Genomic DNA, 143116 nt, shown 5'->3' with positions numbered 1-143116 from the left:
TTGGGATTATAATTGTGACACAGAAGAAAGATATATGGATAAAAAGTGTCATTATGCTCTTGGAATTGCATTTGCAAAGCACATTGAATTGTTAAAAACTTTAAAAAAAACCAAGGTGTGTGTGTGTGTGTGTGTGTGTGTGAGAAATATATGTGGGTTACACAGAATCTCAAAGAAAGAAATCAGTATTTAGGAAGTACAGCACAATTCATAAAAAAATACTATGGTTGCTTCTGCATGGCTCTTTCAAGAACACATTAGAAGTAGTATGGCAAAAGATGGAGCATTAGGGGTTAGGTTGGTCACAGAAATTTCAGGGGGAAAGCTGTAGAATCTCAAAGCCCCTTTGATAGGGTAAAAACTCATATTTGGCTAACTTTCAAACTCATTTGCAAAGATATGTACACACTTAAACATCAATACATAAAGACTTGTGCATCCCCACAGAATTTGACTTCTGTCTTTACTAATGATCCTTTCAATTTTCTACTTCATAGTATAATAACCTGCATTTCCTGTAAGATACCATGAGGACTCTTTAAGAAAATTGAGTTTTCCCCAGTATCATTTTCATCTGCATTTAATATTAGGAATTGAACAGTTGCAGCATTCCAATAGTCATTTCCTAAATGAGTGTGTGAATGAAGGGATGAGGGACTCAGTGAACTATAGCATTGTGAGGATGTTGTCAGTAAGACATCAGTGGTCAATTTTCTACTGGAGCACATTTAAAGAAGCAGATAAATGAACACAAATAGCTAATAAGACGAATTCTCTGTATAAATAGACTGAATGAGAAGCATGCATAATGTGAATTAAAGTGTCCTCCTCACCACAGTTTTGGATTTCATAAGAATATTAAAAATATTAAGAGGAAGTCCATGCAAATCTTTTGAAAATAGACATAACTCCCTGTTCTTACATTGTGGCTCTAAATAAATCCTGGGAATGTTGGCAGCACAAGAAGCAGAGACCTCACCTGGATGTGCCAGGGGCAGAAGGTCCTCCTGGAAAACAAGCAAGGGGATATTGATGGTGAGCCAGTGAGGATGAGCTCTACTGCAGGATGCTCCACCCCAGAATCAGATGCTTTTCAGGTCTCAGCTATGGCAAATCTCTGGGACCCACCAAGCTCCACCAGCCCTGCCATGTTACAGGCAAGGCAAATAGGGTCTTAAAAGACATTTGCAGAGTTACCCTTATTCTAAGTCATTTTCCAATCAGAAATAGCTATTTAAACAACACCTCTAGTTGTGACCGGGTAGCAAAGTGAGACACATTTGTGTTCAACTCTGGGTCAAGTGCTTTCCCTACACTCCACTCCTTTATCCTAACTGCAGTCTGACAAAGCAGAAAGAGGGAGACAAGGCCTGGAGAGGCCAGGAGGGTGTTGAAGTGGATACGGATTCTTTTTTTTTTTTTTTTTTTTTGACAGGCAGAGTGGATAGTGAGAGAGAGAGACAGAGAGAAAGGTCTTCCTTTTGCCCTTGGTTCACCCTCCAATGGCCACCGCGGCCGGCGCGCTGCGGCCGGTGCACCAAGCTGATCCGATGGCAAGAGCCAGGTGCCAGGTGCTTTTCCTGGTCTCCCATGGGGTGCAGGGCCCAAGCACTTGGGCCATCCTCCACTGCACTCCCTGGCCACAGCAGAGAGCTGGCCTGAAAGAGGGGCAACCGGGACAGAATCCGGCACCCCGACCGGGACTAGAACCCGGTGTGCCGGCACCACAATGCGGAGGATTAGCCTAGTGAGCCGCGGTGCTGGCCAGATTCTTTTTTTTTTTTTTTTAAGATTTTATTTATTTTATTTGAGAGTTAGAGTTACAGACAGTGAGACAGAGAGACAGAGAGAAAGGTCTTTCTTCCCTTGGTTCACTCTCCAAATGGCCGCAATGGCTGGAGCTGCGCCGATATGAAGCCAGGAGCCAAGTGCTTCTTCCTGGTCTCCCACGTGGGTGAAGGGCCCAAGGACTTGGGCCATCTTCTTACTGTTTTCTCAGGCCATATTAGAGGACTGGAAGAGGGGTAGCAGGGACTAGAACTGGTGCCCATATGGGATGCTGGCACCGCAGGTGGAAGATTAACCTACTGTGCCATGGCACCAGCCCCAGAAGCGGATACAAATTCTTACACCAGTATGAACCAATGAGACTAGGCTCAAGCCCCACTTTCTCTATCAATGACCCCTGCAAACCCATTCCAGCAACACTGGACTGTGTGTAATCTGCATATTGATCTTTACACAACTCTTTTTCCTTTTCTTTTCACCTGGCTAATCTCAAGTTATTTTTTCCTCCTCCTGAGCTTTCCTTGAGGTCAACTGGCAGCTGGACTAAGTGGCCTACTCTCAGGAACATAGAATCAAGTAATGTTAAAACCAACACATTGCATTGTGATACTCTACTTCTATACTTGCTTCTAATTCTCTCGTTCATGAAAGTATGTGCTTCTTGAGGCTATAAATCTTGTTTTTATTTCTTTTTCTTTTTTAGTATTCCCAGTAGCATGTCTACCAGTTAAAACTATCCCATAAAGATTTTTTTAAATAAATGAAAAAATATGTTTGTATTTTGAGGACTAAAAAATGACAAGCTGACGGTTTTATAATAGTTGTCTATGTAGAAGTCTAACCTGGAAGCCTACTTCATCACCCTTAACAACAAGGGAGTTTTACAACATCACCAAGGTACTAAAATCTTTCCTGTCTGCCCAGTTCAAGCCTCCTTCTAGTTCCCATCTTTGTCAGTAGCCCTTTAAATCTGTACTCCTGAAGGAAGATGTGTGAGGTTTTTCACCAAGTTGGGGTCTGAATGTTTAGATTATATGCTTGATTTCCAGTAGGAACCCTGAGAAAGAGAGGACAGAAGTCTTTGTTCTGACAGAGAGGAGTTGCCATGTTAACAACACAGTGACGGTAGTGGGAGCAGGGGATTCATAGGGAAAGTAAAGGAATAGTGATTCCAACATCTGCAGTCTTGAAACCTTGCAACCCAAAGCACTGGAAAAAAAATCCATACATTCAAAGATTTATGAAAATATTCATGGATTTTTAAAAAGCAGTAATAGAACAGAGGTAACAATTACAACCGATTCCTTGCTGAAAACAATGCACTCAAGTAGAAAGTGAGAAATACCTTTGAAGTACTGAAAGAAAAAGAAACTGTCAACCTCTAGAATTCTAGGTCAGTAGAAATGTATTTCATGGCCGGTGCCACGGCTCACTAGGCTAATCCTCCGCCTTTGGCGCCGGCACACCGGGTTCTAGTCCTGGTCGGGGTGCCAGATTCTGTCCGGTTGCCCCTCTTCCAGGCCAGCTCTCTGCTGTGGCCAGGGAGTACAGTGGAGGATGGCCCAAGTGCTTGGGCCCTACACCCCATGGGAGACCAGGAGAAGCACCTGGCTCCTTCCTTCGGATCAGCGCAGTGCATCGGCCGCAGTGCGCCGCCCGTGGCGGCCATTGGAGGGTGAACCAACAGCAAAGGAAGACCTTTCTCTCTGTCTCTCTCTCTCTGTCCACTCTGCCTGTGAAATATATATATATATATATATATATTTCACAAGGGGGCCGGTGCCATGGTTCACTTGGTTAATCCTCCACCTGTGGTGCCAGCATCCCATATGGGCACTGGGTTCTAGTCCCAGTTGCTCCTCTTCTAGTCTGGCTCTCTGCTGTGGCCTGGGAAGGCAGTAGGGGATGGCCCAAGTGCTTGAGACCCTGCACCTGCGTGGGAGACCAGGAGGAAGCACCTGGCTCCTGGCTTCAGATTGGCATAGTTCCGGCCGTAGTGGCCATTTGGGGGGTGAACCAACAGAAGGAAGACCTTTCTCTCTGTCCCTCTCTCTCACTAACTCTGTCAAATAAATAATAAAAAATATATATATTTCACAAATGACAATTATTTTTTTAAAATTCACTTTAGAGATAGAGACAATAAAAGGTAAAAGAGATATTTTATTAATCTACTAATAACAAATGCTATTTCAGAATCTATGATACTAATGGAGACAAAATTGTAGCAAATGAAGTCTAACAATCATAAGCAAACTGAGCAGACCCCAGAAGTGCAAGGCTACTTCAATACTCAGTTTATCTTAACAAGAGATGAAAAAGTAAACCATGTGATTTTCTCAATACAGAAAAATTCTTCTATGTACATCTATTCTTATAAAAACTCTCAGCAAATTAGAAATGCTCAGGCTTCCTCAGTCAGGTAAAAAGCATCTACAAAACCCCCATAGGTTAACATAATACTTAATGCTGAATGGCTGAATTCTTTTCACATAGATCAGAAACAGGACAAGAATTTCTGCTCTTCTCACTTTTATTCAGCATTGTACAGGAGGTTGCAGCCAGTGCAAGCAAATAAAAAAAAAAGGGAAATAAGGTGGAAATGGAAGGAGTCAAACTTTCCTTATTAGCAAATGTGACCATCTATGGGGAAAAATCTGATGAAATCAATAAAATAGGTGTTAGAATTAAGGACTGAGTTTAGCCAGGTCTCAGGATATAAGATTAACAAAAAATTATATTTCAACATATTGGAAAGAAACTATCAGAAATTGGATTTTTAATCTTATTTCCAGGATTGTCTACTAATTTGATCCAAATTTTAGCATATTTGACTGATATTGAAGTAACTCTTAGAGCTCATGACTTACACCTAAGACAATTATCCACTTTTTGTTATAAATAGAGGGCTTATTTTTCCTCCCTTTTGTTTCCAGTAGGATTTGGAACAGTGATGTAATAGTAAATACTTAATTTTCTAATTTTTAATTGGAAACGGAACTCTAATGTCAAACACATGAAGCTGAAACCTCATTGAAAAGTTTGTTCTACATTTTTGTTAGTGTTGCCTATAGAGTGACTGTGGGTAATACAACTGAGCACCTAGGACTTGGAAGGGTGTAAGTGGCCTTCACACACCACACAACTCCAAATCATCGTAGCAGTGGCAAAGTCACAACATCAGAGGGTAAGACACAGACACTCACCCGATTTCCTCCGGGTCCTGAGGTGGAGCAGCAGAGCGGTAGCAGAGGCAAGACCAACGATGAGTCCCCCACTGGCTCCTGCCGTGACGAGGCCTATTCTGCTCTTGGAAGCACCTGAGTAAGGAGATCCAGGCCTGAGTTCCAGGGGCAAAGACTTTGGATCTAGGCAAAAACCATGCAGCTGGGGCTAGAGATCTATCAAAGAAGGTATCTGTTGAGGTCTGATCCATTTAAATTATCTCCTACAATTTCTAATTTTCATTACAATGGTACTTGAAGGGTGGTTGCCAGCAGCTAAGATTAAAAATTTGTTCCCTTTTCTTCCCTCCATAAAACCAGCACAAGCTCCAGAAGTCTCAAGCCTTGGTGTGCATTTCCAGAAATTCTTTGACTATGGTAGAATCTGTATAACCTGTTGGAGAAATATTAAACTGAACATAACTAACTTTTAGCCCAGGTACCATTAACACACCTGTGAAGTTGAATGTCACCACCTCACTGCGCTGGGCCCCCAGGCCATTGTCAGCCTCACAGGAGTAGTTTCCAGAATGTGCTGCTGTCAGGGAGAGGTTGAAGGTGGCTCCTCCTCCAGTGGGGGCTGAGCTGTTCCCCAAGGTGATGTTCTCGTGATAAAACCAGTACAAGATTGGAGGAGACCCTCTCAGGGCCTCACAGTGCAGCTCCACCACGTCTCCCACCATAGCCCAGGCCCCAGGGACCACGAGGGTGAGGACAGGGCGAGACACTGGAACTGCAAGAGGAAAAGCAGGTCATTGGCAATTTTGCTTCAGGGTGTATCTGAAAGAACCTAATATGAGAACATGCAGTGAAATTTTAGTAGGAAAATAGACCTGGATTTGTGAAAACCTGGGCTTAAATCTTGTCTCTGCCCTTTATTAGCCAGAATTTTGATTTTTTAAAAAAGATTAATTTTTTGAAGTCTCAGTTTATTGCTCTATAAAATGGAGCTAATAATAAATGATGGTTCAAGTGATTGTATTAAGAACCATGTATGTAAAATTTTCAATTAATCTGAGCTATTATTACTGACAGAAATAGTAACTGCAATAGTTTCATTTCTGAATATTCTTACCTCTGAATATTAGCTCTAAGACAGATATTTCCACAACTATATAAATTGAGGCTTGATTATTGTCTACTCAATTACCTTCCTTTATTTTTCTACATAACAATTTGCACTATCTAACATCTGTCTGTCCATCCATCTATCCACCTTTCCCTCTATCCATCTATCTGTGTGCCATTCACTGTTGCATTTCTAGTTCCTCTAAGGGAATGTAACTTCCATCATAATGGAGATTTACCTGTTTGTTCATTGCTATATTTCCAGCTACTAGAGCTTTCCCTGGATGTAATTGTTGCCTAATAATTGGTCATTAAGTGGATAACTGTATTGATACAAATTGGCACAAAAGTAGCCAGAGGCATCACGAATAACAGTGATATCTATTTTAATTTAATACTTATGGAAATAGAGTAGTTAAGGAGAACAGGAAACCACAAAAGTGGAATGTCAAATGTGGATGGTCAGATTGCTGGTTCTGCCAAGCTGTGAGGAAATGAAGAAACCTGGATGAGCCCCTTTGTCTGCAGGACTGAGTGCTTCATTGGCAAATGAGGCTTGGTAAAGATTTTCAACTCTGCTTTGCATCAGAGGTTGGGTAAAGGGGAGTGAGTGCAAATGTGGAGACCATTCAATGAATGGCAATTATCAGACTTGACTTGAGCCATCTGCTGGCTGCAAGAAAGATGGTACTTGCTGTCTCCGTGTAAAGATGTCAAGTCTTGATGTTGGAAGTGTAGGCTAAATTGAAATGACCAGTTTGGGTTGTCGCTTCTGTGTACCCTCTGCAATACAAAGCAATCTGGACAATATGAAGAGAGATCCAGGGATTTTTTGTGAATCTCAGTGTGCCTTCCACCCACACCTCTGAGTTTTCTGCAATCTGGGAGCAGATATTTTCAACTTCTTCCTTTATGTGCCTCCCTCCAGGGCTCACCAAACTTTGGGTTCCACAAACACATTCCCCTAAAATCAGAGAATTATTGTAGGACTAGAAGAGGCCATGGTTATCAATGCCAGTGGTCTTCAAGTTAGGGTGCAGAGTATCTCATTGGGTGTGAGAAGATATGAGAATGTTTAAAAGTCTTTAGTTTTGAGCTTGAAATCCAGAAAGACATTCTTTTCCTAATTCTTTGCAAATATTCGCATTGGCATCCTTGCTTAGGCAATATGCTATACCTTGTGTTGGGATAGTTCAGGAGTTTCTGGGAAGGTAGGGGGCCTCCATGGTGTGGAAGGGTGGGCAGTGATATCTTCACTTGTATTTTTACTGTCAGCATGTTAGAAATGGTTACTCTTTCAGTTGGCAACTTGATTGTTTTCGCAGATTAATTTAAATAAAATCATTTTACTGCATTGTAATTGTTTTCACAGATTAAATAACAAAATCATTTTACTGCATTGTAATGTGATTGGGGAATGTCTACAAACCTTTTAATATCAAATGAAAGTTGTTTAATTATTTTGTATTAAATTTATAAAAAGAGGAATTAAATGTACCCCTGAATCAAGTATTTTTTTTATGAAGAAAGACTAGTACCTATTTTTGGTGATTTTTTTTTTTTTTTTTGGTGATCAGTGGCTATAAGAGTTCATGGAAACAGTATTGCAAATAGTTTGTAATTCTTCCAAGGCTTGAACCATTTTTTTGTAAAGTCAGACTAACAGTATTTCCACTTCCTACTTACTTTACAAGAATAGCTGATGACATCAATGAAACTATAAATATACCAGCCAAGTAGCGATGAATACCTTTACATAATTAGTGCATGAGGTTGAATACAATCCCATCAAGGTTGCACGTACCAATGCCACCTCACTAGTCCAAGTGATCAATTTCTGTTCACAATTGATCACATTGATAGGCCTAAAGAGTCAAAGGGATCACACAAACAAGACTAGTGTCTGCTAATACTAACTGATAGAATAAAAAAGGGAGAGAACTATCCAACATGGGAAGCGGGATACACAACAGACTGATAGAATGGCAGATGTCCTAAATAGCACTCTAGCCTCATAATCAGCCCTTAAGGCAGTCGGATCTGGCTGAAGAGCCCATGAGAGTATTTTAGGCATGGAAAGCCAAGACACTCTGGCAAAAAAAAAACAAAAAAAAACAAAAAAAAACAAAAACAAAAAAAAAAAAACCACCTAAGTGAAAGATCTCTGCTAGTGAGATCCAAGTGGAAAAAACAGGGCCATCAAAGAAGGAGGTACCTTTCTCTGAAGGGAGGAGAGAGCTTCCACTTTGACTATGACCCTGTCTGAATAAGATCGAAATTGGCGAACTCAAAAGGCTTCCATAGCCTTGGCAACTCATGACTAGAGCCTAGGGAGATTACTGATGCCATAAACAAGAGTGTCAAATTGTCAACAACAGGAGTCACTGTGTACTTACTTACTTACTGTACTTACTTACTCCTCATGTGGGATCTGTCCTTAATGTGTTGTCCAATGTGAAGTAATGCCTTAACTAGTACTGAAACAGTATTTTACACTTTGTGTTTCCGTGTGGGTGCACACTGATGAAATCTTTACTTAGTATATACTAAATCGATCTTCTGTATATAAAGATAATTGAAAATAAATCTTGATGTGAATGGAATGAGAGAGGGAGTGGGAGATGGGATGGGTGCCAGTGGGAGGGAAGTTATGGGGAGGGAAAGCCATTGTAATCCATAAACTGTACTTTGGAAATTTATATTTACTAAACAAAAGTCAAAAAAAAAATAAAAACGAGTACCACAGATCTGAAAAAGCAACAAGTGATATTATACTTTTACTTGGATGTATTGGTAAGATAGCTTTTTAAGCAATAATCATTACGGAAACCAATTGAAATAAACCAAGCTCAGAGCCAAACCTCAAGTAACTCTACCACAAAAAGTAAAGTACATTTTTCAAAATTAAATGAAGCATATTAAACTATAAATTTAGTTAGATTTTAAGTCAAAGATCTTAAAATATTGTTCATTTCTTCCTTATTTAATTTATACTTATTTGCTTCCTTTGCCATGTATGTATTTAGTACAGCAGTACATGTATGATGAGGTTTAAAAAAGTTTGTGGGAAATGAACTTAAAGGTGCAAAATGTTTAAATCCAGGCATAGGGGGTCCTCAAAATTTTGATGGACAATGCTTACTATGAAAAAACTACATAGGTTTCAAGTGTTTTGTGCCAAAGTAAATTTATCTTTTAATTCCATTTTCCACAAACATTTTGAAGTACCCTTTTGTATATAAATTTAATTAATAAATAAATAATTGGGGAGCGTGTTCAACATTTTTGCCTGAGAAAGTTATGAGATCAAGAATTGTTGAACCTCCATGATTTACTTGGCTCAATTACTTTGTAAGTGAGGAAAGCAAGGACAACATTAGTGAAGAGACTTCCCTAACAGAATATTTTCTTGTGCAAAACTAGAGTACTACTTTCAGAACACTGTCTAACATTCCCAGCTCTAATAGTGGACCTAAAAGCTAAATATAATTTAAGTGGGCCCATTGAAAATCACTGTTAACCAAACATGATAATTGTTCTAATAATTTAGAATCCTGAAACAGCAAGTTAATGGCAAAATCCATGGATGGTATGGATTTGAATCACTGGGAGTCATTGGAACATCTCTTTTATTTTACCATCTGCTTCTTCTTTTTTTTTTTTTTTTTTTTTTTTTTTTTTTTTTTTGACAGGAAGAGTTAGTGAGAGAGAGGGACAGAGAGAAAGGTCTTCCTTCCATTGGTTCACTCCCCAAATGGCCGCTACGGCCGGCGCACAGCGTCGATCCAAAGCCAGGGAGCCAGGTGCTTCCTTCTGGTCTCCCATGTGGGTGCAGGGCCCAAGGACTTGGGCCATCCTCCACTGCCTTCCCAGGACACAGCAGAGAGCTGGACTGGAAGAGGAGCAACTGGGACAGAATCCGGCACCCCGACCGGAACTACAACCGGGGGTGCTGGCACCGCAGGCAGAGGATTAGCCTATTGAGCCACGGCGCAGGCCTGATCATTTGTTTCTAAACAAAGGAACTCAGAAGTAAGACTTTCTACACCATATTCATTATCAGTGATTGCTGAATCATCATATATCTGATATGTTGGAAAGTCTTTGTGCTTAATAGAAAGACTGTGTAGGCTGTATAACTATTCATGACAATGGCAGAGGAAATAAAGTACAGGTCTGAGTTACTGAACGTGTAGCCATAAGGAAGAATCCCAGAGTTTGCAAGTAGAGGCAGAAGTTTGCTGTGGTTTCACACCAACAAAAGGTTCAGTCTAGCTCTGTCTGTGGGAAGACGTGGTCTGCTGCTGGCTCTTAACTGCTGTGAACGTATCTTGCTTACCTATGACAGTGAGACTCACTCTGTGACTGCGCTGGGCCCCCAGGCCATTGTCAGCCTCACAGGAGTAGTTTCCAGAATGTGCTGCTGTCAGGGAGAAGTTGAAGGCGGCTCCTCCTCCAGTGGGGGCTGAGCTGCTCCCCAGGGTGATGTTCTCGTGATAAAACCGGTACAGGATTGGAGGAGACCCTCTCGGGGCCTCACAGTGGAATTCCACCACATCCCCCACCACAGTCCGGGCCTCAGAGGCCCTGAAGGTGAGGACAGGGCGAGACACTGGTACTGAGGGAGACAAAAGGGCTGTCAGAAAAGGAGCCCAACCCCGTGACAAGTTCACGACACTCTTCAAGGAGACTAGAAGTAGATACATCCATGGGTCATTTCTGTTCCCCACTGACTACACTGTCCTCATCCAGGAATCACAAGCATTTCCTAAAGTCAAAGAAGTCTTCTGGGGTAATTTTGCTTTTTGCCACCCCTCAGTCCTTTACTCTAGGGGTAAAGTGTTTTCAACTCGTATCAGCCATCTTTGGACGGCTCTCTTGGACAGCTTTTGAATCCCCACACCCCTGTTCCTTTATCTCCCCAGAAGTTGCTCACAGCTGATGGAGAACTTAGACCCTGGCCTGAGAACTCACTTCTCACGGTGACTGTAATCCACTTGCTGAGGATTGGAACGTGATTGTTGTCAGCTGCACAGTAGTATCTCCCAGCATGGTGCTCCTTCACAGCAGGCACCTGCAGCTCTGCCAACAGGGAATGCTGGGTCTTTCTGCCCAGACTCACTGTTCCGTCTCGATGCCAGGAGAATGTGACGGCCCCTGTGCCATTGGCCACTGAGCAGATAAGGACCATGTCTTCTCCTTCAGTCAGGTTCCCCCCATGGGGCCGGATCTCTAGATTCACCTCAGATACAGGGATTCCTGGGAACACACAAGATGGCATGTGAAGGCACCAATGACAGGAACCACGAAGTCCAGGAGAGGATTGATGCTGCCATGAATAAACCAATAGCAGCCATAGGCAGGGGTCTAAGGTAGGAAATGGGAAATTACAAATGGAGCAGCATTACTCCCCACTCCCACAGCAATTCTCATCTTTGGGGAATGTGGGCACCCAGGTCCACCATCTTCCTAAACTGAATGTTGCCCGCAGTCACATTTTACAGGCATTTATCTCCGAGGAATCTCTGATGCAAAGACGGGCCACAGAATAAGAGGAAGCAGTGGAGATGTTACTTCTATCTGAAGTGACCTTGCTCAAAATCCAAACCCTATCCAAACCCTTGAAGACTTCTGCAGCTTCACCTCCACGTCCCCACATTCTTCTCGAACTATTCTAGTTTATGCCCCCATTCCTCTTTCTCCGGTATTTTGTAAGAGTTTAGGTCAAGAAATGAAAACACCATACAGCCTCTAAAGCCAGTAGGGTTTCTTGTTGTCTGTGTACTCATGAAAGAACATCTTTGTAACCCTCACAGAGCTGGGCACCCTGCAACTGATGGATAACTATGACTGACTTGTATGGAAAAGAATGTTATAGGAAAGTTAGGTGAATGTTGAACCTGCAGGAAGGCTGGAAGCCCCTCTCTGTCATGTCCACCCAAGAGGCAGGCGATATTCTTGTTCTGCTCTCTCTGCCCCTACCAGCTCTGACCCTGTAAGAACAGCCCCTTGGACACTCACTCTGCACATGTATCTGGAATCCTGGGCTCTTTTTGATGATGTTGTTGTTTACTGCCTTTGCCTTACACCAGTAAGAGCCTGAGTCTTCCTTCCTCATCGTGGGGATCTGGAAATCTGGGGAGCTACTCCAGCCTGGTTGCAGGCCCTGGTCATCTCTGTAGAAGTGGAAGTGGAGCTGGACATCTGACTTCTGTGGATGGACCTGGGTCTCACAGGTCAGGGTCATTAGACCCCCTTCGGTAGGCTGAGTGGGGCTCGCTGTCAGCACAGGCTGTGGAAACAGCTCTAGAGAGAAGAACACAACCATCCCCAGGGCAGTGAAGTGCAGAGCTCCTGGAGAGAAACACCTGAGGTTTTTTTTTTTTTTTTTCTGACAGGCAGAGTGGACAGTGAGAGAGAGAGATAGAGAGAAAGGTCTTCCTTTGCCATTGGTTCACCCTCCAATGGCCGCCATGGCCGGTGCGCTGCGGCTGGCGCACCACGCTGATCCGAAAGCAGGAGCCAGGTGCTTCTCCTGGTTTCCCATGGGGTGCAGGGCCCAAGCACTTGGGCCATCCTCCACTGCACTCCCTGGTCACAGCAGAGAGCTGGCCTGGAAGAGGGGCAACCGGGACAGAATCCGGTGCCCCGACCAGGACTAGAACCTGGGGTGCTGGTGCCACAAGGCAGAGGATTAGCCTATTGAGCCACGGCGCTGGCAACACCTGAGTTTTTAGCACAGACTTCAGGCGTTGGGGAACCATGCAAGTGGAGCCCACTGCCTCCATGACTGGCCCTTCAGAGGCTTTTCAGGAAATCCCCACTGATAAGCCCCCTCCCTCAATTCTCACCATTTCCCCACCAAAACCTACAACCCACAAAAGTCCAGCCATTACCTTGAACTTGGATGTTAAGAGGTGTTGAGGTTTCTGTCCATGAAATTATGAATGTTTGCCTTATAGCAGTACAATAGTATTTACCATTGTCCCTGGAGACTGAGTTTAGTGTGATGCAATCTGGGTCGTTATTGTCAGGAAGTCGTTTATAATTCTTATAGTACGCCTTCTTACTTGTCTTCTCTTCTTTTTTCCCCTGGCATCTCAGGACTACGTCATCTCCTTCAAAGACAGGGTGTGAAACCTGCAGAATCAGCCAGTCTGCAAAGAGCCGAGAAGCACGCTCAGTTTGTCCCCTGGTATTTCTTTTTTCACCCTCATTTCTGCCCAGGAGGTGAGAGCTACAACCTTTACATATCTGCAAATGTCCTCCACCAATGTTTCCACATGACCCCAACACCCAATTCTTCTTTGCCCTAGGAGAGTGAATAATTTCTAGAAAATGCCCTTGAGAAATTCCCCCCACAAGCACTTAAGTAATAGAGGAATTTTCTCCCATACATCTCAAACCTTTCTTTGGCCTGAGTCCATTTTTGCCAGCTAGCTCCTGGCATGCCATTGCTTCTCTGGATGGAGAAAATGGGCAATACAGCACCATGCTGCTGCCCTAGCTCCTTATTTTCCCCTCTGGAGTCAGCACACCACACACACCCATGCCTGTTTACAACTCTGCAGTCCCTGAATTAACCCAGCCCTCAGATACCCTGCCCAGTGGCTTGACTTTCCTTTCCTCACCATCTGAAAATTCCAAGTGCACGGGGTCACTGAGGGAAGATCCTCGTGTTTTGCATTGGTAATATCCAGAATGTTCAGTTTGGATCTTGTTAGATTCTGTTTTCCAGACATTCCCATCATGATACCAAAATACATCTCTCGAGGCTGGGGAATGGAAATCTTTGCATATGAGAATCACTTTACTGCCTTTGAAGGTCGTGGACCATGGGGGATCGAGGAGAAGGGCAGCCTTTGGAGGAGTTCCTGCACAGGCAATACGAAGATGAAGGCAGATAAATAGGAGGTGGACACAGAGCAGGGGAGGGCTCAGCCTTGCAGCTGGGAGTTTCCTGGAGCTAATCTCAGTCAGAACTAGAATGAGAAATGTCCCTGGGGAAATATCTGGGACACACTCTATTCTTCCTCATCCTTTGCTCAGCCTGGTCATAGTCAAGCAATCCTGGGGATAGATCTCCAGTTCCTGATATGGGCTCAGCAAAGCTCTCAAATGTGATGGGTAGTTGAACAAACACCATGAAGGTCTCAGAAGGTGGGTTGATTCTGAAATGCTCTTGTCTTACACATCTCTGTGAAGCCGGCATGTGCATATCTCAGAGGAAGTTTCTGAACTCTAGAAAACCACTTCCTACTTGGCTGATAGCATTTGATGATCAGACTTTTTTTGTTTGCTTGGTTTTGCACTCACTACTTTTAAACCTTGGTAGCCCGAGATTCTATGAGAAGGAAACTTTTCATCTAGATTGGACACAATAATTGGGGACTATAAAGAATCTGAATGGAAGAGGATGAGCTGCTTGAAGGATCTGACTGATAGGCCCAGAAGTTGAACCGTGGCAGAGCCCTGCACTTCTTTGGGAAATGAATAGTTCACTGTAGCATTTTCCTCTGAGAATTGGAGTCATTGCTATGTCCTGTGGTGGTGGCACTAGCTTGGATACATGCAGGGAGAGGTCTAGGGAACAGAGGAGATCAGATGTGAGGTTCTCTCAACATCAGCTTCCTACTTGCGCCCTCCCCTCAAATGCTCCCTTTCTTTCTACACTCAGACGTCCTGGACTGAGAAACCTGCAGATGGAGAAGTGAGAGGAGAGTCTGTTGCCCAGCATAAGAACAGGCATGACTCCAGTAGCAAGCTCACTGGTGTTGGCGTGTCCCTGCAGCCTTATTTACAAGGTTTGGGATGGGATATGCTGGGAGGAGACCCGGAGGATCAGAAAGAAGGGGAAACTCACCCAGTTGTTCTCTTCCAGGAGCTGTGAGGGAGCCAAGATTCAGAGATTCAATTAGACACTCTGGGAAAAATTTTCCAACAGTGTAACCACAATCATTTCTTCAGTTTATCCTTTCCAGTTTTTCTCCTGTTCCATACCACTCACAACCCATAAAAGCAAGAAAAAGTAGAGTGGAATTTGTTTTACAGCAATGGAATGCCTGGAACCCTGGCTCAGTGCTCTGCTGTGGCTTGCCTCGCTGCTTTGTAGCACGTTCCCTCCCTCTCTTCTCTAGCCTCAACTCAGCAGTGCGGAGACAGGCAAGGACTCGGAAAGAGGGCATCACCTCCTCTCAGTTCTTGGGATTCCGATGGTCTCCCTGACCTTTTCTACCTCAAGTTAAATGTTGATTTAAAACTTTAGAAACAGTCATGTTTCTTAGTAGATCTTCCCTCAGGTGCCTTGGTTTTGGAAGTAACTTTCTCTGAAAAATTATTTCATTTGAGGCCGTTGCAAAGAGGGACATAGAGTTGAGGGTTCATGGAGAGAAAAGTCCAAGTTTCCCAGGATTTGAGCATGTGTGGGAAGCCAAAGCAGATTCTTGGCTGGCTCTGAAGTTGTATTCAGGGACTTTCGGTTGTCCTGGGACCCAGTTCTGCTCATTTCCCATCTCTCGCTGTCTGTCTCCAAGCCCTGAGTGGAAGCAGAGAAACCAGCTCCCTGGCTATTCCCCCGGCTGACTTTAGAAACCGAGACCATTCCCCCGGCCTGGCCCGGCTACTCACCCAGGATCAACAGCAGCAGCCACAGGAACATGGGTGCCTGGCCTGGCTGAGGGCTGGGCACATTCATCTCACAAAAGCTGGGCTTATCTCTCATCCAGGAAGCAGGATAGGAGGTTGCTGCTCAGATAACACCTGCAAAATTAGAAAGCGGAAGTGGAAGAACTTAGTATCACATTATACTTTGAGTTCTGAATATATGAACAGGGCTGCCTTTGTACATGATGTTTCTATTACCCCCCCCCCACCGGAAGCTGTGTATATTTAAAATGTTGGGGATTACCTCCCAATGGTTCAAGTCTCTCCAGAGAAACTTCTGCAGGTCAGTGCCTGAGTTCTCTGAGAGTGCCAGGCTGTGGATTGGCTAGTATTCATGCAGCTGTTTCTTCACCTTTCAAATGGAAATCCCCTGTTCCACCTCGAATTCACATAGCCACTGGTTCCACATGAGGCTCCTCACATGGGCGTATCTGATGAATGTGGTGCCCTGCTATGTGTTAGCACGAGTCATACACATCAGGTTGTCAAAGCAGGTGCAAAACCCTTTTTGACGTTTACATAATGGGCATGAACTTTACCCACATTTTCAGATTAGCAAAAGGAGCTGTCCCTAAGTCCCACCCACATCTGTGCAAATCAGGAGCCAGATGAAACCCACCCTATTTTTAAAGCCAGGGCCATTCTCAAACAGGCTTTCACTAATCTTGCAATTCAGAGGTCCTACCCCATTCTTTTCTGTTTCAGGCCCTGTGTGCATTTTTGTTGTTGCTGTTTTCTTTTCTGGTTGTCATATCTGTTATTATTTTCTTGCTTGCTTTTGTCTCTTCACCTTAATTAACATTTAAGTCTTCACCACCATTATATCCCCTGTGCCTCTAATAACCCTTTCGTGAAAGCAGGTATTTTATACATATGTTGTAGGGTAGTGGTTACTGTTGAATGGACTGTGAGAAACTCTGACTAATATTTCACAACCTTTTTGTCCACTAGTAATCCTCTAAAAAGCATTCTTAAATTAAAAAAAAATTCATTTACTTGAAAGGCAGAGTGACAGGGAGTAGGGAGATAGAAAGAGAGAGAGAGAGAGAGAGAGAGATCATCCACTTGCTGGTTCATTCCCCAGATGGCTGCAACAGGCTGAAGTCAGGAGCCATGAACTCTTCTGGTTGTCCCATGTGGGCCATCTTCTGCTGTTTTCCCAGGGGCATTATGAAGGCACTGCATCTGAAACAGCACATCCGGGACTCGAATAGCATTCTGACACGGTATGCAGGCTCCACAAGCCACGGATTAACACACTGTGTGTAACACTGGTTCCAGACTTTTTTTTTTCCCTAGCGACTTTCTTCATTCATGAAATTCCCATACACAGATAAGCAATCTGCTTATGTACTGTCTGTATAGCTGTACTTTATATATTAAAAGGTAAGGCGTTTTCCCCTTCCTGAGAACAGATTTGTGGGGATGGTATCACCCCTAACCCAGACCTACAAACACACCATTCTCGGTAATCTAACTAGCAGGATAAAAGTTGTGGCCATCAAAGAGACTTTTACAGTAGAGATGGAAGATAATCTCAGGCCTGACCCCTTCACTTCTTTAGGGCTGCTGACTCTGAGCATGAAGGGAAAAAGAGCTCCTGTTTTGTTCAACAGATTTACATCCTTACCCCCACAGAAATCACCAAATTTTGACTTTTGGTGTGCATTTAAGGGATTGTGCACGTGCATTTCTCTAATTAGGCTGCAGTATTGCCAGAGTTGGAAAACAGGTCTGGTTTGGTCTTCACTGCACTCTCAGTACCCAGTAGAATCCTTGTCACCTACCAAGGTGTCAGTAAGTACTTGGCTGAACCAGTGAATGGGTTTTAAACAATGAGGAATAAGATGACAGTAGAAGAGGATCAGATGTATTTAAGATATTTTCTTAGTAATTCCCTTTAAAAAAAAGATTTACTTATTTATTTGAAAGACTGAGTTACAGAGAGGCAGAGGCAGGGGAGAGTATGAGAGATATCTTCCATCCCATGGTTCACTCTCCAATTGCTGCAATGACTGGAACTGTGCCAATCAAAAGCCAGGATCCTGGAGCTTCTTCCAGTCTCCCATGCGGGTACAGGGGCCCAAGGACTTGGGCCATCTTCTACTGCTTTTCCAGGCCACAGCAGAGAGCTGGATTGGAAGTGGAACAGTTGGGACTTGAACTGGCGCCCACATGGGATACCGACACTGCAGGCAGCAGCTTTACCCTCTATGCCACAGTGCCAGCCCCTAGTCACTCTCTTTTAAAGGCTTCTCCAATATTCTGAAGAGGAGGTATAGATTATATCTACTTATTTAAATTAAATTAAACTACTGATTAAAAATTGTACCCAGTTCGTTCATAGTATAGGATCACTGTAAACTAGTAGTTGTAGAGAGTGTGTGCCACTTGTGGGCTAGGTGTCTCTCTCATGTGTGTCAATAACGCTTTGATTTCCTTTGCCACAGAGCTCATCACAGCAAACTATAATTTCCTATGTCTGACAATATTCCTTAGCATACCTTTAGGGAAGTAAAGAGTTCAGGCTCACTTTTGTTTTCTCTGTAGACAGCTTACATTAAGGTGCAATTGAATATGGATAAGTTTAACGTTTAGTGTGTCCAAGTCTGCCAAACTCGGACATAAACAAAAATGAATTCCTTTCTTGGTCAGAAGTGAGAGTTTTGATGATCACTGCTAACAGTTGTTTCCTGTGGTTGAGAAAGATGCTCAAGAAGCAGTCTTTTGAATTTCACTGACCAGCTGGGGCCAAAAACAACACATTTTCTATCTCTTTCTAAAAGGCATGGAATATATCATGTTCACTCCATAATCCCCACGGTAGCACAGGCCTGGCAATTTAGTATAGGATGGTCAGACTTGGAGTGCCCAGTGAAATTTGAACTTCTGATAAAAACTAAGAAACTTTTACTTTAACTGTGTCATATAAAATATTTCAGGTATTTGTAGCTCTACCAACAATTTAACACTTGTTTATCTGAACTTGAAATGTAACTAGAAGTCCTGTGTTTATACTTGCTAACAATCCTAACTGGACAGAGTCAGTTCTAATTTGTATGAATAAGTTAATGAATGCTTGTGTTGGAGGGAGACTTGTTTTCTTCCACATGCATGCACCTTCACCTCTATTCCTCCCTCTACTCCTTAACTCCCTTCATTCTGGGGAAAGTGCAGAACCTTATTTGATTTGTAAGTTTTGGAAGAATGAGGGAGACATGCTTCATTCAGCTCCATGCTCTTTCTCCTGGATGCAAGCTTGTGCTGGGAGGAATCTATGGGTGGAGAGAAAATTCTAAGACACTGACAATTGGTGCATGGGCTTTTGTAAGATAAATAGAAAAAAAAAAGAACAAATTTGTGTAAATGGGAGCCACATATTCACAAGGAGAAGCTTTTGATGGGACCAGGCCTTATGGTTCTTGGCCTTGGGCTTTAGCCAGAGAGTAGAATTCTTTAGATTGCAGAAACAAATACTGGACTACCTTTTAAACTTAACTACTGAATCTGGGCAAGAGGATTTCAGCCTTAGGGATAATCGTTTGGTGACCTTGTAGATGACATCAGCTTATGGTGTCTTTGTTTATAGGATAGTGGCTGTTTCTATAGAAATGTAATTACACTCATGGAGGACAAATTAGCAAAGGGTTCAAGAACCTCATGAGAGGCCTCAATAGAGCTGTGAATGTCTTTGTAAAAAGGGTCAGATGAGGCACGTGGTTGGTTTCAAAGACCCAGGGCAGCCTGGGTCTCTTTTCCAAGGCAGTCATGGCTAAAGTGGACAGCTCTTTTAGCCTCTTGTGGCTGGAGTAGTATGCTTAGCCACAAGATTCCTTGTGTGCTAGAAAGTATCAATGTGAATGTCTAGTTTCAAACTGCTAGTCCCAACCTAGGAAGGCTCCTTGTTATCAGTCCCCAAATTCCATCCTGCATTCAGGTCCTAGGAGTAAACAGGAGGGGCCACACTTGAATTCATGTGGTGTTCTCTAGACTCAAGCGAGAAACTGCTGGAAGAGTTTCAAGACTGTATAGTTATCGCATGCAAGTCTCGCTCCTTCTTCCAAGGGATTATGCCTGATAAATCCATGAACTTCAAAAGGGATGAACATCAGATTCTTGGGAAGAATTGATTTTCATGGGAGCCTTAGGGGCACAGAAACATACATAGCAGTTTCACTTCAGGAAGTGCTGAAATATATTTTATAACTGAAATAAATATGAGGGAAGGTGAAAATACTCCCCAGGAGGCAGGCTCTGAAGGCTAACACAATTCCATTCTGGCAGTGGCTCCTGTGCTGGCTCCAGGGCAGCTCTGTGTCCCTTCAGAGATCCTCTCCTGAATGCAGAATCAAGGGGGCAGAACACTTCCCTCAGAGAGGAAGTGAAAACTAGAGACTTCGAATAGATTCACTGGGGGAAGAAATGCACAAACCCACCTCCACAACAGTAAATGCTTTCTGTCAGCATTAACCTTATGCTAGGAGATTTCTCACAACTGAATGTAAATTCAAAGGTTCTGAATCAACTGGTGTTAACCAACTTGCATCCTGCTGAAATTAAACAAAGACTTTAACTGATTTCTTCTCTTCATATGTAAGTGGATCTCAGTTATGGTCCATGGAAACATTCAGAATGAGTTCTAGGAGTATGAGACTGCTAAATACTACAACTGCAGAGTTAGCATTGGCTTGTCTAATTCAGAGGGTATGGGCCTGCTGGGATCAGACTTTGTGCCCTATTCATGCTTTTTACTCATTAGAACCATGGCTCCTGAGAGTCCTGGCATCAAGTCAATACCACCTCTGAGGCTCTGAAGGAAGTGACTCAATTCAGACAGTCCAAACAATCATTGCTAAAACAACCTTAGCTCCATTCAACACTGAAGACGTCCTCTTAGCTGAGGTTAATAGAAAAAAATCAAGGACCAAGACTTACCTTAATTTCTTTTGACTTTCCACTGTGAAGATGTTGATTGATTTAAGGCTCTAATTTATATTTTAATATGTATGGAAATTTTCTTACAAGGGGATTTAATCTTTGAATGTAAATTTCTTCCTGGAAATATGCAACAGGGAATAATGTAATGAAGGCCAAACAAAGTGAAATTTATGGCATCTCAAAACTGCAGTCTTAGTTTTGAAAGATCTTATCTTAAATTTTAATCTCATTGAAGAACATCTGAATTGGTTTTTGGACTTAATTTGGGGTGGAAAATGAAATTAGAGCAAATTTCCAGCCTTGGATGCCAAATGACATTTATTTAAAATCTTTTTTTCTTTGATTTCCCTTGGGGCTTTTTTTTTTTTTTTTTTTTGACAGGCAGAGTTAGAGAGTGAGAAAGAGAGACAGAAAGGTCTTCCTTCCGTTGGTTCACCCCCCAAATGGCCGCTTCGACCGGCACACTGCGCTAATCCAAAGCCAGGAGCCAGGTGCTTCCTCCTGGTCTCCCATGCGGGTGCAGGGGCCCAAGCACCTGGGCCATCCTCCACTGCCTTCCTGGGCCACAGCAGAGAGCTGGACCGGAAGAGGGGAAACCGGGACTAGAACCAGTGCCCACATGGGATGCCGGCGCCACAGGCAGAGGATTAACCAAGTGAGCTACAGCGGCAGCCCTGCCAAATGACATTCATGTTAGATGATGAACATGGTTTTTTTTTTTTGGGGGGGGGGGGGAGCAGCAATGTAGCATAGTGGGTAAAGCTGCTGCCTGCAGTGCCTTCATCCCCTATGGGCACAAGTTCAAGTCCTAGCTGCTCCATTTCCAATCCAGCTCCCTGCTTAATACACCTGGTAAAGTGGAGAATGGCCCAAGTCCTTGGGCCCCTACACCTATGTTGGAGACTCAGAAGCTCGAGGCTCCTGGCTTTAAATTGACCCAGCTCTGACTGTTGCAGCCATTTGGGGAATGAAGCAGTGGATGGAAGACCTCTCTCTCTACCTCTGCCTCTCTGTAACTCTACCTTTCAAATAAATAAATAAATAAATAAATAAATCTTTAATAAATGATTGTTTTCCTGAATCCACTCAAGAAATTTTATGTCTCTACCCACCAGCAGTCCCATGAGGATATTCATAGGAACAGAGTTGGTCCCAGGAGAACAACTTCATAAACATAAGTGACAAGTTCTGGGAACTCCGAGAGATATTATTTGCAATGCAAGGAGAAAGAAGATAGGATTCCTAAAAATCTACAAGGAGAATTCTAAGTTTTTATAGTGAAAACTGATAAATTTGATAAAAGATGTATGCACAAATTGCTATGTGAAACAAGTATGAAATAAGTATATTATCAAGCCAAGTGTGTATATGACATAAGTCTTTGTCAAAGAAAGGTTTTGGAGCAATTGGAGAGATAAAAGAAAGTCATAGTTGCAAGGCCAGGTAGGGTAGAGATCTAACCACATTTGCATATCATTCTAGGAAGAGACAGGAAGTTTCATTCCCCATCTTTCCAATATTTTCAACATGTGAAAGCTTAACAGTAAAATAAAATGGAAAATAATTTTCTCTGTCTTGCCTCATCTCTCCTTTTCTTTTCCTCCCCCTCTTTTTTGTATCGCTGTCTTTGATTCACAAAGCTTATAATAATGCTCTACTGGTGAGCTAAAACATAATACAAGTGGCATATCCTGTTGGGGTAAGGAGATAGCATGCACACAGAGGGAAGTGCAAGGAGATTATAGCTTTGGAGTTCACTGATTGCTAAACTCTTGGAAAGATTTGAGAGTACCTATGTTCTGCTTTAGGGCCCAGTGATTTTTGAGAGACAAAATGGTATATTCAATACACTTGACTCTGAGCCCACATAGAATGGATATTAAATGGTTAAAACATTAAACCTTGAACTGGTCCAGGAATGTGAAATTTGATTTAATTTTATTACACACAGCATTTGATGTCTTTGTGTAGAGGTAGAGTCTTCTTCACATCTGCTCTAACAGGAAACTGATGAAGCTGTGAGAGGAGATGAAGTTGCCCAGGAAATTGTTTGGATGGGGAGAGAAGTCACTTTGGAAAAGAGCCCTGAAAAGGATTCACATTTCAGGGAATTCTAATGGTGGGAGAGGAGAAGAGGAGATTGGGGTATGAATATTTGCTCACCTTCTAACTCTCAGGTTAAACTTTGACTTATCCACCTTCATTTCAGGAAGAATGGAAGATATATGATGGGGACTCACTCATTTTTACCTTGTCAAACCTGCTAACTCTTAATTCTGAATTCATACATTCATCCCAACCAGCAATGTTCTTGAAGCAATAGGAGGGAGAGCTAAACTGTAAGACCGGTCTGACCTGACCTGATTCCACACCACCTTGCCTTATCACCGACTCTACCACTGACTTTCTTTCTGTCTTATATCTTCAAATGCTCCATTTCTTCTTCCTGTCAGAATTCAAATATGACAATGTTTTTGAATTAAAAGCAGCAACAACAATGACAACTCTTCTCCTGACTGAAGTATTTCTGAATCTACTTTTAAAGACCCAGGAACAAGGTTTAAATCTTGGCTGTGCTATTTTTCCACCGTGTGACCTCAGGTAAATTACTGAAATTCTTTACATCTCCTTTACATATAAACTTCTTGAAATTATGCATTCACATACATCCCATCTGCCCTGCCTAGTCAAATTTCCAACCAATTTGCAAATTTGCTTCCATCATTTCTCAGAATCTACTCTGGCCAGTGTCATCAGGATCTTGACTTGAAATTGCCTTTTTTTTCCCCCATTTTTAAAATCTTATTTGACTTCTTCTTTTGAAGTGTTATTTACTCTTGGTTTCCATGACGTGACACTCTGTCCACTTTCTTTCTGTGTCTCTATTACTTCTCAGACTTCTCTGATGCTCCTTATCTCTGTCCTTCCCTTAAGTGCTAGAATTACTCTGGTTTCAGTCCTAGGCATTTTAATTCTCTTTTTATTCTACATGCCCTTCTTTTCTTATTTATTCCTCACTCACAATATTTAATTCTTATTTAATTAAACACAATTCTGTCCTTACTATAGAGGCTAGATGAAAATGGACATTCACTGGATATTGTCTTCCATCTGTTTTACTGGCTCTTCTAATACAACACATCAAAAAATGAAGTAATCATTTTTATCCACATCTTTCTTCCCTAGATGTTTCCATCCCCATCCACTCAGGTGCTCAAGCCAGAAACTTGAAAATGTTTTTATTTCTTTTCAGGTTGCATTTGTTTATTTCACAAGGCTTAATTCACACATGAAAACAAAATACTAATCCAGTTTAATTCATAACAATTATAAAAGTAAATATTTGTTGGGACAGTGTTCAATAAATTTCACTTTTCTTAACAAGTGTTGCATTTACATTTATAGAGTATAATACATGTGACTACAGAAATTTGTAATTTCTGTGCTTTCAGAGGAAAAGACTGACCACTAATGCCTCTTGTCATCAATTAGCAATTTGATTCTCCTCAGTTTATTTTCTATTCCTAGATTTATTAGTTCTCTTTGATAAAATTACCCTTAACTCCTTCTACTTCCCTTTTCATCAACATGACCTAGTCTAATCTTTCACTACTGGTCTAAAATAGGGCTTCAAAAAGTTCATGAAAAATGGAATTAAAAGATAAATGTGTGGGGTTGGCGCATTGGCACAGTAGGTTAATCCTCCGCCTGCAGTGCCAGCATCTCATATGGGTGCCGGTTCTAGTCCAGGCTGCTCCTCTTCCAATCCAGCTCTCTGCTATGGCCTGGGGAAGCAGTGGAGGATGGCCCAAGTGCTTGGGCCCCTGCACCCGGGTGAGGGACCAGGAAGAAGCACCTGGCTCCTGGCTTTGGATGGGTGCAGCTCCAGCCATTGTGGCCATTTGGGGAGTGACCCATCGGAAGGAAGACCTTTCTCTCTGTCTCTCCCTCTCACTGTCTGTAGCTCACCTCTCAAATAAATAAATAAAATCTTAAAAAAAAAAAAAAAACAGATAAACTTGTTTACTTTTTTTTTTCACCAAATAAAACATACTTTTTATAACCATTTTCTCCGTTTTGGCAAAATGCCCTTTTCAACTGAAAGATCAATTTAAGTTGACTTATGATTCGTGCTCAGCATAATTTCTTTCCATTCCTATGAATTTGGGCTCTGCTTAGAGGCCTTAGAAGAGAGAGAGCTTTCACCTTGGGACACAACAATGATTCCACAGATCTGGAAACTGAGACTGCAGCTTGGCTTTGGGACCTTCCCTTTAGTGGACCCATAGGAAAAAAAGAAACAAACAGCTTACTTATGTAAGGATCACTTATTATGATGATCAAGGTAAATATGCTTGCTGATGGACAAGAGTATGACTGGAATTCAAGTATCTTTTATTATATTCAGTAACAAAACTTTCAAATTTATTGACATAATTTTTAAATTTCCCTATGTTATCCTTTGACAGTCCAATTTTGTGTATCTACATTTTCTTCATTTTTCTTAACCAGTCTTGTTAGATGTTTGCATATCTCATTAGTTTTCTTACAGAAATAGCTATGGGTTTGGCTGGTTCTCACCCTTTATCAGTTGTTTTCAGTCATTCTCTTATTTTTACCTTTGTACCATTCCTTCCCTTTTAGAGAAGATAATTCTATTTTTCCTTTTTTGAGCTTTTTGATTTGAATGATAGGTCTCTTGACTTTAATCTCATTTGTATTAATTCAAGAAATAATTGTTAATGAATGCAATAAAGCTCCTCATATCACTCTTGCTGTGTTTTATATTTTTCACACTATGTTTTCATTATCATCCTGTTGTTTTTATGATATTCTTTGTGAGTTCCTCTTTCATTGTGGTGCTATTTAGAGTAAGCTTGTGGGGGGTCGGTGCTATGGTGTGGTAGGTTAAGCATCTACCTGCTGTGCTGGCATCCCATATGGGCTCTGATTGGAATCCTGGCTGCTCCAATTCCCATCCAGCTCCCTGATGATGGCCTGGGAAAGCAGTGGAAGATGGGCCCCTGTATGCATGTGGGAAATCCTGGCTCCTGGCTTTAGATCAGCCCAGCTCTGGCTATTGTGGCCATTTGGGGAATGAACCAACAGATGGAAGACCTCTCTCTCTGTGTCTCTCCCTCTATCTGTCTGTAACTCTGCTTCTCAAGTAAATAAATAAATCTTGAAAGAAAATAGAGTAAACTTGCTTTTCTTCATACATGAAACTTTCTGTTATTTTCTTTAAATGAATTTTACTACATTATAGTTTGAAAACATTACACTGGCTTTTTTTTGAATTTCTGATAGACTTACTTGAATATTCCAAGTGTACTCTCAAAGATAATAGGCCGGCGCCAAGGCTCACTTGGCTATTCCTCCACCTGCAGCGCCGGCACCCTGGGGTTCTAGACCTGGTTGGGGTGCTGGTTCTGTCCCGGTTGCTCCTCTTCCAGTCCAGCTTTCTGTTGTGGCCCGGGAAGGCATTGGAGGATGGCCCAAGTGCTTGGGCCCTGCACCTGCATGGGAGACCAGGAAGAAGCACCTGGCTTCTGGCTTCGGATCTACACAACGCGCCGGCCATAGCAGCCATTTGGGGGGTGAACCAATGGAAGGAAGACCTTTCTCTCTCTCCCTCTCTCTCTCTCACTGTCCAATTCTGCCTGTCAAAAAAAAAAAAATAAAAAGATAATAAGTTTTCAAATTTACATATGCTTATGTCTATTTTAATCCATTATTAAAAACTACTGGCTGGTGCCGTGGCTCAATAGGCTAATCTTCCGCCTGCAGCACCAGCACCCCAGGTTCTAGTCCTGGTTGGGGTGCCAGATTCTGTCCCAGTTGCTCCTCTTCCAGTCCAGCTCTCTGCTGTGGCCCGGGAGTGCAGTGGAGGATGGCCCAAGTGCTTGGGCCCTGCACCTGCATGGGAGACCAGGAGAAGCACCTGGCTCCTGGCTTCGGATCAGCACGGTGTGCTGGCCGCAGCAGCCACTGGGGGGTGAACCAACGGAAAAAGGAGACCTTTCTCTCTGTCTCTCTCTCTCACTGTCCACTCTGCCTGTCAAAAAAAAAAAAAACTGCTATGTTTTTGTCTAGTTTTTACTTATTTTGTCTATTGGATTTCAGAAGGGTCGTGATAAAAATCAACACTTACTATCATTGACTTATTTTTCTTTCCCTATAGTTCCCTTGTTACCTTACATATTTTGAGAGTATATTGTTGCATGAGTGTGTTAACATGATATTAATATCATCTTGAATTTTTACCAGTATTTACTTTGAATATGTTTCTTATGCTTTTTCTTCAGCTTTTCTGATTTGTCTTAAGTGTATGAACAGGTGGTTAAAATGAGAGTTATGACTAGACGTCATGACTCAATAGCTGTAAAGCTCTAAAATTAGATGCTGAAGAGCCATATGTGATTTTGAAAGTAAATATGGAGGAGCTGCTCTCTGACTCTTGTACTCCTGATCTACTGGAGGAGTGTGAAGACTTTGGAGAGAGAGGAATGAGGTTGGTGAGTGTGTTGCTTTGAGCAGACTCATTGGGAGGTAGATTTCTCCTCATTAAAGGAGGATGGGTTTATGGGGTACTTTCTTTGCCTTGGGTCTGAGAGTTTTTTTTTAGATGTCTCAGAGAACTTTGACATGCATTCCCTGTATTCATTTTTTTTTTTTTTTGACAGGCAGAGTGGACAGTGGGAGAGAGAGACAGAGAGAAAGGTCTTCCTTTTCCGTTGGTTCACCCCACAATAGCCGCTGCGGCTGGCATTCCCTGTATTCAGAGGAGAATGGTAGACTGATTTGATTCCTTCGTGGACAATCCAGAGGGAAAGAGAGAAAAACTAACTGCTCTAATGGTGAGTCTGGGAAAGAGCTTTCTCAGAGCTTCCTGGCACCTCAGAAGAGCACTTCACAGGACAGGAAAAGAGAACAATAGGAGACAGAGTGTTGTGGTCATTTTGAGTTTTGTCTAATAGGGCCACATGGAGGTGTGGAGAGATCCTAGAAAGAAACTGTTGGAGGTGAATATCCTGTGCTGGAAAAGATGTTTCAAGGTCATAAGTTATTGGAGGATGTGAAGCCTGCTCCTTTTCAAAGTTGTCTTCTTAGGTAGCAGCCCCCAACGGTTGGTGCCACCTGGGGTTGGGAAATGGAGAAAAGATGGAACAAGCACATTCTACTCTGTCTTCACTGCAGGCTTTCAACATGCAATGCATCTAGGCTGACAGAAGGAAAGAGATTTGTTGCAGAGAGAAGGGGGATAGTTTGAATTTTGATTAACATCTACCTACTTGAATTTTCTCTTAAGAGAAGGAAATTTTTTTTTTTTTTACAGGCAGAGTGGACAGAGAGAGAGACAGAGAGAAAGGTCTTCCTTTTGCCCTTGGTTCACCCTCCAATGGCCGGTGCATCCCGCTGATCCGAAGCCAGGAGCCAGGTACTTATCCTGGTCTCCCATGGGGTGCAGGGCCCAAGCACTTGGGCCATCCTCCACTGCACTCCCGGGCCACAGCAGAGAGTTGGCCTGGAAGAGGGGCAACCGGGACAGACTCCGGCACCCCGACCGGGACTAGAACCCGGTGTGCTGGCGCCGCAAGGTGGAGGATTAGCCTATTGAGCCACGGTGCCGGCCGAGAGAAGAAAAATTGTATCATGACAAAATTCATTTTAATGGTGAAATGGGAGAATAATCACTTTATTTTGAAGGAGTAATTCAGATAGTAATATTGGAACTCAACTAAAGTGTATTCAAATGATATTATTTGTGTTCATTTAGCTATTATGTTATAAATATATTTCTGAATGCACTGTTGGATTTTTAGGCTGCTGCTTATGATGCTGGCATCTTATATGAGCTGGCGTAAATCTCTCCAGCTGATCTACTTCAGATCCAGCTCTCTGATAATGTGCCTGGGAAAGCAATTAAAGATGGCTCAAGTCTTTGAGCCCCTGCCACCCACGTGGGAGATCTTGATGGAGTTCCAGGTTCCTGGCTTTGACTTGGCCCAGCTCTAGTCATTGAGGCCATGGGGAGTGAATCAGTAGATGGAAGATCTTCATGTCTCTGTCTCCCCCCAACCCTCCTGCCTCTGGAACTCTGCTTTCCAACAAATAAATACATCGAAATGAAATGAAATAAATCAGTGTCAGAGTTCATGACTTCATTATTAAGCTTCTCATTTAAGATCAATGTAAATACTGTGGTAATGGGACCTGGTTTCAGTTGCTTTACTTCATCCTTTTTGCTTAGCCATGTTTTCTCTTTGTGTCTCTTTCCTCCTGGCCTACCAGTTTTCATCACAGAGGTTGAACTTTCATTTTTGAGTTTCAATGTTTTATTCAAATTTTAAGTGCTGTTATAACATTTGAAGGGGCAAATCTAATTCTACTTGGAATGGAGGACTTTAAAATGTGCCCGTTAAACTGTGAGAAAATAGAGGTGAGCAGATATCCAGTGTGGAGTCTGGGTGTTGTTGCTTTGTGGTTGCAGTCATAGACTCTGCTCAGCTTGTAGCTTGGGAACCCTTTCCTGCTCTGGTGAGGCTGTCTGGGGAGTGAACCAGCAGATGGAAGATTGTGTCTCTCTGTCTCTCTCTCTCTCTCTCTCCCCTAGCTCTGCCTTTCAAATAACTAAATGAATATTATTTTTAAAAACCCACAGCATGAGCAGGAACTGAGTCCTGAGATATTAGTTTCCTCACACCCACCTCTTTAGCCCGAAGTGGAACAAAAGAACCAGACTCCACTCTGAAAGCTGCTTTTGCTGCTGTGAGGGACGGGGTGATGATTCAGAGTAGAATCAGATTAGGAAACTCTAACAGAGTCTCTTTCAGAAGAGTTTGTACACATTATCAAATGATGAGTTTCTCCTCATTGGAAAACCAGGATTCAGCTCTCAGGAGGTCAAAACATCATCCATTTATTCAATATGAATTTACAAAGTGCCTACACTCAATTAGCTTCCACTTTCAGCCATTTCCAGGTGGAAATGCAAGCTGGCATCCCTAGAGGGCCCACCACTTGTGTCCTGCCCACAAACTGGCAGCCAGATTGGGTTTCTTCTGTAATTCTGGAAGGGTAGCAATATAGAGTCATCCTTAACCTCAGGTTTAACACAATGTTTAACAGTACTTGAATCCAGACACAGGCCATTAAAAGATACAAGAAATGTTGAAGGTAGCTAGACTACAAAATAGTTTAAAGGATTGTACAGTGTTCATTTATGCTTCAAATTCCAGTCGTACACCAAGTGTGTGACCATGAGTAATGATTACCTGGCCAGCCAGGAGAACTGACAGAATCAGTTCAATACCTGGATTTTTGGTCTGAATGCCTCATGAATCTATCAGGCTGGAGTTGTTCACTTCAGGTGAGAAACATGCATCAGAATTGATCTGATACTTATTTGGCTGATATTTCAAAGAGAGTATTGCTGTTTCTTGCTATCCAAGTGAGACTGACAGAAGTTTCTGCCTTCAGGGCTGATGCTGTGGCATAGCAGGTGGTGCTGGCGCCCCATATGAGTGCCAGTTCGAGTCCCAGCTGCTCCTCTTCCGATCCAGTTCTCTGCTACGGCCTGGAAAAGCAGTGGAAGATGGCTCAAGTGCTCGGGCCCCTGTACCCACTTGGGAGACACAGAAGAAGCTCCTGGCTCCTGGCTTCGGATCAGCCCAGCTCCGGCTGTTGAGGCCATTTGTGGAGTGAACCAGCGGATGGAAGACCTCTCTTTCTGTCTCTCCCTCTATCTGTAACTCTGCTTCTCAAATAAATAAATACATTTAAAAAAATAAATAAGTCTCTGCCTTCCTGTTCACCTCTTGTAAAGGAAGCTGCTTGTCAAGCTGTGTTCCATGTTTTTCGTTAGAATGAAGCTGGGGCCGGCGCCGTGGCTCAATAGGCTAATCCTCCACCTTGCAGCGCCGGCACACCGGATTCTGTCCCGGTTGCCCCTCTTCCAGGCCAGCTCTCTGCTATGGCCCAAGTACTTGGGCCCTGCACCCCATGGGAGACCAGGAAAAGCACCTGGCTTCGGATCAGCGCGATGCGCCGGCCACAGCGACGGCCATTGGAGGGTGAACCAACGGCAAAAGGAAGACCTTTCTCTCTCTCTCTCTCTCTCTCTCTCACTGTCCACTCTGCCTGTCAAAAATAAAAAAAAAAATTATAATGAAGCTGGACTCCATCAGCAGTGTTGCAGTTCTCCAAAAACGTCAGGTCATATTGGTCCATCTGAACTTGGTTTCCAGACCCTCTATCACTTTTATGGTCTTAGTGCTGGTTAAGCCTGAACTTGTAATTGTAGTACATTCTCTGGGTTTGCTTTCAAATCAAGTTTGTTAAGCCAAATCCACAGCACTGGGTGAAGATATCCTTGGCAGATTGATAAAGGTCATCATATGTGTGAGCACGGCCATCTTCCTTCTGCTTAGGGGGCGTGCTAGCAGACTCGGCAGCAGCTGCCACTGGATTAGAAGTTGAATTTTCTTATGCTGCTCTGAAGGTTATACCTTTCTTAAAAAAAAAAAAAAGATGTACTTATTATTTATCTGAGAGGAGGAGTTACATAGGGAGATCTTCCATCCACTGGTTAACTCCCCAAATGGCTGCAATGGCCAGAACTGGGCCAGATAGAAGCCAGGAACCTGGAACTCCATCTGGGTCTCCTGGGGGGTGGCATGGGCCTAGGACTTGGATTATCCTTTGTTTATTTCCCAGGCACATTAGTGGGGAGGTGGAACGGAAGTGGAGCAGCCGGGACTCAAACCAGTACTCATATGGGATGCCTATGTTGCAGACAGTGATTAACTGTGCCACAAGGCCAGCCTCCCATGTGTTCTTTGTCTGGTGGTAATTACTAACTTTCCAAGATGAGTAACAGCGTTCATTTACATTTCTTCGAAACAACTCCCTCCCCGTATTTCAATATTTTATTCTTCAGTTTAAATAATAGAATTTTGTCTATATGTTTTTGTTTCATATATCTTATCATTGTTTAATCAACAAATTTTACTATTTTATTTTATGTAAACTCACTTTTTATATATTGTGACATATTTTTTCTTCTCACTTGGTGACTTCTTGTAAGCATGTTTCTAGTGTTTTGTGTGTATGTGTGTGTGTGTTGTGTGAGTGTTCCATGTTAAAATTTCAAAACTTTTTATTCACCCCCCACAATTAAATAGAAGTCTAGATTGATACACAACTACAGGTTAGACTTTCCTTGTGAACACTTTGAAAATATTATTTGTCAATGACTTGCATTTAGGGCTCTTTTTAAAAAGTTTGAGGTCAATCTGATTCCTGTGGCTTATAAACAATGTATTTATTTTCTTGAATATTTCCTTTGGTCCTTGATATTACTAAGTTTTACTTTTATGTTAACATCGCTTACTGCCTATTCAGTTTAGCAAATGATATTTTCAAAGTGAAATTGTTTATCTTTCTAACTTTCTCTGCTTTCATAAAATTATTTTTTCTATAAGTGTTCTCCTTTTCTTTTTATCTGTAGTACACAAGTGATGCAAGTACTCACACTTCCACCACCGTCATCCATAGTTAGAACTTTCCTTTTATAGTGTTCGTCTCTCTACTCCTTCTGGATATGCTTAGCAGAGTATTTGCTGAACTTCCAGCTGTTTTATCTTTAGGACTATTCTATGTGCTAATCAGCTATTTATTTTGATGATCCTTGCAGTTTGGCCTGTATAGGGCGTATGGAGTCAGAGCAAAGTCCCTAGAGCTCTGCATGAGATCATCATTTCCTACTTGCCCATCCCCCTGGAAGATTTCTCTGTACTTCTGCAGGCCACTGCTCTGCTCTTTCCCAAGATATTTCTCTGCCTCTTTCAATGGTAATCACTCACTCCTTGGGCTGGGCAGGAGTTCTCGAGAGCTATGCCATATGCTTGTGCCTGTTGCTCTGTGCTTCCCCGTAACGGCTGGGTTCTAGTGCTGCCCTGATAATCACTCTACTGTCATGGGTGGGACAATATTTGTCCAGCGATCAGGTCAGAACAATGAGTGAAAGAAACATTGTCATCCAGGAAGCACTCCCTTCCCTTCCTCTCTGAGCCGTGCCTGATTCCCTGCTTGTCTGTTTTCCTGTGTATTTCTAATAAATTTTCATAAGGTTTTGATAGGCGCCAACCACATCTTGTTTATGCCTCACTTCCTCCAGTTTAAGAGGAGGAGCCTAGAGCCATCTTGTTCATAAATGTAGGGTGGCTAATGAGAAAGAGAGAGAGAGAGAGAACATACAAATGAAACAGAACGAGTTTCTTGATGGGCAATGTCTGGTCATTGACCACCAGTTTTGAGCACCCAGAATAAAGGCTAAAGAATTGGTGAGGCCGGCGCCGCGGCTCAATAAGCTAATCCTCTGCCTGTGGCGCCAGCACCCCAGGTTCTAGTCCTGGTCGGGGCGCCAGATTCTGTCCCAGTTGCCCCTCTTCCAGGCCAGCTCTCTGCTGTGGCCCGGGAGTGCAGTGGAGGATGGCCCAAGTGCTTGGGCCCTGCACCCCATGGGAGACCAGGATAAGTACCTGGCTCCTGCCATCGGATCAGCACGGTGCACTGGCCGCAGCGCGCCGGCCGTGGTGGCCATTGGAGGGTGAACCAACGGCAAAGGAAAACCCTTCTCTCTGTCTCTCTCTCTCTCTCACTGTCCACTCTGCCTGTCAAAAAAAAAAAAAAAAAAAAGAATTGGTGACTGTTGAAAAGCTGGGCAGTGTCTGTCTGCCAGGAAAACTCTTTTCTGAGCAGAAGGTCATGTGAGCACAGACCAGCCTGGGCTTGAGGAAACCACCAAACGTTTGCATATCTGCCAGTGCTTAGCCTCTTGTGTCTGAAACAGCATCACTATCCGGAGTTGGTCAGCACAGGGTGAGTCAAAATTTCTGAGAAAGAACCCACAGGGAAACAGCAAATTGTCCACTGACTAAAGCTCTTGGAGAGAGAATAATGAACCATGAGAACAGGGCAGTTGTCTCATCTCTTTTCAGTCTGTAATTTTGAAGACTTTCTAAGCATTGGTCCACTACTCCCATTTTTCCTTTCTTTCTTTCAAATTTCTTCTCCCATAAATGACATCTCTCCCTGAACCCACCCACCACTATCCCATACTTCACTTTGCTCCCAGAAGGAAGCTTCAAAGACAGCATGCATTGAGGTACATTTCTGAGTGCTGGTCCCTGTGTCAAAAAGTTAGATCTCTCCAATTTTCTTTTCATTGCTACCTCCACTTCTTCAAGGCCCTGATGTAGATTACGACACAGAGTCAGGGAGAGAACCTGAGGATTAAAAGCAGTTTCTCCCAGTGTTTTGTAGGATATCCAAGTCCCCACTTCCCAACTTGAGGTCAACCTTAAGCTAAAGAATCAATTCTGGCCGGCACCGCGGCTCAATAGGCTAATCCTCCGGGACAAAAGGTGACAGAAGAAGTGAGGTAGGGAACTATTACAAGAGATTTAAAAAGTGTTGGAGGCCAAGGCGCGGCTTACTAGGCTAATCCTCCGCCTGCGGCGCTGGCACCCCGGGTTCTAGTCCCAGTCGGGGTGCCAGATTCTGTCCCGGTTGCCCCTCTTCCAGGCCAGCCCTCTGCTGTGGCCAGGGAGTGCAGTGGAGGATAGCCCAAGTGCTTGGGCCCTGCACCCCATGGGAGACCAGGAGAAGTACCTGGCTCCTGCCATCAGATCAGCGCAGTGTGCAGGCCGCAGTGCTCTGGCTGCGGCGGCCATTGGAGGGTGAACCAACATTAAAAGGAAGACCTTTCTCTATTTCTCTCACTGTCTAACTCTGCCTGTCCAAAAAAAAAAAAAAAAAAAAAAAAAGAAAGAAATCTATCTTTTTTTTTTTAACTTTTATTTAATGAATATAAATTTCCAAAGTACGATTTATGGATTACAATGGCTTCCCCCACATACCGTCCCTCCCACCCACTACCCTCCCCTTTCCCACTCCCTCTCCCCTTCCATTCACATCAAGATTCATTTTCGATTATCTTAATATACAGAAGATCAGCTTAGTATACATTAAGTAAGGATTTCAACAGTTTGCTCACACAAAAACAAAAAGTGAAAAATAATAGATGATTTTTTTAAAATGATGATGAAATCAGATCAGACCTATTGTCATGTTTAATCCCAGTGAGAGTCAAGTTGGGAGTTGACAATTTCTTTTTTTTTCTTTTTTTTTTTTTTACAGAGGATCAGTTTAGTATACATTAGGTAAGGATTTCAACAGTTTGCACCCCCATAAAAACACAAAGTGAAATATACTGTTTGAGTACTCGTTATAGCATTAAATCTCAATACACAGCACATTAAGGACAGAGATCCTACATGAGGAGTAAGTGCACAGTGACTCCTGTTGTTGACTTTACCAATTGACACTCCTGTCTATGGCATCAGTAGTCTCCCTATGCTCCGGTCATGAGTTTCCAAGGCTATGGAAGCCCTCTGAGTTCTCCGATTCTTATCTTGTTTAGACAAGCTCATAGTCAAAGTGGAGGTTCTCTCCTCCCTTCAGAGAAAGGTACCTCCTTCTTTGAAGACCTGTTCTTTCCACTGGGATCTCACTTGCAGAGATCTTTTGCCAGAGTGTCTTGGCTTTCCATGCCTGAAATACTCTCATGGGCTTTTCAGCCAGATCCGAATGCCTTTAGGGCTGATTCTGAGGCCAGAGTGCTATTTAGGACATCTGCCATTCTATGAGTCTGCTGAGTATCTCGCTTCCCATGTTGGATCACTCTCCCCTTTATTTATTCCATCGGTTAGTGTTAGCAGGTACTAGACTTGTTTATGTGCTCCCTTTGACTCTTAGTCCAGAAATCTATCTTTAAATGAGATGTGAGCGCTCTTTTAAACATTTTTAATTGGCTCATATGTCCAATGAAAACTGTTTTCTAACTGATCCAGTAGACAATTATTGAAAAGCTATGAAAATTATGGACTGCCCTCATCAACAGGAATATAGAACATAGCATACAAAAAGTCAGTCCTCAGTTCTATTTTTCATTTTTATGGATGTCAGCAATGAGAAGCCTCTTTCATGTACATGAATAGGTTGGAATAAAAGAAGTTCTTGAAATATAAGTTTTACACCATTCTCAAGCCCCTTCTTAGTTATGTGCAAAAAATGTAGATATCTGTCCCCCAAAATTACTAGTGAGTCTCATACTTGAAACTCAGACTCTTCAACTTGATTGGAAATGAGAAATTAGAAATCACATCATTTGAAAAGTATTTATCATTTGATAAATATATAGAGCATTAATTTCCTTGTCTTCTTTGACTTATAATGAAAATACTTTTCTAAAACTTGTGAGTGATTATTAATTGTATTTTTTCTCTTTCTTTACAGATGTCTTGTTTAATTTAAAATACACAGGGAACAATGGGCAAAATAAAAATTCTTCAACCTGCTTGGCAGTCTTCATATGAAGCTCCTTTGGGTCACCATCTGTTTCTCTGGCCATGGGTGCTGTCTAGTGGAGTCTGTGGGCACTGTCCAGAGAAGGCTGTGGGTAGGTACCATAGCCATGTCATTCATGTTTTCTTCCCTGCTGGATCTCAGGGTTAATTGTAGGAGTGAGATCACTCCACCTTGTGATAAATCCAGGAGACATGCTGGCTTTCAGTCCTTGATGCTGAGAGCTTCCACAGTAGGTGGACTTACCAAATATATCACTCAATTTTAATTCCTGGGTGAGTCTTTCCTAGGCAAACTTATAGCTATTTCTACAGAAATTTTTGCTTTATGTGTGTGTGTGTGTGTGTGCTAATTTTTGTGTTTATTTGATCAATATCTGGGTTGATTCCATTTCTTAACTATTGTGAATTGAGCTGAAATGAACAGTACAGATAACTCTTTCAGATGCTGATTTAATTTTCCTTGGATAAATTCCCAGGAGTGGGATCGCTGGGTCGAATGGTAGATCTGCCTTCAGATTTCTGAGGCATCTCCATATTGTCTTCCACAAAGACTGTACCATTTCACATTCCAACAAACAGTGGATTAGGTTACCTCTCCCTGCACATCCTCACCAGCATTTGTTGTTTGCTGATCTCTATATGAGAGCCATTGTAACTGGGGTGAAGTGAGACCTCCTTGTTATTTTTATTTGCATTTCCCTGGTAGCTGGTGATCCTGAGCATTTTTCATGTGTCTGTTGGCCATCTGAATTTCCTCTTTTGAAAAATTCCCATGTGTGTGTGCGAACTGTTGAAATCTTTACTTAGAATAGAGTTGGTCTTCTGTATATAAAGTTAATTAAAAATAAATTTTAATGAAGAATGGAATGGGAGAGGGAGTAGGTGGTGGGATGGGAGTGAGGATGGGAGGGTGGGTATGGGGGGAAAAACAACCGTCTTCCTAAAGTTATACCTATGAAAATTGTATTCATTAAATAAAAAGTTTAAAATAAAAAAAGAAAAATGCTCATTCAAGTTCTTTGCCCACTTCTTAACTGGATTGTTTATTTTGTTGTTTTGTTGTTTTGTTGTTGAGATTCTTGAGCATTTTATAGATTCTGGATACTAATTCTTCATCAGTTGCATAGTTTGCAAATATTTTCTCCCATTCTGCCTGTTGCCTCTTCACTTTGTTGAGTGTTTCTTTTGCAGTGAAGAAGCTATTCAGCTTTATTTAATACTATTTGTCAATTTTGGCTTTGATTGCCTCTGCTTCTGGTGTATCTTCCAAGAAGCCTTTGCCTATGCTAAAGTTGCAGAGTTTCCCAAATGTTCTCTAGTAATTTGATGGTATTCAGTAGTATATTTAGGTCTTTGATCCATTTTGAGTGGATTTTTATGCAATTTCCTGTGTATTTATAATCATTTCAATATAAAAATTTAAAACCATCATCATTCCTATTTATTCATTCTGATGAACTTAATTCAATGTAGTTCATTTAGCATTCTGAATTATTCCTAGGTAGTTGAAATATAAAAGTCAAGTTCACATAAACCTATGACCTTCCCATGGGTGACTACCTTCAGTAGGAGAAGGAATTATTAAAAACATTTATCAAAAAGATGTTGTAAAAATTCTGATAATTGCCTTTGACAGTCATTTGACTAGGGTTCCTTATTACACAACTTTTTAAGCTTTCATCATAATGATTTGAAGGCTGGATGATAATTATTGATACTTTACCTGAGCATAATGTACACTAATACAGTGTTACATATAGCCCAGAAAATGTGCCAGGCAATTTATGACCAATCTTCATAACAACACTTTGGGCTATCCCCATTTAAAGGTGAGGAGATTGAGGCATGAAGAGGTTAGGACAGTGAGCTGAAGACCACATGGTTGGCATGGGCTGGAGTTAACAAATCACGGTATGCAGTGGGTTCCATTGGCTGTGATCTTATTCTTTACAAGATGTTTAATATTTAGAGGCTGGCATTGTGGCCCAGTGGGCCGAGCCCCTGCCTGTGAAAACAGCATCCCTTATGAGAGCTGATGTGCATCCTGGCTGCTCCACTTCTGATTCAGATCCCTACTAATGCTCCTGAGAGGGCAGCAGAGGATGTCCCAAGTACTTGGGTCCCTGAAACCCACATGAGAATGGCTTCTGTCTGCATCAGCCCAGGCCCTTGGGCCATTTGGGGCATGAACTAGCAGCTGGAAGATTTCTTTCTCTGTTTCTCCTTCTCTCTGCATAACTCTGCTTTTCAATTAAATGATGTAAATCTTAAAACAAAGATGGTTGGAATTTCAAAAAGACATAAACACTTTTTTTTTGACAGGCAGAGTGGACTGTGAGAGAGAGAGACAGAGAGAAAGGTCTTCCTTTGCCGTTGGTTCACCCCCCAATGGCTGCTGTGGCTGGCGTGCTGCGGCCGGCGCACCGTGCTGATCCGAAGCCAGGAGCCAGGTGCTTCTCCTGGTCTCCCATGTGGGTGCAGGGCCCAAGGACCTGGGCCATCCTCCACTGACATAAACACTTTTTAATTTGTTTAAATTTATGTAAAATTGAATTTTCAAAGTCCTGGACAATGTGGCAAGCTCAGCTCAGGCAGATGTTTATTTCTACAAACTTAACCCTCAAGTTCTCACAAAAGCAGGAGGGGATTAGATTTAAATCTTTGAGTTCTCTGGGGAAATAAAAGACAACTGAATCTAGTTGGGAAGGAATAACAGACCACAGATGGATTCTGTTCTCGTCACTTCAGAGTAGGTAAAGGTGAGATGTCTCTCTTACTCATTCTTCTTTCCTCCCTGGTCTGTGCATTGATAGCTTAAGAGAATATAGCCGAAAAACATTCTATGTGTCATGCCTGAGATGCAGGAGCAGTTCAAAAAATATTTAATGTATAAAAGGAGTTATTAAGGGGGAACATGAGAACAAAATGAGGACATGCATTTGACTGCCAGGCTCCCTGGAGCACAAACTGGCTGCCATATGGCCTCGAGCATTCTCATAAGGTTTTGTGGAACCTTTAGTGTGACTCCATTCTTGCTGTTTATCTTCCCCTCTGATTCCTCCAAGTCTTAGGACTTTTTCACAGAAGAGTAGATGACTGGAGAGTCCTGGGAGAGATACACAGAAATAAAGAACTGAGTGAACAAGAGAAGCAACACGGCAAAGAGATGCAAGATGGAGAACTTTCAAGGACTCTGGCTCACCTTGTTCTCCAGAAGAGCTCTTTTGATGTTTGCTGTGGAGGGGAAAAAAGTAGTACTGAGATCTTGGGTTCCCACTTAGATTTCACCCTCAGACTTTATGCTCCAGGGCATAGAACTGCTATGCTTAATGTGTGGAATTCCACTATCTTATTCTTCTGTAAAATCCCATCCCTAAATGTTGCTCGTTTTGAGGTTTCTTGAAGACGCATTCATCCTCCAAGCCCTCCACCAATATTAGTCACAATAAAGCCTTTCCTCTTTCTGATGAAATGTCCCACTTGTTACCGCCCACATGACTTTCTGTCCTTTTGACTTTTCTGACCATTGCAACATTCTGCCAGGGTTCACTTTCTTGTCATTCCTCTATGTTCTTCAGATAACTAACCAGGGGTGATTCACCCCACCAAATGGAAAGAAATTGCAGGCACAGATAAGAGATGACAGGCCCTGAGTCACATAGCAGTTAAGGTTTGGGGGATGCTCACTGATGATTTTCATTCTCTATTTTTTCCAGTTTTGCATAGTGGGCAGAATCTCCTTCCCTCCCCAGTTCCCAGGTGGAGGACACTGGAGGATCCACAAGCACATCCCCCAAATAGGAGCCAATTTGCTCATTTGATTAAGCTGGGAGAATCAGCTTTTTTTTTTTTTTCAGATCCATGGAAAATAAGTGCCAAACATGAAGGTTTCAAAAACAGAAGCAAGTTGAGGAAGGGAAAAGCATCTGACTAAGGTCCCTTCCCCACCAGGCATAGAAGGCTGTCCTGAGAGGGCTTCTACTGAAGAGAAGGGCTCAATTACAGAGGTAGAAATCTTCAGTCAGGTTTATTTAGGACCAAGCACACTAATTACAGAACAAGGACTCTTTGGAGACACTAGCTTTTGTTTTTGTTGTTTAAGATTACTTAAGAATAAATGGAAAGACTATGGGTCTGTAAGTCAGCAACTAGAGGGTTTGGAAGTTGAGTATCATGTGGAGACTACTGTACCCTTTGATTCTCTGGGATGTTCACAGAACAGAGAAGGAGAAGGAGAATGATAGGGTATTCAGCTACCCTGGGCACAACTCTGAGCAAGGCTAGCAGAGGACTCATTTTCAGAGGCTCAGAGGAGAGTGGCTGACCACTCTCTTGACCAGCAAATTTCCTGACCAGGAAATCAGCCCAGCAGCCACAAGACACGGGTTCCATCATAGCCAGCTGGGAGCACAGAACAAAGGCAAGCATTTGTGGTTGCATCTTCAAAGGCACTGGAGCAATAGCTAAAGGACATTGCTATAGAAACATTGGCTCAGTTCATGCAAAGCTGAATGTTAAACTAAAAGTTTTCTAGATTAGGTTGATTCTTTCAGTGACTCCTCCCATCTGATCCCCAAGACTACAGATCCTTTAAAAGATGCACTGCTGGGGCCAACATTGTGGCATAGTAGGTTAAGCTGCCGCCCATGACAGCAGTTTTCCATATGAGCATTGGTTCATGTTCTGGCAGCTCCACTTCTGATCCAGCTCCTGTTAATGCCCCTGGGAAAGCAGCAGAGGATAACACAAGGGTTTGGCCCCTGCCACCTATGTGGGAGATCTGAATGAAGCTTCTGGCCCCTGGCTTTGGCCTGGCTCAGAACCAACTGTTGATGGTCATCTCTCTTGGATCTATAGATTTCATATCAAGGGCAAGTGCATTGAAGCCGCCAAGGTACAAAATATGCCACTTTCCTGGGAAGATACATCTAACAAGAACTACTTTGCAGTTTCTCACCTGGACTGTGTGGCTGCTGGATGCTGCAGACTTGGGAATAAATCACATCCACACCTACAGAGTGCACTGCAGGGAGAAAACAATAGCTCACAGATATGCCTCGCCAAGTTCAAACCTCATACACATTTTCCAAGTCCCCTGCTTCATAAATGCATCCTTCCTGAGAACCCCAAAGTGATCCCAAGGCAATCATTGGCTTGTTGGAAATATTAGGAGTAATGAGGTTGTAGTATGAAGACCACCTATTGGTCTTTTCTTCTTCTCTCTCCCTGCTTCAACCCGAGACACAATCCCCAGTAGGAAGACTCACCATTGACATACACCGGCTGCTGCTCCTCTAAGGCTAGGAGTGGGCTGGGTGGGGTGCCCTCTTCAGGGTTTGGACTGGAAGCACCTCTGTGAGAATGTGAATTAGTGACATGATATTCTCCGGGGTTGTGAGTGACAACAGAGAGGGAAGAGTCTGGTGAGAAGGATGGTAGAAGCCAGGAAATCATAACTTTCTGCTTGGGTGTTTTAATGGCCCTTATGTAGACTATCTACTCCGATTCAGAAAATTTTTCTGTCTCTCATGTTTACCTCTTTGGAAAGCTATTAATGAGAGACTTATAAGTAATACTGCCACAGATGTGATTTTTTTCTCTTGCAAAACTTTTATAGAGTGTCACTTGCCTCTTTCTCATTACTTTATTTCTCTGCACTTTCTAATATTCTGTGTATGTCTTCCATCTCCTATAAGTCAGGGTGTGCCTTGGGAAAATAAACTATTCTATATGTATTTTCATTACTCTAAATATCTAACAAAAACTTACTCATATATTATAGGTCCTCAATAAATCCAATACTATATCCAAAAGATATTACCTAGAGTGATGTGGACCACACTAAGCCAGAAGTGGAGACATGAGTAAGTATTATAGAAAGATTCCATGTGACCAAATAGCCTTGATTCCTTTGTACAGGCAATAGTAGTAAGTAATTAAAACTGTGAATGGGGGCAGGGGATGACATTGTGCCACAGAAGGTTTAGCTGTGATTGCAATGCTGACATCCCATATTGGAGAGCTGATTCTGCCTTGCACCACATCCTGCTCCCTGCTAATGCACCTGGGAAAATAGTGGAAAATGGAACAAGAGCTTGGGCCCCCGCCACCCAAGAGGGAGATACAGATGTAGTTCCTAGTTACAGGCTTTGGCCTGGTTCGGCCTTGGCTGTTGTGGTCATTTGGTGAGTGAACCAGTAAATGGAAAATCTCTCTGTCATTCTGCCTTTCAAAAAAATAAGTAAGTCTTCAAAAAAAAATGTTAAACTGTGAATGGGAGAAGCCTTTAAAGTTGATATTTTGGCTGGGAAGAGTTTTTACCTGAATGCTTCAATGGCAGAACTTTCTCCTGAAAAGTAGATAAAGGGATATTTATTTCAGGGATAGTAACTTTAACTCTTAAAGCTTTTATATGACTTAACTATGTGTCACCAGCTGGTAAGAAATAGCATATAGAATAGTAATTAAATTATATTTTGTCCACTTTATATTTGTGCCACTATTAGTTATTATTTAAATAATACACCCCTAACCCCCACCCCCACACCACCGATTTGAAATTCCACTTCAAATGCAACCTTATGTACACTGATCACCATTTCTGGATCTTCTACTCTGTACTACTGTCTCTTTGTGGATGTACCTGCAATGCTATTTGAATTATTGTAAAATATAATATATTTCAATTGCTGATGGCTCTCATTATTTTTTATTTTTTTATTTTTTTAATTTTTTGACAGGCAGAGTGGACAGTGAGAGAGAGAGACAGAGAGAAAGGTCTTCCTTTTGCCGTTGGTTCACCCTCCAATGACCGCCGCGGCCGGCGCGCTGTGGCCGGTGCACCGCACTGATCCGATGGCAGTGGGGGTGCAGGGCCCAAGCACTTGGGCCATCCTCCACTGCACTCCCTGGCCACAGCAGAGAGCTGGCCTGGAAGAGGGGCAACCGGGACAGAATCCAGCATCCCAACCGGGACTAGAACCCCGTGTGCCAGCGCCACAAGGCGGAGGATTAGCCTAGTGAGCTGTGGCGCCGGCCTCATTTTGTTTTACTACTCTTCTATTTTAGACTTTACTTGACCATTCTGAATTTTTATGTGTTGTAATATTTGTAACACTTGGTCAATAGCAGAGGCCTCGGGGTTAGGCTTGATACTGACATACATAAGGTCCACTAGGCTATCCTCTTGTTCTATGTAGCTCTGCAGGGAGCTATAGAAGGAGAATCACATAATATCAGGAAAGAAGACCACATAGATGGATATTGGGATACCCTGGCTCAAGAAATCAATACCTCTTGTCACACCCCTAAGTGTGTGAATACAGCCTCCAGAGGTGAGCACTACAAGGGAATTCCACTGTCAGGAGTCACAGTACTTTAGTAATGCCCCCACTTTTGTTTCCCATCAACCATTTACAATCCTGGTCAGAATCTCTCCAGTTTACCAACCATGAAAAATGCTGCTGCTAACACAACCAATATTCCAACTATATTTGGTTCCCCAGAAAACCATGATACAAGGTTAATCTAAGTTTAGTTTCCTAAGGAGAAAGTGAAACTCTATAATTAGCTTGTTCAGTCTTCCAGAAAAAGAAGTAAGATTTAGAATTTTCTACCACGCCAAATTGTCATTCAAACATAAGACAAGGGATAGACATTTAATAACACAAATGAAGTCAGTGTCTGAGTCTTTCGCAATTCCCTCTTGAAGAAAGTATTTTTGAAATGAGCTTTATCTACTTTGGAAGTACTCTTGAATAATAAAAAAATTGTTAATATGTTAGTTCACAAAGAAAACTTCAAAAAATATTCAAAAGGTAGATATACTTTTATCACAATGGAATATATCATTTGTCAAAGTACGAGAAATCTAGATATGCCTAATACTTAAAAGCTTAAGGGAAATAAAGTGAGCGTGAATAAGCATATAAGCGTAAGGGAATAAATTGAATGAATGTGAATGAGCAAAGGAAGAAGGAGATAAAGTACTATTTTTTGTGGTTACTGAGTCCCCTTGTTCAATGAACTAATTATAGTAGCAAGAGTAAATAGGGGCCAGCATTGTGGCGCAGTAGGTTAATCCTCTGCCTGCGGCACGGACATCCCATATGGGCGCCGGTTCTCGTCCTGGCTGCTCCTCTTCCAGTCCACCTCTCTGCTGTGGCCTGGAAAGGCAGTAGAAGATGTCCCAAGTCCTTGGGCCCCTGAACCCATATGGGAGACCTGGAAGAAGCTCCTGGCTCCTGGCTTCAGATCGGCGCAGCTCCGGCCGTTGCGGCCATTTGGGGAATGAACCAACAGAAGGAAGACCTTTCTCTCTGTCTCTCCCTCTCACTGTCTATAACTCTACCTCTCAAATGAATAAATAAAATCTTTAAAAAAAAGAGTAAATAAATTGCTAAATAAACATCTTAGGACTAAACAAGTAACATTGAAGACCTATATAAATAAAATCTTAAAATACTGTGTCTCAAAATCTACTTAAAAGAAACAAAAAGACATAGAGTTATAGGAAAAGTCCACATTATCAAGATGTCAATTTTTCTGTAATATATATATTTATGAGATAATGAAAATATCTTCTTAAGAGAAACTGATTATATTGTTTGTAGAAAAAAAATGAATAATTAACAATATCCAGAAAATTTCTTGAAAAAATAGCTCAGTCACGTTGGAAAGCAATCCTGATGTAAGAAAAAAAAAAAGACAGACAGGGGGAGAGAGAGGGAGAGAGAAAGGGAGGGAGGGAGGGAGAAGGAGAGAGAGAGAGAGAATCAAAACAAGGTGTGAATAGCATCTGTAAGTGTCCTGAGGGCAGGAGCTCTGCTCCCCAGGGAGTCCCCTGTGACGTCTGCTCCCTATGAAGTTGAGACGTGCCACCCTCCCTGCATGTGGGTATGTTCACCAACCTGGACACTCTCCAAATCCCATTATTTAGGGGTTTTATGGAAATTCCATTACGTGTGTATCCTCATCTAAATCACTGACCATTTGTGATTAGCTTGATTCCCTCCTCAGAGCTCCTGGGATGGGGTTGAAAGTGCCAACTTTCTAATCAGAGTGGTTAGTCTTCCTGGCAACCAGCCAGAATCCTGAATCAGTGCCCAGGCCCAAAACCGTCTTGTTAGCATACATTAGCATAAAAAGACATTCTCATCACACAGAGAATTGCAAAGGTTTTAGGAGCTCTGTGTCAGGAATGAGAGACTAAGTATTATAGCAAAAAATGATTCCATTATCCATCCGTTACTCAAGAAGTTCCAAGTGTTTTAGTAGCTCTTGTGCTTAGAATCAGGGACAAAGACCAAATATACATATTTTTACTGTATCATATTATATTATAAAAGTACCATGTTGCTGAGAAAAAGATTCATTAAATAAATGATAGAGCTATATGATAAATATCAGCTACCTGACAAAAAAATTAGATTAGAATAAAAAAATTTTATTCAAGGGCCTGCGCCATGGCTCACTTGGTTAATCCTCTGCCTGCGGCGCCAGCATCCCATATGGGTGTCGGTTCTAGTCCCTGTTGCTCCTCTTCCAGTCCAGCTCTCTGCTGTAGCCTGGGAGGGCAATGGAGGATAGCCCGGGTGCTTGGGTCCCCTGCACCCATGTGGGAGACCAGGAAGAAGCACCTGGCTCCTGGCTTTGCATTGGCATAGCTCCAGCCATGGCAGCCATTTGGGGGTGAACCAATGGAAGGAAGACCTTTCTCTCTGTCTCTCTGTCTCTCTCAACTGTCTATAACTCTACCTGTCAAATAAAAAAAAATTTATTCAAAAACGTTTTTGGATGGATCTAAAATTTAGTCAAATATGAAACAATATAATTTTGAAGAAAATATGAGGGATGGGATTTTTTGTCATTTAAATGGGAAAGATTTTTCCAAGTTACAAAATCCAAAATCCATAAAAGAAAAGAAAAAGATTGTTTTTGTTAGATCATCCAATTAATGTATTGTAGTTTATATAATGTTTAGTTACTGTATCATCTTTTGATGGATTAATTTGTTCCCAACTAAGTTGTCTATTTGAAACAAAAATAGGTGCCTTATATAAAGTCACTACAAAATAGGCTGTTAATTCCAGAATCTGAACCTCGAAACCATGTCCAGAAATAGTCACCCTGGTTTTATTAGGAAATTTAGGGAAAATAGCTTTGTGTGGGACTGTGAGTGTAACTACAACCAGTGAGAAGAACGTTGTGATTGAAGGTGCAGTCTGATAAGGGCCTCCCACTTGTTCCTATCTTCCTGTCATGCAGTGCCTTGAGAGGTGACTGTGTCACTCCTCAGTAAAAAAGTAGTGACTGCTTCTCCTACTTGCATTGCAGTATGACCATGTCACTTAATTTGGCCAATGGTACAATAATAAAAATGACTCAGTAGTAAGCTTAAAAGGTGGTTTTATGTCAAAGCTTGCCCACCCGTGGGCACTGTTATGTACTGAATGTTTGCGTAATGAGAATTCATATATTTGGAGATAGGTGCTTTTATCAAGTTTAAGAGATTAAATTTAAATGAGGCTCTGAGCACGAGGCCCTGATATAAGAGGATTAGTGTCTTTATCAGAAGAGAATTCAGTCTTTTTCACTATATCTGCACAGGGAGGAGTAGTGTGAACACAGAGTAGGATGGCAGCTGCTTACAACTTCAGAGAAGAAGCTTCAGAATGAAGCCACCGCTATTCTTATCTAGGACTTCCAGCCTCCAGATCTGTGAGAAAAGTCATTTCTGGTGTTTAAGACACCCAGCCAGCAGTATTTCTTAATGGTGACCCAAGCAGACCAATATAGGCACCCGTGCTGCCTTCTGTGGGTCTAGAAGAGTTGAAGATAGCTTAGGTATGCTACGGGGTAGAGCTAAGGTAACTTTATTTTCTTATTATGTGGATGAGGAGACAGAGCAGGGTTGGATGTCAACTCCACACATAGACGGTCCTGGAAGGTCATCTCATCCCTGAAAGAGTAGGTTGGTGGTGAGGCAGGATGTTCTCGGAAGGACTGAGGGCCTGGAAAGGTATTTTGGGAATAGAGCGGTAGAGAGGGATCCAGTTTGTGCAATATCCTATCTCCTTCATCTTAGGTGGCTTAAAAACCAGAACTTCCATTGGATGACTTGGAAATACTGGCCTGAATATTTACTATATAGGAAAAAAATCAACTGATAAGTTTCTAAAATTCCTTTCACTTGATGGTAGGCAGTAACTCTAAGGAAGCATTTAATGAGACCCTAATAGTTTACACTGGGATTCTGATGTATCCCATAATTGTCCTGTATCTGATAAAGTAAATACCACTTTACTGAAATAGGTGAAATTTATGTGAGGAGACAGGAGTTTGAAGCTTTACAGGCAGGCAGATATGGATTCGGGTCTTGCTCTGCCCTCTGCTGGCCACGTAAGCATGGCAAACTATTTGACATTGTTTTGATAATATGGATAAAAACACAAACTTATCTTTTTATAGTTATAGGTAACATAGGTAAGCTTACCATGCATAATAGGTTCAATAATTTGGTCACTAGGAAATGTTTTTGAATGATAGATACTAGCAGAGATCAGAATGACAAACCACTTAGAAAAATTCCCTAAGTCTTTCATTTTAGAAACATGCTACTGAGTCATGTTAAATTATCAAAACCACAACCATTTTCAGGAAGGTGTTGGTTACTAAAGGCAGATGACTTTACACTTCCAGTAATTATTGATGAAGAATTTTTTTTCTTCATCAATTTTGAACCACCCATCTCTGAAGGACTAGAAATGCTGGGGGGAAATCTTTTAAAAGTTTGTTTAAGGGCATTGACAGGGTAATAAAAAGAAGCTTGGAAGAAGCTTCTGGCTTTGGATCAACCCAGCTCCAGCTGTTGCCATTTGGGGAGTAAACCAGTGGAAGGAAGACCTCTCTTTCTCTCTCTCTCTCTCTCTCTCTCTCTCTTTCTCTCTCTCTTTGCCTTTCCCTCTCTGTAACTCTAGCTTTTAAATAAATAAATAAACCTTTTGAAAAAAGAAAGTAATTGATAAAAGGTATTTCAGATTCATAATAACACTTGCTTTTGGAGTATGAGACAACTTGTAAATTATAAGTAATTATTTATATAAATAAATTATATAAAATAGAATTTCAACCTCCTTTTAAATATGCCTCTGGAAAAGCAAATGATACTTTTTGTTTTGATGCTGAATTTACTGCAAAAATGACTAAAGATTCTCCTGGCTTACCAGCCCACGCGAATGCTCATCAACTCTTCAAAGGATTCAGATTTGTTGCAACGTCTATTGCAGAAAAATATAAAATCACTCCTATCACAAGTGTAAATGTATTGCCAATCATTCAGATACATGTAAATGCTGCATAATTTTCATGATATGAATTAAAAGAGGATATTTGTGTTGGCTCCTACTCCATTTGCAAGCAATGCATACATAAAACAAAGACATGGAATTTGTAGTGAAGATCATTGACAAAAGTAAGTGAGATCCCTTAGAAGAAATTGAGATTCTGATGCACTTTATAGTGTTGTCCATACAATATCCAAACATTACTACTTTAAAGGATGTCTTTGATGATAGATAGATATTTTTACCTTGCTACAGATTTATTGTAAAGACCAGAGCTATTGGATCATTTTCTCAAACAAAAATGTTTCTCAGAATAGGAGGCTAGTGAATTACTCTAGGTAATAACTAAGACAGTTAACAGTTTTCATTGTCAAGGAGTTGTTATTCGTGATCTTAAACCTAGTAACATTCGATACATGGATGAATATGCCAATGCAGATTTCATTGAGATCTGTGATTTTAGGTTTGCAAAACAACTTAAGGACAAAATGAACTTCTCTTAACTCCATGCTGCAATGCATACTTTGTACAATTGATGTCCAAAAGGTTCTAACAACTTCTCTGCACACTAACTACTAAAATTCCTTTCAAATGAAGTTATTTTAATATTATTTTCTGTTTCATAAGATAATGGTTTGGGGAATCATTTTCAACCATCAAGATGCATATATAATAGTGTAATGCTAAATAATGTCAGTATTTTTAACATCAGATTCTGAAGGATGTTTAGTGAATATAAGTGAATTACTTGTGTGTGCTAGGTGTACGGTTTGCTGTATATTTTATTTTGCTTAGTTAGAGAAAGAGAGTTGATTACTGAGTATACAGTTTAGTCTAGAAGACTTGTAGCTTTGATAATTAATAAAAGAAGCTATACATATTCTCTTTTAAAAAAAAATGTCCAACTATATAGAGGTCATGATGCTGCGAGGAAATCCAGGCCACAGTGAAATGCCTTCTTCTTTCCTCTCTTTCTCCTTCTCCTTTACCTTTCCCCTTCCCCTCCTATTCTTTCTCCTCCTCCTCTTTTATTGCAAATGAAAGCTATATCAGTAATGGACAAATTCATAACAAAAAAGGGAAAACAAAACAAATAGCAGACACCAACCTGATATCTTGCGTGAACAGGAATAAAACAGCAAAGCAACAGCGGCGAAACCAAGGGCACCGAACAGTCCCCCAGCCACTCTGACTGTGAGGAGTTTTCCTCCATAGCCACCAGGCCCTGAGGGAAGAATCCAGTGTTTCAGCCTCAGGGGGTAAAAGTCTTGGGCCCTGGAGTCCTTAAACACCAGGTGGGAACGGTAGACAAATGTTCATCCAAGAAGTCATTTAAATATAATTTGTAGTTGTCAGGTTAAGGGAGAGGACAGAAGAGGCTAGATACTAAGATCGGCCTTCCTCTCCCCCCACACAGAGCAGAGAATACCCAGGACATCTCCTGTCTTTTGAAAACCCAACATGATACCAATAAACACCGGTGGGACAGAGCCATTGATGACAAAATTCTGTATCCAGGTATCATCAACCCCACCTGAGATGGAGAGTGACACCACTTCACTGCGCTGGGCCCCCAGGCCATTGTCAGCCTCACAGGAGTAGTTTCCAGAATGTGCTGCTGTCAGGGAGAGGTTGAAGGCGACTCCTCCTCCAGTGGGGGCTGAGCTGTTTCCCAAGGTGACGTCCTTGTGATAAAACCGGTACAGGATTGGGGGAGACCCTCTCAGGGCCTCACAGTGCAGCTCTACCACGTCTCCCACCATAGCCTGGGCTCCAGGGGCTCCGAGAGTGAAGAGAGGTCGGGACACTGGAACTGACAGATAAGAGGGTGGGGGTGGGGGGGCTGTCAGAGAGGATTTGTGAGACTGCAATAGACTCCCAGACTCCCACATCAGGGTCTCAGTAAAGGGTCTGGCTCTTGGGTCATTATGTATTCTTTCTATTAACTTAACTAGAAAAACCAGAGGAAATTGTCTCAATATTGTATTTAGAAATTTGGGGAGAAATGGCTAGTATTGTGGCACAGGGGTTTAAACCACTGCCTGCAATACCAGCATCCCATGTTGTACTGGTCCACTTCCTATCTAGGTTCCTGCTAATGTGCCTAGGAAAGTAGTGGATTATGGTCCAAGTACTTGGGCTTCTGCTACCCACATGGGAGACCTAGATGGAGTTCCAGGCTTCTGGCTTCAGCCTGACAAAGTCCTGGCTTTTGTGGCCATTTAGGGAGTGAATCAGTGAATGGAAGATTCTCTCTCTCTCTCTTTCTCTGGCTCTCCTTTTTTCTGTGTAACTCTGCAACTCTGCCTTTCAAAAAATGCACACATCTTTTTAAATGAAGAAATTTAGGGGATAGCATTTCTGGTGTACTGTCTGAAGATATAATCATTTGTTGATTTCATCTTATTCTTTTATTTGCACAAATATAGCTGTCTTTATATTTCTTCAGAAAAAAGAATATGTGAGTAGTTAGACTTCCAAGGGTCACCCATCTTCAAATTGCTGTGGTTCTCCACTGCACTGTTCTAAGACATCCTGGAGTTTCCCCAGGTCTCGAGGGTACTATGACATTAATTTTGGAATTTCTAGCTAAGGTAAATGAGAGCATAACTCACTGTGTACAAGGATATTCACCACCTTGCTCTGGACGGCGCCATGACCATTGCTGGCTCTACAATAGTATTCACCAGAATCACGCCCCTTCACGGATGGGATCTCCAGCTCTGCCGACAGAGAACGCTGGGTCTTCCTTCCCAGACTGGTTTCTGGGTCCTCTCTGTGCCAGGAAAATGTGATGTTCCCTGTGCCCTTAGCCACCGAGCAGAGAAGGACCAGCTTTCCTCCTTCAATCACCCGTCCCCCAGTGGCCTGGATCTCTAAGCTCACATTGGAGACAGGGATTCCTGGATGGATATAAGATAAAATGTGAGAAGCCTTACTATGGGACATCCTAGGAACACAAGGGTAGATTGATTCTACTCTTTCTTGCAAGGAGTAGGAACTTGGGGATTGTTATGTGTGCATTGTAAATATTCCTAAAGAGATGGGTATCCTGACCACTATCCTTGAAGAATGTGGATACAGGCGCTTGTATGTCCTAACCCTGATCCTGGATGATTTATCGGGTAGTGATAATTAGAGAATTTATGATGATTCATTCAGTAAATGAGATGGGAAGCTTTTAAATTGGCTTAGGCATATCACTGTGCAGACAGGTGCATTCTGTACAAAACAAAGAGGGACACCAGTACAACAGTCCTCCTCTATAAAAGGCATTTCTTCCCATTACAATTCCAATAACAATTCCCATATCATTCAATTGCAAGGTTTAACCAAATCGCAACCACTCCTCTGGTCACTCCAGTTCTTTCTGATCTCTGCTTCCTCTGACATTTCACAGGCTGTAGCACAACTCTGCCTACTAATAAGGCAATTTGTGTTGGGATCCCTGCATGTGAGCCCCATGGAACATCACTGGGGGTAGACACCTTATCCTCTGGAGTACCCAACACACAACACACCATTAGTGGTCAGTGAAGGCTTGGTCAAGGACTATTGGTTGACTAATAAAGAAGGGAAGACTTGTAGGGAGCTTAGTCCATTTTGGATTTTTATGAAGAGAAATGCCATGAGTATTTTGAAGTTTCTCCAGCTCACTTCTCACTTTCTACAAGGACAGGAGTTGTGCAAAGAAACAAAAAGATTAGCAGTCTAAGCTGAAGCCTCAGCATTATTTTCTGTTTGCCAGGCTCAGCCCCACTTTCACTTACTCTGCACGTGAATCTGGGATTGGAGGCTCTGTTTTCTGATTCTGGGAGTCACTGTCTCTGCCTCACACATGTAGGACCCGGAGTCTTCACTCCACACAGCAGGAATCTGGAGCTCTGCGGAGCTACTCCAGCCTGACCACAGGGTCTGGTGATCTCTGAAGATGCAGAAATGGAGCTGGACATGTAACTTTTGTGGAGGTAGCTGGGTCTTACAGGTCAAGGTCACTGGGCTACCCTCCAAGGGCAGGGAAGAGCTGGCTGTCAGCACAGGTCGTGGAAAAAGCTCTAGAACAGTCCCCAAAGCAGTGAGATTCAGTATTTCTGTGGAAAAGTACCTGGTGGGAAGCAACTGCAGCCAACAAGACATGAATGACCAGACACATATCACCCATCACATCTTCCTGGCACATTCAAACCACCAGACTCTAGCCCATATTTAGTCTGTGGGCAGCTTTCCCTTACCAAGTACCCACCCTGCTCTGCTACCAATCTCCTGCCCAGCTCAGTTCCTGTGATAGTGAAGATTTTACCTTGAACTTTGATTTCCACTGTTTTTGAAGTGTGTTTATTTCTCCGCCATGTTGTTAAAGTAGCACTACAGTAATAATTGCCACTGTCGCTCAAAGCTGCACTGTAGATAGAGAAGCTTGAAACATGTTTTAAAGAAAGTACTTTTATTCCATTCTTGTAGTAAGTCATAGTCTTTATTTTTGAGTCATCTTTTCCCTTGCATTTCAGAAGAATGTTATCTCCTTCAAAGACAGAAGAGGGCACCATGAGGGTCAGCCAGTCTGCAAAAGAAGGAGGAACACTGGATTTTCCAATTTTTCAGAGACTCCAGATTTCTAACCTTTTCCCTTGTTCTTGGGCAGTAGGATTGTGTCAAACGTGGCCTCTACATCTGTAGACAAGATGGAAATACCAACCCCTGCTTTAATTACTCAGGGTTGCATCCCATTCTTCCTGTTTTAACTCAACCTTCTATCACAGAATGTCCTCTCCAGGGGTTGCTCTCCTTATATTTGCCATAAATTCTCCAGTTTCTGCCCTGTCACTTTATTTGTTTGTGATGCCAGACTATGTTCTGTGTTTGTGATGTCTTCAGTATCTTTTAGGATTTCAGTTCAAGATTTTGACCTTAAGGTGAGGCACCACGTTTTATCACAAATAAAAATTTTTCCTTCCTGATATTTGTTATACAATGACTGCTAGAATTTGGATGTGTACAGCACAAAAGCAGAGGTCAATGAAATATGAAATGTAATCTCTTATAAATGACCACTGCAGAATCAGAGCCAAAATACCAGGGAGGGCTCCTGAAATTCGGAATTGTCACTTTTTTAAAAAAAAAAAATCATTTATTGTAAAGCTAGGATGAGAGAGCAAGAGAAAGAGAGAGATCTTCCAACCATTGGTTCACTCCAAAATGGCTGTAATGGCTGGGGCTGGGAAAGGTGGAAGCCAGGAGCCTGGAACTCCATCAGGGTCTCCCACATAGGTAGCAGGAGTCACCACCATGTCCCACTGCTTTTCCAGGTGTATTATCAAGGAGCTGGGTTGGAGCAGAGCAGTGAAACTTGAACTGGCACTCCTATAAGGTATACCAGGGTTGTAGATGGCAACTTAACCCTCTGTACCTTGGTGCCACCCCATGGAACTACCAATTTTGAAAAAGTATATGTTTTATTACTGGCTGGTTCAAAAAGACCAGAATTACCTACTCAATACTGGTGGGTGATCTTTTCATAAACTAATTTAGAAGACTAGAAATCGGTTGCAGTAACAATTAGCTTGAGATTGCTTTCTTTCCTTTATAGGTGGAAACTATCCCATGGGAACTCTGTCTTGAAACTTTCAATTAAACCAATTTTTTAAACTGACACATGATCATTGTAGATATTTATGGGGGCCTGATATTCTACTTTGATATATGTACATTTTATGCCATGATCTAATGAGGATAACAAGCACATCCATCACCTCAAACACTCATCATTTCTTCACAAATTCCTGGGGAGAAATGCTGTTGAGCGCAGGAGGGAAGCATTCTGAGGCATGGCTGTAGATGCTGTTGGAAAGATCATGAGGGTCATGGGTGGCCTCACGGTGAGCTTGAGCTGGTTGATTGATTCACAGTCTCAGACTCCGTGCTAAGGGGCAGAACACTCCAAGAATGAACCACAAGTGAAGAGTAGTTGGAACTAGATGGTGCTGAGTCCATGAGAGACCACCCCAAGTGGGAGCAGCAGGGAGAACTGACTGAAACCCAGAGAGGAAGTCCCTGAAGAGAAGGATATGGAGCTTGGAGGCCCCAAAGTAATAATGCAGATAGAGTGATCCATCACCAAGAGTTGCTGATTGATTTTAGTTTTCAGAATGTTTGACCTAGTGTTTGATATCCAGCTCACATTGCTTTGAATCTAAATCTGATACTTTTTAGTTGTGTAGTCTTAGAGAAAGCAGTTTACCTCTCTACCTTGGTTTTCTCACCTAGGAAGTAGAAGAGTGAAGAATATTGGCTTCTCCTTGGGCTATTGTAAGGATGCTTATCTATGAGATAAGCACTGTGCTTATACAGATGGGCCACTCAGTGAGATGTGAATATTCACAGCCTTGAAGGAGAATGTCTGCTGCAGAAGCTAATGATGGCTGGGGGAAATTAAGAGGTCATTATGACTGCACTTTAAGAGCAACCAAAATAATGGAGTTCAAGTCTGAGATGGTGTGGGCTTGGGAGGATGTCTCAAAGGAAGGGATGGAAGTGATTTGGAGATAAAATTTCTGAGTGATGTCATAGAGAACGAAAGTAAGTTGGTCCATACCTATCAGGGAACCCACGAAGACTTAGAATGGGGTTTGTTAAGGATTTTCTGTGGGGTCCGGTGCTGTGGCACAGTAGGCTAGGCCTCCATCTGCAGTGTCAGTGTCCCATATGGGGACTGGTTGGTGTCCTTGCTGCTCCTTTTCTTCGTTTTATTTTTTAAAAGATTTTATTTATTTATCTGAGAGGTAGAGTTACAGACAGTGAGAGGGAGAGACAGAGAGAAAGGTATTCTATCCGTTGGCTCACTCCCCAAATGGCCGCAAAGCCAGAGCTGCGCCGATCCAAAGCCAGGAGCCAGGTGCTTCTTCCTGGTCTCCCATGCAGGTGCAGGGGCCCAAGGACTTGGGCCATCTTCTACTGCTTTCCCATGCCACAGCAGAGAGCTGGATCCGAAGAGGAGCAGCCAGGACTAGAACTGGGACCCATATGGGATTCCGGCACCGCAGGTGGAGGATTAACCTACTGAGCCACAGCACCGGCCCCCTGGCTGCTCCTTTTCTGATCAAACTCTCTGCTATGGGCTGGGAAAGAAGTGGGAGATGGTTCAAGGTCTTGGGCCCCTGCACCTACATGGAAGACCCAGAAGAAGCTCCTGGCTCCTAGCTTCGGATAGGCTGAGCTCCTGCCATTGCAGCCATCTGGGGAGTGAGCTGTGGATGGAAGACCTTTCTCTCTGTCTCTCCCTCTGTCTGTACCTCTATCTCTCAAATAAATAAATGGAATCTTTTAAAAAAAAAAGAGTTCACTCTGGTCACTCTGATGCCCACTGCCTGGTAGTTTGGAACCCTCAGCTGCAGTGTGGCTGGCTGTATGCTGGCAGTCACTGCAGGGCAGCCACGAAGACTCTATCCTGTGATACAGTATATCTTAGTGGAGTGAAAGGAGACAGAAGTCCTGGAGAAGCAGGGCGATGAAGCCATAATGCTTCATCTTCAGGGCATTCCAGATCCTCTAGCAACCAGGACAGATGGAAAGGAAACAAGCAGTCACAATAGGCTGAGAACGGTTGTTCCTACAGAAGTGCCCAATAGGATCTTGCTGATCCTCAGATAGTATGGAAGAGAATTGCACTAGGCAGGTGTGTGTCCGGGATGAGGGGGTTGGGCGATGGAATGGAGTCAGGAAGAAGGTTAGATTGTGAACAGAGAAGCCCTTAGGTAGAAAAATGTAATAAACCACAAAGATTTAACTAGGAGTAAGATATCTATACATCTGAAGAGGTTTTTTTTTTCCTCACAAGAGTACCAGTGAAAAATGTTTTCACTAGAGCTATATGGCAAATGCAAAAGGCAAATAATATTTCTCAGAGGTTTGTCCTGTGAGGGGAAGTTTCTAAGTGGTGAACCCAATGCACGGGTGTGGTTAGAAGGAGTAAATGAGGAAGAAGACATCCTGAGAGGCTAGATGCAAAGAAAGACATCTCAGCTGCTATGCCAAGTAGCATTTTCACACTGCGCAAGGGAGTGGGAGTCTCACCAGGCCAGAGAAATTTTACTGGAGACAAGGCTAGGGTTCAGAGGCCAAGTGACTGCCCAGCTTACAGAGCAGGTAAACAGCAAAGCCATGATTTGAATCTGGGCTGTGAGGCTGTGTAACTCCTACTCTTTTCACTATATGATGCCAAACTACGTTGTCTTTTATTCTTTGCTGAATGGAGCACTTAATATTCTAAAGAACATGCAGCATTCTGAGAAAGGGAAAGCAAAAGAAAGAAAGAAAGAAAGAAAGAAAGAAAGAAAGAAAGAAAGAAAGAAAGAAAGAAAGAAAGAAAGAAAGAAAGAAAGAAGGAAGGAAGGAAGGAAGGAAGGAAGGAAGGAAGGAAGGAAGGAAGGAAGGAAGGAAGGAAGGAAAGAGGAGAGGAGAGGAGAGGAGAGGAGAGGAGAGGAGAGGAGAGGAGAGGAGAGGAGAGGAGAGGGAAGGGAAGGGAAGGGAAGGGAAGGGAAGGGAAGGGAAGGGAAGGGAAGGGAAGGGAAGGAAAAGAAAAGAAAAAAGTCATTGCCCTTTTTCTGAACAGTTGGGATGACTCACCTCCAGGAGCCTCCCAATGTCACACTAAGACTGAGTAACAGCACTATTTCTACTCATGGTCAAAAACCACATGACTGTTAATGAAGGCTTCCTCATATTTAAACATAGGAAGTGGAGTTGGGTAAATTACAGAGTTGGGCTCACACACCTTATGTGAGACAGAATGAATACACAAGAGGAAACTTGCTCTTGAACAAGCTATAGGCAGGACCTCTGTAGGTATCCCTGGGCATCCTGATTCATTCAAGCTTGAACAGTGATCTGCTTGTCCCAACACATTTGCTTAGAGCCCAGAGTCCCCTCGACTTGGCAGTTGGCATCAGATGGGCAAGGGAACAATTCTCCCTTGCTTTAGTCTGGAATCACATGGAAATTCTGTATATAGAATAAAGTATTTTTCTCATTGGCTTCCTTTACTGAGCACAGTTTTAAACCAAAAAGAGTGAAATCTGCTTTAGATATGAAATGGTTTAAAAGTTAACACCAGTAATGAGGCCAGTGCTGTGGCATAGTGGGTAAAGCCGCCACCTGCAGTGCCCACATCCCATATGGGTGCCGGTTCAAGACCTGGCTGCTCCATTTCTGATCCAGCTCTCTGCTATGACCTGGGAAAGCAGTATAAGATGGCCCAAGTCCTTGGGCCCCTGCACCCGCATGGGAGACCTAGAAGAAGCACCTGGCTCTTGGCTTCAGATCAGTATAGCTCCAGTCAGTGTGGCCAAATGGGGAGTGAACCAGCAGAATGGAAGGCCTCTCTCTCTCTCTCTCTGCCTCTCCTCTTTCTGTAACTCTGACTTTCAAATAAATAAATAAATGTAACCCCATTAAAACAAATTCAGAATTAAATAATGGATCAAGAACAGGGGTTGGCCAAGCATGCCTAAGAGCCAGTCCATGTTCTATTTGGTCAACTAAGTGTAATTGGAATACAGCTGGCCAGACCCAGCAGCACTCCTGAGGTTGGGAGAGCTGAGTAGTGATGGAGGGATCTGAAAAGCCTGGCTATCTGTTCGCTGACTGATTCCTGATGAAGAGCTGAGATGCAGTGATGACATATGCTGATTCAACCACACATAAGTTTTCAGTTCCAAGGTTTTCCTCTATGAATAACTTGCCAGAGTTTGAAGACATTCCATATTCAGACAATATTAAGAAGTCATATTAATATAGACAGGAAGGACAGTCTCTCCAAATCATTCTACCCAGCCTTCATGCCCTTTTTCAGATGTAATTCCTCCCACTCCCCACCTTACATCTGTTTCCTTAATAAAGAGGCAAGCACCTGGGTCTTCCAGAAGGCTGAGCAGAGCCTGTTTCACCCAAGCGTGGAGGCTGTGTGACCTCAGAGCACCAGCCCAGGGGACCAGTGACATATGGACATCTGCAGCAGCCTGTGCTGGCTGGGTGACTGATAGACCAGAGAATAAAATACAAAGACAAAGGGAGCTCACCTGCCTGTTCACTGGCTGGAGCTGTGAGGGGATCAAAAGCCAGAGGTTAGCACTGAGCATTTTCTTTTACATGTAGACATTGACCTTTCTCTGATAATTAGCTCAAAAATTTCTTTCCACTATTCCCTCCTTTCTATTCCCCTAACCTCTTAGCACCAACAATTCAATCTCCCTCAAACATACTAACACTCATTCCTTGTACCAGTTGCAAACCCATGCCCTGAGCAAGAGATTGCCAGGAACAAGTCCAGTAGCTAGCTGGATGTTGGATATTTAATGCTTCTCTCCTTTATTTAATTTCCCTTCCTCTTTCCAATCCTCCTCTCTCGTGCCCAGATTTTACCAGGAGTAGATGCACTGCTGCATGGCAGTGCATTCCTGGGTCACACTGGGTTCATCAGAGCTGAATCACTCTAAGTTAATCCTTGAGCTATATTTGACCTTGGAGCCCTTTCATTCCAATAGGTAGTATTCATTTAGTGTCTGCTGGACACAAAGAAAGGGATCTTGCTCCCTCGCCGTAGCCCTCATCTCCCTCATGGCCCAAAACTGAACAGAGCAAAGGGAACAAAGGATCTCAATGCATCTTCCGAACCCAAGTCAAAGTTTGAACAATAACTTTTCATGGAGGTGAGGGAAAGTCATGATTAACAAATGAATGGTGAAGTGACCTGTCTGGAACATAAAGGATTAGGACGAGTTGTGATCTGATTTTTCTCCAGTCCATTAATTGCTTTGCATCAGCCTGAGCAGGAATCAAGAGACCTGTGCATTCCCACTGGTCCCCATGTTCTGTTAAGGCCTCGGACCTGCCAAGAACTGGGGACCTCCTCCTGCTGCTGCCTGAGTTCTAGCTGAAATGATCAAGACTCACCAAAGATGACCAGCAATGCCCACAGCAGCATGAGGACCAGTTGCAGCTCTATGAGATGTTCTCTCTGCCACCAGTTGGGAAGCCTGTGGGACAAAAGTGGACAGAAGCGTTTTTTTCTGAATAAATTTTGTATAATTAGCAAAAAGGGAAGTGAAAAAGGTCTGCAATGCTTAACCACTTACTTCTGTCCTATTAGTCACTTACTTTTGTCCTGTTAAGTGCTAACAGAATTAGAGATAATTCTCTACATGCTAGAAAAACTTCACATCTTGGCTAATGATGACAGTTCACACTGATATTTCATTTCTTCCTGTGTCAGTTCTAAGAACCTTGTGCTCAGCAAGTCCTTTAAGCCTGAAGTTAGCCCCATCTCCTTGACATAATTGGGGAACCAGTGTCCTTTTTCTTTTTTACGGATGTAACAAAATATCTCAGATTGAGTCATTTATGAACACTAAAATATTGCTAGTAGTTCTGGAGGCTGGGACTCCAAGATCAAGGCACCAGTGGATTGCATGTCTGGTAAGGGTTTGTTCCCTCTCTGTGTTCTCATGTGGTGGAAGGAGAAACAGGCTTCCTCCTGCCTCTTTTTTTTTTTTTTGGCCAGGCAGAGCTAGACAGTGAGAGAGGGAGAAACAGAGAGAAAGGTCTTCCTTCCGTTGGTTCACCCCGCAAATGGCCGCAATGGCCTACGCGCTGCAGTGATCCGAAGCCAGGAACCAGATGCTTCCTCTTGGTCTCCTGTGTGGGTGCAGGGGCCCAAGCACTTGGGCCATCCTCCACTGCCTTTCCGGGCCACAGCAGAGAGCTGCACTGGAAGAGGAGCAACCGGGACAGAATCCGGCGCCCTGACCAGGACTAGAACCTGGGGTGCCGGCACCACAGGCAGAGGATTAGCCTAGTGAGCCGTGGCGCCGGCCGCCTCTTTTGTAAAAGTACTGATGTCATTCCTGAGAGTTCCACCCGTGTGCCCTAAAGCCTTGCCTCTTTTTTTTTTTTTTTTTAAGATTTATTTATTTATTTGAAAGGCACAGTTACAGAGAGGCAGAGAGAGAGAGAGAGAGAGAGAGAGAGAGAGAGAGAGAGGTCTTCCATTCTCTGGTTCATTCCCCAAGAGGCCACAACCACAGGAGCTGGGCCGATCCGAAGCCAGGAGCCAGGAGCTTCTTCCAGGTCTCCCATGTGGATGCAGGGGCCCAAGGACTTGGGCCATCTTATACTGCTTTCCCAGGTCATCATAGCAGAGAGCTGGGTCAGAAGTGGAGCAGCCAGGATTCCCATATGGGATGTGGGCACTGCAGGCAGTGATTTTACCCGCTACACCACAGCACCAACCCCAGGCCCTATCTCTTAATATTGGGGATTAAAACTAATCATCAACATACAAATTTGAGGGGATGTCTATATCAGACAATAGCAACAAGTACACTGACCAAGATTTACATAAGTCTTGTAGTATTAGAGCTGGGATCCAAATCCAGGCAGACCAGTCACGCAGTCTGGCTCTTAAATACTGTGATGTGTTGATATAGTTATCCATGCTCTTTAGAACAGCAAAGTCATTATTTCAATGATTTAGGTTTCCTTTTTTTTATTTTTTATTTTTAACTTTTATTTAATGAATATAAATTTCCAAAGTACAGCTTATGGATTACAATGGCTTCCCCCCCATATCGTCTCTCCCACCCGCATCCCTCCCCTTTCCCACTCCCTCTCCCCTTCCATTCACATGAGGATTCATTTTCGATTCTCTTTATATACAGAAGATCAGTTTAGCATACATTAAGTAAAGATTTCAACAGTTTGCTCCCACACAAACATAAAGTGAAAAATAATAGATGATTTTTTAAATGATGATGAAATCAGATCAGACCTATTGTCATGTTTAATCCCAGTGAGAGTCAAGTTGGGAATTGATAATTTCTTCTCTTTTTTTTTTTTAACAGAAGATCAGTTTAGTATACATTAAGTAAAGATTTCAACAGTTTGCACCCCCATAGAAACACAAAGTGAAATATACTGTTTGAGTACTCATCATAGCATTAAGTCTCAATGTACAGCACATTAAGGACAGAGATCCTACAGGAGGAGTAAGTGCACAGTGACTCCTGTTGTTGACTTTACAAATTGACACTCCTGTTTATGGCATCAGTAATCTCCCTATGCACCAGTCATGAGTTTCCAAGGCTATGGAAGCCTTTTGAGTTCACCGACTCTTATCTTGTTTAGACAAGGTCATAGTCAAAGTGGAGGTTCTCTCCTCCCTTCAGAGAAAGGTACCCCCTTCTTTGATGACCTGTTCTTTCCACTGGGATCTCACTCACAGAGATCTTTCATTTAGGTTTTTTTTTTTTTTTTTTTGCCAGAGTGTCTTGGCTTTCCATGCCTGAAATACTCTCATGGGCTTTTCAGCCAGATCCGAATGCCTTTAGGGCTGATTCTGAGGCCAGAGTGCTATTTAGGGCATCTGCCATTCTATGAGTCTGCTGAGTATCTCGCTTCCCATGTTGGATCACTCTCCCCTTTATTTATTCTATCAGTTAGTATTAGCAGGTACTAGATTTGTTTATGTGCTTCCTTTGACTCTTAGTCCTTTCATTATGATCAATTGTGAACTGAAATTGATCACCTGGACTGGTGAGATGGCATTGGTACATGCCACCTTGATGGGATTAAATTGGAGTCCCCTGGTATGTTTCTAACTCTACCATTTGGGGCAAGTCAGCTTGAGCATGTCCCAAATTATACATCTCTTCCCTCTCTTATTCCTACTCTTATGTTTAACAGGGATCACATTTCAGTTAAATTTCAACACTTAAGAATAACTGTGTATTAATTACAGAATTAAACCAGTCATATTAAGTAGAACAGACAAAAAAAATACTAAGAGGGATAATGTATTAAGTTGTTCATTAACAGTCAGGGCTATGCTGATCAAGTCACCATTTTTCATAGTGTCCCTTTCACTTCAACAAGTTTCCTTTTTGGTGTTCAGTCAGTTGTCACCGATCAGGGAGAACATATGGTATCTGTCCCTTTGGGACTGGCTTATTTCACTCAGCATGATGTGTTCCAGATTCCTCCATGTTGTTGCAAATGACTGGATTTCATTGTTTCTTACTGCAGTATAGTATTCTAAAGAGTACATATCCCATAATTTCTTTATCCAGTCTACCGTTGATGGGCATTTAGGTTGGTTCCAGGTCTTGGCTATTGTGAATTGAGCTGCAATAAACATTAGGGTGCAGACCGCTTTTTGTTTGCCCATTTAAATTCATTTGGGTAAATTCCAAGGAGTGGGATGGCTGGGTCGAACGGTAGGGTTATCTTCAGGTTTCTGAGGAATCTCCAGACTGACTTCCATAGTGGCTTGACCAGTTTGCATTCCCACCAACAGTGGGTTAGTGTCCCTTTTTCCCCACATCCTCACCAGCATCTGTTGTTGGTAGATTTCTGCATGTGAGCCATTCTAACTGGGGTGAGGTGAAACCTCATTGTGGTTTTGATTTGCATTTCCCTGATTGCTAATGACCTTGAACATTTTTTCATGTGCCTGTTGGCCATTTGGATTTCCTCTTTTGAAAAATGTCTATTGAGGTCCTTGGCCCATCTCTTAAGTGGGTTGTTTATTTATGTCAAAGAGCTCCTGGTGGAGCGACCAGGAGAGGGCTTCAACAGAGGCATACTTGAAGGGGCTGGTGGTAGTGGTTTTTTTTTTTTTTTTTTTTTTTTTTTTTTTTTTTTTTACAGGCAGAGTAGACAGTGAGAGAGAGAGACAGAGAGAAAGGTCTTCCTTTGCCATTGGTTCACCCTCCAATGGCCACTGCGGCCGGCGTGCTGCGCTGATCCGAAGCCAGGAGCCAGGTGCTTCTCCTGGTCTCATATGTGGGTGCAGGGCCCAAGCACTTGGGCCATCCTCCACTGCACTCCTGGGCCACAGCAGAGAGCTGGCCTGGAAGAGGGGCAACCAGGACAGAATCCGGCACCCCGACTGGGACTAGAACCTGGGGTGCTGGCACCACAGGCAGAGGATTAGCTTATTGAGCCGCGGCGCCGGCCGGTAGTGGGGTTTTTAAGCACAATTTTTTGGGGAAAAAAACCTTGACAATCAGCTTGATGTTCAGTTACAAGGCAAGGACAAAACTCATCAAAAGACATGATCTGTAATCTTATTTTCCCTTTTTGGCTTGCTCACGATAAGACAAAAATGCCGTCTGAAGCCTGAATAGGTAACTTGTTCTCACAGTAAGCTGTGAGCTCAGGAGGATGGAATCACCATCCCATTACGATTCTCATGTTAAGGTTGCAAGCTCTCAAGGAGTAGGGCAAGTGCTTTTCACCTTGCTAAAGATAACTTTTGGGGAAGCAAGCATTTTGCACCCTCAATTTCCACCAGGATCAACCTGACTCCTCACATTCCCTCCCCAGAAATGGACCCTAGCTTCTGTTTTGGGGTATGGGGCAATGTCTACTCTGGCTTCTTTAGACTGAGTAGGGATGGAGTAGGGACTGGCAGTCAAGACAGAATTCCAGGAGGAGGTGGCCTCTCAAGGGGGACGCAGTGCCAGCTTGCAGAAACTGCTCCATCTGAAGTTTCATGTGCATGGCCATCTAGAATTTCACTGTTTCAAGTCTGGAGAAAATTAATCTAACAAGCAGATTAAATTCACAGGGTCTAAAACAATGGACAGAGTCATTATTAGAGGACCTAAGAAAGTTTACTCACTGAAAGAAAAATAGAAACTGATGAAGGGAGAGGAAGTTGATAATAATCAGATGGGCATTAGAAGTTGGCCAGGTATATATGGGGGTCCAGACATATCTGTCTCTTCACATGGGGTACTGGAAGAGACATCATAAGGGAGGTGTGAACCTCCTTAGGGAAGGTACCCTATTGACTTCCATTACCTAGCTAGCCTGGAGGGGAGCTGGCCTGAAGGTAGGTGGCATCTCTAAAACGAAATTTACAGTTCTATCTGCAATATTACTGACCCTAAATTTTCCCCCAAAATTGTGCTTAAAAACCCCTCAACAGACTTTGGAAGCTGGGCAGAGTGAAGCACTTTTCAGCTTAGATCCCGAAGGGTCTGCAGCTCTGACCTGGGAGTCCTTCAACTCCAGGACAGTTCCATTTCAAGTGACCCATCTCCTGGCTGGCAGAGCTGATCGGGCTCTCCAGAACCTAGCTTCTGAAGCATTGGCTTTTTCCACATGGAAAACCAATGTTATTTGGGGATGGCCTGGCCTTGTTGGGTCTCCTTGATGGCAGATCACTGTGTAGTTGGCCTGCCACCTCTCCTTACATTGCTCCTGCTGCCTAGTTCACTCTTCTTCCTCCTGATCTCTGTTAAAGTAAACCAGAAGTCTTTATGAGGATGAAAGCCAAGGTGTACTCAATTCTGTTCCCAATCTTTGGGGGTCACAGAAATCGGTGGACACAGGCATCTTAGGTAAGATGAAGCTCCTGAGGAGAGCTATGTCCTTACTTCAAGATCAAATATGATGATCACCTTATACAAACTGTCTATAAATCTTGAAATTATTAGCAAAACTTTCTCTCCTTTAGTTTGGTTTGAAAAGGGAGGTTTTGCCTGTTTACTGTGCCCATGACAAAATAAATATAGCTGTGAAATCATAATTTCTTTTCTATGTAGCCAGGCTATTATTACAGAAAATTGTTAGCCATCCCTTTTTTTAAAAAAAGATTTATTCATTTATTTGAAAGTCGGACTACACAGAGAGAAGAGAGGCAGAGAGAGAGAGAGAGGTCTTCCATTCGATGGAAGTTGGCCATAATGGCTGGAGCTGGGCCGATCCAAAGCCAGGAGCCAGGAGCTTCCTCTGGGTCTCCCACATGGGTACAGGGGCCCAAGGACTTGGGCCATCTTGCACTGCTTTCCCAGGCCATAGCAGAGAGCTGGATCGGAAGTGGAGCAGCCAGGTCTAGAACCGGCGCCCATATGGGATGCCGGCACTTCAGGCCAGGGTATTACCCATTGTGCCACAGCGCCGGCCCCAGCCATCCCTTTTATAAGGTCTAAAGATCAACATGTGCATCCTGAAGAGTCCTTGAGAATAGGATCAGTTTCCCATCTTCAAGAGAATAGAGAAACGAGGCAACAAGTCAGGCTTCTCAGATTGTTTACTACCAGTAACTGAATATCAAATGAAACTTTGGCAAGCCATTTCAACTGTCAAATAACAGCGTATGAAAATATTTACCAAAAGGTTGAATGCTTTCTATAAATTTTAAGAGTACACGTAGTTGGAACTATTTTTTTTAAAAGATTTATTTATTTATTTGAAAGGCAGAATTACAGAGAGGCAGAGAGAGAGAGAGAGAGAGAGAGAGAGAGAGAGAGTGTCTTTCATCCACTGGTTCACTCCCCAAATGGCCACAACAGCCAGAGCTGGGCTGATCCAAAGCCAGGAGCCTGGAGCTTCTAGCAGGTCTCTCATGTTGGTGCAGGGGTTCAAGGACTTGTGTCATTTTCCACTGCTTTCCCAGGCCATAGCAGAGAGCTGGAATGGAAGTGGAGCAGCCAGGACTCTAACTCACGCTGATATGGGATGCATATGGGATCACTGCAGGCAGCAGCTTTACCCACTACACCCCAGTGCTGGCCTTGAGTTTTGTAACTTTTGGACATTTGTATCAGTAGCACTTTAATTACTGTTACTTAAAATTTATCACCACTTCACATCTTGATGGTAACTTTAATATAATCCAAATAGCCTAATTAGTTGGTATCTCTACAAGATGAGAGATATTTCATTTGACATTTCCAGGGGCCCAACTTGAAATATCAAAGTCCAAAGAATTTGGAACTTTGAATGCCTATCAAAGACACCAAGAAGGCTTAAAATAAGTGATAGAAACAGGATCCTTAACATCATGACATAATAAAGATCAGATCTGATCATTGCTACAAAGTGATCACTCAAATACTTTAGAATAAGTATACATTTAAACAAACTGAAACTCTTTTAAAACTCAGCTGTTCTTAAAGAATCAGAACTTAACAAACAGTAGAGAGCACAACAGATTCAACAGAACACAAATCTGTGTCTCTTTGATCATCCCAAATATTGGAAATAAAACCTTAAATATAAGAGTTAGCACACGGTGGCCGGCGCTGTGGCTCACTTGGCTAATCCTCCGCCTGCAGCACTGGACCCCGGGTTCTAGTCCTGGTCGAGGCGCCAGATTCTGTCCTGGTTGTTCCTTTTCCAGCCCAGCTCTTTGCTGAGGCCCAGGAAGGCAGTGGAGGATGGCCCAAGTAGTTGGGCCCCTGCGCCCGCATGGGAGACCTGGAGGAAGCATCTGGCTCCTGGCTTCAGATCAGTGCAGTGTACCGGCCATAGTGGCCATTTGGAGGGTGAACCAACAGAAGGAAGACCTTTCTCTCTGTCTCTCTCTCTCTCTCTCACTGTCTAACTCTGCCTGTCAAAAAAAAAAAAAAGAGTTAGCACATGGAATCATCCCATAACTTGAAACAATTTTAACAAAATCAGAAGTAGGGAAGGAAAGAGATTACTAGAGCTGGCTAGAAAACTGACAGCCACCAATTAAACAAAACTATTCAAAGGAGATGTTGCAGTTTTTAAACAGATTTCCAAATCTGAAATTTAATACTGTTTTCAAATATTTCTGTTGATTTCTTTGATTTACTTTTTGCAATAACCCTTTACAAATCTCCAGATTAGGACAACGTGTTCTAAATATGATAGCACATCCAATTTCAATCTTAGTCACTTTCTTCTTTTTTTAAAAAAATATTATTTATTTGAAAGTCAGAGTTACAGAGAGAGAAGGAGAGGCAGAGAGATGGAGAGAGAGGTCTTCCATCTGCTGGTTCACTCCCAAATTGGCCACAATCGCGGGAGCTGCACTGATCTGAAGCCAGGAGCCAGGAGCTTCCTCCGGGTCTTCCCGTGTGGGTGCAGGGGCCCAAGGACTTGGGCCATCTTGCGCTGCTTTCCCAGGCCATAACAGAGAGCTGGATCATAAGTGGAGCAGCCAGGTCTTGAACCAGCGCCCATATGGGATGCAGGCACTGCTGGTGGTGGCTTTATTTGCTAGCCACAGCGCTGGCCCCTGCCTTAGTCACTTTCAAGCAGTGTTGAACTATTTTTTGTAGACAGTGTGAAAACATATTTGTTAAAAAACACAAATAGTTTTTCCATAGACTATAAGATGCTAAGAATACCAAAGTTTGCATTTAGACACATTTATCTCATTTACCTTTATCCAATTTACATTTAGCAATTATATCTAGATGACTTAAGGAACTGATATTATACCATACCTTTATCTCAATTAAGGTCAAAATTATATTTATATGGAATTATACTCCTGTTTGTAAAAACCCCAGATGGAAATCAGTGATGTAAGCCAGAGACTGCAAAATTCACATTAGGAGCTATAACAAGCGCTGATTGCCCATTACTATTTCATCCAGATCTGTTAAACCAAGTCATAGAACAAGTCTGGAAAGTTACAAGGCAATTTTTTTAGGCAGTGATCAACATAGATTCAAAAGAGAAATTTCTTTAAGCCTAATGTCCAGTTATAGCTGAACCAAATTTTCATGCATGAGATTGTTATTTACCAAAGACATCTTTTTAGATTCTAATTGAACTTGAGTCTAATTTTCTTTTTACACAAAAAAAACACCTTGGGCCAATGATGCCTAGTCAACAGTCAGCTACTTGGGACTGCCTCTGAAATAAGCATGTGTTCAGGCAGCTGCAAGACATGTCCAAAGGGTGACAGCAGGCTAGGAGCCAACGTGCCAGGGATCAGAAGCCCACTGGAGATTACTTACCATTGTGTTGGGTTTAAAGAGGGAAGGCATCCATCAGAACAAATGGGCACCCCGCCATATTTAAACTCAAGGGTCTGGAGCTACGACCTACAAGAAGGCTCCTGGCGGGGGGGGGGGGGGGAGGGCTTGATGAGGCAGACTAGAGGGAGAAAAACTGGAGACCCTAAAAAGAGGCAATAGCCTTATAATCCAAACCAAAAGCCAATACTGGAAGCGTCTAATCATGGAGCTGTCAAACCAGTCCCAGGGATGAGGAGTCAGGTCAGGGTGTGTCTCAAGAAATCCAAGACAGTGGCATGGCCGGTAAAGCTCCACCTGAGTGCTGGCTCCCATGGGGCCAGAGTTCTTCAGTCATCTTGGGGCCTTCTGCTATCCCTTATGAAGGGCCAATCCACATGGGGTAGGGAGAGGTTAGGACACAGTCTCAGCTCCAGGAGATTGCTCTAGCCTAACCAACAAGCTTAACCCCTGAGTCTTAAGGCCAGCAGCAGCAGTAACCACTTTTAACTGGCTGACAGGGACCCCAGTGTTTTTGAGAAAGGGAGTTACTGTGGAGGGGGGTGAAACTTTCCAGAAACCAGAAGTGAGAGCAGTCCATCCCATGAGATGATCAGATGCTGGCTAGAATCAAACTCCAGCAGGATCCCAGTCACGTTGGAGTTGCATCCCAAGTCACAACATCAAAATGTTACAGGTGGAACGGCTGGCAGAGAAAAGACAACCTCAGTTCTTTGTCTCAAATGGAAGAATTTCCAGGCAGACAAGGCAGAAAGAAAAGCAAGACATAAGCGGGGCTCCAAGAAAAGCAAAACCCCACCTCAGGTTTCTTAGGTGAGATTTCCCTTCCTCAGTTTCTGACTTTCTAGAAAAGGATTTTGTTAAGCATCAAAACGCTTGCTTTGTATCACTTAGAACACTATCCCTTTTCCTATTTGTAGTCCATTTTGTTTTTATACCACAGGAGGATCCTAATATAGTTATCCCCTGCAAAATAAGGAATTCATCACACCAGGACCAACTATAATTCTCATTGGGATTCAATGTGGTCCCCATAAATATTAGATGCAGTTGCCTCCCCTTATCTGTGTTTTCAGTTGCTCACAGTCAATTGCGGTCTAAGATATTAAATGGAAACTTTCAGACAGAAATGATTCATAAGTTTTAATTTGCACACCTCTATGACTATCATGATGAAATTTTACACCATGCTGCTCCATCCTCCCAGGAGTGTGAATCGTTCTTTTGTTCAGTGCATCCGTGCTGTATCTGCTACCCACTTGTTAGCTATTTCATAGCTATCTCAGTTAGCAGATCAATAGTCACAGTCTTGCAGTGTTTGTGCTCAAGTCACCCTTATTTGACTTAACTTTGGCCACAAAGCACAACAGTAGTGGTACTGGCAGTGTTTTACTGTGTGTCATTATAATTGTTCTATTTTATTACATATTGTTAATCTCTTACTGTACCTCATTTATTAATTATACTTTATCGTAAGTGTGCATGTGTAGGAGAAGCCATAGTATGGGAGCGTATGGAGTTTGATGCTACCTGAAGTTTCAGGCATCCATGGGAGGGGTCTTAGAATTATCCAACACAACTAAGGGGGTCTACTCTATACAGTATGCTCAGGATCAAGCTATTCAGGCAGAAGGCAAGTGCCATTTTGGGCCTCACGCAGCATGAAACTTTAAATCACCCAATCACAGATGTTGGTAACCTGACAGTGAAGTATGTGTCGACTCAATGTCTTCTGTTCAGGGAAACACTGAACATTTTATTACTTAAGATAAACGCTGGTTTGTGTTGGAAAACACTGATGTATGTATGTGATGCTCACCATAGCCTTGTTGATAGTAGTGTAGAAAGAAAATACTAAAAATAACCAACACAGACTGATTAAAAAATACATTATGTGTCAAATGTTGTGGGGTCACCCATAGCTGCTTCCTGTGTCTTCCTAGCAGGCAGATGGGCGTCAGTTGTGTTGTGGCCGAAGAAAAGCCATGAATCAGATCCAGATTGTATTCCTTGCTCCGCTCTTGGTTTCCCGATGACAATTTTGCTCACTCTTCTAACAAGCAGAGGCTTTCTGACAGTAGCAATGCCCCTAAAAGTCTCTGCTTTAGTAGGGTTATGCGAGTCCATGATCATCTTTCCCTTGTAGCCAACATCATTTTCACCATTCCAGTATTGTGTAGACAAATCCACGATTGTATTTTGAAACTTCTGTTTCCTTTCAGCATCATATGTAAGTGATGCCACACGAAAGGGAAGCATTTTAATTTGGAAAACACTAGGAGGGGATTCTAATTTCTGTTGTGCACTTGTGCTGAATTGGTTAGAAAGTGTTAGAACCTATTAGGCCACTGATGTCTGATGGAACCGGTTAGGTCACTGGGTCTGACTCCCCAGGCCTCATGAAACTAAATGCAGATAGATAATCTAAAGGGTAGTGGAATGTTCATTATTCCCATGCCTGAGACATTCAGAACTACTAAGATGATGTACTGTAAGGAACCTGTTTGCATGTCCCCCACTCATCCTTTCATTGTCCACGTGGTGCTCTGTACCTCCCTCTACAGGCCACTTAAGAAGGGACTCTACCTGCTGCCCAAGTATAATGAAGCCTGAGTTCAAATACCAGCCCTCTGCCCAGGCAGGTCAACCCTCTTTTTCATTACCCCTTCACTCTATCATCATTAAAATAAAGTCTTCTATAGTTAACTAGCCACCTCTTTACCTCCTTTGAACCCTTAAATCCTAAAACCTAATAGAAAGCAGCTCTAGGACAGACCCGATTCTTTGTCCTCCACTTGTCTCAGTTCTGGGCTCCTTGCCCAGTGGGAACATTTGTAACTTTGCCATCTGCTTTATCACACCTAATCCTCCTGAACACTTCAGTAATATTGCATTAGGTAGTTTCTTACCACCAAGGGTAGAAGTTTTCTGCAAGACAAAGACAAACCTGCCACTATGATATTCAGGAAATGACAATTATGAATTCCAGTGAGTCATTAAATAAGAATTTCGTGTTTTCCATGTGTAAGTACTTGGTGAGCTAAGATAGCTAACTAAATAAGCACTTATCTTTAATTCTTGTTCCTTTCAGAGTCCCATTAAATGTTGGAAAGAAAATTAAAGGTCAAAATAAAACCACTGCTGGAAAATAAGAAGTGGAAAAATTGGTTCTGGCAAGTTACGATAAACTAAAAAACTAAAAATTCTCCCACTTTAAATGCTTATAAAAGATAGATGACTGTTACATAATTTTTAAATGCACAGCTAAATGTACAAGAAAGAAGGGGAATTCCCAACCCAGTTTAAAAAGGAAGTAGCAACAGGATGTTAAACATGTAAATTGGCATTACTGTTCTGGAAGGAGGGGGACAGGAAGTTCTACACAAGGCGATTTTTGGTGGGGAGGTAGAATTCATGTGGAAATAAGAGACAAAATCTTGGGTCTGCAGAAGGAAGAATCTAGAAACAAAAACACCTGCATGAAATATTGATCTTCCAAAGACTTTTGTTATAATAAGTGAGTGGTTGGTGGGGGGAATCCACCCAGCAACTCATATGATAAGTAGTCTTATCTTTTTATGAATTCTGGGGGCAGAAAGTTTCCCCCTGAAATAACAAAACCCCAAGGTCATGCCACCTTAATGGGTATACTCTGGGAAATCCCAAGTAAGGAATTAACATAATAATCACACCTGGGCTGGTGATATTCCTAGAGTTTAGAAGAAACAAATGCAAAACGTCTTTGATTGACACTGTCAGAAGCCCAGGACAGCATGACAGCAATTAGATGGCAGGCTAGGACATGACACCCTTCATTCTCCCATTAAAAAAAATCTGCAAATAGTGTATGTTTTGGATGCTGTTTATCCTCCCCAAAAGTCATGTTAAATTTAGTCCCCAGTGTGTCAGTAATGAGTCTTACTCTCACAGGGCTGGATTAGTTGCCATGAAAGCAGATTGTTCCAGCGCAAGTGCAGCTTCCTTTGCTTTCTCTTGCTTCCTCCCTTGCCATGTGATCGCTCATTCACATGTAACTGCTTGTCTTGCTTTTCTGCTATGCATGGTGTGGCATGAGGCCCTCACCAGAAGCTGAGCAGACATGGGCACTGTCCTCTTGGATTTCAGAACCATGAACAGATAAATCTCTTTCCTTTCTAAATTACCTAGTTTCTGGTGTTCTGTTACAGCAACAGAAGGTAGACTGAGACAGACCGTTATCCAATAACTTTGGATAACCTTGGAAGGGTTCTATGGCTCCATTAAGAATCTTTTGCAATACGGTAGAGCATGAAACAATAGCAAAATGGAGACCGAATGCACAGAAAGAATCTCTGATGATATCAACGTATCTGAGACACCTGGAGATGGATGGGGACAAAGAAGATGAGCAAGGTTTATCACACTCAACCATGCTGCCTGTTCTTTTTTTTTTTTTTTTTTTTTTTTGACAGGCAGACAAGTGAGAGAGAGAGACAGAGAGAAAGGTCTTCCTTTGCCATTGGTTCACCCTCCAATGGCCTCCGCGGCCAGCGCGCTGCGGCCGGCGCACCGTGCTGATCCGATGGCAGGAGCCAGGTGCTTCTCCTGGTCTCCCATGGGGTGCAGGGCCCAAGCACTTGGGCCATCTTCCACTGCCTTCCCGGGCCACAGCAGAGAGCTGGCCTGGAAGAGGGGCAACCGGGACAGAATCTGGCGCCCCAACCGGGACTAGAACCCTGTGTGCCGGCGCCGCTAGGCAGAGGATTAGCTTGTTGAGCCATGGCGCCGGCTGCAGCCTGTTCTAAGGAGGACTTGAGCAGCTGTAACCACTGAAATAACCAAGCTCCATGCCTGCGGCAGACTCCTGAAGAGGAAGATGGTGCTTTACCTCCCCTTAGTAAGGGCCTTCTATTGTGCTGTGCCAAGGTTGAGGTTGCCACCCCTTCCAATGCAATATACATCTCTTACTCTGGAGCCATGACCACTTTGTGTGTGCCCACATTCCAGATCCCAGGGCCATAGACACTACTTATATGTCTACATTTTATGCACTGGCTCTGTAGTACTGAAAACACTTATACCTCAAAAACTGGGGCCACCATTTCTATGGGTTAGTCTTGTTCCAGGTCTCAGGTGACTCAGTTTCTCTTTGTGCACCTGTGCTACCAACCTTGGCTCTGTTGTACCATGAATGCTCATGTCTCTAACAGCTGAGCCACTAGCATTGCAAGGCAGACCACTTCCCACACCCTGGAGCCACTGTGCCACCTTGTATACCCATATTCCATACCCCAGTTCTGTGACCACACCAAGCACACCTAAGCCTTAGAAACTGTTTTTTTTTTTTTTTTTTGAGTACTTAGTGTGTTCCAAACACCATTTTACACTGTTTTAAGCATTTTACACATAGGATTTTACTTAATTTTTAAAACAACACTGTTTTTAGCTATAACTGCTGTTTGAATTTCACATTAATTTGAACCAAACTGCAGCACTAGTAAACTGGTAGAGAAAAAATGTAAATTCAGACAATCCTTTCTCACAGACCATGCTTTTAACCATTTTTTGCTGATGACCTCACCAGAAAAAAATTATAACCACTAAAATAGGAAGTGGGTTAAATAAAATAAATATAGCCAAAGACAGAACTAGAAAGATAAAAATTTTAAATTAGTCAGAATGCAACTTAGAAATGGAAATCTGAGAGAATAATTAGGAGTAATGAAAATAGAATTAGAAGAATCGATAAACTTCTGATATGAATTAATGAAGGAGAGAATTAAAGTAATATTAAGAAAGCATAATAAATGACAATATTTTTTAACTTTGAAGAAAGACATGAATTAAGTGTGGGTGGCAGGGTGTGTAGGGTGGGAAGTATCACTATGTTCCTATGTCTGTACACATGAAATACATGAAATTTGTATACCTTAAATAAGATTTTAAAAGAAGATAAATAATTTAATAAATAAAAATTTTAATAAAAATAGTCATTAATCTCAGACTAAATAAATCCATATTTAGACTAAATAAATCCAATACAGTGAGATTACATAATGCCAAAGATAGAAAGTCTTAAAAGCAACCAGAGAGAAAAAAAACAGATTAATTACAAAGGAGTAATTATTAAATGGATAGAAGATTTTTCAAAGGCTATAAACAGACGCTACAAGACCATGGAATAGTATACTAATACTGGCGAGTCTTTAATTAAGCAATCAATTTTAAAATCTACTTTTGGACTTTTGGACAAATGAACTCACCGGCCCTATAAAAAAAAAAGACCGGAGAGACCAGCACTGAGGCATAAGAGGGAAAAGCCACTGCCTGCAGTGCCAGTGTCCCATAGGCATGCGGATTCAAGTCCTGGCTGCTTCACTTCTGATCCAGCTCCTTGCTAATGCACCTGGGAAGGCAGTGGAAGATGGCCCAAGTGCTTGGGTCCCTGTACCCTTGTGGGAGACCAAAAGAAGCTCCTGGCTCCTGGCTTAAGCTCTTCCCAGGTCCTGTAGTTCGTGCCATTTGGGGAGTGAACCAGTGGATGGAAAATCTCTCTCTCTCTCTCTCCCCCTCCCTCTCTCCTTCTCTGTAACTCTACCAAAGGAAGGAAGGAAGGAAGGAAGGAAGGAAGGAAGGAAGGAAGGAAGGAATTAGAAAATTCGAGTTCATAAGGAAAGAAAATAAATATAAAGGATTGGAATTTAAGAAGTCATAAATAAACTTAATATAAGTATTAGGCAAAGGACTAATGGTATAAAGAGGTTCAATTTTCTGGTCACATAGCACTCCAATTCCATAGTGCTCCTATATTGGAGCTCCAAATAAAAACAGTGGCATACAAAATGTAAAAATCCCTGTCAAGCAAACAAGTAATAAAAATTCCCAAGAGCCAAAAACAGAAACTCAAAGCAGAAACTTCAACTGGAGGAAATAAGAGAGAAAAGAAATTAAATGGAAGAATATTTAAGGCAGACAGAATGGAAAGTGAGAGTTCCTGAACTGGGGCTACATTTGATGTATTTGAGGAACATTGTGGTTAATGTGGTTGAAGTGGATTCTGCAAGGGAAGGAGGATGGGAGGACATGTGACATTACACAAAGCCCAGAATCAGACTAATGTTCAATTCAGCTGAGCTAAAATATCATAAAAGTAAAATGAGAGAGAACAGACTATTTAGTAAATGATAGTGGACAACTTATGTTGTCTACCCCACACATTTTTTAAATTCTAAAAATATACACAAAAATGTAAAGAAAAAGCAGTAAAAGTTAGATTCATTACTTGCATAAACCATATGCATGAAATATGGATGACTATAAACAACTATGAAAGTATTATAAAATACATAAGAATATTGAAGAGAACATAATTATATGTTCTAGAAGATAATAGAAAGACAGGAAGACCAAGACATAAAAAGTGGAATACAGCTGCACAAAGACTAATCTTCCATATTTTAAAATTCACTGTAAAAGAAAAGTGAAATGAAAGATTAGACATAAACATTGGCCTTGCATACAGTGGAAGAATGGTCAAAAACAATAATATCTATTCAATGTTCCTTGAGGGGCAGAAAATGACTGGGAACATGTTTAAGAAAGTTTCTGGAATGATGAAAATATTCTATACCAAGACAGAAGTTTGGATTACACAGATGTATGAGTTTGTCCAGTTGGTGGAACTGTGCAACAACTGTGCCTTCCACCATTTGTAAGTCATGCCTCAACTTAAAAACTTCCTATAAAAGCTGTAAGAAGAAGAGAAATGAGTACACAGAAAATGGGCAAAAGCTAAACCAAGGAAACTTTTTTTAAAAGACTTATTTATTTATTTGAAAGGCATAGTTACAGAGAGGCAGAGACAGAAGCAGAGAGAGGTCTTCCAGCAGCTGGTTCATTCCCCAATGGACGCAACGACCAGAGCTGAGCCGATTCGATGCCCAGTTTCCAACGTGGTTGCAAGGGCCCAAGGACCTGTGCTATCATCCTCTGCTGCCCTCCTAGGCCACAGCAGAGAACTGGATCAGAAGTAAAGCAGCTGGGACCTGAACTGGTGCCCATAAGGGATGCCAGCACTACAGGTCGAGGCCTTAACTCACTTCGCCACAGCATCGGCCCCCAAGGAAACCTTTAGGAGAACCACATAGTAACATTCAATTTATGGAAAGATGCTCACTTGCATCAATAATTTAAGAAGCATGAGGGGCATTGGTTATGATACCTTTCTACCCTAAATTGATTGTCTCATATGTTGTTGATGGATGTGTATGTTGATACAGGTTTGAGAAAGATTTAAGAACATTTAACAAAAACATTTAATGTATACAGCCTAAAATACAGTAATCCAAGACTTATAAATTTTTCTTCCAGATAATCTGTCATGAATGCATAAATATTCTTGCACAAGGACATTTGTTTGAGTATTGCTTTTATAGTATAACATTTATGAAAGCCACCTTAATGTCTAGCAGTGATAAAAAAGATTAAAATATGTTATTTTGGTACTTAGTACAACTGAATCGAGCACTTAAAAAAAGGCTAAGATGACCATTTTATGTTATGCATACTTAACACAATAAAATATATTTTATGAATTACTGTAAAACAGAAAACAATGCAGTCTTTAAAAATAATATAATACATCTAAATATAGATTTGAAAATATTTCATGAGTTTGTTATATAGATAAACTTCTAGATATCTATATATTTACATGTACATGTAAGCCCTTATACAAAAATATTTTAAAAAACTTAAATTTTTAACCATGGTTGTCACTTTGTGGTGCTAGCTTGCAGGAAAAACTCTAACTTTTTATTTTATATGCCTTTAAATTGTTTTAGTTTGTAAAAATGGGCATATGATTGCTTTAAAATTATGATACAGTCCTACAGACTACATTGTAATACTTTCAAAGAGTTTGTTAATAAAAGAGGAAACAGCATTTGTAAAACTCTTAGAGGCCATAACAAATACAGAAGTTTGGATGTACTGAAACTTATAAATATGATACATATGTGGATCTTTAGATTGGCCCTTGTACACAAAATATGTCAGCAAAATTGAAAGTAATCACAATAACCTTTGCTGTAACCTTGTTTTACATGTGATTTGGTAGTAGTGACCCCCAAAACCCCTGAATAACATATTTCACATGAAAAGAGGATGCTGAATCATGCAAGAAGCAGGGCTAGGGTTCTGCACTGTGTGAGCAGAGAAAGCATTTGCACAAACTGGTGGTGAAAGCTCTCTTTATGGAGAGTCCTGCAAAATCACTAATCTTGGGTTTGTGCAGGCAAAGCTTCACTGTCTCCACCTTAAGACCCCAGAATTTCTTATCCAGCACCATTTACTTATGTAAAAAGAAGTAACAGCACAACTTGACCTGTTTCTAAAGGAGCCAGCAGCAATCAGATGTTGGTGAAAAAGTCCCTCCCACTTCTCTCTCTGTGTTGGTTCTCCTGAGTGATTTCTTCAAAGTTCATGCCAGCCTTATAGTAGGGGAAGAAATAGTCTTCTACAGAAAAGCACCTGGATGAGGTGTGTTGGAAACTTAATTCTAGGATCTCTGAAGAACATGTGGGTCTGAGACATGGGGTCCTGGGTGGTTTTCCACAAATAGACTCTTCCATCAGGTTACATAGCATCTTCATAGTCCACATCGGTAAAGTCTTCCTTCCTCACCCTAGAATAAATGTCTGAGGATTCCTGTAAGCAAAGGCACAGAGATGGGACCAGGACAAGGAAGAGAAGAAGAACTGGCCTTCCCCTGGTCTTCTCCCCTGGCTAGTCTGGGTGCACCCTCTCGTGGCACACAATGCAGCAATACAGGACATGTGTTGCACACATGCACAATACAGCCTATTGCAGACTGTGGGTCCAGACCAGCCTTTTCAGGGGCCCTGCATCTTATAGGTGGGCTGCAGAGGTGCTCCTGGTGGACAGCAAGCTGATTCAAATGTACAAGGCCTTCCCTCATTCTTACGGGCCATTGTTAGGCACCTCCAGGGGCAGTCATTTTTTAAGAATGTCAGACTATTTTATTCATAAATTAAATTTAGTATGTCACTGGACTTTACCAGGACTTGACTTCCACCCCAAGATATCTGGCAACTACGCTACACTAGACAAAACTACAAAGCACCTGCTGTCCTTGTACACATGCACAGAGTTGCAATTCCTGCAGGTCTCAGAAAGTATTTTTGCATCATCAGTGATAGCTTGAATTGTTCAAGGTTAACAAATGAGTGAGTTTTCATGGCACAATCATTATTAGCTTAGCTGCATTCATTATTGTTATAGTTTGCTGCAGATGGCTTTGTTAACTTTACAATACAAAGTGACAGGTGTATGATCCAGCGGTATGCTAGGAAAAATTGAGTTTTCAAATAAATGAATTTTTAGACTAGGTATGCATCACGATTGAACTATGAGTCATCCTTATGCCTGTAGCTGGAGTAAATGCACATGTGCAGCCCCCAAATTTCCTTGTACAGTGACACTTCATGGTTATAACTATATGTTTTTGCCTCCAACTGTTTTGGGAGATAAAGGATGATGGGATCTTTTGCTATTCCTAAGCCGTTACAACTTAAGAATTTTGAGAACCAGCCCCTGAAGAGAAGAGAGAGGGTATGAGTAGAAACTCTCACTCACGTTATTCATCACATGGGTCCCAGTAGGTTCAACTGTGGAGGGAAAGGTAAGTGCTGTGAGATTCCACCTGTATTTAGTCCTTTACTGACCTCACATTAATAAAGTCTGCCTCTTCTATCATCTAGTTTCACAGACTAAGTCCCCTTGACATTTATGCCTTGTACTTCTTTCTGTACAAACTTGATTCTCTTGGTTTTCAAAGGAAAATTGGCAGCCTGTGGGGGCGGTGTTAAATAGGACCCTCCTCCAATGCCAAGTAGACTCCCAAGGTTTCTGGACCATTTGTGAATAGGAAGGGACAACATCAGCAAGTAGGCAGCTGTGACAGGGTGCTGCCAGGACTCTGCAGGGCTACTTAAAGAGAGCACCATCTCCAGTGATGCTGAATGGCCGGGGAGTGAAGCATAGAGTAGGTCAGGTTAGCACCAACACTGGGCTGTACTCCCGCCTGATAACCTTCAGCCAGGAACAGCGATGTGTATAGTCAGCTCCAAGGGAAGCTACAACGTCTCTGAAAAATACTGCCATGCTGCCATGTTCAGTCACCGATTGTCCTTTTGGTTCCAGGAAACACAAAAGTCAGAGACAAATTCCTTCCCACATGTCTCACCTGCTGTTGAATCCAATTCCTGCTGGATTTGGTACACTGATGAATAAATTCCATCACCACTTACAGCACTCACTGAAAGAGAAAAAGGGAGGCAATACAACACTGACACAGGCCATTTTTTTTTTGTCTCATTTAACTCATTCCATGTCCACCACCAATCACAGCCATGGAAGCAGATGATTCGTTTAATTGCAGGAGAGGCTGGAGCGTAACAGGGCCAGGCATGGCTGGCAGACATCACACTGTGGCCCTTTCCCGGCTTGTTGTACCCTCATTGGCTCAGGTCCCGTGGGAAGCCTCACCGTTTTCATATATAGGCTGTAGCTTCCCTGGATCAAGTGAGTTGAGGTGAGTGGATTCTTGGTGTACTGGGCTGGGAGGGCTCCTGCAAACACAGAAACACATGCTGTCTATCTGGGGTAGGGTCCCAGATATACCAGACACAGCCATCTGAGAAGGAGAGAGCTGTTAGAAAGGTTCTTGAGCAGAATACTAATTACCAGGAAAACTAGCACAGCTCTGGGTACAAGTCCACAGGCTGGGTGAGGCATTGGAGAATGTGTGTTACTCCATGAGTAAAAGGCTCTTATATATCTGATCCCCCCCTCACCCCCGGATAGTGCCATTCACATCACAGGTGCTCAGCAAATATGAAATGAAGAAACATTGACTTATCCCAGATGGAAAGCAGGTGACTGGGCAGAACAAGAACTCGAGGAAGGAGCAGAACATAACGGTCGTGCATGTGCAAGTGCCGCAGAAAGAGTGAAGCTCTGGGCAAAATATGTTTATTTTTGGCAGAAACAATAGACAATTTGGCACTAGAAAAGTATATCAATCAAACATTGGTATTCCTAGATGGAAATATTCCATCAACAATTTTTTGGTATGTTTATTACTCTCTGTCTTGCATATCAGCTAATTCGAAAATGTTTTCAGATTCTCAAGGTGTTTCCATGTTTTCATTCCTCCCAGCAGCCAATGGGAGGACTTACAGACCCTCAGGCAATGGTTGACTGAATGAATACGTGGCTCTGGTCAACAAATCAATGTCACTTTCTTATTCTGCCAAAGTATTGAAGGGGATCAATCAGAAAAACCACGAAAGGATTTGAAATATTTAGTTAATGTGTGAAATGTAAAAGAGGATAAAATAGCATATGAATGTTGAGGGTTGCCAGTAGGAGAACTGGGGTAAGTTTGGGGTGTGAAAAAGGATAAAGATTTATGAGTGGGGACAACTAAAGTTTTTAAAGTAGTTTTTTTTATTATTATTATCAACATACAAGGAGAAAACCAAGCCTCACCTGGGTGGATTCCTGGGTGAGCGTCTTCCTGCAAGTCAAACAAATGAGTTACTTCATCAATGATCTTTCTCAGTGTTTCCTCCAAGCAATCATTTCAAGAGCCTTCAATCTCACAGATGAGAGATTCAGGTCCAGAAATCTAAGTAGCCTTTCTGAAGCTAATAATTACCAGATCTAAGTTTTGAACTCATGTTTCTGAACCCTGTGTCTATTATACATTTTGGTTTGGTTTTGTAACCACAACACCCAAACTTACCATGACAAAAGTCCCTGGAGACACGTGCTGCCACAGTAATGCTATAGATAGGGCAAGATGCTCATAGATGCTGGAAAAGCTTGGATTTTTTTTTTTTTTGATAGGCAGAGTTAGACAGTGAGAGAGAGAGACAGAGAGAAAGGTCTGCCTTCTATTGGTTCACCCCCCAAATGGCTGCCACGGCCAGCGTGCTGCGCTGATCCGAAGCCAGGAGCCAGGTGCTTCCTCCTGGTCTCCCATGAGGGTTTAGGGACCCAAGCACTTGGGCCATCCTCCACTGCCTTCCCAGGCCACAGCAGAGAGCTGGACTAAAGCTTGGAACTTAAATGAGAATCTCCTATTGTCCTCCCTTGCCCCATCCCTACATGCTCAATGGAGAACAGATGACCAAAGTTAACACACAAGGAAATATCACCAATTGTGATAAAGTGTGAAGCTGTATGAGCTTGGACTGATAATAGGACAACTGCAGATGTGTGACCAGGTGAAGCTTCTCAGAGAAAAATAACATCTCAGCAGAACAGTAAGAAAGATCGCATGGTGAGTACAATATGTGGCTATGTGAACAACATTTCAGGGAGAATGGAAAGCTTGTGATGACGCTGTGAGATAAATAGGAATTAACATGTTGACTTTAGAACATGGTCAAGAAAGCTGGAGCTGCTTTGGATTTTTCTCTTTTTGTGGTTGATTAATTATTTTTAATGCTATATTCTGAATAAAAATTAAATTGCAGAAGCACAACATAGCAGTTGAATCTCAAATGAGAGTATATGAGGGATGGAGAACTTTGCTAAAAAATGTTGCCATGCACTGGGGGCTGTGAGCCACAGGCAAGGTGGTTCACAGCATATATTTGTTTTGCAGTACATTTGTCATAAATCAGCCTAACTCAGTAAAAACAAAGGTCACAGTAACAAAATACAGCAATCTTTGTAAATACTAACCTATTTTTTTCTTGAGCCAGCAGCAAAATAGCAGGGCTATGATGGCCGGACCAAGACTGCCCAGTAGCCCTTCCATGACTCCTGCAGTAAGACGATCGCTTCTCTCTCCAGTGGGCACTGTGTGGAGAGACCTGAGCGTGAGCTGATGAGAGGCAGGACTTGGGGTTTGGAAAGTAGATACCTTGGGTGGGGTTTGTGCCCAAAGCCTGTTCTTTCCGGGGGTAGGGGGATACATTTGTTTATCTAGGGACTTGCTTGTTATCAATTTGATGAAAGAAGAGAGGCACCCAACCTCTTGACAGCACTGCCAGCAGCAGGCCCAGCTTTGGTAACACATGACCAGAAGCAGGGTGGCATCAGCAAACCTTCCTCAGGAATCCGGGAAAGAAACACTTGACCAAGACAACTCCACAGTCAGAGTTATACCTTTGACAGCGAGTGTCACGGTCTCACTGTGCTGGAGCTCATGGCCATTGTCAATTTCACAGGAGTAGTTTCCAGAGTGCTCTGCAGTCAGAGAGAGGTTGAAGGACACTCCTTGCCCAAAGGGGACTGAGCTGTTCTCCAGAATAGCATCCTCATGATAAAACCGGTACAGGAGTGGAGAAGAACCTCTGGGGGCTTCACAGTGCAGCTCCACCACATCTCCCACCACAGCCTGGGCCCTGGGAGCCCTGAGAGTGAGGACAGGACGAGACACTGGACCTGAGAGAGATGGAGGACTGTCAGAGAGGGTCCCTAAAGATATGATGGACCCATAAGCACTGCCCACAGAGGGTCCGCCCCATTGAATTTCCTCACGGTATCCCAGGGAAGCAAGGAGCTCAGTCTGAGATTTGCTGGCTGAGCAGCAAGTGGGGGAACTTACTTCTGACAGTGACGCCCACCAGCCCACTGAGTCTGGGGCCGAAGCCATTGTCAGCTGCACAGTAATACCCCTCAGCATCACTCTCCCTCACTGAAGGGATCTCAAATTCTGCTGTCAGGGAACGCTGGGTCTTCCTTTCCAGGTTCAGACCCAGGGACCCTTTGTACCAGAAGAAGGTAATGTCTCCTGTGCCCTTAGCAACGGAGCAGATGAGGACCAGCTTGTCTCCTTTCGTCACCTGCCCCCCCGGGGGCCACGTGTCCAGGCTCACATCAGACACAGGGACTCCTGCATGAACACAAGATGATATAAGAGAACCTTTAGTGGGGAGATAAGGGGAAGGTGTGACAGTTCTAAAAGCAAAGGCTGTGGTGGTAAAGTCAATAATTTATATAATTGAAACTGCAAGTCAGGGGTCTGCTGATCTGGAATTAGCATTAGCTGAGTCAATGGAGGTAGGGTAAGAAGGAAACTGAAGCCTGTGTCACTAGAATATCCCTAGAATAATGGACTCCCACTACTCCGACCTTTCAAACTCTCATTTTATAAAGCTTCAATAATATAGTGTGATGATCACTATATTTATAAATCCAACTACTTGGGTTTGAATGCTCATTCCAACTCTATTTGTTGTGTGTGCTCAATCAAATTACTTAACTTTTCTGAGACTCTATTTTCCATCTGTAAAATGGAAGTGGTAATGATACTTACCTCTTCCAGTTGTGGGGTATCAATAAACAGTGTACATGAAGCCCTAGAATGTGGCCTACTGCGTGCGAACCGTTCAGTGGCTTTGTTGTAGTGATTGTGGTCCAATTTCACCATGTTGAGTTTTTAGCAAGTTTGGGAAAGCCCAGCCTCCTGGAGGTAATAGATATGGGCCTAATGGCATGCTGGATATATGTACATCTGAGAATGAGTGAGAATGCCCTGTTCAGAATCACAAGACACCTTCTTTGCCATTTGTCTTCCAAAATCAATCCACTTCTCTTACACAAGCCCTTCTCCAATAGTCGTCTCCACATACTTACTCTCCAGAACCCTCACCTACCACTTCACCATGTTGAGCTGATAGAGGGAGAAAGCCAGGAAGGCTGGAAGGCCCTCACTGCCATGTCCACCATCCCAGGGCACAGGAGATGTCTTTGTTCTACTTTCCTCCCTAGCTCTGACCCTGGAAGAGCAGCCCCGTGGACACTCACTGTGCACATGCATCTGGGACTTCGAGCTCTTTATTTTGGTTTCGCTGTTCACTGTCTTTGCCTCACACCAGTAAGAGTCTGAGTCTTCCCTCCTTACGGAGGGAATCTGGAACTCTGGGGAAGTACTCCAGCCTGGCTGCAGGACTCGGGTGTCTCTGTAGAAGCGAAACTGGAGCTGGACCTCTGACTTGTGTGGAGTGGGCCGAATCATACAGGTCAAGGTCACTGGGCTCCCCTCTTTGGGGGAGGTGGGCCTGAGTATCAGCACAGGAGGTTGAAGCAGTTCTAGAGAGAAGCATTAAACACAAATTTAAGGCAATGGGGTTCAGAATTTCTGGTGAAAGACACTTTTTGTCTCATTCAGTTGGACACACAAACTACCATAGACCAAACTCAGCCATCACTCCCCCAAGATGGCCCAGGGGCTTCCCTTGGCCATGAACCAACCTTGCTCAGCAGGGCACACTCTGCCCCTTGCAGCAGCGTTGCCTTCCAGAGGGCAATCCTTACCTTTGACTTGGATCTTAGTTTTTGTGAAGTTTCTATTCATTAACTAAAAACACCTTTCTCAAAGCCAGTGAGGGGAGAGTGAAGATTGTCACTGGAGGTGGCCCTGGAGTTGGTGAGGCTTGAGGTTTTCATAAAAGCAAATACATTTCTTTCATCCTGGTTGTATACTCTTTTGGTTATTTTATTCTGTCCTTCTGCCCTGCACCCCCCAAATATTTCAGACCCACGTTATTTCTTTCCAAGGCAGAATATAGGACCTGGAGGACAAGTCAGTCTGGGAAAGACAGAAAGGAACTCAGTTGCCTTTTTGTTGACTCTGTCTTGTCCCTGTTATAAGTGTTCCTACTGGAAGAAGAAGTGTGCCTCATATCCACCATCCACGCAGCCCAGCTCCCTGATCTGGAATGTCTGTACACACTTCTGTAGAAGCCTGGGTATAAGGATCCAATTTAATCCATGCCTCAAGCCTCTTGTATCCCATTTGGGCCTCAGGGGCAATGTTTGGGGTGAATAAAGGTGGCTGAAGCTGTATTCTGCTCCCACCTCTCTCCTTCCCTCCCTCAGTCACAGTGACACACACAGTGTCACAGTCTGTCTGTGACAGCAGTGGCTCTTCAGGCATTTGATTATCTGCCTCTCAGACTGTGCCCTCTGGGAAGCCTTTTAAGATAATTTTTATTTATAGAAGGTGAACAAATTTCATGCATTTCATATATACAGTTTTAAAAGCATAATTATACTTCCCATCCTACCCTGCCTTCCTCACTCCCACTCTCCATCCACCTTCCTTTCTTATTTTTCTTTTACTTTTTAAAAGGGCATACTCCCAATTTTCTTTATAATCACAAACTTAGCTCTCTGTTGAATAACTTCAACAAGTAGCAAGTAGAAAATCATTGCTCCTCAAGAGTATAGACAAGGGTGGGCCGGCGCCGCGGCTCACTAGGCTAATCCTCCACCTTGTGGTGCCGGCACACCAGGTTCTAGTCCTGGTCGGGGCGCCAGATTCTGTCCCGGTTGTCCCTCTTCCAGGCCAGCTCTCTGCTATGGCCCGGGAGTGCAGTGGAGGATGGCCCAAGTCCTTGGGCCCTGCACCCCACGGGAGACCAGGATAAGCACCTGGCTCCTGCCTTCGGATCAGCGTGGTGCGCCGGCTGCAGCACGCATGCCACGGCATCCACTGGAGGGTAAACCAACAGCAAAGGAAGACCTTTCTCTCTGTCTCTCTCTCTCACTGTCTACTCTACCTGTCCAAAAAAAGAAAAAAAAAAGAGTATAGACAAGGGCTATAAAGAATAATCAATCTCAAAATGTTAATTTCACTCATATGCATTACATTTTTCTGTACTCTGTATATTAGCTACCACAAATCAGGGAAAACATGATATTTGTCTTTTGGGGACTGGCTTACTTCACTTAGCATAATAGTCTCCAAATGCATCCATTTTTTTCCAAAACACAGTATTTCATTTTTTATGGCTGAGTAGTATTCCATTGTGTATACATAGCACAAAATAATTTTTCTTAGAATAAATCTCTTTCTCATCACATAAAAGTTCCATGTGCTCTGCATCACTGATGGGCAACTCCTAGTCCAGTAACTGTAGTCCCCATGTCTTTCTACTGGAAGGCTTCCCCCCAAGACCTTTTAAGCATCACTTTTATCCATGGTACAAAATGTTTGCTCTGTCTTGCGGCATGGAAGACTCCATGTACTAGACTCACTTTTCTCTTGCTGGTGCCCAGAAGGCTGATAAGCAGCGCAGCTCTGGGAGCTGAGCACAGAAAGGAATAGAAAAAGGCCTCCAGGCACCTGTGATCTGTTCTTCTGCTGAGCTGGGGGTGGTGTAGGTAACTGGACAGGGCTGATTGCAAGGGTCTGGAGCTCAGTTTTGCAGTTCAGCACTTGTTTCAGATAACTTTTTTACCTGGAAGGTACCTGGCAGAAGAAACTGTTTCTTCATCCTTGATGTGGTTTTGGATTTCTGCTAAGGCTAGCACTGAGCACTTGGGCTTAGAGGTAAAAGAGATCAGGCATGGCATTAACATATGGCAAAAGTTAGAGAAAGGTCAGGTGAGGATCCCAGAAGATCAGCTTGATTCTGATCCCTCTGGTACAGGATGTCCTGGTGTTGAGCTCCCCAGTAGGTGGCAGGACAATCACTTTTAAGCCTGTGCTTTATGTACAAGAAAGCAATTCTTATCTATGTTAGATTTGAAAATGCTTTAATGAAAGATTACTTTTTTGGAAGGAAAATTTTCTCCTCTGGTAAAGGTAAAACTTCAAAACTAGATCAGAGCACTAAATTAAGTTTGCCTAAACTGGAGTTTGAGAGAAAAAATCTAACTGGGGTAACAGATGTAGCTGCAGTAGAGCTAAAAATTAAAAGGAGGCAGCTGTGCCATTTCATTCCATCTGCGTGTGGCCTGAGGATTGATTACAGGTTGTTCTCCATGGATCTGTGACTTGGGCATTTCCTCTGTCACTCCTGGTGGGGCACACAGGGGACTTTTATCTCTTGAGGCTGGAGGGTTAGAGATTCTTCTAACATGAATCGACAACACCCTCTGCTTTCCTTGTGTAAATGTCATCTCCTTCCCTGTGCTGGAACTTTCCAGAAATAAGACTGAGTTCTTGAGAAGATCAGAGCAAGTTGTGCTCCCCAACCCGAGCAGGCAGGCATGTGTCCGGTGCAGAGACTGGGGTGACCACAGGGCAGCCGGGACCCAGGGGAGTCACTGATGTTTGCCATCTCAGCAGGTGTCACCTGGATGTCTCTTGGGCAGGCAGACTGTTCAGCCATCCACGGCTGACATGAGTGACAAGGCGCCCACAGACCATGAAGAAGAAAGGGAAGTGCAACTCACCGGCTTGTTCGCAGAGTAGAGCTGGGAGAGAATTCAGCAGAGGTCAGTACACAGCAGTGAATCCACAGACACCCAAAGTTCAACTCCTGTAAGAATGCCCCAATGCTATGCCCTCTTCCTGTGCCAGCTGCATGTCTCTATTCCACCCCCCTCACTCCTTTTCCCCCTTTCTTTCCCTTCTTCTGTCTTCCCTCCTGGTGTTTCTCCCTCTTCCTTCCTTTACTCTTCCCTCCTTCTCTCTGCTCCTTTTTCCACATTCCTTTTCATGCACACAACACACGGCTCTTTCTTATGGTCATAAAATGATTTCCAATGATTTTTGTCATCTGTGATGAGGAGATGTCTTTAATCATGTAGCAGGTGCCTCTTCCAACCCCTCATATCACTCCTATCTCCTTTCAAAAGTTACAGTGATCCAGGTCCAGCCTCACTGCTTTACAGAAACAACATAAATAGACAAAGAGGGTAGGTGCAGTATCACACACTCAAGTCATGGGACCCCTTTGTTTATCAACTTCAGCTCAGAGGAGGCTTAGGTCCAGAGAGAGAATTCATATTTCTCTAAAGATTTTCCCCTTTCCCAAGGATTTGACCTTAATGTTATGACATAATGGTCAAAATGGCTTTTGAGCGGAAGACACAAATTTGAATCCTTGTTCTTCCTCTTGCAAGCTGTATGGCCCCAGGAATGTGCTTCACTTCTCTGTGTTTTGGTCTCCTTTTCTATAAAATATGCCTACCTCACAGAGTTTTTGTGATGATTCAATAACTTGATAACCATAAAATGCAGAGAATAGTGCCTGGAATTCACTTAGCATTTAGTAAATATAGTCTTAGTATTATGATTTATTTTAGTAATATGCTTACTTTTCTAGACTAATTGTTCATTTGAATAATTAGTTGCTTGGTTGTTAAAGGGATAGATGGAGGTTAGCTAGGATAATAATCATATTTTGGGGGGCCAGCAGTGTGGTGTAGCAGATGGGCTGCCACCTGCAGAGTCAGCATCCCATATGGGCACTGGATGTCCTGGCTGCTCCACTTCTGATCCAGCTCCCTGCTGGTGTGCCTGGGAAAGCATCAGAGGATGGTCCAAGTCCTTGGACCTCTGTACCTATGTGGGAGACTGGAGGAGGCTCCTGGCTTCTGGCTTCAGCCTGGCCCAGCCCTGATTGTTGTGGCCATTTGGGGAGTGAACTAGCAAGTGGGGGATCTCTCTTCCTGTCTCTCCTTCTCTCTCTGTAACTCTGCCTTTGAAATGAATAAATAAATCTTTTAAAAATCATATTTTGTATCAGCATCCAGACAGCCAATGGTTTTGAGTGCTTTCTGCAGGCCAGGCATTGTGTGTGCTACTGGGTTATAGGAAAGCACAAGAGCATCAGTCTTGACTGTCAAGAATTTACATTATAGTGAGAGAGAGAGAGAGAGAGAGAGAGACAGAGAGAGAGAACTAGAAATTAATATACAACATGATTTCAGGGGCTTGTTAGTGCTGCAGGAAAAATAAAGCAGATAAATAAATTGCAGAATATTTTATAATGGTCTTGACTATATAGAGTGTAATTCAGTAGAAACTTGAATGGAATCAAGGATTGAACCCTCTGAATATTTGGGAAAGAGAAGCCCTAGAGAGAGAGAGCAGCAAACACAAAGAACTTGAGGAGGGAATGAGTGTGTCCAAGAAGGACTGAGGAGGATCTGACTGGGTGTGGGTGGGGACGGTGGTGGACTTTGGTGTGTGAGAACTAGGTAAGAGCCAGTCCTGGGTGACTTTAGGGACTTGGCAACAGTTTTAGATTTCACTGAAAATATAATGGAGAGCCTTGGACATTTCTGACAATTCATATTTGTAAGATCCCTGATGCTGTGAAGAAAGCAGAATACAGACATGCAAGAGAACCTGGGGGAACATTAGTGGGACTTGTCTCTGGATAACAGCTCAGTTTAGGCAGTACTGGTACTTGACACAGTCATGTTTCAGTATAAAATTTGAAAACAGGGTAAATAGGGTTTACTTGTGGATTTGATTGAAAGTGTGTGTCTGAGAGAGAGAGAGAGAGAGAGAGAGAGAGAGAGAGAGAGAGATTATGAGTCCTGGAGTTTTAGCCACAGAAACCAGAAAGATGCTAATGAAGTGGAGAAATCATGAGGAGAAATGGTTTAAGTTTTGTGGTGATTGTGGTACAGGTAGGAGATCAAGAGAACTTTTGGAGTTTAAGATGCCTACTAGATACCCTGATGGCAGTTGAAATTGTGGAAGATGTTCAAAGGAAAAGATGAAGCTGGAGAAGTTAGATAGATTTTAAGCTTAAAGTGGCATATAAAATGAAAAAAATTATATAACTCGGGGAAGTGACTATGGTTAGAGAAGACACATCTAGTATCTAGATATGTAGATGTCTGCATATCACCCTTGGGAAGGTCTAACATTTGGAGGTCAGCAAAGTATCCAGCAAAAAGATAGAAAAGCAGCAACTATTGAGTTAAAAGAGAATCATCAGTGTACAGTTTTCTGGGAGCCAAATTAAAAAGTATTTCCAGAAAAGAGAATAATCATCTGTGTCAAATGCTCCCAAGAGATTGAGTAAAATAAGGAATGAAAATTGACTCCTGGGTGAGACAACATGGAGGTAGTGATGGTATTACTATCAAAAGCCATTTCAATGGAGTGCTAGGGTTGAAAGCTTGATTGATGCAGGCTCAAGAAAGGATGCAGAAGCCCCAGGACTTAGGACAGTTTAGCACTTGGCGATGGTTAGAAATATGGGATTTGACCATAAAAGGATTGAAAATATGAGGGAATTTCGGAAGTTACAGAAATTTTGTTTTGATTGTTCTCATGGTCACATGACTGTAAAACTGTCAAAAATCATACAGTGTTTCAACAAGCAAATTTTAAAGTAATGTAAATTCAAAATAAAGTTTAAAGAATGGAGGAACTGAAACAAAGATGGCAACTCACTAAGAACTTGATAAAGGGAGATAGAGAAATGGAGCAGAATGGAGGAGACCATTGGATAAAAAATATGACGGCATGTGTTTTGGGAATAATCCAGAATAGAGAACTATTTTGGTGATGGAGCAGTTTTTTGAGAAAGGAAGAGGACCTTAGGTCTAATGCACTACTGGAGACTGTGTATTTGTGGTGGGGCGGAGAAGGTGGAATGTGTGGATGCAGAGCTAGGGAGACTGGCAGATAGGGTAGTGGAGACATGAAGAAATTTTCTAATTGTTGCTTCTATTTTCTCAATGAAACATGTGGAAGGAATGTAAGTTGAGAATTAAGAGGAATAATTTTGAATTTCGAGGTGAAAGGAGAAGGTACGAAATAGTGGTCATCAAAAATGGGCAAACAGGACTACAAAAATGTAGGAAGTTTGCCTGTTGATGGACACCCGAGATTTGGACTCCTAAATTTAAAGGAAGCTAGGTTAGCAGAGGTGTGCCTTTTGTATAAAGTCAGGTTTATTTGTTTAAGCACAGGTGTAAATGCAGAGAAGTATGTTCATCAGAAGAATGCTAAGGGAAAAGAGAGATGAAGGTGTACCCAGAGGAGTGTTGTGGTGATGGACTACAGAATCTGAGTCCTGTGAGAAGTGCGAACAGACATTATAGTAACTGTTAATGGAAAAGTAATCCTTTGGAGTCAAACACAAGCTGGAGATGGAGAGTTAGAGAAAGTGAGCCAGAAATTCAAGTAGAGAGGATGGATGTTGAAAAAGGGAGGTGATCCCGTTTTAAGTTAGACAGGAATGAAGAGTCATAGAGGGATAAAAACCAAATACTACTGATCATAAGAAGTGGAAGGAACTGAGATGCTAATTGCTATCTTTGCGTCTATTGAAAAAATCAAGCACAAAGTAATAATGGTGGCAGGAGCCCACACTGTGGCACAGCAGATTAAGGGGACACTTGCGATGCTGACATCTCATATGAGTACTGGTTCAAGACCTTACTGCTCCACTTCCAATCCAGCTCCTTGCTAGAGCATCTGAAAAAGCCATAGAAGATGGTCCAAATACTTGGAACCCTACCAACCCAAACCCAGATGGAGTTCCAAGCTCCTGGCTTCAGCCTGGCCCAGCCTTGGATGTTGTGGCCACTTAGGTGGTGAGCCAGTGAATAGAAGAGCCTTCTCTCTTTCTCTCTTTCTCTTTCTCTCTCTTTCTTTTTTCTTCCTTTCTCTCTCTCTCCCCTCCCCAATCTATCTGATTCTGCCTTTTAAATAAAATAAAATAAACTTTAAAAAATTAATGATGGAAAGAAAGACGAATAGTGAACCATTCCTATGAGATAAAAACTAAAATGATTGTTTCAGAAGTCTTGCTTTCCAGTACTACATGTCCCACTTTCTTCCTGATGCTGAGCCCTGATTGGGGGCAGAGATCTAAGCGTCCTGAGCATCCATGAGCATAACCAAGCAGACAACTAGTCCTGAGCAGTCCCCACAGCTCTTCATGAGGGGGCCTCCCACACCCTGCTCTGAGTTGTCCGACTCACCACAGATGAGTAGCAGGAGGCTCAGCAGCATGAGGACCAGGCCAGGGACAGTAACAGGAGATACTTCTTATCAGAAAAATAACTCACATCAGAGTGAAGAGACAGCAGGTTGTCAGAGGTTTGAGGAAGTCAGAGTCAAAAGTTACCCTTCAACACAAGTTTACAGAAATAGAAGAAGGAGGAAGAGCCCTTCAATGGTCAACCTCCATTTCCTCTCCAATGGAAAATATAATTAAAGATGCTTCTTTTTGAAGTTTGGCTTAATTCTACCACTTAGAGATACTGCATATGAATATATGTGGACCTTCATCAAGAGCTCGGATGTCTCAAAGGAAGTTTCCCAAATGCAATTTATCACATTTATGAATCTCATCAGGTATAGTCCTGAAGAAACTCATATGCCACACTTTTAATTCTTTTTTTTAAAAAAAATATTTATTTGGAAGGTAGAGATACAGAGAAAGAGGGAAAGACACACATGCACAGAGAGAGAGAGAGAGAGACAGACAGACAGAGACAGAGAAACAGAGAGAGACAGAGAGACAGAGACAGAGAGAGGAAGGGAGGGAGGGAGGAAGAGAGAGAAATCTTCCATCTGCTGGCTCACTTCCCAAATGTCCACAATGGCCAGGGCTGAACCAGGCTGAAACCAGGAATGCTGTGCTTCATCCAGGTGTCCCACATGTGTGCAGGGACCCAAGCACTTGGTCCATCTTCTGCTGCTTTTCCAGGCACATTAGCAGGGAGCTGGATCAGAAGTGGAGCAGCTGGGACATGAACTGGCACCCATATGGGATGTTGGCATTTTAGGCAGCTTAACCTGCTATGGTAAAACACTGGCCACCACGCTTTTCATCCTCGATAAGGCTGTCTGTCTCCTGGATTATGTCTCATTGGTACATCTTTCTTCCTCAGAAGTCACTAGTATAGTCACATTATGAAAACGTGCCAGTCAACCAGGAGCTGATGGAGCTGTCTCCTAGGTTGTGCTTTTGAAGGTTGTATGCTGATTTATCAAGCTAGTCATACAGATATGAGGTTCCCATAATTAAATCTTTCATATATCAATAAATAATCATGAAATAGTGAAGAAAAACAAAATCATGGGCAATTACAAGAGGAGAGCTATTTGAAAGTGAAATACAGAAAATCTACATATGCAAATTAGCTTCTGGGTCATTAGCATCAACTCTTGCATTTGTAATCTTGCCCCTTCCCTTACCCAAAATCATATCTCTAATCTCTCCCATAGCTTTTTTTTTTTTTGAAAAGAAGATTTTTATGTATTTATTCATTTGAGAAGTAGAGTTACAGACAGTAAGAGTAAGAGGCAGAGAGAAAGGTCTTCCATCCACTGGTTCATTTCCCAAATGGCCACAATGGTCAGAGCTGGGCAGATCTGAAGCCAGGAGCTAGGAGCTTCTTCCAGATCTTCCATGTAGGTACAGGGGCCCAAGGACTTGGGCTATCCTATACTGCTTTCCCAGGCCATAGCCAAGAGCTGGATCAGAAGAGGAGCAGCAAGGACTAGAACCAGTGCCATATGGGATGCTGGCACCACAGGCGGAGACTTAGCCCACTACTCCACAGTACCAGGCCTGCTTCTTTAAGCACATTAGATCTGCCTGTTCTCAACATCTGAAGCCTAGGGATAAGTCCGATGATGGATTAGAGGAGAAAAGGCCTTATAATCTTCAACATTTCTTGAATCTTTGAGTATCTAAAATTAATAATAACCAATGTGTGGAAGGTAAGCTATAAGGGGACATGAAAATGTACCATCCAGTAATGATATTCAAGTTCAGTTAACAAGTGCAAACAGGAAGACTGAGAAATGAAGCTAGTGGACCATGATATGTAAGACTGGAGATAAGGAGGAGCAGTGTTGGGAACCAGGCTAAAGGCTGGACCTTGGTAAAAACAAGAGAGTTGTGATCCCCACTTTCTTTATTGGCTCGGGAAAGGATTTGTGGAATAAGTTTGCTCAGTTTAAAGTTTCAGGGCCAAAGCAGAAATTTTTCACCTTTGAAATTTTAGGCCCACTAAATTAGGGTGTAAAGTTGTTGTTTCAGTCACCATGCTGATCTACATTTCTTCCTGTGATCATGTGTGTCCTGCTTCAGTTCCTTCACAGTTTGTTGGGATTAAAATATGTCTTCTAGTCTTCTTCACGGGTTTAAAGGCTGTGTGTTACATTAAACTGTCTAATTTTATTTTTATAATTTAATAGTTGCTAAATGCATTGTAAAAAGGAAAAATATAAATTATGAAATTTTAGGATAAAATGAAAAACCATGAACTCATCTACCATTTAGTTTAAGAACTAAAGTTCAGCTAATACTATTGCATCTACTTGAGTGTGTAATTTGTTACCCACTCTCCATATATTTTCAGAGCTCACCATCATTCTGAATATTTTATTGATTTTTCCTTTATAGAAGTATAATTAATACAATTGATATTAACCCTGTATAAGTGTATGCAAAATGATTTTTGACAAACGTATACACAGACATAAATATAGTTATAGTCATGATCTAGAACATTTCTATCATGTCAGTAGGTATTTTTAGTTACTTTATTTCATTGCTCATTCTGTATTTCCTTTGGCTTCAGCAAGCTCTTCAGCTGGCCATGGTTCTTCACCATGTAGTATGACCCAGTTTTAGTTCCTGAAAAGTCTGGGCTATCAATGGTCCTTCTTGAAGCAAGTTACCATAGTTTTACACTGACCTTAATCATAAAGCCTGGTAACATTATGAGAAACCATAAGGGGCCACCTGTATTCCAGACATGTTTCCTTACCTCCATCATGGAGTAGTAGTCTAATCTCTCCTTGGTAGTCAAGATCAAGTGCCGCAGCCAGCAGAGATACTCCCTTCTTTGCACACCGATTCAAAGGCATGAAGAGTGCAAGATGGCCGAGTGAAAGTCTTAACTTCCAGTTCCATGTACTCATTGCTGTATCTCCGGCCCCATACCCAGAAATCTTAACTGAAGAAAGTATGGGGGGCAGGGAGAGTGCGGCGCTGTGGCGTAGTGGGTAAAGCCGCTGCTTGCAGTGCCGGCATCCCATACGGGCACTGTCCCAGCTGCTCCTCTCTCTGACCCAGCTCTCTGCTATGGCCAAATAACCAAGGTGGCCCAAGTGCTTAGGCCCCTGCACTCACTTGGGAGACATGGAAGAAGCTCCTGGCTCCTGGCTCCTGGCTTCAGATTTGCTCAGCTCTAGCCGATGCAGCCATTTAGGAAGTGAACCAGTGGATGGAAGACCTTTCTCTCTGTCTCTCCTTCTTACTGTAACTCTACCTCTCAAATAAATAAATAAAATCTTTTTAAAAATTCCATTGATCACATGAACTTCATAAACTCCTACTCTAACTGGTGTGCCATAATTGACATTTTAGGTCTCCTGAATTCAGTATCAGTTCAGAACCAGTGTCCAGCAGTCCCTAACTTATTTTCCCTAATGCCCAGTTACCCTAGTAAAAGACGATATGACTCTTGGTGGTGGGGGAACTAAGGAAAAGATTAACAATATAAAGTTTTGGTAGTACCTTATGGTCCTTCTTCAGTGACACCTAGCATCCCTTTATTCAAGAGATTCTGGCTTTGTAAATGACTCAAAACCAAGAATTAATTGAGGCATATTATTTTTGTTTATGACTTGGATTTTACTTGTTCGCTTGATCTAGAATGTCTCTGCTTATGCAACTGAAGAAAAAATTTAATAGCTTTCCTGTCTATTTCACTTCTAGGAAAACATGATCAGCTAGTCAACATCATAGGTCTCTGTGAGTCAGACTATTGGATTACTGCTTTGACTTTCCCATCAACTATCATATCTATTTGCCTTTGTCAGTTAAAAAACTGCCTCTTGGACTCTTCCATTCTGGATCCAATTATTATTACTGTGCTTAGGTTCCCTAATTCAGTGACTGCAGTTTCCTCTGCAAAGTCTGTCCTACAGAGAAGATCAGTAACAGAGCTCACTGAGTAGTCCAGATGTGATGAAAGGCGTATTTTCTGAACTCTAACAGTGTGGGTGATAAGGTTTTTTTTTTTTTTTTTTTTTTTTTTTTTTTACAGGCAGAGTGGACAGTGAGAGAGAGAGAGACAGAGAGAAAGGTCTTCCTTTGCCGTTGGTTCACCCTCCAATGGCGCGCTGCGGCCGGCGCACCACGCTGATCAAAAGGCAGAAGCCAGGAGCCAGGTGCTTTTCCTGGTCTCCCATGGGATGCAGGGCCCAAGCACCTGGGCCATCCTCCACTGCACTCCCTGGCCACAGCAGAGAGCTGGCCTGGAAGAGGGGCAACCGGGACAGAATCCGGCGCCCCGACCGGGACTAGAACCCGGTGTGCTGGTGCCGCTAGGTGGAGGATTAGCCTAGTGAGCCGCGACGCCGGCCCAATAAGGTCTTAAATGACAAAGATAAACCAATGTTCCAGTTGCCCTAGGCCTTTGAGTCCCCTTCTCTACTTTAAACCAAGGCAATGTGTGCTCCCTCATTCATTCGTTGTCTGCTACATTTTGGCCCATGTTTTGGCCAAATAACCAAACTATTAGAGCCCTCCCTAGCTCCCTGGATTGCAAATTAAATAACGAATACATTCTTAGGAAGCTCATATCAATTAATTTAGCCTGATCCAACTTTGAGTTTCCTCTACCCTTATCCTACATCTTTAGTAACCATTCTCAAATGTTTCCAAATTTATGTCTATATAAGTCAGAAAACAGTACTTCTTTGGGCACCTACACATTGGTCACACTTTGCCTCATCTTTAGAAACCTGCTGGAATATGAGTCTAGTTACAGGTCTAGAGGCAAAGAAGATCAGTGGAGAAGAGTTATGAGAAGAATTAATATTATATTTTACGTCATCTGGCTATACTGTTGGGTTAGATTGTGGTTCACTTGATCTAGAATGTTTCTGCTTATACACATAAAGTAAAAATTTAGTAGCTTTTCTATCAATTTACTCCCCTTAAAGAGGAGGTCTTTACCAAGTGTCTGGTAATAACAATAGATAGAATTAAAAAGGAGAGAATTTTCCAACATAAGAAGCAGTTTACACAGTAGACGCAGAATGACAAACATCCTAAACCACACTCTGACCTCAGAATCAGCCCTTAAGGCATTTTTATCTGGCTGAAAAGCCCATGAAAGCATTTCAGGCATGGAAAGCCAAGACACTGTGGCAAAAAATGTTCTACGTGAAGGATCTCTGTGAGTGAGACCCCAGTGGAAAGAAGGAGCCATCAAAGAAGAATGTACTTTTCTCTGAAGGGAGGAGAGAACTTCCACTTTGCTTGCTTATGGCCCTGTCTAAATATTGATGGAGTTCATGGGCTCAAAAGGCTTCCATAGCCTTGGAAGCTCATGACAAGAGCCTCAGGTGATCACTGATATCATAAATAAGAGTGTTAATTGTTAAAGGAACAACAGGAGTCACTGTGCACTTACTCCCCATGTAGGACCTCTGTCCTTAATGAGTTGTAGTTTGAGAATTAACTGTAGGGCCTGGTGATGTGATGTAGCAGGTAAGGCTGCTATCTGCAGTGCCTGCATCCCATATGGGTGCCGATTCGAGTCCTGGCTGCTCCACTTCTGATCCAGCTCTCTGCTATGGCCTGGGAAAGCAGTACAAGTTGCCCTAAGTCCTTGGGCCAATGCACCCTCGTGGGAGACCTGGAGGAAGCTCCTGACTCCTGGCTTCGGATTGGCGCAGCTCCAGCTGTTGCGGCCATTTGGGGAGTGAACCAACAGATGGAAGATCTCTCTCTCTCTCTCTCTCTCTCTCTCTCTCTCTGCCTCTCTGTAACTCTGCCTTTCAAATAAATAAGCAAATCTTTTAAAAAAGAGAATTAACTGTAAAATTTGTTTTCAAATAGTGCTTTATACTTTGTGTGTGGGGGGGTGCAAATTGTTGAAATCTTTACTTAGTATAGAGTTGGTCTTCTGTATATAAAGTTAATTAAAAATGAATCTTAATGAAGAATGGGATGGGAGAGGGAGTAGGAGGTGGGATGGGAGTGAGGGTGGGAGGGCAGGTATGGGGGTAGAATCACTATATTCCTAAAACTGTACCTATAAAATTTGTATTCATTAAATAAAAGTTTTCTTACTAAAATAAAGTAAAAATAGCTTAAATGCAATAAAAAAAGAGGAGGTCTTTATTCGAACAATGCAAGGCCAATCTCTTCGGGTGGAGACACAGGACCAATACCACTGGGGAAGGGGATGAGAAGGCTGCTCCCTTATAAATGGGGAATGGGGAAGCTTCCATCATTAACAAAACAGACTCAGAATACAGAAGCTCGATGTCCTCAGCATCATCAGGATCTTCCTGCACACCTCCATCTCAACTTACATGGTCCTCCTATTTTCCAATCAATTTCTGTGATTTAATAGTAGATATTCTGCAAGGTGGTGGGTTTAACTTGTGTTACAATTTGGTCATTCACACCATAAGATTCTGCATTTTATTTTCACCAATCCCTGTGGCTACAGGAGATACGGGTCACTTTCAGGGCACATGTGAAAGTTTTCAAATGACTTATGTGGTCTAGTAACAGTAAGAGTAATCAGCCAACCTTGTTATATTCATTGGTTTCTCAAAACTGTTCAAAAGAATCATATACACAGCCACCTGGATATTTGCTTATTATAAGTGGTTGATTAGGAGTATCAATGTGATATATTTTTTGTAGCCTATTACCAACTCATGCCATGTACTATTAGTTATATATTTACTATTTTTTAAATAAAGTCATTGATATCTTTAAATATACTCAAATTAGAGGGTCAATACCAGAAACGCTGGAACCAATTCAGAAAATTCATCCTTAAAATTCTGTCCATCTAGAACCTCTTTCAGTCCAAAACCCACATTTGTCAGAATTCTTCAGAGAAATAGAAAACTCTGTGTGTGTGTGCGTGTGTGTGTGTACATAATGTATTACAAGGAATTTGTCCACACAATTGTGAAGGTTGTGGATTCCTATGATCAGCTGTCTTTAAGACAGAGATTCAGGAAAGCTACTAATGTAATTCCAATCTAAGTCTAATGATCAACAACTCAAATTATTTTGGTAGCAGCATAATGTGGTTCTGGAAATTAACAATCAGCTGCAAATTTCTGCAGTGGAGGAGTTTAACAGTTAATTATTGCAACTTTAGATCTCTTCCCCACATTCTATTCCCTTTCAAGTATTTACATTTGGCTTCTACTTCTATCCAACCATGGGGCTAGAATGAAAGTGTGGAGGAGGAAAATAGTAGGTGAGTGTAAACTTTTGTCTTTTTGCTTCTTAATTTCCTCCTTCAATGACAAATTCTTAATAGACTTGTTGTCTTATTAGTCTTAGGCTACTGTCACATCTCATTTTCAGTGTGATATTGACCCTGTCTCTTCCAAGAGCTTCTACTTTTATTTGACTTGTTCTCAGGAGTCTTACTAGGTGGAAGTTTTACAAAATAAATTTTAATGTATAATTAATTATAGAGAAACTACAGTTCCCTTTTTGAAATTTCAACATTGTTCTGCTCTACTAATTATAAAAGTGCTTTTAAATGACTCAAGTCACTTCACTGTGCCTCTAGTTTCCAGGTACCATGGATTGGAGGAATAGGATCATTAGGAAAGTTGGGAAGACCTGTGAGAACTGATCAGACAAATGTAAAGTATCAGAGTAGATCCTAAACATCTCTTAAGGTTTCTTCTCTTTTCTAATCTATTCTTGTTTGCCCATGCCAGCTGTTAAATATTCATTCAGCAATTTAAGCTACAATGGAACAGTTGGTTGAGAGGTAGAAACTCACTCCAGTGTCATGTTAGATTATCTCTCATATTTCTTTTTTGAGGAATGCAGAGCAAATATGATGTGCACACTCTGAAATTAATCAATGAACAAGTACTTGGCAGTGAATAGTGTCAGTTCCATCCACTTTCTTGGGAACTCAGTTTTTCAGGGGACCTTCTTATTCCATCCTTTCAGCAATGTTGGGAACCTTTTCTTTCTTCAGTGTCTTCACATAACCCTGTTATAACCTAGTGCTATAAGAAAGTACACTCTATGACAGGTAGTGACTTGAGGAATCACAGCTTTTCTTCCTGGCTGCCAGTCAAGTGTTGGGCTTTATCTCTCCTGCCTTCCTACTATTACACTGTACCCTTTCTCCCACTTATTGTCCTGATGAAACTGTTGGTGGATTGTTCTGACAGGATTAGGGACCAAAGACACATGTGATTCTGGGTTAGAAACACAAAACACACCCATTAGAAGGAAGGCAAAACTGATATGATTAAAAAGGCATAACATCAGAGTTGGATTACTTGACATATGTCAGTCAGAAGTGAAAGACCAGCAAAATTGACTTCAGTTTAATGGGTTGGAATAGGAAATAGACAGGGAGAGAGTTGCGCATCCAGGGGAGAGAGTACAGATATGGTTGTATTTTCTAGCAAGTTCTGCCTCCTAGTCCCACCTAAAGTGCCACCACAGAGAAGTGGACACATCTGCTTCTCTATCAGCAGAAAGAGCACATCACACAGAAAGGCAACTTTTGTGACTGATATCTAACTTATTAGACACTATAAATGTAGATGTAAGAATCAACTTAGCCTCAGAGCTTAAAGTTTTTGATTTTTACAATAAAGTCTTGATTGTCTCCTTGGTTATCACTCTGTCTTGCCTCAGCCTTATAGGCCCCAAAGTTTCAGTTGATAAAATGAAAATGACATTTCCTGGTTGGCATGAGAAACCTCCCCAGCCTCCTTCTGTGTGTTTTCTGAATTTTCATCTTTCCTTGGATAAAATAAAATGCATTTCTGAGATTCCTCACGTTAAATGCCAATCATGTTGGCATGCCGTGTAAGGATGGACAACAATGATATCTTGGAGTATTCAGAGGGTGGAACATCCATTATAAGTGTCATGAAAAAGTCCAGGATTACAGGACACTGCTCTGCTACTGAAAGGATGGTTCACTTTAAACAAGAAATCACGCAGCACTACGGTGGTATTTGATATGAGAAAAAAAGTTCAAAAAAACTGTTTCTCCCCCAAGACCCATGACATTGTCTACCCACATTTGCTTTCTCGTGTTGTTGTTGTTGTTGCTTTATTTCTTTGTTTACAGATAAAGAGCTTGCCTTAGCAATGACATGCACCTTTGGTCTCATTGACAGACCTGAGGACTCCAGGTTGCTGGAGGGGAAGCAGGAAAGGGCAGAACCAACTCCAAGTGGTGCGTGAAGAGCAACAGGCAACTGAAAGCTCATCTTCTCCACATCCCAAGGCAACTGTGTCAAGAGAGTGGTGGCTAAGGCCTGAGACCCAGTGGCAAACTAGGGTAACCAGGGCCCAGGAGAACAAGCAGGCGTCATGCAGGGGCCAGTTGGTGGCCAAGGCCAAGCAGCAAGGAGGCCAGGATACTAGTCTGTAAAAAGAGAAGGAAAACGCAGTGAAGGAGTTGATGGGCCAGAAAGAGGAATATCCTGTTCAAGCTCTAATCATCTAAGGAAGACAATTGGAATCAAGTGTGGAAAAGAAAGCTAAACTACACAGATATCCCACACCATATAAGCAATTTCCCAGGGACTTACTTAACCAACTCCCATGTGAGTTCCAAATAGTATTCATGTACATTAACATGTTACATCCTCACACAATCACAAAAATCTTTATGGTAAATGGGACAAGTGTCTCTATTTTACAGATAAAACACTGGGTTCACAACAGTTAAGTGATTAAGTTCATACAATTTCAAAGTAACAGCAGCAGGAGTCAAATCTTCTGTCACTAAACCCATCAGTTTCTGCCTCCTACATTCCTTATTCAACTATCAGTTTCCACTTAGTTCCAGAGTTAGTTTAGCCAAGTAGCCGTGCACAGTCAACTCCCAACTTTTGATACAATTGGGTGGCAGACCTGTGGCTCTCTTGAGTCAGCCACCAAGGTGCTGCAAGTGCATTTCCTGGCCCAAGCTGGCACAGGGATTCTTCTCAGGGCTGATATCCTGACTTTCGTAGTAACACTCTTGTGGAAATTGGCAAAGAGCTCTCAACCATAGGCCCATCCCCAGATTAATTTAAAATCTGGGGAATGATGAAGTGATGACAAATGGAATGAGGTGAGACTCTGTTCCATAGGTTAAATTTGGTGCTTAAAGGTTGGGATCCTCTAATCCCCTGGTTCTCTACTAACCTTAGGTTAAGAATAAAGAATAGTCATTACCTTTCTGCTAGATTATTTGAAAGTGTTTTTTTTATGATTTTGGAAAGTTGCTTGTTTAAAAAAACTTCCTTCATGTTTGATATCAGGATATTGAAGAAATAATGCTTAAAATTCTTCTCGTTCTCACTTGTAATAACTGTATGCTTTATTGTTGTATTCCTGATGTCATCCTCCCTCCTACCTCTCCCCTCCCCTCTACTAATATCCTAGAATTTCCCTGTCATGTCCCTAGAAGTATGCATGGAGCAGGTAATGACTATAGCCCGTCCTATGGCAGCCTGTTCTTCAGAGTCCACCTCCCCTCTTTCCATTACCCTCATGAGCTCCATGTACAGGACTTACCTGAGCAGATCACAGCCACATCTTCCTCATGAGTGCAGTCATGATATCCCCAAAACCTATGCCGGCACTGCTCCAGAGACTGTTCCTTCCCTGAACAGCGGATATCATCCAGCCAAATGCGGCCAACTCCAGGGCCAAAGATTTTCCGTTCTTTCAAGGATGGAGAGAGAGGCTTCCCACAGCCCAGTTGCTTGCATACTACCTGGTCCTCCTCTTCTCCCCATCCATCATCACACACAGAGCCCCATACCCCCTTGTGTAGCACCTCCAGCCTCCCAGAGCAGTGGCTGTCACTTCCTACGAGCTTCAAGTCAAAGGCATCTGCAGGGTTAAAAAGGAAGGTAAGGGTTGTAGACAAGAACAAAAAGAGAAAAAAAATGAGATCATCTGCATCCTCATCCAAACTAAGAAGCTCTCTTAGAGAAAGTTCAAACTCCGTGGTTCAAACTCTGTGAACCAGGTCCATTTTTCTATCATGGACTTAGCACTGACTCATCTCTTTTATAAATTTAATATTTATGAGTGACTGTCTACTGGTTAAAAAAAATTGAAGAGCTCAACAGGCACATGGAATAATATGCTATATTATACAGAATGTAATTATAATATCAGTTAATATTAATGTAGTTCTTATTATTTAAAGCATTCTCACACACAAAAGCATATCTCAAATCAATTTAAAAACAAGAGAATTAATGAACAGTACACTTAAATCGCTTGCAACAGTTCTGTGACAGATGAGTAGTTCCCTGTAACATTGTTGGAGTGGAAATTCCACCTAAGTAAATTTAAGAATGAGTGTAGGCTCTGGATATATAGACATTACCTTCACATTCCACCCACGTATCCTCAGCATGGGTACAGTTGTTATTCTCCCAAGGCCCAGAATGGCATTCCTGAAGGGTTACTTCTTGTCCTGAGCAAGATATCTGGCTCTGCCAGATTGGTCCTTGGCCCTGGGTAGATTCGCTGCAAGATCTTTGTGTCAGTATGGCTTTCCCACATCCCAGCTGCCGGCACACCACCTTTGCAGCCTTGAGGTTCCAGCCTTTTTTGCACACAGTGCTCCATTGCCCCTGGTGCTGTATCTCCACTCGTCCCTTGCAGCGCCCAGGGCCATCAACCAGCCTTATACTTTCTGGGACTGGAGAGGAGGGGCTGTCTGGATCTGGGAAGAAAGAAGGAGTAAATGTCTTCTCCACACAAGAACATGATCTTCTCAGAAGATGGGGCCCTGTGCACACATCTGTCAGTTCTTGGTGTTAAGGACAGCATAGATTCACATGCTTAAAACTGCCTAATAGAAACTGTGAACCAGGTCCATTTTTCTATCATGGACTTAGCACTGACTCATCCCTTTTATAAATTTAATATTTATCAGTGATGTCTACTGGTTAAAAAAAATTGAAGAGCTCAACAGGCACATGGAATAATATGCTATATTATACAGAATGAAATTATAGTATCAGTTAATATTAATGTAGTTATTATTTAAAGCATTCTCACACACAAAAGCATATATCAAATCAATTTAAACACAAGGGAATTAATGAACAGTACACTTAAATCACTTGCAACAGTTCTGTGACAGATGAGTAGTAGAATGAAGAGATGGAGGTCATCATGTTAAATTAAATAAGACAGATATAAAAAGACTAATGTTACATGCTCTCTCTCACATGCCAGAGTGGAAAATAATGTCAATTTGGTCTTGGGTTAATGATTATTATGAGGTGGGAAAGGCAGGAGGTAGTGGGAAGTTAGATACCAAAATAGTTAGATAGAAGTAGTAAGTTCTAGTGGGTTGACTATAGCTCACAATAATGTATCATACACTGTGTGAAGAACTGGGAGGTGCTCTCATAGGCTCCAAACATAAAGAAACATAAACAGGGACATGCTAATTAGGGTAATAATCTGATTTATCATTTTACACTATATATACACTATATACATCTGTTGAAATATTGCACTAAATCCCATAAAAGGTACAAATATTACATACTAATAAAAAATTGTAAAATAAATAATATCTAAACCAATGAATTAGAAGTAAATGAAAAATCAAACCTCAAAAAAAAGAGTGTGTGAATGAATGAAGTGAATGTTGGTTTTTCAAATTATTTTCACATTCTACTTCTCATTTTGTCCTCACAAGAAACAGTCAGTGGTAGTGTATGGATTAAAAAAATATTTTTGCAAGTCAGAGAGAGAGGGAGAGAATTCCCATTCACTGGTTTACTCCCTGAATACCCATGATGTCTGGGAGTGGGCCGAACCAAGCTTGGGGTCTGGGAACTCAATCCAGGTCTTCCAAATGGGTTGAGAATCCAGTTAATTGAGTCACCATGGTTCCTCTTAGCTTCCACTTTTCCCCTTTAGCAGGAAGCTGAAGGCTGGAGCAGAAGCAGGAGCTGGGTATAAGAGCTCAAATATTCTGCTGTGGGATTTGGGCATCTTAGCTGTTATATTAACCTCTGGGCTAATACCTATGCCCCAATTTTAAGAATTGTAACAGCACACAGGATATGCAAAAAACTTTTTGGTTTATCATTGGTATTATCAATCAAGTATCTCTACCAAAACTAGTGTTCCCAACTCTCAATCTAAGAAATAGAAATAAGACTTCAGCTTTGGGGCAAAAAGTGATTGCTTCTTGGTTAGCAAATTCTGTGTGAGAAGACAAAGAAGAAGGAGATCTCAGAAAAGTCATAGTCTAATGGAGGAGAAAACATACATGGAGGGAGAGATTACTAATATATGGAAGGCAAATATCAGAAGGGAAGGAGGGGCTGGAATACAGATTTGTCTGTCAATTTATCATCTAATGAGGTTACTTTGGTTTCCTATGGGTATCTCCTGACTACCTCTCTAGACGGTAGACTCTTTGAAGACAGAAACCATGAAAAACATCACTTTGGGAGCTCATTTCTTCTCTCTTAACTCTACCACCAGCTTCAGAACAAGATACATTAATCAACAAATGTTTAGTGGCTCCTGGATCTTTGCATGTTTGTGTATGTGTTAAATAAGAGACACAGTTCTCATATAGATTGAAACTAAGAGAAAATATTAGCTCCTTTAAATAGGATTCATAATTCCAGGTGTGGATATTATTTATCTCCAGTGCTCAAAATTGAGAGAATGGGAGATGTGAGGGATGGAGGGGCCAGTGAACTGGCCGTGGTGAGGCATAAAGACCAACAAGATAGACCATGTGGGTATGGGCAGCTAATATATGGTCCTTGAGCCCTGACATACTCACTCTCACATGATGCCCCGGCATCCTCCTTGTGTGAGCAGTCAAAAACATCTTCTTCATATTCACACTGAGACAGCGTCTTTTCCATTCCTTTGCAATTGACCAATTGGATGAGGACCCTTTGCTCATTTCCTGCTGATGGCTTAAATACAGATCCACTGGGAGTTCCCTTGGCTGCTCCACAGCCCAGCTCCCAGCACAGCACGTTCACATCATTCATGTCCCAGCCGTCGTCACACACAGTGCCCCAGTGGCCCATCCGCTCTACCTCTACCCTCCCTTCGCAGCGATGGGGGCCTCCCACCAGCCGCACCCTGGGTGAAGACTCTGCAAAGAGATAGAATATTAGCTGGACACATGAGAAGAGCCCAGGGCGCGCTCAGGCATGTAATCAGTCAATTTGGGACTATTCTACCACTCACAGAGGATGTGGAGAGGTGGGCACTTAAAAAGGAGAGGTCAGAAGGGAAGGGGAGGGAGAAGAACATCAAGACAGCATTTCTAGTTCTGATTCTCCTAAACTCAAAATTGTATACCACCAAGAACCCCTCTTCAAGACACATAACCATGAATTCTGGTGTTTTTTAAAAGATTTATTTATTTATTTGAAAGTGGAGTTACACAGAGAGAAAAGGAGAGGGAGAGGGAGAGGGAGAGGGAGAGGGAGAGGGAGAGGGAGAGGGAGAGGGAGAGGGAGAGGGAGAGGGAGAGATCTTCCATTCGCTGGTTCACTCCCTAGATGATCACAACAGCTGGAGCTGCGCTGATCAGAAGCCAGAAGCCAGGAGCCTCCTCCCACACGGGTGCAGGGCCCAAAGACTTGGGCCATCCTCTACTGCTTTCCCAGGCCATAGCAGAGAACTGGATCAGAAGTGGAGCTGCCAGGACTCTAACCAGCGCTCAAATGGGATGCTGACACTGCAGACAGTGGCTTTACACTCTATGCCACAGTGCCGGCTCCTCCTGGTGTTTTCAATTTGAAGATTAAGTGAAAAGGGCTGGTTGAGGATCCAGCAGCATGTTCGGACTCTCTGGTATTTAGATTCAGAAAGACCGATGTCCATCCCATTAGTTCACAGATGAAGAAGGAGACCCACATGGAAACAATGTTTCTGGGGTCACATTATCCCATAGTGGAAGTGCCACTCCAGAACATAAGTAAGAAGATATCTATTATTTTCTTTTATCTTTTCCTTAATGATTCCATTTTTCTCCATGGTAGCCAGATTGAGGCAGAGTTTATAATTGGGCTGAGCATTATTCCATTATCAGTGACCCACTTCCACCCATCCTTGCTGCTTTCATGATACGATACCCTGTACAAGCACCCAGCTTAGAAGACATACAGAAAGCACTGGGTAAGAGAAGAATCAGAACTTCAAAGTCTCAGAATCCCAACAGTTTTGCAGAGGATTCTAGGGGATAAGCATAAAAGAGAGGCACCACAGAGACTCTGTGTACATTCTGAGGACTCAAGAACTTGGATTTATTTTCTGACTAGAACTCTGGGGAAGGAAAATACAATGAGAGTTTACCTTCCTTCCACCGAGACATAGAGGTAGAGGAGAGATGGCTGTAAAGGAAAATCAGGAAGAGCACACTAGGCAACAAACATTTGTTGAGAACATACTACGTTTCACATACTCTATTTTCATGAACTAGAGAATGATGACAAGCAGGACATGACTTGTGTTCTCAAGGAGCTTCTATTTAGAGAACTTGAGGCAATCCTACCAAGTCTATTGCAGACACAGAGCAATACAGAAAAGGGTGAATTGGTCATGCCATGGGATTGTTAGTTGAGAGAGATCTGGTATACCAGGAAAGGAAATATTTGAACTGGTAGTCTATGGTCTTTTGGGATATGAACAGCTTAAGAAGAGACTAGTATGGGCCACATGGATGTCCCAGATAGCTTTATGGATGAAATATGACTCTTGAGGACAACATTTCCCACTGCCTGTTTAGCATCAACTCTGTCTCAATTCCCCAGAACTTGGGATCAGTGAAGAACTGAGTGAGAAAACATTAATCTGGCTGATTTTAATCAAAAAGGGCAGATTATGTTTGGTTTGCTGATTTGCTTTTCTCTCTTCATTTTTTAAGGGAAACAATATAAAGAATGGGAGCTAGAGATAGGGATTAAAATTTAATCATAAACACTAAGAAAAGTTTCCATTTTTGCAAGGTTGCACTCATGTTGATATATCTAAGTATAAATATAACTTAAAAGGAGTTGCCTAGGCATAGGTTTTGGGACACTGGATGCAAGGTTAGAGTTTGGATTAGCATCATTGTGTACTCCAGGAATACTAAGCTATCAGGGTCATGAACAGGATATTTTATTTCATTTTGGATTATAGAATTCTCACTTTTGATGAATTTTCATTTTCTGTGAGGAAGACTTGAAAAGTTCCTGGGAAAGATGAAATAAGCGAGAGAGAGAGAGAGAGAGAGAGAGAGAAAGTAAGTACAAAATAAATTTAGTTTGAAGTTATAGAAGGGCTGAGGAAAGATTTGAAAGGCAGAGAGTAGAGCCTCTCCTCAGGATGGCTGTGTCCTTGGCAGGACTTTAGCTGCCTTTATCCATGGGCTTGAGGGGAAGACCCAGGGGAAAGAAGGGTGGAAGAGCAACATCCTCCAGTGGGGAGGTTATAAGGAGATCTAGAAGCAGTACTCTTTAAAGAACCAGATTACAGGAAGCTGGGAAGGGTGAGGAGAGGGGGAAGGGGCAGGTTGGATAAAGAGCACTAAAACACAGTAAGGTGAATGTAATAGGTTCTGGTGTTTTGCAGCACAATAGAGGTGACTATGACTTACAATGATGTGTCAAATCCCATGTAAAGCACTAGAGAGAGGAACTAGTAAACTCTAAACATAAACAAAGATAGGGAATAGAAAGAGTAATTGCCAGGTATGGCCATTTTAAGATATGAATATGTGTTGAAAAGCTGCATTATACCCATTAAATATTTGCAAGTATTATGTGTTAATGTGAAATTTAAAAATAAATTATTTATTAAAAATCAGATTCCTTAGGATATAGGAACCTCCATACCAATAGCAGAATTTTTAGATGCCCCCTCTCCATGCAGCCTACAGCATTAAGTGATAATGCAACCTGGAGAGATACTGTAAAAGAAACCACTAACTCCTTGAGTTTGGACCACCATGGTGTCATCTCTCCTAGACTCTCCTAAGGTATACACATGATGCACTGCCCAAAGACAGCCCAAGAAGCCGGCGCCACGGCTCACTAGGCTAATCCTCCGCCTTGCGGCGCCAGCACATCAGGTTCTAGTCCTGGTCAGGGTGCCGGATTCTGTCCCGGTTGCCCCTCTTCCAGGCCAGCTCTCTGCTGTGGCCAGGGAGTGCAGTGGAGGATGGCCCAAGTGCTTGGGCCCTGCACCCCATGGGAGACCAGGAGAAGTACCTAGCTCCTGGCTTCGGATCAGCGCGGTGTGCCGGCCACAGCGGCCATTGGAGGGTGAACCAACGGCAAAGGAAGACCTTTCTCTCTGTCTGTCTCTCACTGTCCACTCTGCCTGTCAAAAAAATTAAAAATTAAAAAAAATTTAAAAAAAAGAAGTAAAGACAGCCCAAGAGATAGCCAGGAGAGACTGAAATTCCACTGGCACTCTACAGGGACAAATATATTTCTAATTCTAACAAAGCTGCCATTAAGGCTGGCAAGGGAACTTGAATATTTTAGAGTCCAAAAGGCAAGTTTATGTGCCAGATGAACTACTACAATGGAGTGAAGTGCATTCTGGGCTTGAAATGAAGCTTTCTGCTATTTAGAAGCTGGTTGTATTTTTTGGGTAACATTAGTTCAAGTGGGAACAGGTCCCCTATCCTCTGGCAGGATAAACCATCCTAAGCCTCCCTGAGTTCTGGACAAGGAAATCTGCCCACACAAGACTGTGGGGTGGGTTTGAGTGAAAACTAAAAAGGAAGTTTGTCTCCCTCTCAGGAATCCCAAAACATCTTACCTGAGAGGCCAGGTCCGGTGAAAATAGCTGGAGAAAGAAGAAAGTGAGTGAGGTCATGGATTCAATGTCCAAGATTTTGTTCAAAGAAAGGAAATCTCTGGATATCCCTAGTGAAATTTTGTACATAGATACAGAGCCTCCAAGTTCAGTCCTGTTGGGACCATATTCTCTTGGGATGACTGTCCTTAAATACAGTGATAGTGACTAAGAACCAGAGGCCAATTCTGCCATAGTTAACTGGTGCAGCCTGCTCGCTTTCTATGTGATAGTGACTCAACCCCAGGCATAAATTTGGTTCTTTAAGCTAGACAATTAGATTGGTTATTACTAATAGGTTGGTGATGCAGCCTTTTGGATAAGAGAATGCTGGGGGTCACTGGGAGGATGCACTGGTAGGGGGAGATAAAAAAGGCATGGGGGAGACAAGATTCACCTGTGTTCACTGGCAATTCATTTAGACATGTTTTGTACAGGACCAGATAGTAAATATTTTAGGTTTTGTGGGATGTATGTTACCTTTGGCAACTGCTCAATTCTGCTATTGTGGCATGAGAACAGTCATATACTTATAGGCAAATGAGTAAGGCTATGTTCCAATTAACCTTTATATATAGACTCTGAAATTTACATTTCACATAATTTTAATGTGCTATAAAATATTATTTTTCTTTTGATCTTTCTCACCATTTAAAAGTGTAAAAGCAATTGTCATGTATCAGGCTATATAGTCTGCTGACGCCTGGTTTAGATCAATAGTCAGAAAGCTGCTCTGAACTGACTTCTAAACCTCCAGATTTAAGCACCAGCACATCTTCAGAATATGGGATTTTCCTCCTATAAGGTCTATGTGTGATTGGATTGCTCTATTAGGCTACCTCCTGGTTCTTTAGAGAGTCCTGAACCCCATGATCAGTGGCAGTTCCTGAGCTCTAGGCATGTTCAACTGGAAGATCTGCCTACCACCTTCATCTGACAGACCTTTCTGAAGAAGCGTATGTCCTTGGACCTCCAGTTTAGAACTTTAGATATAGATCTAAGTATTCCAGTGTTTTATGCCAGAGTATTTTCCAAATCACTTGTAATATTTCTATGCCCTTTCATCTTCATAATATAGTCACTTTAGACTCCGTGATACCTTGTTTTCAACTGTCTAAAACTCAAAGTTACATCACACATACATGAATTATTGAATAACCAACCACATGCATATTAAAGAACACAATATATGTATGCATGTGAAAAGCAGGTGAAAGTTCCAAGCCTCAGATGCAGGTGCAAGGTGATGCAGGCAGTAAATGATTTGGGAGCTTTGCTGTAGGTTGGATAATTACAGGTGACACAGACCAGGAAGGCTTCATGAGACATGGTCCTTCAGATGAGCCTGGGAGACTCAATGATACAATCATGAAGGTAAGGTGTTATATGGGATCTAGAGATGTTCAAGATATGGGCAACACCTTTCAGAGAACACAGAAGTGCCCAATACTGAGAGATATATGTGGGCTTTCATAATCAAGACATATGTCATATGTCAAGACAATGTCATAATCAAGACATTAAACACAGATGTACTAGGTTATGGGGGGAATTTAGACAACACAGTTAGTTAGATGTCTGATATTAGTTATCTTGTAGAAACTCTAGCAAACCTCTGATGGCTATAATCTCTTCATAGACGAGAGACCAAGATTTCAGAGGATTATGGTGACCTAAATCAGACAACTTTCAAATACCAAAGAACCAGACTGAAATCCAGGTCTTTTTGATTTCAAAATCTCCAAAATAATTAGGTTATTCTCAAGTTTAATCTAGGCAAAAGGAAAAAAGCACACAATAGCTGGGAAAAATTATGGAAGCATTAGTTGGACAGATCTTTAGAGGAAAATGTATAACCATGAAAACTGATTGCCTTGTAGCTCTACTTCCTTTCCTTGCTCTGCCTGCCACTGTTTTGGATCCATAAATTTGTGTTATTTTTAATGGTACATTTAGTAAAATTTGTGTGAAGAGGGAAATGAAATTATCATAAGTCTGACAGTACAAATATATGGAAATAGGAAAAAAACTAGGAATCAAAGTGGATTAAATTGAGTATGGATTAAGTGGCTTTTTAGAGTTTAGAAAAGTTTGCAGATGTAGGAGGGAGTAAGAAGCCCATTCTTGAAAAATACCCAAATCTGTGTTGGGTGGGCAGGGAGAAGTTTCTGCCTAACTAAGTTCCAGAAAACTCTGAAGCCCAAACTAGCAGAAGCAAAGATACTCACCAAGGATCAAGAACAGCAGGGCCATAGCCCGGCAGATGAAGACGATGAACAGCAACGTAAGGCTGGAAAGAGGTCCTCAAGAAGAAATATTCAGTTTCGGCTACTGGCTAGTATATGAGAAAGAAGAAAGGCACTCCTGTGCTCAGAGGAAGCATTATCAGATGATCTAAAATGGACCTAGGGATAGAACTAATAGAGCTAGACTTGCTGAATTCAGCATGTTCCAGAGGAAGCAGAGTGGCCAGAACTGGAAGGAAAAAGCTGGAAAAGAAAACCCAAAATAACCACAACAGGCTGTCATGACTTGATTCTGCTATAAACCTGGCTCCATCTATTCTTTGTCCTCTTCACTGTCTAAACAGGGAAATAGATTCTACAAGGAAAACCAGGTGTGAAAATGTGGCCACCTCTCATTAGATTAAGCAATGCTTCAAGTACAGTTTGTGAGCAAGACCAATTTTGATTCCCTTACTCCAGAAGGAAATGCCTAGAGAATATGGAAGCCAGATGCCATAGAAAAAATGCAGAGATGCACATCCCATAAGCCATAATCCAGACTCAATTTGTCAACTTCTATGTGTAGGGCTAGCCTATGTTTAAACCAGCATTCTTAGTGTTCAGCAGAGTATAACACCAGATATTCTCCTCTAGGTCTTTCTGGAATATGCCCATCTTTGGAAGCTGAGTGGAAACAAGTCCCTCTGGTGATGGCATCATGATTGCTGAAGTCAGGTGGTCCTTAAGTCTAAGGTATGATGGACAGAGATTGGGCAGCAAGACCTTCCATATTTCCAGGCCCTTCTGATTTTTTTTGTTAGTAAGAGTAGCTATGCTTCAAGATCAATTCAATCCTATGTTAACCAAGTACTAAACTTCATATGCTAACATCATCCTTGCTTTTTCAAGCACAGTAACATTTTTTACTGTGTAGTAAGACATCTTAGCTTCTTAGTAATATTCAGTCTCAGCCCAAAGCTTGATTCATGGTAGTCATTCATTTTTAGACCTGTATTTATTCATTTACTTATTATTATATTTAATAAAAAGTGTTTAGTAGCCTTGGGTGTTAAGAACTGTAATGAGTGGATGGAGTATATGGTTTAACCCTCCAAAATATGGTCCTTTAATTGCAGTAACATGAGAACTACTTCAAGGGAGAAAAGTATAAGCAACTATGAGGATACAATGGAAGAAATGGCTACTTCTATTTAGCCTAGTCAGAAAAGACTTCACAGAGATGATGGCATTAGAGAAGAGGTTAAAGGATGAGCAGAGTGCAGAATCATAATGGGAAAAGGTTATGCTGTACATAGACAGAAACAGCATTACCCATTACAGGAACTACATGTAGTTTGGAATGACTACATCACTGCCTGTATGGTGTACAGGGTCAAGGAATTATTATTCACTGGATCTGGAAAGTCTATTATGAATTGATGTATAATTTTTAGTGATTGCATATTTCCCTATAAAGATTCTGAAGTGATGCAATAACACAGATTTCAGAAAAAAATTCAAAATAAGAGCTATACCATTGATAAAACTAGATTAGATTGCTGTAAAATCCAAGATCTGATGTTTTTACCCCTATCCATCAGCACAACTGAATTTACACTTGGAGGAGAAAATCCTTAATTTGATTTTAGGTAGACAAGAGTGGTAGAGAGCACAGTCCTCATGATTCAAAAATACACAAGCAGATTTCAGAGTGTTCTTGGAAAATGCACATTATCTTTTAATTCCATTTTTCACAAAATTTTTGAAGTGTACATCTATTTCTTTTGATCTCTTATGGAAAGTAGAGTGAAAGAAATGGAGAGAAAAAAGAGACAAAGGCTTTTAGCTCAATATGTATATTTTAACAGAATGAAGGATATGAAAAAGGGAAGTTTTTTGGTTAGAAAGAACATTAGGGGGCCGGCGCCGTGGCTCAATAGGCTAATCCTCCACCTTGCGGCGCCGGCACACCGGGTTCTAGTCCCGGTTGGGGCGCCGGATTCTGTCCCGGTCGCCCCTCTTCCAGGCCAGCTCTCTGCTATGGCCAGGGAGTGCAGTGGAGGATGGCCCAGGTGCTTGGGCCCTGCACCCCATGGGAGACCAGGAAAAGCACCTGGCTCCTGGCTCCTGCCAGGATCAGCGCGGTGCGCCGGCTGCAGCGGCGGCCATTGGAGGGTGAACCAACGGCAAAAGGAAGACCTTTCTCTCTGTCTCTCTCTCTCACTGTCCACTCTGCCTGTCAAAAAAAAAAAAAAAAAAAAAAAAAAAAAAAAAAAAAAAAAAAAAAAAGAAAGAACATTAGGGGCTGGCACTGTGGCGTAGTGGGTAAAACCGCTGCCTGCAGGGTTGGCATCCCATTAAGTCTCAGCTGCTCCACTTCCAATCCAGCTCTCTGCTATGGCCTGGGAAAGCAGTAGAAGATGGCCCAAGGCCTTGGGCCCCTGCACCTGCATGGGAGACCCGGAGGAGGCTCTTGGCTCCTGGCTTTGGATGGGCGCAGCTCTGTGCATTACGACCATTTGGGGAGTCAGTGGATGGAAGATCCCTCTCTCTCTGGCTCTGCCTCTTTCTCTCTCTATGTAACTCTGACTTTCAAATAAATAAGTAAATCGAGAGAGAGAGAGAGAGAGAAAGAAAGAGAGAGAGAGAACATTATCCCATTGGACGAAAGAAATCACAAAAGGGTGATCTGCATTTTACAGCATGAGTTCTGACTGCAGAGTAGAAGAGAAATTGGAAGGGAGGAACACCACAAAGTCAGGAAGAGTGATTAAGAGACAATTGCGGCCGGCGCCTCGGCTCACTAGGCTAATCCTCCGCCTAGCGGCGCCGGCACACCGGGTTCTAGTCCCGGTCGGGGCGCCGGATTCTGTCCCGGTTGCCCCTCTTCCAGGCCAGCTCTCTGCTGTGGCCAGGGAGTGCAGTGGAGGATGGCCCAGGTGCTTGGGCCCTGCACCCCATGGGAGACCAGGAAAAGCACCTGGCTCCTGGCTCCTGCCATCGGATCAGCGCGGTGCGCCGGCCGCAGCGCGCTGGCCGCGGCGGCCATTGGAGGGTGAACCAACGGCAAAAGGAAGACCTTTCTCTCTGTCTCTCTCTCTCACTGTCCACTCTTCCTGTCAAAAAATAAAAAAATAAAAAAAATTTTTAAAAAAAAGAGACAATTGCACCAGTTCAAGGAGAGCAGAGGATTTAAATAGGAAATAAGAGATGGCACCTGATACTCAAAATATTTAGGGGGTAAAATGGAAGCTATGTTGTTCAATGTGAGCCAGAGACAGTGTCTTGATCTGGAAGTTTCTGAAACATGGTTAAGGTCTGAGTTAATCACCGAAGGGAATATTGAACATGAATAAAGACAAGTAAAATATCTATTTCTCAGCTTGAGGTGAAGACCTTGTCTCTGTAAGAGGCATCACTGTGCCCAGACATGAGATCCTCACAGGCTTCAGTCAGAGGCTGAGTGTGGGAGGCTCATGAGCCTAGGGATTCCAGCAGAGGGGTCAACTCTAGTGGTGCACAAGGCTTAGCAAAGATTAGGAAATGGGTTGATAAAAAGTGAAGACAGAAATAAGTTATGGGACTTCGACAGGAAAGGGCTGGGGAAAAGTCAGTGTTAAAAAGTTCAAGATACAGGAAGTTGTTTAGAAACTGGAGAAGTGTTTAAGGTTTTGGAGGAGAAGCGGTTCTGGCCAGCGAGAGGGTCAAGTCAGGGGCCTGGGAGAGAGTGAAACTGGAAGCTGCCAAAGCTGAGGAGTTCAGCAAATTCAGAAGAGGTTACCGGTAACAGCTTGCTCAGAACAGGGAGATGGTTTGAGAGGGGCAGGTTGGGGAAGCCCAAAGCTGTGAGAAAGTAGGTAATTGTCTGGAGATCATAAATATATGAAACATATCAAAAGCTAAAAGCCATCCTGTAGGGTACTCCCAGGAATGGAATGGTCCATGTCCAACTGAATTGGCATTAAGGTAAAATTCCTCCTACCAAAATTAGGTATGTCAATTATTTATGGACTTGGTGAGAGTTGGAAACCATCTTGATCATTTTGCTTTATATTCCTACTATCTAGAATGCAACAAATTGGTTTTGATCAATACATTAAAGATTTTATTCACAGCTCCAGGATATCATTGAGCCTGTGAACCCACTGGAAACGCCATCTCTTGGATCTACCTTTTGTCCATTGTGTCTGCCATATCTGGTATGGCCTGAGAGATAGAGGCAGTAGGGTATCTAGATGGAATACTGGTAAGGAAATTAGTGTTCTGTCAAGCTAGGATCTATATCATCAAAAGAAGACTCAAAGAGCTAGTAGAATACCAGGTCATTTGGAACTCACGCCACAATAATGGAACAGATTATTAGTCCAGGAAGACCCATTCCAGTTATTCTTGGTGGGAATGAATCAAGTCTCCTCCTGTGCACCCGTTTTACAGAAGATTGGCCTTGGAACTGGGTTGGGCTGAGCTCACAGGAAACAGCCACTAGAGTGTGTTTTCTGGATTGGAGAAGGCCAGACATTTTGGGACAGTGTTCAGAATGTCCAGGCTTCTCCTGGGCTGACTTTGTACAAGCAATTAAACCAGAATGCAGGATTTTGAAGGACTTAGTTGTTCTTCTCTGTGGGTAGCTGCAAACACCCATAAAAAATAGCATGATTCCCTTCTGTTGCTCTCATTTGTTTGCCTGTCTCCCTCTTACATGGTGACCAGAATGGAGAAGGAGCTAAAAATCATGTCACACGAGGAATAGACCCAGCTCTTGGGTTCGGAAGCATAAACACTGTCTTCAAGCCTTTAGAATAATTGTTCTGTGAGATTTCTGAGGAGAAAACACCACCTATAGATGGTAACTGTAAGAATACATTTTAAGTCTCATGAGAGAAAACTGAGCATGGAATAGGTTATCCCATAGGCCATGAGATATCTATGACCATAGGCCTATTCATATTCGTTGACCTATTAATAGATAGTCTATCAGTTACAACTGGGTGACTATCACTAATGATTTTTTTAAGATTTTATTTTTATTTATTTGAAAGAAGAGAGAAGTAGAGCCAGAGAGAAAGAAAGGTCTTCCATCCGCTGGTTCACTCCCCAAATAACTACAAAGGCCAGAACTGATCTGATCCAAAGCCAAGAGCCAGGAGCTTCTTCCAGGTCTTGCTCATGGATGCAGGGGTCCGAGGACTTGGACCATCTTCTACTGCTTTCCCAGGCCACAGCAGAGAGCTGTATTGAAAGTGGAGCAGTGAGCCGGCGCCACAGCCCAATAGGCTAATCCTCCACCTAGCGGCGCCGGCACACCGGGTTCTAGTCCCGGTCGGGGCGCCAGATTCTTTCCTGGTTGCCCCTCTTCCAGGCCAGCTCTCTGCTGTGGCCTGGGAAGGCAGTGGAGGATGGCCCAAGTGCTTGGGCCCTGCACCCCATGGGAGACCAGGATAAGTACCTGGCTCCTGGCTTCGGATCAGCGCGGTGCGCCGGCCATAGTGCGCCGGCCGCAGCGCGCCAGCCGTGGCGGCCATTGGAGGGTGAACCAATGGCAAAAAAAGGGGGGGGGGGCAAAAAAAAAAAAAAGACGAACTTCCTCTCTGTCTCCACTCTGCCTGTCCAAAAAAAAAAAGGAAAAGAAAAGAAAAGAAAAGAAAGAAAGTGGAGCAGCTGGGACTTGAACTAGTGCCCATATGGTATGCCAGCACTGCAGGTGGAGGCTTTAACTCACTGCGCTACAGCATTGGACCTTAATGATTTTTTTAATAGCATTCAAATATCAGTGTTGTTGTTTGCAAAAATTCTAATCACTGACAAGAAAGGAATCCTAAGTATTTTCTAAAATTCCAGCAGCAACCTTCATCTATCTTGTGGACACTGAAGGTGCTAACTGACACCTAGGCTTTGGCCCCTCTCAGGGGCATGATAAAGTCATAACAGTCTATTCTTCAGACACTTGTCATGAAGGATCCAAAAGGCAGGAGGACAGATGATACAACCATAAGAGAGGGGTCCACAGGGAGGAAACACAGGAAGCCCAACTACATTGTTTGCACCCTGACTGCCTACCCTCATTCTGCTGGAGACAAAAACCACCCTCTCTGTCCTTATGTCCCTGGTGTGTGCACTGCCCTGGAAATGTAACCAGTGCTTCCTGGGAGCCACCCTTAAACAGGAGCATTATAGCACAGAGTCTGAGAGCATGGACTTTGCAGACAGATTGACTTGACTCCAATTCCATCTCAGTCAGTTACTAACCATGTGACCTTGAGCAAGATGATTTGGCTCTCTTGGCAGTTTTTTTAAACAATATTCTGTTTATTTATTTACATAAATTTTACATTTACATTATGGTCAAAGAATTAATGCTCTACTAAATAGAGCTCAATAAATGAAAAATAAAAAAGGCCAGCGCCATGGCTCAATTGGCTAATCCTCCGCCTGTGGTGCCGGCACCCCGGGTTCTAGTCCCAGTTGGGGCACTGGGTTCTAGTCTTGGCTGCTCCTCTTCCAGTCCAGCTCTCTGCTGTGGCCTGGGAGGGCAGTGGAGGATGGCCCAAGTGCTTGGGAGACTGGGAGGAAGTACCCAGCTCCTGGGTTCGGATTGGCGCAACGCTGGCTGTAGAGGCCATTAGGGGAGTGAACCAATGGAAGGGAGACCTTTCTCTCTGTCTCTCTCTCACTGTCTATAACTCTACCTGTCAAATAATAAAAAAATTTAAAAAAATAGTTGAGCAAGAAAATAGTCTAGGGCTACAAACAACAAACAAACAAAAAGATGTTCAACTTCAATGATATACAGTAAATTTTAAAACAGTCTTTTGGCAATTTTGTTGACTAGGATTTACATTGCTTTTTGCTAGGTTGATCAGTTTTCACTTCTGCCTTTTGTTTAACAAATACTTGATGAATTGAATTTTGCTTAATCTACACTCATGTTCTGCCTTTAAAAGGGAAATCCAAAGTGACAGCAAAGCAACTAGTTGATAGGGTGACACCTCCGAGAAGTACTAAGCGGAAGAGACTGGACCACTTCTTAATACAAATTAGCCTTCATTAGCCCTTCTGTGCCTCATAGTCGGTGCCCTGAACATCTGACTTTAAATCTAGGTCTTGGTAAAGACAGAAATTCTAAAAAGCCTGTGTTCTGATACATCAGAGTAAGTGATTCAGGACAGGGCCGAGGAAAAGAGACTAAGAGGAGCTGTGTGAGGAGCTGATCCTGGACTGGAAGTGCCCTCGGGGTTACTGGATGTCACTGCTCTATGCTTCCCCTACATGCAGGAAGCTATTGTGATGTGAAATAGGAGTTTTGTAAGAAGTTGCATGCCTGGTTTAGTCCTGAGCATTTCCTACCCAGCCTTGGGACTATTGTACTGTCAAATCTGATGCTAAACTCCAATCTTTCATCACCAACAGCACGGTGATGTTCCTTACTTTCTGCAGCTAACAGAACCACCTCTGTTCTATTCTGCCCCCATTCAACCCATTCCACTTTTTTTTTCTCTGCATCTGTGAACGCTCTGCATCATTCCTGTTACATGTGGTATGAGCAGAGAATAAAAAGTTTTCTCCTTTCAGCTCTTCACTCTTTCATTAACTAATGCTCATCACCTATTCTCAAAAAGAGAATAGAAATGGAATAAAAATGTGATAGTGATACCAGGGGAGGGCTGACAGGTCATAGGAGGAGGAAAAGAAGAGAATGAAGAGCAGTCTGTGCTCTCAAAGCTGCTAATGAAAATGTTTATCAGTGGGGTCAGTGCTGTGGTACAGTGGGTTAAAACCCCAGCCTGCAGTGCCAGATCCCATATGGGAGCTGATTCAAGTCCTGGCTGCTCCACTTCCCATCCAGCTCCCTGCTAATGTGCCCGGGAAAGCAGTGGAGGATGGCCCAAGCATTTGGGCTCCTGTTCGCATGTGGGAGATCTGGAAGACACTCCTGGCTCCTGGCCTTGGATCAGCTCAGCTCCAGCCATTGCAGCCATTTGGGAAGTGAACCAGTGAATGAAAGACTCTGTCTCTACCTCTCTCTCTCTCTGTAACTCCGTATTTCAAATAAATAAAATAAATTTTAAAAAAATAGAAAATGTTTATCAAAAAATAACTTAATCACAAACATCTTCTGTGTACTAAGGTATCTATTGTGTACCAAGCACTGTCTTGGGTTCTGGGAAGGAGAAGAAAGGACAAGAGTGAGAGACAGGTTAAAAGACAATCTTTTCACTCTTTCCAGCACAGAGCACCCTCGGATGATGCACACTCTGGTTTTCTCTTCTTCCTCCTCAGGCTTGTACTGGATGAGCTCTTCCTCTCCAGGACAGACCTGTCTTGCTCTCACTTAGAGGAGCAAAGGTCATTTTAATTTTATTTCATTATTAACTGCTGCTAGACTTCTGCAAGTTATGCTGGATTTCAACAAACAGAACAAGTATGCTTTTGCTGCAAAACTTCATGATTAATTCTGTCAGCTTTAAGTCCATTATTTTTACAGTTGTACTTTATTATGGCTATATATTTCAGCTGGAATGTCACCATTGAAGTTAGATTAATTGTATGTTTTGGTTCTGGGTTGCTCTGCAAACACTGAGTTTGAACTAAAACTGTCACAGAAGTGAGCATAAAAGTTGTGAAGAAAGTCAACATGAGAACTATTGACTGAAGAAAAAGTAAAGTATATTCAAACTGGAAAGGAAGATGTTAAATTGTCTATTTGATCTAATATTATGAAAAACTCTAGAGTCTCAGAGAAGAGTTAGGGAAAAAATGGCAGATGAAACTCCACGTAAGTTAGAGGGACACTGTGGACCTACGTGGAATGTGTAGATAGCACAACTCAGGACTCCAGCGGCCAAGAGCCTCAGCACCAGCTTTGGAGTGAGGTGAGACCAGACTGCAGCAGCCTAAGCCACTGGTGATAAAGCTGTGGGAAGAACTTGGTGGAAGTCTGGCTTGGAGCCCTGTGGGGAACAGTGTACCTGTCAATCAAGAGGGAAAAACAGGGGACACATTTCTCTCTCCCCAACCACCAGGCACCGGCATCCTGAACTAGCCAACAGAGGGTGGGCTCCATGTTGGACACACAAAACAGCTGTATCAGCTCATGTCCATGCAACCAGCAGCCAGCCAAGAGGAGCCTGGCTGGGAGCATTGACAGGGGGCTGGGAGCTTGTGACTATGGGAGGTTTGTGTGCTGGGACTGTGAAAACACTATGGCTGCATGGGAGGGTGCAGGGTGTGGCTGAGACTTTGGGGAGTTCTGAGAGCAGCTCCACATCCTCATGGACACATTCAAGCTGGCATTAGCTGGAGGACATTAGGTGGCATTCTAAAGAACAGTCAGTTGTAAGTAGACTGGCCAAGATTTCCAAAGAAAAATACATAGAGTATTTTGTGCTTCAAACTACTACCCTCTCTACTTTTTACTCCTGTGAACACTGGTATATGTTTAATGAAAATCTGGAAAAAATGAGCTCATTTGAATCTGAAACCAGAGAATGTAGTAGAGCATTAAGAAGATGAGTGACTACTCTGAGACTACTAGGAATGAGGTTTAATCTTTAAGGCCAACGGGAATGAAGTTTATGATAGGAAAGACAGAGAAGCTACAAGGAAAGTGTGGCATGAGTCAGGTCTTCTGATCATGCCTTCATGAAATAAACCCACAAGTGAGCCTCAACCTGCAGGGACGACTGGATCCAGCATTTTAAAAATTCTGTTTTAAATAAAATGGCGTGGGTTTGGGAATTGGTATTAACAGAGAAGGTTGGCCGGCGCTGCGGCTCACTAGGCTAATCCTCTGCCTTGCGGCGCCGGCACACCGGGTTCTAGTCCCGGTCGGGGCGCCGGATTCTGTCCCGGTTGCCCCTCTTCCAGGCCAGCTCTCTGCTGTGGCCAGGGAGTGCAGTGGAGGATGGCCCAAGTGCTTGGGCCCTGCACCCCATGGGAGACCAGGAGAAGCACCTGGCTCCTGCCATTGGATCAGCGTGGTGCACTGGCCGCGGCAGCTATTGGAGGGTGAACCAATGGCAAAAGGAAGACCTTTCTCTCTCTCTCTCTCTCACTGTCCACTCTGCCTGTAAAAAAAAAAAAAAAAAAAAAAGTCTTCTGATGTGCATTTGGAAGTTAGAGGGACCATGGATCTAGTGGCAACTTCCGTATTCAATAGACAGCAGAGAAGTGTGTGGCTACTTCATGCAAGAATGCACGGTGAGCCATTGGTAGGATCAAAATTCCATAGAACTGTTTTACAGCCTGGAGAAAGCCACTAGAAAGAGAGACAGAGAGATGGCATAAAACTGTAGCCTCCCTGTTTGGATAAATAATTTAAAATACAAGATATAGAAAGAGATAAGTATTACATAAGAAACCAATATGAAAATTATAATTCCTCCCTCATCATAAGTCAAAAATTTTAACCTTTAATTTTGCTCCCTCAAAATGTGGAAATCTTTACTTAACATACGCTAAATTGATCTTCTGTATATAAAGAGAATTGAAAATTAATCGTGATGTGAAGGGGAAGGGGAGAGGGAGTGGGAGAGGGGAGTGTTGTGGGTGGAGGGAAGTTACGGGGGAGGGGGGGGAGGAAGCTATTGTAATCCATAAGCTGTACTTTGGAAATTTATGCTCATTAAATAAAAATAAATAAATAAATAAAAAATTTTGCTCCCTTAAAACCTGCAGTTCATCATTTACTAACTTGATTTTTTTTAATGTATTAATGTATTTATTTATTTGAGAGGTAGAATCACAGAGGGAGGGAGAGACAGAGAGAAAGTTCTTCCATCTGCTGGTTCATGCCCCAAATGGCCACAACAGCCAGTCTGGGATGATCTGAATCCAGGAGCTAGCAGCCACCTCTATGTCTCCTACATAGTTGCAGGGACCCAAGCACGTAGAACATCTTCCACTACCTTCCCAGACCAAGACAGATACAATTTTATAGTCCATTAATTGATTGAGAAATACATATTGAAAAAAAATCATATTTTATCTAATTCAATTATGTCAATTTCCAGTAGAGAGTCTCAGGTCTCCTTCTCTAGGCCTATATTCTAGCACAATGTCCTAAAAAGGAATCTTCCTTAGAGAGAAGCTAAAACAAAAAAGGGGAGACTCTAGGATGAATAAAGCAGCGCTTCTTCCACTTTCCCTCCAGAGTTTAGTGACTAGCCATTTTGCACATTCTAGAAATGTCCTAAGTTGTAACTGGATGAGGAATCACCCTCAGAGAAAGCTGGACACAGTAAAAGATGGACCTGGACTAGGAGGCTGTCTGAATTCCTTGCTTAATCTCCCATCTAGAGCTCTTTCCTGAGCCTGCCAAGCCTCCCTAAGAGACTGGGGCATAGAATTCTGATACAGGGTGTGTGTGTGTGTGTGTGTGTGTGTGTGTGTGTGATTGTCTGTAGAAGTCTGCTTCTGAGTGTGCAAGACTGACACCAAGAACCATGACAAACAGGTGAGAAATGCATCACTTTTCTCCAGGTGAGGTGGAAAGGAGGGACTTGGGTGACATCAACTTCTCCGGGTTGGGAAAAGTCAAGGTCCCTAATTCTGCACCAGTCTGGATGGGAAGTTTAGGGCAGGCGTCCTCTAACTTGAGGCCCTCACTTCCCTCTCAGCAGCCTCAGGCCCCCCCCACAGCCATCCTGTCTACAGGATCTCAGTCTTCCCCTGGCCTCCATGGGAAACCCCTTCAGGCTCAGAGCTCCCCAGGACCTGACCAAGACTCTCATTGGATTTTTCTTCTCTCCCTCTCTCAGATACCAGTACAGAAAGATATTGCTAATTTGAAAGAAACTGCAAGAAAAAGTACTTCCCACCTTATGACACATCTACAACAGCAGCTCAATTTACATACCAAACAGAACATCAAGAATGGAATTCACCATCGTGAATTGCTCTTGGCTGTTTCTGCTCCACTTGGCTGGTTGGATGAGAGCCACCAGTCTTTTAAACTCCAACTGTGATAATCACCTAAGAAGATCAAGGACAAAATCCACACATATAACCACCGCTGCCCTGTGGGTAGCACCTGTTTCTCTCAACTTAGCTTTCTTGCTTCTTTTTTCAAATGTGTAATGAAGAGAATTACCCATCAGTTTTTCTTTGATGAAGGTTGATCCACTAGGAAGGGAATGTTGTTCCAACATGGGTGTTGCCTCCTCTGAGCACCATTCCAGTGATGTGCTCACCAGTCTGTATATAGTTTCATTCATATTTCTTTGTGCAATTTTAACCTCTTTTGCTAGGTTTTGTTTTGTTTTATGTTATTTTTAACTGATACTGATAGTTCTGATTAGAATTGGAGGCCAGTTTCCTTGCTCAATGCTAGTAAGCAAGTGATCTTTATTAGAACCTGAGATGATAGCTATTAATGTTGCAAAATGGAACCACACTTGCCTTACTTAAACAGAATATGATTCTGGTACAAGTGGTGGGGGAACACCACAACCAGGGTGAACCATCGGATGGAAGAACTCTTTCTCTGTCTCTAATTCTCTGTGTAACTCTGTAACTCTGTCATTCAAATAAATAAAATAATAAATTTTTTAAAAAGAATATATAGGCCAAATGCAAATATTACACCCCTTTATGTTCAGACTTGAGCATCACTGTTTCTGGTGTCTGCAAGGCGTCCTGGAACCCATCCACCACAGATGTTGATGGATAGCTGTCCATATCCTGTACCTCCTTGCAGGGTCTTGATTGATATAGATATGGCACTTAAACATGAGGTGTAGGTCTAATGAATTCCTACAAATATGGAAGACACTTTCTACCTGGGTTACAGGTATAAGCTGGAAGAATTCTGACATACATTGAAAGTTATGGATGTGAATGGGGATTCTGGAGAGGTCTGTAATGGAACTAACTTAACATGTGATTGAAGACTGAGAAAAGTTGAATCTTCTGTTTAAGAGGCAGGCAACTTGACTGACTTGTAGTCCAGTGTTTTATAGAAGGAAAAAGGTGCAGGCAATAAAACTTGACATTTAACAGAGTTAATAAACCTGAACGCAAACTATTCAGTTTACATCCTAATAACATTCTCTATTTGTTAATCAACTGTAACAAAGGAAACACATTCTTATGTGAATAATAGTGGAAATGTACTGGAGACAGAGGGGACATGTGAATTCTCTGTACTGTCTGCTCAATTTATCTGCAAATACATAGCTGTTCTATGACAAATATTAATTTCTTAAAAGTCAAATAATTGGCAGCACTCTGTGATAGGTGGTTCATAATGCATAGTGAGGTAACCAATGGGGAACCACAGCAGTTGGTGATTTCTAGCCTGTGGCTTCAGCCTGTGATAATGAGAATCACTTTGGAATCCAGACAGCAGAGCACAAAGGTCAAGGTCATGGTCTAAGTCATCTTCATTCTCCATTCAGTGTAGGAAGGCCAGTGGTATCAGGTGATGGCAGAGATAAAACATCAGAAAGAAAACTCCATGAACCACGATGGCACAGTCTCCACAGCAGCACTGCGACTCCTCTGGCTTCAGAGCCCCGTCGTTTCCAGCTAGCCCACCTCGGAGCCGCAGCGACCCTCAAAGCATCCCTCTCCTGGAGCCCACGGTGCAGGGGGCTTGGTGTCCGCTCCAGACCCCTCACGTCCCGAGTTAGGGCTAGGAAGGCTCTGGTCTCGGGAAGGCAGCTCCACGGGCCACGGGCTGCTCCCCCGCGTCCTTTCTGCCCCCGCCGCACCTGGGACCCTGCAGCTGCGACCCCGACTCCCTCTTCCCCTCCATCCGCCGCAGGAATCCAGTGCGCAGAGAAATCGAGTGGCCGAGCTGGAGCGACCCCATGCGCGGCGAGCCCACCCGGCCAGGGCCAGTTCAGCTGCGTCCACCGCTGGGGTCCGAAGTCCTAGCCCCGCGGCTAAGGACCCCGTTTCCAGGTAAGTCCCTCCTAGTCCTATGAATGACCACCGGGGAGAAAGCCCCCGCCCCCGGCAAAAAGGCCGCCGCCATCGACTCAGACCCCAACATAACCCCACCGGCCCTCCCCCACCCCCGCATCTTTTACCCCGGCCTTGCGGGGATTGCCGTGGCAGTAATGACGCTGCTCTGTTCATCCGTTCCTCCCAGCCCGGGACGCGTGGCGTTCCTCCCCGCACCACAGATCCCGCGCGGCCAAGCGCGAGTCGTTTCCAGGCATCGGCGTCTGTGGTCCTCGACCTTCGGATTTCAGACCTCGGTGCCTCCCAGGACCGCGATAAACGTCGCCTCCGCCCCTCTCTCTCAGATCGCCTGGGGGGCGGTCTCGGCTTGCCCCAAATCGGTCCTCATTAGAGCCCGGCCAGGGAAGCCGGCATCCGTGGCTCCCAGGGACCTGGACCCGGAGCTGCTCCTCCCTGCCCGGGCGACAGCAGCTGAGCAGTCCCGAGGCGGTCCGGAACCTCGCGGTGCCGTCTCCCCTCCCAGAGCGGAGTCGGGGACCGGGCTAGGTGGAAATGCCATGGTTCCCTTCTGCCCAGCGGGACCGCCCCTGCCCAGTCTCTCTCGCTTTTGGCCCTTCCTGGGGCTTCTAACGCCGTGGAACACTTGTGTTTCTCCTAGGGCTCGCTTGGAGGAAGGCAGCCTAGCGCAGACGGAAGGACCAGGTGAGAGCGAGGAGGAGACGATGGGCAGGAGGGAGGAGCCGCGTTCCCGGGGACAGTCCAGGCGCCGCTCCCCGTGCACCGCCCTCCCGGGAGACCAAGGGGCTCACTGCTGTCCTGAGTGCTTGGTTTTGTCTGTGCTTTGTCCTTCCAAGTTTCTTTATGTTGTTTATGGAAACGGGATGGGCAAGAAAGATGTTTGCAAGTGAGTGGACGCCAAGTCAAGACCTGAATTCCTTTATTAGCAAGCAACCTCCTTCCTTGCCATGTCCCCCTGCAGGAAGTGGCCAGGGCACCCAGGGCCATGAAGATCAACTAAGGACTGGTCCTGGCTGGAGGTGTGGGTGCAGGCACACTGTCCCCTCACAGGGCAGGCCCTCTCTGGGGTTCTGACCAGGAGACTGAGCTAGGCAGTCAGTCCTGGGAACCAGCGATCAGACATTGCTCTCTGAGCTCCCACCCAAATCAAGTCTTCTACCTCTTCTCCCAAATGACCCATTGCCAGACCTCTTCTTTATTAACAGAGTTCACTGCCCTTATCTGGCCAGCCATCCCCAGTTGCCAGTGGCCAGGGGGGAGCCTCACTCCCTGGTAAAAAGTAAGTCAAGGTTTTTCTCTGCTTGGAGGGGAACAAGCCTGGCTCAGGCCCAGTTCCCACCTGGTGACTCACATGCCAGGTTGGAAGGGCAGACTCTCCTTAGTTCCCAGCCCACAGCTGATATCAACACTTACAAAAGTATCTTGGGTGCTGACTATTGGGGTATAATTGGGTTAAGCTGCCCCCTGCAATGCCTGCATCCCATATAGGCTCTGGTTTGAGTCTGGGCTGCTTCACTTCCAATCCAGCTCCCTGCTAATGTGCCTGGGAAAGCAGCAGAAGATGGAATAAGTCCTTGGGCCCCTGCACCCATAAGGAGACCCTGGTGAAGCTCCTGGCTCCTGGCTTCGGCTTGGCCCAGCCCTGGCTGTTACAACCATTTGGGGAGTAAACTAGTGGATGGAAATGGATTTCTGTCTCTCTGACTCTCCCTTTCTCTGTAACTCTGATTTTCAAGTAAATAAAAAAAAATTAAAAAAAAACTTTTTAGAGTATCTTGATCTTGATTAGATGTATGCTGAGAAATAAAGTTTTTACACTTTTTAAAATCTTTCTATTCCATTTTTCTATGAACATTTTGAAATCCCAGTGTACAAAGGAAAGAGTGGGAGTGGTCATGTAGGATCTTTGTCCTTAGTGTGCTGTACATTGAGATTTAATGCTATAACTAGTACTCAAACAGTATTTTTCACTTTATGTTTCTGTGTGGGAGCAAACTGTTGAAATCTTTACTTAATGTATGCTAAACTGATCTTCTGTAGATAAAGAGAAACAAAAATGAATCTTGATGTGAATGGAAGGGGAGAGGGAGTGGGAAAGGGGAGGGTTGCGGGTGGGAGGGACGTTTTGGGGGTGAAGCCATTGTAATCCATAAGCTGTACTTTGGAAATTTATATTCATTAAATAAAAGTTAAAAAAAAAAAAGGAAAGAGTGGACAAATCCACCTGAATCCTGGTCTGTAGAGCAATTGTTCACAGAAAATCAGCCCAAGAGAAGACCAGTCATTCTGACAACCATTTCAGAACATCAGGCCTTCTTCAGCCTGGGAAAACACCCGCCGTGACTCTCACCCCTGGCCTCAGTGCTGCTTAGTCTTGGTGCTGATTCTGTGCAAGAGAGGGGTACATCAAGAACCTCATTCTCAGGACAGGTGTTTGGTACAGCAGTTAAGTCACCATCGGGACTCCAGCAATCCATATCCAAGTGCCTGATTCCAGTCCCATCCAGGTTCTGTTGGTGCACACCCTGGGAGGCAGTAGATAATGGCTCAAGTACTTGAGTCCCTGCCATGCACATGGAGACTCAGATTAAGTTCTGGGCTACTGGCTCCAGCCTGGCCCTACCCCAGCTGTTGCAGGCATCTGGTGAATGAATTAAAGGCTGGAAGTTTTCTGTCTGTCTCTCTCTCCCTCCCACCCCCTGTCTTTCTCCATCTCTCTCTCTTTCAAGTAAAATGAAAACAAAGATTTTTCAAAAATTTAGGAAGAATCTCATTCTTGGCTTTTACAGTTCTCTTCCCCAGTTTCTCTTCTGGCTAATCAATAAATCATTTAACAATCCATTTTGTAGGCAAAATCCACGGGTAATTTCCTGACAGGTGGTTCCCTAATGAATGCTTCCATGACCAAGAGGTAGACTCAGAAGCACTTCTTGCTTCCTTCTTGAGCACTTAGGTTTTCCTTTTCCTTTAAGTATTTCTTTTTTCTTTTTGCTTTACTGGCCACTACTTTGAAAATGTAGAGAAGATGACATAGGCCCTCACAGCATCCCCCAGGAGTAACTCCAACGAGAAGTTGTGGGGCATCCCCCTATTCCTATGCATTGTGTTTTACACAGTGCAGACCACACTGAATGTGTGACGTTGTAGCCTGCGTTTCAGGTCACCTCATCTTTGTCACTTTTACACACATGACCCCAACCACTTTTCTATTTTAGAGTTTGCCTTTGTATTTATTCTTCTCCCATGGAAATAATGTAATTTCTCTGTTTGCACAAGATGCTTTGGTCCTATTTATTTTTATAAAAGAACTATCAAACAAGCACACACAAAGAACCTCATCCTTATAGTGGGTATTTGGTATAGCACTTCAAACAGCCCTTGGAACACCCGCATTCCATATCAAAGTGCCAGGATTTCAGTGCTGGCTCCCCTTCTGATTCCAGCTCCCTGCTAGCATGCATGCTGGGTCCCTGTCACCCACATGAGTGAGTTCCCAGCTCCCAGCTTGGCCCCAGCCCAGACCCAACCTTTCAGTCATCTGGGGAATGAACCAGGAGAGGGGTGCTTTTTCTCTCTCTCTGTCTCCCTCTCTCTCTCTCCCTCTCTCGCTCCCTCCACCTCACATACAGTTTGTAAAAGGAAATAAACTAGAAAAGTCAGAAGAAACTAAACTCAAAATTAGTACAATAAGGAAATACTAAAGAGAAAGAAATAAAGGAAATGCAGACTTGAAATAACACAAAAAGTCAATGAAATTTTGAGTTGGTTTTCTTGAAAGACAAAATCAGCAAACGTTTAGTTTTGCTAAGAGCCACGAGTGGCATTTCTGAGGGACCTAAAGGCTCGGTGGCTCTGATGGCCAATACACCCATACAGGTATGCACTCATGGATTCAGCAAGCATTTATTTCATGTTGAATACTGGGAATATAAAAACAATTTGGGTGATTTCTACAACCTAACAATTGTCATTTGCAATCCATAGAGATGTAGGTTAAAGGAAAAGTGCCTAGTCCTCCACTTTCTTTAAGTTACTAGAAGTGCTGTAGTATGCTTCTAGGTGGGGCAATTTTAGAAAGGGAAAAAAAGGTTAATTGGATATAACATTATCTCCTAACAGATATGAGCCAGAGGAGCTCCTGTGGACTGGGAATTTTGGAACTACTCAGAGCTGAGGGCGAGTCCTTCACCTGGACCCGGATGCCAGATAAGCAGCAGGACATGGAGCTCATCATCATGAGAGTGCCCTGCCTGGTGACTTCTGGGCTCTTAAGTGTGTGACGTTTGTCAGTGTTCTCCAGACAGCTGTCTGTTTCCTACAGCTAAATCCCAAACCACTTGTCCCAGCTGGCTGCACTTCCTACTGCTTGTTGTTCTCACTTTCTTAACTCTTTGCTTCTGCAACTTCCACCTTCCCTCTCTTCTGGTCCCACAGTTTGGGTCTTATTGCCCAGAACTGCTTCTCCTCTGAAACCTTACATGCCACTCACCAGACCTCTCAACCCAGCATTTCATTCATTAAAATCTCTAACACTTTCCGTTGTTCCAGCTCTTTCTTATTGGGGTCACCTCCCCCACAATTTGCTGCTTTTCCTCCTTTTTATCAGCCCATGTTCTGATTTTCTCTAAGCCTAAACTAAAATAGGGAATTTCAAGGGCTGGCGCTATGGCGCAGTAGGTTAATTTTCCGCCTGTAGTGCCGGCATCCTCTACGAGTGCCGGTGCTAGTCCCAGCTGCCCCTCTTCCAATCCAGCTCTCTGCCATGGCCTGGAAAAGCAGTAGAAGATGGTCCAAGTCCTTGGGACCCTGCACCCGCATGGGAGACCGGGAGGAAGTACCTGGCTCCTGGCTTCAGATTGGCGTAGCTCCGGCCCTTGCAGCCATCTAGGGAGTGAACCAACGGAAGGAAGACCTTTCTCTCTGTCTCTCCCTCTCACTGAAACTCTACCTCTCAAATAAATAAATAAAATATTAAAAAAAGAAATGGGGAATTTCAATTACTCTCTCCACTTGATCCCCACTTGTTGGGTATTTGGTTAGGTGACATCCTGTCTGTTAGCCTTCTTGCCCAAGCATATCATGAAGGAGGAAACTAAGTGAACATTTTCATCTGAACTCTTTTACCATTGATGTAAATCTAGTGACTAAAATCTGGTACTTACTCATCATTTCTTGACCTTAACTGAAGCCAGATATTTTGTATGTATTCAAATCTTGAGACACCAGTCCTAAACCAAGAGTATTATTGGCATTTCTTCTGCTGACATCTTGTTATAATTTTGCCTGTATGACTCACCATAAATATAATCTTCATTCTGCGACCAGACTTCACCTGAATTTCATTGAACAATTAAAATTCCGCTCTTACATGTGCAGTGATCCTTAAATTGTGAAAAGCATAAAAAATTGAGTTTAATTAATGCTGAATTTGAAAAAACCTTCTATGGATCCTGGTAATTGATAGCTCCAAGAATATGTTTTAATGTCAATTCAAATGCTAATGCCAATTAGCATGCAAGATACTGACCCTAAAGTTAAGTCTAGATGATCTTGTTCAATTAGATTTGTAACCAGATGTCTTCGACTGAAAAAAGTGTCATAAACTAAAGTGCACAATAAAGATAATTTTCTAAGTATTTTTGCAATTTTTCTCTCTGATCTCCCATCTGCGTACTTTAAAATAAGTAAATAGATATTAATCTTGCCAAATTAGGTTAATTTCAGCTCTATCAGAATTTCCTTATTTAATCTGGTATTCCCTTTCCTGCTTATTGGTGAGGATAACTCTAGGATCAAGCGCACCTATGCCTGTTGGGACTTTTGTCTTCAGGGGCCACTTTCTATCTATGTAAACATATGGATCACACCATTTGACCTTCAGGTAAAATCATCCCTCCATGTTGGCATCTGAAATCTGCAGGTGCTTACATCACCATTCTAGGCAATTGCTTCTTTCTCCCAAATGTGGCCCCTGCAGGAGACCTGGGACTGCCTCATGCATGCTGTCTAGTTTGTTTACCATTTTCTTTCCATGGTGTAGAATAATACCTGGAATATGATAGGTGCAATAAGTGTGTGTCTCCTGATGAACTCTATTCTCTGGTGCTCCCACACAGTCATCTCTGCCTACTATGCCTTGGTAGAATGGAGAATTGATGTTAGTCTGTTGTTGCTCAGAGATGTGGACATGAAGCAGATATGAAGCCTGAATTTTCCACAGCTTATCTGGAGGTTGATTAGAGTCAACCATCCACAACTATGCTTTCACTGAGATCCATCAAGTAGGTGTTGCTTAACACAGGTCATGACCTATTATAAATCTCAATAAACTGGGTCTCTGCTTTTCCATAAAAATCATCTTGACAAGGTGGTACTTGGAAAAACATATAAATTCAACCCTGATAAATACTGAACAATGACACAAGCATTTACAGACTATCTCTTGAGGAGGTGGATAAGACAAGGAATGGCAAGATGTGATGCATATTGCAACACACAGCACACAGGAAAACATTCCAAGAATCTCCTTAAACATTTCTCTCATTGCAGCACCCACTTACCCCAAATCTGCTTTATTTATTCCCAAGTGCTCAATTTTGTAATCTTACTTTACACTTCGTTCCCCAATCTCCTAACTTCTCTTGTCCCTCTTCCTACCTTCTAGAGATTTCTTCCGTATCTTATCTCTGAGTTCTATCCATTCTCCTCTCTTCACTAGAAAGACCCTCAAAGCTGTGACTTCAGATTCACAGGCCGATATGTAAGATTAACTGAATACAGCCATATACCTTGTAAAGATTTATGAGTTGTACACCTATCAGCTAACTGGGAAAAGAATTTAGAGTGCAAATAGTTGAATCCAATTTAGTGGCAAGGAGTTTGCTCTAAGATTTGCAATAGTGGTTATAACTTCAAATCATTCTTGAAATTTTGTAAAAATGTAGTTTGAGATGATCCCATTCATAGGACGTGGACTTTTTTTTTTTAAACAACAAGCCAAGGAAGCTGAAGTCACTTTTTAGCACCCACTCTTTAAAAAAAAAGACTTTATTTATTTATTTGAAAGTCAGAAATATGGAGAGAGAAATCTTTCATCCACTGGTTCACTCCCCAAATGGTCACAATGGCCAGGGCTAGGCCAGGCCAAAGCCAGGAGCCATAAGCTTCTTCCGGGCCTCCCACATGGGTACAGGAGCCCAAACACTTGGGCCATCTTCCACTGCTTTCCAAAGAACATTAGTAGGGAGCTAGATCCAAAGTGGAGCAGCCAGGACTCTAACCAGTACCAAATGGGATGCTGGCACTGCAGGCAGAGGCTTAACCCACTAAGCCACAGCACTGGCCCCAGCATGGATTTGAAGTCACTTTTGGCATGGAAACGGAACAGAATGCAGCATTTTCACAGTTTTGGGGGAGAGACTGTGGAGCTCTGTCGCACTAGCCCTCATAACTTTGCCTAAAACTGATTTATGTGCAACATTATTCCTTTGTCACCTTAGGGCCAAGATACTTGACACGTGTGGCAGAGACTGCTGATTGCACACCAACACAGTCCATCTCCCCTTCACATTTAATAACAGCAGAAGGTAGCAGTATGACCAGGTGAGCGTCCATCTTTCCCACCCACTGCTTTGCAGATAGGGGTACCTCTGTGACTGCCTTCCGGACAATGATATGTGGGTAGAAGTTGTCGGATGGTACTTCAGGGAAAGCCCCTCAAAGGAAAAGGATGAAGCTGACTCAACTAAGGCGGCTTTCTGTTCTTCTTCTCACTTAAAGAATGACAATGTTGTGGCTACAATCTCCAGGCAACCTTTAAGATGGAACCCCATGCTGAGGATAACCCAACAGTAAATGAAGAACAAACTTGAACCATTGGAAAAGAGAGACGTATGAATGAAGCACAGTAAGAGGAAGATAATGACACTGGTGAAGTGTGGATCTTGAATAGAAGGAATCTCGTGCACCCATTTAGATTGTGTGAACCTCTTTGAAAAACTTTGCTCTCTGTAGGAATAAACATCTTTTAGGTGAAAGACAAGCAAATTTCTAATACTTTAAGCCATAATTATTTCAGGTCTCTGTAACTAGCAATTAAGCAAATTTCTAACATTCAGAAACTCAAAATTCTAAAATGCTGTCTTTAGTGATTAAGAAGTTTTAGTGCAAAGAAGGTAGAAGAATTGGGGTAATGAAGTAACTGAAAACATATTATTTATATTTAGTCACTTCTTCAGATGTAATTTGTATAATTAGTATCTTGAATTTATAATACTTAAGATAATGTGGCATATTGGAATACTTAATAAATTGGGCATGAGTCCAATTTTTTAAATGTGTAATAAACAAATGATTTAGAATTGTGGCAATTTCTTGAAAGAAAAAAATGATATTTATTTGCACTCTAATATATATTTTATATTATTCTCTACAAGTTCTCTAATCAAGAAGGAATTTTCATTCTTAGTGAATGAAGCTTTCATACTTGTTTCATTCAAGAAAGGAATATCCTCAAATACTCTCAAATTATTGAGCAAATTGATATTTTCCCAGTAAAAAGGATCCAGGAAATGCTGAATATTTAACACTTTAGTTTTTGTCCCTGACAACTGTTACCCAATGAAATTATTATAATATTTTTAAAGATTTATTATTTTTATTTTAAAGAGTTACACAGAGAGAGGAGAGGCAGAGAGAGAGGTCTTCCATCGCTGGTTCACTCCCCAGTTGGCCACAATGGCCAGAACTTCGCCGATCTAAAACCGGGAGCCAGGAGCTTCTTCCAGGTCTCCCATGCAGATGCAGGGGCCCAAGGACTTGGGCCATCTTCTATTGGCCATAGCAGAGAGCTGGATTGGAAGTGGAAAGGCCGGGTCTCAAACCAGCGCCCACAAGGGATACCGGCATTGCAGGCGGCAGGTTTACCCACTATGCCACAGCGCTGGCCCCATTATAACAATATTTTCAAAGAAGTTTTCAAAATCTTATTGGCTCACCTAGGTTCCCTCCCACTTCAACGTTCTTCCTCATCTTTGATAACCTCTTGCTCTTACTGGGTTCAGATGGCTCCTCTCTGCTGTATTTAGGCTGGCTATGGCTAGAGATATCTGCCAAATTCGCTTTTTTAAAACTTCATATGTGAGACATTTGTAACGGTCCTGATGGAAAGCGCGTTAACAGCATTATCCGGATGCTGTTGCTACATGAAAAATGATTATCTGACGGGATTGGGCTCCGTGGGAACTAAAATGGTGTTTGCAGAGCTTTCGCTTACTGAGCGCCACCAGGTGTCGCTCTTCTCCTCTTCTAAAATCAGTGCTAGCTTATGCTGCCTTCCCGAGTCCTGTGAAGTCCTGGATTTGTTCCCAAGTCTGTTCTCACCGCTACCTCCACTCCCGTGGTGAACACTGCAGGCATCAATTGGATTTTGCAGAATTTCACTTAATCTCCGCTGTTTCTCTACCTTCCAGTTCCACCAGCCTACAAATGTCAGGGGTCTGCTTCCTCTACCATCTCTTCTAGACCACCACCCCACCGTGAGTGTCTAGGGGCACAGGGACTTCTAACTGTGGCTCCAGGCTGCTTAACACGTACTTCACAAAACTTCCTACCCTGGAAGGCCCTCTCTGGTGGTGAGATTAGACAAGTTGCTGCCCAGAACTTTTCTCTTCTAGGACTCTCCATTTATTAGGAAATCAGATACCCATAGAAGCTGACTTTAAAAAACAAAGATGAGGGCCAGTGTTGTGGCACAGCCGGTTAAGCCACCTCCTGTGATGGTACCAACCCATCTGGGCTCTGGTTCAAGTTCTTATTGTTCTACTTCCTATCCAACTCCAGCTAATGTGCCTGGAAAAACAGCAGAAGATGGCCCAGGAACTTGGATTCCTGTACGCACATGGAAGAACCAGTTGAAGCTCTTAGGTAATGACTTTGGCCTGGCCCAGCCCTGGCCATTATGGCTATTTGGGTAGTGAACCAGTGGGTGGAAGATGTGTGTGTGTGTGTGTGTGTGTGTGTGTGGTGTGTTTCCTCTCTCTGTAACTCTACCTTTCAATTAACAAATAAATAAATCAATCTTTAAAAACACATGCATACACACACAGGCCAGCCTGTAGGGGGAGGTAGCTTTCTTCATATCAATGAACTCACTTAGCACTGTAATTCTGGCTCTCTCTCCTATATACTCTGCTTTAAACTGCTTTATTTCTTCAGTGTACATTGCAAAGATCACAGTTGCTTCACGATATCCCTTGAACTGTAAGAGGGTACTGTGAGTGCCAGCATAATGTGATGAAGATGTACACGTCTTCCTCCTTAGTTACACCATGAAACAAGACTGTGGGAGCTATACAGCAGGCAATCCTTTTCCTAACTGTATTTTTTAAGATTTATTTATTTATTTGAAAGTCAGAGTTACACAGAGAAAGAAGGAGAGGCAGAGACAGAGAGAGAGGTCCTCAATCCACTGGTTCACTCCCCAATTGGCCACAACAGCCAGAGCTGTGCTGATCTGAAGCCAGGACCCCGGAGCTTCTTCTGGGTCTCCAACATGGGTGCAGGGGCTCAAGCACTTGGGCCATCTAATACTTCTTTCCCAGGCCATAGCAGAGAGCTGGATTGGAAGTAGAGCAGCTGGGACTCGAACTGGTGCCCGTATAGGGATGCCAGCACTGCAGGTGACGGCTTTACCTGCTACACCACAACTCCAGCCCCCAGAATTTTTTTCATTATATTTCTCCATCAAGATTGCACTCATCACTGCAGCTATTACTTCCAACACTTTTTAAATCTCTTGTAATAGTTCCCTACCTCACTTCTTCTGCCACCTTTTCTCCCATCGCTAACCTCCTTGCCTCTCTTTAGAACATTTTTCTTTGCAGCTACCCTTGTGCCTTTTATGGAAATTAAGCAGTTCACTCCCAGATTCTTCCAGTTCTCTTCACATTATCTCAATCAAGCCCAGGGCAGGACAAGCAAAGAATTCTACTAAGAAAGAGGCATAAAAGGACAGGCATGCCTATTTATATTTCAATATCTTCCTAGGCATAATGCAGTTAAATTAACAAAAATGAACATACAGGATAAAATACAATAGATCATTTGGAAATAAGTATATTGCTAGTGGCACTGAAAAATTAGTTTCTCAGAAAAACAATTTCACAATATATGAAAAGATCTGTTCAAATGCTTTCTGAGTCAGTAATTCCATTTTAGAAATATACCCCCGAGAGAAAAACAAATGTCAAAATATACAAGAATATTTGAAGCAATGCAGCATCACATGATGTAACAGAGAATATTACAAATACTATAGCTGAGTCACAGCCAAGATCATTACAGAAACTGCACATACACAATGCAGCCTCAGAATTTAAAGAAAAATAAAATATTCTCACCCTGTGAAATGGGGACAAGCAAGAGGCAACATATAAGGAAAGGAGAGTGCCTCAGCCTGCTTGTTCCTAACTGGATGGGGTTTGGATAGCAGGCAGCTGGATAGGGCTGGGTGAGCTGAAATCTTCACAGCCCTGCAGGTTCTCTCCCTAGCTGTCAATCAAGTATGCCTACATTCAAAGATGCCCTTGTGTCTCATCCAGGACCCAGAAGAGGGAGAACCATGAGGGTACATGGATGTTAAGCTCTACATGGAGTTTATGGAGGTGTCATAAACTTCCTAGATGCTAACATACCTCCCCCGCCTCAGAAACAGACTGGAAGTGGGAGAGGGCTCTCTTTTCTTCACAGACCATGGGTGCAGGTACTATTCAGGTTTTCTCTCTCTCTCACTCTGCCCCCTGATTTGAGTCCACTCACATTAGATATTTGCCTATGTCAAGAGTCCCATATTCATGGGTAAATGCGTGTTTTCTCTTTCATTGTTAAAAAATCCTGTTCCTGCTTGAGAACTTATGATGGCTTCGCTTAGAATTCTTACCTCTGTGAGAGTCAAGAACATGGAATAGAGGTTAAGATATGCTCATGCTCCTGTCACATCCAAAAGAATCATTGACAGACTTGGTAAGTCTTGGTAGCTTCCAATTCCCAGCAAGGTGTCTAAAGGCAATGAAGTGGCAATTAGCAAGCTATCATCTTGAAAATCAAAATACAAAATGATCTTTTAAAACTGAGTTTGACTGTCAATAATTTCCTACCATTTTTTTTCTCCCTTAGACTCAATAGATTATGTATGCTGCTATAGAAATTTTTCTCAAGAACTTGTATGTGGCAGGAGTAGGCAAAGGTAAGAAGTAAGTAGAAGATGAAAAAAGAGGAGAGGAGAAAATGAATCTTCCTGATTTTCCAAGAAAACTGAAAAATCAACTTTCTCCCTGTATTCTGATAGTGAGTTGTTGATATGCACCCCAGGTCACTTCAACACCACCCCACATCAGTCTTGGAGTATCACTGCCCTACACTTGGATCAAAAGCTAACTATGGGTGTATGTGTCTCCACATCAGTGTGCTGGGCCGTAAGAACAGGTGGGAAGGTTTGTTTGGAAGAGAGGAGATTGAGATTGTGCACCAGCCAAGTGACTTAACAATCATATATATTGTGCTAATTGTAAATCTCGTTCTATGATTCAGAAGAACCTTAGCCATTCTTCTTCTTACCATCTATAGGTTAGACATGGTGTTTGGGCAATGCAATTCTTTGCATAACTAAGGGGCACGGTAAAGTCTTTTCCCTTTGGGCCTGCCTGTGGCACAGAGGGTTAAGCCACTGACTGTGACACTGGTATCCCATGAACATCAGTTTGAGTCCTGGCTGCTCCACTTCTTTTTTTTTAGAAAACATTTATTTAATAAATATAAATTTCAAAAGTACAACTTTGGATTATAGCAGTTCTTCCCCCATAACCACCCTCCCACCGGCAAACCATCCCATCTACTCCCTTTTCCATTCCATTCTTCATCAAGATTCATTTTTAATTATCTTTATATACAGAAGATCAACTTTGTATATACTAAGTAAAGATTTCAACAGTTTTCACCCACACAGACACACAAAGTAAAAAGTACTGTTTGAAGACTAGTTTTACCATTAATTCTCAAAGTACAACACATTAAAGACAGAGATCCTACAATGGGAGCAAGTGTACAGTGACTCCTGTTGTTGATTTAACAATTGACACTCTTATCTATGACTTCAGTAATCACCTGAGGTTCTTGTCATGAGCTGCCAAGGCTATGGAAGCCTCTTGAGTTCACAAATTCTGGCCTTATTTAGACAAGGCCATAATCAAAGTGAAAGTTCTCTCCTCCCTTCAGAGAAAGGTACCTCCTTCTTTGATGGCCTGTTCTTTCCACTGGGATCTCACTCACAGAGATCTTTCATTTAGGTCATTTTTTGCCACAGTGTCTTTGCTTTCCATGCCTGAGAAACTCCCATGGGCTTTTTAGCCAGAACTGAATGCCTTAAGGGCTGATTCTGAGGCCAGAGTGCTGTTTGGAGTATGTGCCATTCTATGAGTCTACTGTGTAACCAGCTTCCCATGTTGGATCGTTCTCTCCTTTTCAATTCTATTAGCAGACACTGGTCTTATTTATGTGATCCTTTTGACACTTAGTCATATCTTTATGAGCAGTTCTGAACTTAAACTGATCACTTTAACTAGTAAGATGGCATTGGTACCTGCCAACTTAATGGGATTTGGAGTCCCATGGCACATTTCTAGCTTTACTATTAGGGTTAAGTCCGAGTAGCTGCTCCACTTCTGATCCAGCTCCCTGCTAATGAGCCTAGGAAAGCAGCAGAACCTGGCCCAAGGGCTTGGGTCCCTGCCACCCATGTGGGAGACCTGGATAGAGTTTCTGGCTCCTGGTTTCTGCCTGGCACAGCCCTGGAAGTTGCAGACATCTAGCAGGGTGAACCAACAGATGGAAAAGCTCTCTCATTCTCTCTCTATCTCTCTCTTTCTCTCTGTAACTTTGCCTTTCAAATAAATAAAATAAATCTTTAAAAAAATTTTCCTTATCAAGAGAGCAGTTTTCTTCCTATAGTAAATTATTTTTTGATCTCTAGATTAATTGACACAAATTGATATTTGATCTTTTTTTTTACAGGCAGAGTGGATAGTGAGAGAGAGAGAAAGAGAGAAAGGTCTTCCTTTTTTTTGCTGTTGGTTCACCCTCCAATGGCCGCCGCGGCCTGCACGCTGCAGCTGGCACATCGTGCTGATCTGAAGCTGGGAGCCAGGTACTTCTCCTGGTCTCCCATGCGGGTGCAGGGCCCAAGGACGTGGGCCATCCTCCACTGCTCTCCCGGGCCATAGCAGAGAGCTGGCCTGGAAGAGGGGCAACCGGGAAAGAATCCAGCGCCCCGACCGGGACTAGAACCTGCTAGTCTGTGGCAGAGTAAGTTAAACCCAAAGCCTGTAGCACCAGCATCCCATGTGGCCACTGGTTCCAGTCTCAACTGCTCCACTTCCTCTCCAGCCTCTGCTGATGTGAACAGGAAAGCAGCAGAGGATGACTCAAGTGCCTGGACCCTTGTACTCATATGGGAAACCAAGAAAAAGCTCCTGTCTCTTGGCTTCAGTCTGTCCTATCCCTGGTTGTTGTGGCCATTTGGGGAGTGAATCAGCAAATGGAAGATCTTTCTTTCTCTGTCTCTCCTTCTCTCTCTCTGTAACTCTGCCTTTCCAATAAATAAATAAATAAATAAATCTTTTTTTAAAAAGGCAGGAAAAGACAATAAAATCTTAAAACAAGAGGAAATTAAATAAAATATGAAACTAAATCTTATGAAGACTATCTACTAAAACCCTACAGTTAACATCATACTTCATGTTGAAAGACTGAATCTTTCTCCCCTAAAATTGGGAACAAAGCAAATGTATCTCATCTTATCATTCTTGTTCAACAATACAAACATCTCAAGCTACCACAATGAGACAAGAACAGAAAAAAATAGCAGTCTGGAAAGGAAGAAAGAAAACAGATTTTATCTGAAGATGACATTATTGTATATACAGAAAATCTGCAAAAAATTACAAAACAAAACCCTCTGTAACTAAAAAAAAAACAAGTCTAATGTCAAGGCATATAATATCAACACACAAAAATCAATTTCATTCCTTTGTACTAACACCAAAGCTGGAAAATCAAGAGCACAATACTGCTTATACTTGCTTCAAAGAAAATGAAATACTTAGGTATGAGTCTAACAAAATATGAACATGATCTGTATGCTGAAAATTACAAAAATGTTGATGAGAAAATCAAGAAGACCTAAACACTTGGAGAGATATACCACATATATGAATTGGAAGACTCAATATAGTAAACATACCAATTCTTTCTACATTGAACTATATTCTTTACAAAATTGCTCTAAAATCAGAGCAAACTTTTCTGTAAACATAACAAAAAATTTATCCTGAAATCCATAAGAGAAATGAAAGGTTCTATAATTGTCAAAAACAGTTTTGAATGAGAAGGAAATAGAAGACATCAATCTTCCCAGTGTTGAGGGTTACTATATAACTATAGTAAGCAAGATTGTGTACTACTGACAGAGGGCATAGACATGTAGATTAGTGGATCAAAGAAAACCCAGAAATAGAATCAAACAAATCTATCCAATTAATATTTGATAAAAAAGCAAAAGTAATCCAAAGGTAAAAAATCATCATTCCGAAAAATAGTACTGGGGCCCACCATAAAAGATTAAGCTTCCACTGGCATCCCATATGGGCACGGACCCAAGTCCAGGCTGCTCTGCTTCCAATCCAGCTCCCTGCTAATGGCTTGGGAAAAGCAGTGGAAGATGGTCCAAGTACTTGGGCCCCTGAATGCATGTGAGAAACCTAGAAGAAGCTCCTGGCTCCTGGCTTCAGACTGGCCCAGCCCTCACTGTTGCAGCCATTTGGGGAGTGAACCAGCAAATGAAACTCTCTCTCTCTCTCTCTCGCTCTCTTTTTCCTTCTTTCTCTGTATTTCTACCTTTCAAATAAATAAATACTTAAAAAGCAAAAAGAAAGGGGCCAACGCCGTGGCACACTAGGTTAATCCTCCGCCTGCAGTGCCCGCATCCCATATGGGCACTGGTTCAGAAGGTCCCAGTTGCTCCTCTTCCAGTCCAGCTCTCTGCTGTGGCGTGGGAAGGCAATGGAGGATGGCCCAAGTGCTTGGGCCCCTGCACCTGCATGGGAGACCAGGAGGAAGCACCTGGCTCCTGGCTTCGGATTGGTGCAGCGCTGGCCGTAGTGGCCATTTGGGGAGCGAACCAATGAAAGGAAGATGTTTCTGTCTCTCTCTCTCTCTCTCACTATCTACAACTCTACCTGTCAAAAAAAAAAAAAAAAAAGCAAAAGCTGCAGTGAGGCATCAATGCACACCTATCAAAATGGCCACATTTTAAAAATAGTTATAATAGGTTATAAAACTAAATTGTGGTGAAAATGTGGAGAAACAAGATCATTTGTACACTGCTGGTGATAGCATAAATATTACTGATGATACAGCCACTCTGGAAATTAGTTTCACCATCTTTAAAATCAGCTATCTATTAAAAATGGACTTACCTACAACTCAGCACTTGCACTCAGGCAGAGAAATGAAACTTATTTTTTAAGAAACTTGTATTTAAAATGTTTATAACGTTTTTATTCATAATAACCCAAATCTGAAAACTACCCAATTGTCCTTTAATGGGTGAATGATTAACAATGTTGCATTCCGTGATAAAAAGGAATAAACCACTGATACCATCCAAATCTCAGATAAACCTCTAGGAAATAATACTAACTGAAAAAAAGCCAATCTCAAAAGATATATTGGGCCAGCGCTATGGCACAGCCAGTTAAAGCCCTGGCCTGAAGCACCGGCATCACATATGGGTGCTGGTTCTAGTCCTGGCTGCTCCTCTTCCAATCCAGCTCTCTGGTATGGCCTGGAAGGCAGTGGAGGATGGCCCAAGTTCTTGGCCCCCTGCACCTATGTGGGAGACCTGGAAGAAGCTCCTGGCTCCTGGCTTCAGATAGGCACAGCTCCGGCCATTGCAGCCATCTGGGGAGTGAACCAGCAAATGGGAGACCTCTCCCCGCCCCCTCTCTCTGTCTCTCTGTCTCTCCCCCACCCCATGACTCTGTCTTTCAAGTAAATAAAAATAAATCTTTAAAAAAAGATAGAGACCACA

General features: G+C 42.7%; 4 protein-coding genes and 2 long non-coding RNA genes across 35 annotated transcripts in view; 2 read left to right on the top strand and 4 right to left on the bottom strand.

The window, feature by feature from the left end:
- The window catches only part of FCRL3 (Fc receptor like 3), a 19927-nt gene extending 3692 nt beyond the window's left edge, over positions 1 to 16235 (bottom strand). For 6 of the 21 annotated variants that reach the window (XM_089299751.1, XM_089299754.1, XM_089299755.1 and 3 more), the window contains exons 1-11: positions 15988 to 16235; positions 15708 to 15839; positions 14944 to 14964; positions 13712 to 13954; positions 12977 to 13237; positions 12102 to 12434; positions 11055 to 11339; positions 10420 to 10698; positions 5467 to 5745; positions 4995 to 5108; positions 980 to 1007 (exon numbers count right to left, since the gene is read on the bottom strand). In XM_089299751.1, coding sequence (XP_089155877.1) covers positions 980 to 1007; positions 4995 to 5108; positions 5467 to 5745; positions 10420 to 10698; positions 11055 to 11339; positions 12102 to 12434; positions 12977 to 13237; positions 13712 to 13954; positions 14944 to 14964; positions 15708 to 15801 — 1937 coding nt within the window. In that variant the 5' untranslated portion in view covers positions 15802 to 15839; positions 15988 to 16235. Of the gene's footprint in view, positions 1 to 979; positions 1008 to 4994; positions 5109 to 5466; positions 5746 to 10419; positions 10699 to 11054; positions 11340 to 12101; positions 12443 to 12976; positions 13238 to 13711; positions 13955 to 14943; positions 14965 to 15707; positions 15840 to 15987 lie in introns of those variants that run through there. The other 15 variants (XR_016210520.1, XR_016210522.1, XR_016210521.1 and 12 more) reach the window with 12 other exon arrangements.
- A 10694-nt stretch (positions 16236 to 26929) lies between these two features.
- Positions 26930 to 30483, top strand: LOC149125480 (uncharacterized). Its single transcript, XR_016211421.1, has 3 exons — positions 26930 to 27192; positions 27365 to 27538; positions 30162 to 30483. It is a non-coding gene; the product is annotated as an uncharacterized LOC149125480 (long non-coding RNA).
- Positions 30484 to 38978: 8495 nt separating this feature from the next.
- Positions 38979 to 59523, bottom strand: FCRL2 (Fc receptor like 2). 8 transcript variants are annotated; one of them, XR_016210524.1, is made up of 12 exons: positions 59404 to 59523; positions 58530 to 58550; positions 52757 to 53017; positions 52227 to 52511; positions 51072 to 51359; positions 49991 to 50269; positions 49565 to 49681; positions 42434 to 42461; positions 41380 to 41532; positions 41070 to 41135; positions 39315 to 39346; positions 38979 to 39218 (listed from the first exon to the last, which is right to left on the bottom strand). XR_016210524.1 is itself a non-coding variant. In XM_051858501.2 (12 exons), exons 1-12 carry the CDS (start codon positions 59432 to 59434, stop codon positions 39180 to 39182), a joined length of 1533 nt encoding a protein of 510 aa, XP_051714461.1. In that variant the 5' UTR covers positions 59435 to 59523; the 3' UTR covers positions 38979 to 39179. The 8 variants fall into 8 exon arrangements, 7 of the variants coding, with proteins under 7 accessions (XP_051714461.1, XP_089155895.1, XP_089155896.1 ...); XM_051858501.2 differs by having other exon boundaries at positions 41380 to 41465; XM_089299769.1 differs by having other exon boundaries at positions 41380 to 41465; positions 52227 to 52575; positions 59404 to 59472.
- A 14662-nt stretch (positions 59524 to 74185) lies between these two features.
- On the bottom strand, positions 74186 to 92103 carry LOC100357397 (Fc receptor-like protein 1). Of its 3 annotated transcripts, none has more exons than XM_008264260.5 (11): positions 91956 to 92100; positions 87453 to 87473; positions 84075 to 84359; positions 82873 to 83160; positions 82431 to 82709; positions 82005 to 82121; positions 80802 to 80829; positions 79797 to 79879; positions 79495 to 79566; positions 78885 to 78916; positions 74186 to 77936 (listed from the first exon to the last, which is right to left on the bottom strand). In XM_008264260.5, exons 1-11 carry the CDS (start codon positions 91984 to 91986, stop codon positions 77865 to 77867), a joined length of 1308 nt encoding a protein of 435 aa, XP_008262482.2. In that variant the 5' UTR covers positions 91987 to 92100; the 3' UTR covers positions 74186 to 77864. The 3 variants fall into 3 exon arrangements, with proteins under 3 accessions (XP_008262482.2, XP_089155899.1, XP_089155900.1); XM_089299773.1 differs by having other exon boundaries at positions 87453 to 87538; positions 91956 to 92078; XM_089299774.1 differs by lacking the exon at positions 84075 to 84359 and having other exon boundaries at positions 91956 to 92103.
- Positions 92104 to 101047: 8944 nt separating this feature from the next.
- Positions 101048 to 112216, bottom strand: CD5L (CD5 molecule like). The gene is made up of 6 exons (XM_051858496.3): positions 112054 to 112216; positions 109790 to 109816; positions 105801 to 106124; positions 103362 to 103703; positions 102536 to 102856; positions 101048 to 101396 (listed from the first exon to the last, which is right to left on the bottom strand). The coding sequence occupies exons 1-6, from the start codon at positions 112076 to 112078 to the stop codon at positions 101392 to 101394; spliced, it is 1044 nt and encodes a 347-aa protein (XP_051714456.1). The 5' UTR covers positions 112079 to 112216; the 3' UTR covers positions 101048 to 101391.
- Positions 112217 to 125095: 12879 nt separating this feature from the next.
- LOC127493739 (uncharacterized) lies at positions 125096 to 127968 on the top strand. The gene is made up of 3 exons (XR_016211420.1): positions 125096 to 125952; positions 126614 to 126657; positions 127501 to 127968. It is a non-coding gene; the product is annotated as an uncharacterized LOC127493739 (long non-coding RNA).
- Positions 127969 to 143116: the final 15148 nt, after the last annotated feature.

Source organism: Oryctolagus cuniculus, chromosome 7 (assembly GCF_051225735.1).
Source record: "Oryctolagus cuniculus isolate XC-2025 breed Fujian yellow rabbit chromosome 7, ASM5122573v1, whole genome shotgun sequence".
NCBI classification, from domain to species: Eukaryota; Metazoa; Chordata; class Mammalia; order Lagomorpha; family Leporidae; genus Oryctolagus; species Oryctolagus cuniculus.
Note: the sequence above shows the minus strand (reverse complement) of the source record. Positions and strands in the feature narration are given on the sequence as shown.

Bases quoted from the DNA above. Each gene is read 5' to 3' on its own strand.
- FCRL2 (XM_051858501.2), bottom strand. From the start codon at position 59,434: ATGCTGCTGTGGGCATTGCTGGTCATCTTTG. The intron at 51,360-52,226 runs GTAAGTGAAAGT...ATATCCATCCAG, and splicing joins ATCCCAGATTCACGTGCAGA to GAATCCCTGTCTCCAATGTG. The intron at 41,136-41,379 runs GTGAGTCTTCCT...TTCTCCCTGCAG, and splicing joins GCAGCCGGTGTATGTCAATG to TGCACTCTGTAGGTGTGGAT.
- CD5L (XM_051858496.3), bottom strand. From the start codon at position 112,078: ATGGCCCTGCTGTTCTTGATCCTTG. The intron at 109,817-112,053 runs GTGAGTATCTTT...TTCTTTCTCCAG, and splicing joins CCTGCTGTTCTTGATCCTTG to CTATTTTCACCGGACCTGGC. The intron at 103,704-105,800 runs GTGAGTATGTCA...CTTTCTTCCCAG, and splicing joins TGCCGGGGCATCATGTGAGA to ATCCAGACAGCCCCTCCTCT.
- LOC100357397 (XM_008264260.5), bottom strand. From the start codon at position 91,986: ATGCTGCTGAGCCTCCTGCTACTCATCTGTG. The intron at 82,710-82,872 runs GTAAGTTCCCCC...CATCTCTCTCAG, and splicing joins GGTGGGCGTCACTGTCAGAA to GTCCAGTGTCTCGTCCTGTC. The intron at 80,830-82,004 runs GTTAGTATTTAC...TTTGACTTGCAG, and splicing joins CTGGCTCAAGAAAAAAATAG to GAAGACGCTCACCCAGGAAT.